At 43.6% G+C, this 144,179-nt stretch overlaps 4 protein-coding genes and 1 pseudogene across 9 annotated transcripts; 3 read left to right on the top strand and 2 right to left on the bottom strand.

The window, feature by feature from the left end:
* The first annotated feature begins 24,047 nt into the window (after window positions 1-24,047).
* On the top strand, window positions 24,048-28,638 carry LOC127307783 (uncharacterized). 2 transcript variants are annotated; one of them, XM_051338564.2, is made up of 8 exons: window positions 24,048-24,727; window positions 25,615-25,717; window positions 25,800-25,865; window positions 27,393-27,557; window positions 27,647-27,743; window positions 27,937-28,064; window positions 28,143-28,258; window positions 28,359-28,638. In XM_051338564.2, exons 1-6 carry the CDS (start codon window positions 24,136-24,138, stop codon window positions 28,051-28,053), a joined length of 1,140 nt encoding a protein of 379 aa, XP_051194524.1. In that variant the 5' UTR covers window positions 24,048-24,135; the 3' UTR covers window positions 28,054-28,064; window positions 28,143-28,258; window positions 28,359-28,638. The 2 variants fall into 2 exon arrangements, with proteins under 2 accessions (XP_051194524.1, XP_051194523.1); XM_051338563.2 differs by having other exon boundaries at window positions 24,049-24,727; window positions 28,146-28,258.
* A 20,955-nt stretch (window positions 28,639-49,593) lies between these two features.
* On the bottom strand, window positions 49,594-51,781 carry LOC127307786 (cytochrome P450 711A1). The gene is made up of 2 exons (XM_051338565.1): window positions 51,330-51,781; window positions 49,594-51,227 (listed from the first exon to the last, which is right to left on the bottom strand). Exons 1-2 carry the CDS (start codon window positions 51,764-51,766, stop codon window positions 49,871-49,873), a joined length of 1,794 nt encoding a protein of 597 aa, XP_051194525.1. The 5' UTR covers window positions 51,767-51,781; the 3' UTR covers window positions 49,594-49,870.
* A 1,768-nt stretch (window positions 51,782-53,549) lies between these two features.
* Window positions 53,550-73,394, bottom strand: LOC127307788 (uncharacterized). Of its 5 annotated transcripts, none has more exons than XM_071821892.1 (4): window positions 55,697-60,477; window positions 55,547-55,621; window positions 54,669-54,772; window positions 53,550-54,408 (listed from the first exon to the last, which is right to left on the bottom strand). In XM_071821892.1, the coding sequence occupies exons 1-4, from the start codon at window positions 55,710-55,712 to the stop codon at window positions 54,292-54,294; spliced, it is 312 nt and encodes a 103-aa protein (XP_071677993.1). In that variant the 5' UTR covers window positions 55,713-60,477; the 3' UTR covers window positions 53,550-54,291. The 5 variants fall into 5 exon arrangements, 3 of the variants coding, with proteins under 3 accessions (XP_071677993.1, XP_071677994.1, XP_051194527.1); XM_071821893.1 differs by having other exon boundaries at window positions 53,550-54,413; XR_007855837.1 differs by lacking the exons at window positions 53,550-54,408; window positions 55,547-55,621; window positions 55,697-60,477 and adding exons at window positions 64,578-65,223; window positions 65,339-67,345; window positions 73,204-73,394 and having other exon boundaries at window positions 54,489-54,772.
* On the top strand, window positions 66,610-68,444 carry LOC127307787 (cysteine synthase). Its single transcript, XM_051338566.2, has 7 exons — window positions 66,610-66,742; window positions 66,848-66,975; window positions 67,075-67,277; window positions 67,343-67,471; window positions 67,555-67,713; window positions 67,866-68,059; window positions 68,172-68,444. The coding sequence occupies exons 1-7, from the start codon at window positions 66,662-66,664 to the stop codon at window positions 68,301-68,303; spliced, it is 1,026 nt and encodes a 341-aa protein (XP_051194526.2). The 5' UTR covers window positions 66,610-66,661; the 3' UTR covers window positions 68,304-68,444.
* On the top strand, window positions 69,182-72,381 carry LOC127307784 (uncharacterized; annotated as a pseudogene).
* Window positions 73,395-144,179: the final 70,785 nt, after the last annotated feature.

The following is a 144,179-nucleotide window of genomic DNA, read 5'->3' on the forward strand; positions in this document are numbered from 1 at the left end:
CAGTGAGTAGATAAAAAAATGAATGTTATTCATTATGCTAGCAAAACTCTTGATGCTGCTCAAAGAAATTATGCTACAACTGAAAAAGAGTTATTAGCTGTAGTCTTTGCTTGTGACAAGTTTAGGTCTTATATTGTTGATTCAAAAGTTACAATCCATACTGATCATGCTGCAATTAGGTACCTTATGGAAAAGAAAGATGCTAAGCCAAGGCTTATTAGATGGGTACTTCTTTTGCAAGAATTTGATTTACATATTATAGATAGGAAAGGTGCTGATAATCCTGTTGCTGATAATTTGTCTAGATTGGAAAATATTGCTTATGATCCTGTTCCTGTTAATGATAGTTTTCCAAATGAACAATTGGCTGTAATAAAGGTGAGCTCGCGAGATAGTCCTTGGTATGCTGATTATGCTAACTTTATTGTTTCCAAGTACTTGCCTCCAACCTTTTCAGCTCAGCAAAGGAGGAAATTCTTTTATGACTTGAGGCATTATTTTTGGGATGACCCACACTTATATAAAGAATGAGTGGATGGTATTATGCGAAGATGTGTTCCCGAATATGAACAACAAGAGATATTGAGTAAGTGTCATAGTAGTGTTTATGGAGGACATCACGCCGGAGATAGAACCGCGCAAAAAGTTCTACAATCAGGTTTCTATTGGCCAACTCTCTTCAAAGATGCAAGAAAGTTTATTTTATCTTGCGATGAATGTCAAAGGGTTGGTAATATCTCCAGACGCAATGAAATGCCTATGAACTATACTCTTGTTATTGAACCATTCGATTGTTGGGGATTTGACTTCATGGGCCCTTTCCCTTCTTCAGAAGGTAACACTCATATACTTGTCGCTGTTGATTATGTTACTAAATGGGTGGAAGCCATACCCACAAAAAGTGTTGATGGTGAGACCTCTTTAAGAATGCTTTTAGATATTATTTTTCCTAGATTTGGAGTTCCTAGATATATTATGACTGATGGAGGTTCTCATTTTATTCATGGTGGTTTTAGAAAAACTCTTGCTAGATATGGTATTAATCATAGGATTGCTTCCACTTATCATCCTCAAACTAGTGGGCAAGTAGAATTATCAAATAGAGAAATTAAATCTATCTTGGGAAAGACTGTTAATAAATCTAGAAAGAACTGGGCTAGTAAATTGAAGGAAGCATTATGGGCTTATAGAACTGCTTATAAAAATCCTATGGGAATGTCACCTTATAAAATGGTTTATGTAAAAGCTTGTCATTTACCTTTAGAACTAGAGCACAAAGCTTATTGGGCTGTAAGAGAACTAAATAAAGATCCTAAACTTGCCGGTAAGAAGAGATTGCGACAATTGAGTTCTCTAGATGAATGGAGAAGTGAAGCTTACGAAAATGCTGAACTCTTTAAAGAGAAAGTTAAGAAATGGCATGATAGAAGAATTATCAAAAGAGAATTTAATGTTGGGGATAAAGTCCTATTGTATCGGTCTCGTCTCAGATTTTTTGCAGGGGAATTGCTCTCAAAATGGGAAGGACCATATGTCATTGTGGAGGTGTATTGTTCAGGGGCAATTAAAATTAGTTCTCTGCAAGGTGATGCCACACAAGTAGTGAATGGACAAAGGCTCAAGCACTATATTTCGGGAGATTATTATAATGAAGATGTTGATGTTATCCAAATGGTGACTCCGGAAGCTTTCATCAAAGGTCAAATTGACAGTTCTGCAGAGTTCGACTTTGAATAGGTAACAGTTCTGGTAATACAAAGTCCATGTTTAACTTTCCGAACAATGTTTTTGCTATTTTCGGAAAATATGAAAAATTACGAGATCGAAACGGAGAGGAGGAGACGCACGAGGGCGTGCCCCCATAGGCCGGCGCGGGCCCCAGCCTGGCCGCGCCGCCCTATGGTGATGGCGCCTCGGAGTCCCTCTCCAACTCTGGTTCGACCTGGTACTTTCCTTTTGTCGTGAAAATTCTTGCTATATAATCCCCCGGACCCCTGGAGGTCCGTATATCGTTTTCTCGTCGTGTTTTGTTTCGAGCTGTTTTCTGCCAGGATCTGTTTTTGATCTAGAAGCACCATGGTCTCCAACAACAAGGACAATGAGCCTTTGGAGGAAGATATTCAAGACCCCGATTTGAAGGAGGAAGTCGAGAGCGAGGATGAAGGAGAAGTGGAGGAAGTTCCGCGAGTATACCCGCGCACCACCGTCGCAAGCATCGGAGTGGTAGCAAATCCGTTCAACACCAAGAAAAGCGCACAGATTAGCACCGGAGGAGGAGTCCCACGTCGCTACCTAGCTCCAAGGACATCTCCCCCAGGCATTGGCAACCCCTTCTACACTCTAATTTATAGTCGTCAAATTGAAAGGATTCCCAAGGCAGTATTGCCTAGTGGTTGGGATATGGATCGTTCTAACACTGCAGGAAGGATGAAACCTGAAGCCGAGGAGTGGGGAAACAACTCTAAGAGTTGGGACTCACCGTCTGACATACTTTTTAACCGCGTCGAGCAAAACTCGGAGCTAATCCGCAACCTCACTTACGAGATTGAGGAGTTAAAGGAGCTGGTTAAGAAGCTTATCAAGGATTCACCATCACCACCGAAGGAGTAATTCATCATTGGTATTGGCACCCCCTTGGTTTCTTCCAAGCTTGGGGGAGTGCCGCGGTATCACATCATCACTATCTTTTACCTTTTTATTATAAAGTAGTGTTATATCATGAGTAGGGAAGTTATCATATAAGATGTGTTGCAGTATGGAAGTATCTCTCTTTTAGTTGGTTATCTATGTATCCCTTGGTGTGAGTTATCGTTATGGAATATTAATGAGAAGTTATATCATTTAAATATTGCACATCTTATTTTAGTTTGCAATCTCTATTATATGATTGATCTTGTTGTTAAGTATTGGTATCACTTTGGGAGCATTGAGTAAATCTATTTGGTTTTGGCAAACTTAGCATTGGTCAATAGCAACAACACTTTGAGTTTAAGTAGAAAAGAAGAAATACATGTAGATATGTTGTTTCATTATCTTTCTTTCTTGTTAGCTATGAGCTTAGTATTCTGAAGTTAAAATTATTTGTGCTTACAAGAAAGATGCATGATTATTTGTATCACATGTATATTTGTTTGTTTCCATCAACTCTTATGCTTGCTAATCAACCTTGCTAGCCAAAGACCTGTACTGAGAGGGAATGCCTCTCGTGCATCCAAACCTTTAAACCAAACTTATGCCATCAGTGTCCACCATAACTACCTATTATGTGGTATTTTGCGCCACTCCAAGTAAATACTTCATGTGCTACCTTTAAACAATTCAAAAGTTATTATCTCTTATTTGTGTCAATGTTTTATAGCTCATGAGGAAGTATGTGGTGTTTCATCTTTCAATCTTGTTGGGCAACTTTCACCAATGGACTAGCGGCACATCCGCTTATCCTATAATTTTTTAAAAAGAGCTGGCAACGGGGTTCCCAGCCCCAATTAATTAACTCTCATTAATAATCCTCTTCACATGTTTTGCTCTGATTCATCAGCAAGCAACTTAATTTTGCAATATACACTCCTCCATGGTATGTGAAATGTTGTAAGGCACCCGAGGATTCGGTTAGCCATGGCTTGAGAAAGCAAAGGTTGGGAGGAGTGTTATCCTTAAATAAACTAAAGTACATGTGTAAACAAAAGAGAAGAGGGATGATCTACCTTGCTGGTAGAGATAACGTCCTTCATGGGAGCCGCTCTTTGGAAGTCTGTTTGGCAAGGGGGTTAGAGTGCCCACTACCATTCGTTGACAACAAAAAACACCTCTCAAAACTTTACTTTTATGCTCTCTATATGATTTCAAAACTTAAAAAGCTCTAGCACATGATTTAATCCCTACCTCCCTCTGCGAAGGGCCTATCTTTTACTTTCATGTTGAGTCAGTAAACCTATTTCCCTCCATCTTAAGCAAGCAATTGAGTTGTTGTGATCCAACCATCTATATTGTGATATATTTAATCATGCCTTTTATTCTTCCTTGTTTAGTACAAGTTTTATCTGAATGAATATAGCTTTGAAAGTTATCAATGATTATGAGGAGATTATTATGATTAAGTATGCAAGTTTTGCTATATAAGCTTTAATATAAGAGCGTTGCTCGATAGATAAGTACAATCTGTCAATTGTTCTCTGACCAAGAACGAAGTTTGCCATCACCAATTATGATTTCCTATGTACCTTTATTTGTGATTTCCTTCTACTTGTTTCAAGTTTAATTATATGAGGAAGTTGTTCACTAGAATGTCTTGTGTGAATTGATGTGATGCTTCTTGTCCGTATTTTATTTATCGACTCTTCACTCCATAAACATGTGGTCTTGTTTACTGAGTTCAGTTTCGCTTGGGGACAAGCGAAGTCTAAGCTTGGGGGGGAGTTGATACGTCCATTTTGCATCACTATTTTATATCATAATTTACTGTTATTCATTGATATATTTCATATTTAGAGATGATACTTATGTTATTTCACATATTTTGCATGTTTCATGATTATTGGAGAATCATTCACCGGAGTCAGGATTCTGCTGGAAAAAGCACCGTCAGAATGCAATATTTCTGGAGATCAACAATTGACGGAAATTACACCGAAGATCTTATTTTTCCAGAAAAATGAGCCAGCCAAAAGGCGGAGCCGAGGAGGGCCGCCATGGGCCCCCCCATAGGCCGGCGCGGGCCCTGCCCTAGCCGCGCCGCCTTGTGGGGAGGGGGCCCACAACCCCCTTCGGCCGCCTCTCCTTCGCGTACTTCTTCTCCCCGAAAACCTAAGCTCCAGGGAATAATCGCGAGGAGACACAACCGCCTCTGCGGGGCGGAAAACACCAGAGAGAAAAGAGCTCTTCGGCAGGCTGAAATCCGCCGGGGAAATTCCCTCCCGGAGGGGGAAATCGACGCCATCGTCACCGTCATCGAGCTGGACTTCAATTGGATCATCATCACCATCATCTCCACCGCCGTCACCATCATCTCCACCGCTGCACCTCGTCACCGTTGTAACATCTAGGGTTGAATCTTGATTTTTTGGTAGGGGAAACTCTCCCGGTATTGATTACTCCTTGTTATTGATGCTATTGAGTGAAACCATTGAACCAAGGTTTATGTTCAGATTGTTATTCATCATCATATCACCTCTGATCATGTTCCATATGATGTCTCGTGAGTAGTTCGTTTAGTTCTTGAGGACATGGGTGAAGTCTAAGTGTTAGTAGTGAACTATGTTGAGTAATATTCAATGTTATGATATTTAAGTTGTGGTGTCATTCTTCTAGTGGTGTCATGTGAACGTCGACTACATGATACTTCACCTTTATGGGCCTAGGGGAATGCATCTTGTATTCGTTTGCTAATCGCGGGGTTGCCGGAGTGACAGCAACCTGAACCCCCGTTGGTATATCGATGCAGGAGGGATAGCAGGATCTCAAAGTTTAAGGCTGTGGTTAGATTTATCTTAATTACTTTATTGTATTTGCGGATGCTTGCAAGGGGTATAATCACAAGTATGTATTGGAGATATGCCCAAGAGGCAATAATAAAAGTGGTTATTATATATCTTTATGTTTATGATAAAAGTTTATATACCATGCTATAATTGTATTAACCGAAACATTGATACATGTGTGTTATGTAAACAACAATGAGTCCCTAGTAAGCCTCTTAACTAGCTTGTTGATTAATAGATGATTAGTTTCATAATCATGAACATTGGATGTTAAGATTATGTCATTATATGAATGATGTAATGGACACACCCAATTAAGCGTAGCATAAGATCACGTCATTAAATTATTTGCTATAAGCTTTCGATACATAGTTACCAAGTCCTTATGACCATGAGATCATGTAAATCACTTATGCTGGAAAGGTACTTTGATTACATCAAACGCCACTGCGTAAATGGGTGGTTATAAAGGTGGGATTAAGTATTCGGAAAGTATGAGTTGAGGCATATGGATCAACAGTGGGATTTGTCCATCCCGATGACGGATAGATATACTCTGGGCCCTCTCGGTGGAATGTCGTCTAAATAGCTTGCAAGCATATGAATGGTTCATAAGAGACCACATACCACGGTACGAGTAAAGAGTACTTGTTAGGAGACGAGGTTGAACAAGGTATAGAGATACCGATGATCAAACCTCGGACAAGTAAAATATCGCGTGACAAAGGGAATTGGTATCGTATGTGAATGGTTCATTCGATCACTAAGTCATCGTTGAATATGTGGGAGCCATTATGGATCTCCAGATCCCACTATTGGTTATTGGTCGGAGAGAGATCTCGACCATGTCTACATAGTTCGCGAACCGTAGGGTGACACACTTAAGGTTTGATGTCGTTTAAGTAGATATGGAATAAGGAATGGAGTTTGAAGTTTTGTTCGGAGTCTCGGATGGGATCCAGGACATCACGAGGAGGTCCGGAATGGTCCGGAGAATAAGATTCATATATAGGAAGTCATATTCCAAGTTTGGAAATGATCCGGTGCATTTATGGCAGGTTCTAGAAGGTTCTAGAAAAGTCCGGAAGAAATCACCATGGAAAGTGGAGTCCCGAAGGGACTCCACCTTGCATGGCCAGCCAAACCCTAAAGGGTGGAGTCCCAGGTGGACTCCACCATAGGTGGCCGGCCACCCCACCTAAGGGAAAGGTGGGAGTCCCACCTTGGGTAGGACTCCCCCCTTGAGTAGGTTTCCCACCTATGGGAGGTTTTGTTGTTGGGGTCTTATTCGAAGACTTGGACTACAACTCTTGGGGATTTCCACCTATATAATGAGGAGGAGAGGGAGGGGGGAAGCCACTCTTGGCCGCACCACCTAGGGCTGCCCATGGCCGGCGCCCTAGCCACCCCCTCTCCCCAAACCCTAGCCTCTCCTCCTCCACCACTTCTCCCGCATACGCTTAGGCGAAGCCCTGCCGGAGTTCTCCATCGACACCGCCACCATGCCGTCGTGCTGTCGGGATTTCGAGGAGGATCTACTACTTCCGCTGCCCGCTGGAACGGGGAGAAGGACGTCGTCTTCATCAACACCGAACGTGTGACCGAGTACGGAGGTGCTGCCCGATTGTGGCACCGTCAAGATCTTCTACGCGCTTTTGAAAGCGGCAAGTGATCGTCTACCGCAGCAACGAGAGCTTCCTCTTGTAGGCTTTGGAAATCTTCAAGGGTTAGTCTCGTTCATCCCCTCGTTGCTCCCATCTTCTAGATTGCATCTTGGCTTGGATTGCGTTCTCGCGGTAGGAAATTTTTTGTTTTCTATGCTACGAATCCCTACAGTGGTATCAGAGCCGTGTCTATGCATAGATGGTTGCACGAGTAGAACACAATTGTTTTGTGGGCGTTGATGCTTTGTTGTCTTTAGTTCGAGTACTTTGCATCTTTGTGGCATGGTGGGATGAAGCGGCTCGGGCTAACTTTACATGACCGCGTTCATGAGACTTGCTCCACGTTCGACATGCAACTTGTATTGCATAAGTGGCTTTGCGGGTGTCTGTCTCTCCCACCATAGTGAAGATTCAATTTACTCTTTCTATTGACAACACTAGTATCACCGTTGTGGTTCATGTTCGTAGGTAGATTAGATCTTACTCGAAAACCCTAAACCACGTAAAATATGCAAACCAAATTAGAGGCGTATAACTTGTTTTTGCAGGGTTTGGTGATGTGATATGGCCATGATGTGATGATGAATATGTATGAGATGATCATTATTGTATTGTGGCAACCGGCAGGAGCCTTATGGTTGTCTTTAAATTTCATGTTGAGTAGTATTTCAAAGTAGTTGTAATAGTTGCTACATGAGGTGAACAATCATGAAGACGGCGCCATGGACCTTGACGCTACGCCGACGATGATGGAGATCATGCCCGTTGATGATGGAGATCATGTCCGTGCTTTGGAGATGAAGATCGAAGGCGCAAAGACTAAAGGGCCATATCATATCACATATGAATTGCATGTGATGTTAATCCTTTATGCATCTTATTTTGCTTAGAACGCGACGGTAGCATTATAAGATGATCCCTCACATTAATATCAAGATAATAAAGTGTTCTCCCCTCGTATGCACCGTTGCACAGTTCGTCATTTCGAAGCATCTCGTGATGATCGGATGTGATAGACTCAACGTTCACATACAACGGGTGTAAGCCATGTTGCACACGCGGAATACTTGGGTTTGCTTGACGAGCCTAGCATGTACAGACATGGCCTCGGGACAACGGAAACTGAAAGGTTGAACACGAGTCATATGGATGATATGATCAACATGTTGATGTTCACCATTGAAGCTACATCATCTCACGTGATGATCGGTTTTGGTGTAGTGGATGTGGATCGTGTACCACTTAACAACTATGAGGGATGTTGTATTAAGTGGGAGTTCATTAGTAATTAGATTAAAACATGAACTAATTATCATAAACATAGTCTGAGTAGTATTTTGAATTAATTTGTAGTATTGGCATCCGTTTTTCTACCAAGCGCTAGTCTTGTAATTGAGATAGAAATACTGTTAAAATCTGACAAGAAACTTTACTAGATCGGGTACCGTATTGTTAAAGAATCAAGAAATGATTAAGTCCTATTGCAAACTTTTAGTAAACCTCACATTGTTGATTCAAAGAGCTATGGTTTCAATTAGTACCTAAAGTTATCTTGTCTCCATGAAACTTGAAGTTCAAATCTGTTTGAAAAGTAAGGAGCTGAAAATTTTGTTTTCAGAAATAATCAAGGTATGAGATATATGTGATATCTAAGACCTTATTGCAAGATGATAGAATATAATTTGGTGAGACTACATAAACTCATAAGTTTTATGGGAATATAGGAAGGTTGAAGACGCAAGGCGTCTCAATCCTCCAACTATTGGGGCACTAACGATATTCGCATATCCATGAAGTGATCGTCCTTAGTATGCACCGTTGCTAAGACTCGTCATTTCGTAGCATCACGTGATGATCGGGTGTTATAGATTCTACGTGTGCATACAACGGGTGCAAGCCAGATTTGCACATGCGAATACTGAGGTTAAACTTTACGAGCTTAGCATGTACAGACATGGTCTCGGAAAAGTCGTCATGATATGATGGATAAAATTATGAGTGAAATTGTTCATCATATTACAAAGTTACTAATAGTGAAATCTAAAACACTTGTCATATGATGATCAACTTCAAAGTAAGAACCTCAAGGTTATTGGTATTTGACCAACAAACCTAGAAGTTATTGAAGGTGAAGTATTTTCTGAATAATGAGGAAAGCTAAAAGAGAAACTACAAAAGATATTTTGGCAGAAAGAAAAGAGAAGACTAGAAAGTCTAGCTCAGGTGTATATACATGATATACATGTTATGGTTGTATTCCTAGTTTGGTCACACAATGAAATTCTTGGGTATTAGTACCATATTGGTTGGTATGAAATATCATACAAAACAACGCAATACAAGAATACAATGGCCTAAGTGACTGACAAGGAATATGATAGGAATGCATACGGAACAAAAATAAAGTGTTATTATGTTCGTCGTTGGCATCCTATCTAGCCCTTAGAATTTATAATAAAGAACTTAATAATTGTTATTTTGCTCTGGTCAAATGAAAACAATGAGTTGTTCAAATTATGACATTACTCCATGTACGATGGATAAGTTATTATAAATCTTAATGGTGAAACACACATACATAATATCGACGCTAAAATGCCATAAGGCAAATGATTTGAATTCCACTTATTTGTGGAACCGCAATTTAGGTCATATTAGAAAGGAACGCATGAAGGAACTCCATGCAAATGGATTTTGGAGTCATTCGATTTTTGAATCGTTTGGCGCTTGCAAATCTTTTCTAAAGAGAATGACTGAAATACCGTTCATAGGCCAAGAGTTGAACGGGCAACTAACTTAGTGGAAAAATACATGATGATGTATGTGGTTCACTGGGCATAGGTTGTGCGAGAGATTCTTCTACTTCATGAAAACTTCCAACAATGAATTGAGTATATATATGTGGATATATTCGATAAGGAAGAAGTTTGAAACATTTGAATGGATTCAAATAAATTTCAGCATGAGGTGGAAATCATCGTAATAGAAAAGTCAAATATCTATGATTGGATCATAGTGGAAATATTTGAATTATGAGTTTTAGCGAACATCTAAGAGAGTTATGAAATTGTTCTACAACTCACGTTTCTTGGAGTATCATAGTGATGATGGAGTATCCGAGAGATGTATCCAAACCTTGTTGGGTCAATGATGAGATAAAATATTGATGCTATTATATTTTTGTGGATTATGCTTTAGTGACTACCGCTTTTACACTAAATAGAGCATCATCATGATCCGTTGAAATGACACCATACGAGTTATGGCATGGGTATGAACCCTAATAGTCCTTTCTTAAATTTTGGAATGCATAGCATAAAGTAAATAAGTTTACAACCAAAATCGGATGAATGTCTTTGTTGGTTATCCCACAGAATTGATTGGGAATTCTTTCCACTATGGAAACAAAGACAAAAGTGTTTGTCGATGTTTCTTACTTATTTCCAAGAAATTGTTTTTAGCGAAGTATTTGAGTGGGAGGACAATAAAACTTGATAAGGTTTATGAATCTGAGCATAATGATCAGAGTAGCGCAGCATCGGAATTGGTTCCGGAAGCGGCCACGACGATCATGGCTCCCATGTCTACAAAATGTTATAGTCATGGAGATCGAAGTACTTATTGAACCTTGTAGGTATGGTTTACTTTGTGATCAAATAAATGATTTGTGAACAAAGGATTGTTTTTGAACAATGATAAACCAACTACATACAAAGAAGTTATGATGGGCCCTGACTCCGTTAAAATGGTTATATGTCATGAAATCCAAGATAGATGAATACTTTTTGAAAGTAAACGGATCTATAAAATTGATGGACTTGGATGGAATATCCTTGAATAAGCTCGACTACGATAAGATTATAGTCTATGTGGATTATTCTAGTAATCGCTACATATTTCTTTCATGAGATATGATAGTAGGATGGCAAAATACATTACTTAACAGAAGTGTGTATTAAAGGTGTATACAAGATACAACCAATTGTTTTGCTAGTCCGTGGAATACTAGATAGGTAAACGAACTTCAATTGGATGAAGTGAGTATCACGGAGTTGGAATCTTCACCGGATGAAATAGTAAAAAAGTTTTTGATTTCATCAGAAACGATGAAGAGGCTTGCATTTGCAAGAAATTAAGTGGGAGCGCTGAGACATATTTATAATACTTTATGTAGATACATATAGTTGGTTATAAATGATGTAATTATATACTTGATTATAAAAGGTTTCATTGAGAATTAACTTCAATGAAAGGATATGGACTGAAACATATTTAGTGTCAAGATCTATGAAGATAGATTGAAACACATAATAAGTTTAAGACAAAGTACATAGAAAGGATATTGAAGTAGTTCAATATAGAAATATTAAGAAAATGTTCTTGTCATGTGAAGTTTTAACAAAACTTGAGTGTATCTGACACTCAATGAGTAAAAACACATGAGTGATTTAGATCACAATTAATATGTACACAATCAGATGTCCTGTGCTCTAAAATGTTAGGAGCATATACCAGAATGATTCATATGATGATCATTGGACAAACAGTAAAGATATCCCTGTGTACTTTAGAAGAACCAAGGATATATAAATAGTTTTGTATGGAAAAATGACAAACAAATCGCTGTAAGGTGTTGCACCGATATTGGTTTTGTCACATATAAAAATAAAATTTCAATCTCAAAATTAGGCTAAGTGTTGTTTAAAAGGTAGCACAATGCTAGATTTAGAAGAGTTCTAAATGTTGTGACGGATTCTACAAACGAAGGCAGAATATGTCATTGTTTTGACAATGACTGAGGATGTTAAGTCAAGAGGTTCTTTGAGAACTTGGTGTAGTTCCGATAGTGTCAGAACTTTGAAGCTATATTGTGTATGACAATATTAGTGACATATTTCAGACCGTGGAATTAAGGTTCCACCAGAAGACCAAACATATTTAATGCCGACTCATTTGGAAAATGAGTGATGCGTGAAGACGCAAATGAATTGCAAAATACATACGTTTCTGAGTGTGTCAGAACCGTTTACTAAAGCTCTCCCTAGGGCAAAGTATGACCAACACCAGAATGCCATGGGTGTTAAGTACCTTACAATGTAATCTAGATTATTGACTCTAGTGCAAGTGGGAGACTATTGGAGATATGCCCAAGAGGCAATAATAAAAGTGGTTATTATATATCTTTATGTTTATGATAAAAGTTTATATACCATGCTATAATTGTATTAACCGAAACATTGATACATGTGTGTTATGTAAACAACAATGAGTCCCTAGTAAGCCTCTTAACTAGCTTGTTGATTAATAGATGATTAGTTTCATAATCATGAACATTGGATGTTATTAATAACAAGATTATGTCATTATATGAATGATGTAATGGACACACCCAATTAAGCATAGCATAAGATCACGTCATTAAATTATTTGCTATAAGCTTTCGATACATAGTTACCTAGTCCTTATGACCATGAGATCATGTAAATCACTTATGCTGGAAAGGTACTTTGATTACATCAAACGCCACTGCGTAAATGGGTGGTTATAAAGGTGGGATTAAGTATCCGGAAAGTATGAGTTGAGGCATATGGATCAACAGTGGGATTTGTCCATCCCGATGACGGATAGATATACTCTGGGCCCTCTCGGTGGAATGTCGTCTAAATAGCTTGCAAGCATATGAATGGTTCATAAGAGACCACATACCACGGTACGAGTAAAGAGTACTTGTTAGGAGACGAGGTTGAACAAGGTATAGAGATACCGATGATCAAACCTCGGACAAGTAAAATATCGCGTGACAAAGGGAATTGGTATCGTATGTGAATGGTTCATTCGATCACTAAGTCATCGTTGAATATGTGGGAGCCATTATGGATCTCCAGATCCCGCTATTGGTTATTGGTCGGAGAGAGATCTCGACCATGTCTACATAGTTCGCGAACCGTAGGGTGACACACTTAAGGTTTGATGTCGTTTAAGTAGATATGGAATAAGGAATGGAGTTTGAAGTTTTGTTCGGAGTCTCGGATGGGATCCAGGACATCACGAGGAGGTCCGGAATGGTCCGGAGAATAAGATTCATATATAGGAAGTCATATTCCAAGTTTGGAAATGATCCGGTGCATTTATGGCAGGTTCTAGAAAAGTCCGGAAGAAATCACCATGGAAAGTGGAGTCCCGAAGGGACTCCACCTTGCATGGCCAGCCAAACCCTAAAGGGTGGAGTCCCAGGTGGACTCCACCATAGGTGGCCGGCCACCCCACCTAAGGGAAAGGTGGGAGTCCCACCTTGGGTAGGACTCCCCCCTTGAGTAGGTTTCCCACCTATGGGAGGTTTTGTTGTTGGGGTCTTATTCGAAGACTTGGACTACAACTCTTGGGGATTTCCACCTATATAATGAGGAGGAGAGGGAGGGGGGCAGCCACTCTTGGCCGCACCACCTAGGGCTGCCCATGGCCGGCGCCCTAGCCACCCCCTCTCCCCAAACCCTAGTCTCTCCTCCTCCACCACTTCTCCCGCATACGCTTAGGCGAAGCCCTGCCGGAGTTCTCCATCGACACCGCCACCACGCCGTCGTGCTGTCGGGATTCCGAGGAGGATCTACTACTTCCGCTGCCCGCTGGAACGGGGAGAAGGACGTCGTCTTCATCAACACCGAACGTGTGACCGAGTACGGAGGTGCTGCCCGATTGTGGCACCGTCAAGATCTTCTACGCGCTTTTGAAAGCGGCAAGTGATCGTCTACCGCAGCAACGAGAGCCTCCTCTTGTAGGCTTTGGAAATCTTCAAGGGTTAGTCTCGTTCATCCCCTCGTTGCTCCCATCTTCTAGATTGCATCTTGGCTTCGATTGCGTTCTCGCGGTAGGAAATTTTTTGTTTTCTATGCTACGAATCCCTACAGTATGTATTAGTCCTAGGAAGGGCGATGCATTAGCATAGGTTCACCCACACAACACTTATCAAAACAATGAAGATTAATCAACTATATGAAGCGAAAGCACTAGACTAAATTCCCGTGTGTCCTCAAGAACGTTTGGTCATTATAAGTAAACAAACCGGCTTGTCCTTTGTGCTAAAAAGGATTGGGCCACTCGCTGCAACTATTACTCTCGCATTTTATTTACTTGTACTTTATTTATCTGCTATATCAAAACCCCCTGAATACTTGTCTGTGAGCATTTACAGTGAATCCTTCATCGAAACTGCTTGTCAACACCTTCTGCTCCTCGTTGGGTTCGACACTCTTATTTATCGAAAGTACTACGATACACCCCCTATACTTGTGGGTCATCACCAACCAAAGCCATGTATCATGGTGGAAGTTTCAGCTTGGACATTAATCCTCAATCTCTTATGAGAATATTATCTGTTGTTGAATGCTTAAAGCGTAAAAGAGGAGTCCATTATCTGTTTTCTATGTTGTCCCGGTATGGATGTCGTCAAGTTGAGATCTATCAAACCTGAGAAATCAAATGCGATCTATCTCCTTGGACCTTTGTACAAGTGGCATAGAGGTACCCCTTTGTGACACTTGGTTGAAACATATGTAATGCAATGATAATCCATGGAAATCCGAGCTAATTAGGAGGCTATTGGTATAGAAATCAAATCCGAACTATTGGTATTCGATGCATGAGGCTTGCAACTTATAGGAGGTTTTATGCATAACACATATGAATTATTACTACCGTTGACAAAATTGTTTCCATGTTTTCAAAATAAAAAGCTCTAGCACATGAGTAATCCATGCTTCCCTCTGTGAAGGGCCTTTCTTTTACTTTATGTTGAGTCAGTTTACCTACTTCTTTCTATCTTAGAAGCAAACACTTGTGTCAACTGTGTGCATTGATTCTTACATGTTTACTTATTGCACTTGTTATATTGCTTTATGTTGACAACTATCCATGAGATATACATGTTACAAGTTGAAAGCAATTGCTGAAACTTAATCATCCTTTGTGTTGCTTCAAACCTCTTATTAAGAATTTATTGCTTTATGAGTTAACTCTTATGCAAGACTTTTTGATGCTTGTCTTGAAAGTATTATTCATGAAAAGTTTTTGCTATATGTTATCTATTTGTTAGCAAGCTATAGATCATTGCCTTGAGTCACTTCATTCATCTCATATGCTTTACAATAGTTTGATCAAGATTATGTTAGTATCATGTCACTTCAGAAATTATTCTTTTTATCGTTTACCTACTCGAGGGCGAGTAGGAACTAAGCTTGGGGATGCTTGATACGTCTCCAACGTATCTATAATTTCTGATGTTCCATGCTAGTTTTATGACAATACCTACATGTTTTGCTCACACTTTATAATGTTTTTTTGCATTTTCCGGGACTAACCTATTAACAAGATGCCGAAGTGCCAGTTCCTGTTTTCTGCTGTTTTTGGTTCCAGAAAAGCTGTTCGGGCAATATTCTCGGAATTCGACGAAACAAAAGCCAAACCTCCTATTTTACTGAGACGGATCCAGAACACCGAAGGAGAGACGGAGAGGGGCCAAGGGGGCCCCACACCACCTGGCGGCGCGGCCAAGAGGAGGGGCGCGCCCAGCTATGGGGTGGGCCCCCGGGCACCCCCTCGCGTCGCCCTTTCGCCTATATATTCCTCGCGACGCGAAAACCCTACATCAATCTATCAGACTCCAGAAAGACTCCAGGGGCGCCGCCGCCATCGCGAAACTCCATTTCGGGGGACAGAAGTCTCTGTTCCGGCACGCCGCCGGGACGGGGAATTGCCCCCGGAGTCATCTCCATCGACACCACCGCCATCTTCATCGCCGTTGCTGTCTCCCATGATGAGGAGGGATTAGTTCTCCCCCGAGGCTGAGGGCTCTACCGGTAGCTATGTGGTTCATCTCTCTCTCCCATGGTGTGATCTTTATGTGATCATGAGCTTTGTATCACTATTAATCTATGTGCTACTCTAGTGATGTTATTAAAGTAGTCTATTCCTCCTCCATGATGTAAAGTTGACAGTGTGTGCATCATGTAGTACTTGGCATAGTTTATGATTGTAATCTCTTGTAGATTATGAAGTTAACTATTACTATGATAGTATTGATGTGATCTATTCCCCCTTTCATAGCTATCGTTAACAGTGTGTATGCTATGTTAGTACTCGGTCTAAATTGCAACTGTCTATTATGCACTCTAGAGGTTACTTTAATATGAACTCCGGATTCACTCTCCACGGTGTGACGGTGACAGTGTGTGCATCGTGTGTGATTCCTTTATGAAGTTGTGGAGCTTGTTTACTCCGGCTTGAGGGTGCTCTTGTAGCCCTACACAATGAATGGTGTTTATTATCCAACAAGAGAGTGTTTGAGAGTAGTACAAGTGAGGAGAAGTTATTTATTTATTATGTGATCATTGTTGAGAGTGTCCACTAGTGAAAGTATGATCCCTAGGCCTTGTTTCTAAGCATTGAAACGTCGTTTCCAACAAGTTCTGCTACATGTTCGCTTGCTGCCATTTTTATTTCAGATTCCAATTACTACTTACAATCATCCATATTACTTGTATTTCACTATCTCTTCGCCGAACTAGTGCACCTATACATCTGACAAGTGTATTAGGTGTGTTGGGGACACAAGAGACTTCTTGTATCTTAAATGCAGGGTTGCTTGAGAGGGATATCTTTGACATCTACCTCCCTGAGTTCGATAAACCTTGGGTGATCCACTTAAGGGAAACTTGCTGCTGTTCTACAAACCTCTGCTCTTGGAGGCCCAACACTGTCTACAGGAATAGAAGCGTGCGTAGACATCAAGCGCGACCAACTCCAGCCGGCTATTCCGGTGGAGCCGCCTTGGATCAGCCCGGCCTGAGAGAGGAGGCGACCAAGCCACTGTAGCAGCACGAGAGGGAGAAAGGGGGAAATGACTCGTCCATTCGTTTCTCCTTAGAGGTTCCCATAGAGAGAACAATAAAGTTCATCTTCTCCTTTGTTTGAACAAGCTAAGTTCATGATTTCTCAAGCCCATAGTGTTAGGATATTTATTTGATTATTTGTTTATTTTATATTTAGTGGGTTGGGCACCCGCTTGCCTGATCTTTTTGCAATATTAGGAACTAGCACATTATGCATGCTAGTCAAAGTATGAAGCCAAATAAACATGAAATAGACAATAAATCATCCAACAGTTCCTCATGAGCTAAAACAGGAACACAAAATAGGTAATAATTTTTGAAGGTTTTAAAGGTAGCACACAAGCAATCTACTTTGGAGTGGTGGTGAAATACCACATATAGGTAGGTATGGTGGACATAATTGGCAAACTTTGGTTTTTGGGAGTTGGATGCACGAGTAGAGCTCATACTCAGTACAGGTGAAGGCTAGCAAAAGACTGGGAGCAACCAACTAAGAGAGCAATAATGGCCATAATCATGCATAGCGACAAAACATTATTAATCAAAACATTATAAGTAAAAAAATAAATGATCTTAGAGGCTTGAGGTGGTTTGTAGTCATAACATGGTGTAAGCATGTGCCAAGTCAATCCAAATAAAGCATCAAAAGAGAATACCACAATATTATGCTTTTGTATGATGGAAACGACACATGATTCTTTCAACGACATATTACGCACTCTCAGCTATTTGAGACAAGTCATGCTACAACAATAACTACTAAGCATATAATTAAAATAACATCTAACATGGCATGCTGAAGTCTAAGCCACAGTCTAAACAAGTTTCCTTTTGCACCACTATAAGCGCATGAAATATTTTACTCGTCTCCAACACCAATCAATTTATTTGAAACAACTCTCATAGATAATAATCAATAAAGAGCAGAGAGCTAATCATACCTATCTAAAATAAAACTAACAAGCACTGAACAAAAGACGAGTGGAAAACAAGAGCTAAACGCAGTATTAGCAAAAGAGAACACTTGCAGAACAATAAGAGTGAAAACTAGAGTGTTTTATGCAATGAAAACGGAGTGTGTCATTCTCCAAAACAAGTATGCTGGGATCCAACCATATACTACAACAAACAAAATAAAATAGAACAAAAACAAAAATAAAGACGCTCCAAGAACAACACATAGCATAGGAAGCAATAAAAATATAGTGTTTTGAAAGATGACCTGATATCTTTGTTGATGAAGAAGGGAATGCCTTAGGCATCCTCAAGCTTTGACTCTTGTACCTCTTGGATATTTCTTGGGGCGACATGGTCATCCCCATGCTTGAGATTTTGTTCGTCCTTCATCTCATCACATCATTCTTCTCTCACTACACTTGAAAACTTCCTTCATACAAAACATCACACAATTTTCATTAGCGGTATTAGTGCAATCAAAATAACAAATCCAGTTTGGTTCAGTTCTAACATAAGTCAAACATCCATTAAAACAATATCTACTGTAGCAACATCTTTTAAAAGCTCTTTCTCTCAAAAGAACTCAAAAATTTAAAGATTAAGAGGCAAATGCAAATAGTGGCAAAAAACTGTCAAAACAAAACAACATGTAAAGATCGATTTTTTTGAAAATCCTATGTTGCTCAAATCGAATAGTGCAAAACTAATGAAAGTTAGATAATAACCCGGGGCAAGCGCTCAAAAATTATCAGATCAATCCGACGTTCTGGCTGAGAGTACTAATTTTTTTGGTGGCAGCACAAAATCTGTTTTAGGACAGCAACTTCCCCAAATCTTACCTTCTTCCTATTAGAGGCTATCCTTGGCATAAAAACAAAATAAAAGGATAGAAAGAGGTTATTACAGAGGTAACAACTTCCAAGTCTCAACAAAAGAAAAATTACAAAAATAAAACATGAGTTATCTCCCAAGAGAGAGGATTTGGTGACTAGGTGTATACGTGAGCACCCTCTAGATACCACACGATCTGACTTGAGATCCGGTTCTAGTCAATTGGGTCTGTTGCCTTGACGTTGTCTTATGCATCGCTAAGCGTACTTGGCGTGGGCTGCGGGTCTAGCGTTTCAATGATTGGTAGCACCTACGTGATTTGGAAGTGTTGTTAGTGCTGATGTGGTTTGCTAACCCAACAACGATGATAACATGGGGTTGCTAAATGTGACACATGTCAGCCAATGGATGCATGCTCACGTATACACCCGGTCACCAGGCTTCTTTTGTATCTCCCAATAGTATTTTTCTTTAACGCCTTTCAACTAGGCGCAGAAAGGTTGAATCAAGTATTTTCAAGTGAAGAAGCATCAGGATCATAATTTGTCCTAATAATAGAATCAAAAGGTAATTTTTTTCTCCTTCTAGGAAAGTATTCCATACCTTTTTGAGTGAGAATTGATATTTAATAATCCATCTCTCATATCAATAACAACACCAACAGTTTTAAGAAAAGGTATTCCCAAAACAATAGGACAAAAAACATTGCATTCAATATCCAAAACAACAAAATCAACAGGGAAAAATTTATTATTAACCATAATAAAAACATCATTAACTCTCCCCAAAGGTTTCTTCTTAGCAATATCAGCAAAATGAACATCCAAATAACATTGTTCCAAAGGTGGCAAATCAAACATATCATAATTTTTTCTAGGCATAACAGAGATGCTTGCACCAAGGTAACATAAAGCATTGAAATCAAAGTCATTTACTTTCATCTTAACGATGGGCTCCCAACCATCTTCTAACTTCTTAGGAATAGAAGCTTCATGTTGTAACTTCTTTTCTCTAATTTGCATGAGAGCATTTGTAATATGTTTTGTAAAAGCCATATTTATAGCACTAGCATTAGGTCTTCTAGCAAGCTTTTGTACGAAAATGATTACTTCAGAGATATTGCAACTATCAAAATCAAAGTCATTATTAGCAAAGGTAAAATGACTATTGTCTCCCATACTTCGAAAAATTTCAGCACTCTTATCAATAGTGGTTCTAAGCAATTTTGTAGAAGGAGTGGGGACTTTTCCTACACCAATTATTTAACCATTAATAGTAGGAGGTTTCCTAACATTTGAGACTTCGGCACTACTAGTGGTGGTGATGGTACAAACTTTAGTCGTACTATTATTTCTAGCAATTTCATACTCTCTTTACCACCTAGCATGCAATTCAGCCAACATCCTAACATTGTCATCAATTCTAACTTTAATGGCATTAAAAGTCTTGCTTTCTTTAACATCATGATGCATAACCTTTAGTTTAAGAAGTTCAACATGAAGATCAAGGCTATCAACTTTAGAAGCAAGACCATCAATTTTACCAAACTTTTCCTCAACATATTTATTAAAAGAAGTTTGTTTACTAATAAAGTCCTTAAGCATGACTTCAAGATCAGAGGGTGCACTTCTATTGTTGTTGTAGGAATTACCATAAGAATTGCCATAACCATTACCATTATTAGAAGGATATGGCCTATAATTGTTACTACCAAAATTATTCCTATAAGCATTGTTGTTAAAATTATTGCTTTTAATGAAGTTCACATCAACATGCTCTTCTTGAGCAACCAAAGAAGCTAAATGAATATTATTTGGATCAATATGAGCTTTACCATTAACAAGCATAGACATAATGATATCAATCTTATCACTCAAGGAAGAGGTTTCTTCAACATAATTCACCTTCTTACCTTGTGGAGCCCTCTGAGTGCGCCATTCAGAATAATTTATCATCATATCATCAAGGAGTTTTGTTGCGGCCCCTAAAGTAATGGACATAAAGGTACCTCCAGCAGCTGAATCCAGAAGGTTTCTTGAAGAAAAATTTAGTCGTGCATAAAATGTTTGGATGATCATTCAAGTAGTCAGTCCATGAGTGGGACAATTCTTTAGCAAAGATTTCATGCATTCTTTCCCAGGCTTGAGCAACATGTTCATTATCAAATTGTTTAAATTTCATTATGTCACTTCTCAAGGATATATTGTTAGTAGGAGGATAATATTTTTCAATGAAAGCATCTTTGCATTTAACCCAAGAATCAATACTATTTCTAGGAAAAGATAGCAACCAATCTTTAGCTCTCCCTCTCAAAGAGAAAGGAAACAATTTCAGTTTAATAATGTCTCCTTCTACATCTTTATACTTTTGCATCTCACAGAGTTCAACAAAATTATTAAGGTGAGAAGCAACATCATCAGTACTAACACACCAGAAAATTGCTGTCTCATAACAAGATTTAACAAAGCAAGTTTGATTTCATAGAAAGCTGCTTCAGGAGCAGGTTGAGCAATAGGTGTGCAAATGAAACCATTGTTATTTGTGCTAGTAAAGTCACACAACTTAGTGTTATCAGGATTACTCATTTTAGCAAGATTAAAACAGACCAACAAAAATAACAACTATAATAGAAACTATTTTTATGTGTGTTTTTGATAAAAAGAAGCAAACAAGACAAAGTAAAATAAACTAAACAAAACTATAAGAAAGTAAAGAGATTGGAGATGAGAGACTCCCCTTGCAGAAAATCCTCTTTCTCCCCGGCAACGGCGCCAAAAAAGAGCTTGATGTTGTGTAGAGCACGCAGTTGGGAAACCCCCAGAGGAAGGTTTGATGAGCACAATAACATCCCTCAGTAAGAAACCAATATTTAATCGACCAGTAGGAGAAATAAATCACTTCTGAAGGTGTTGTTGGCTGACTTTGGCAGGGCGCACTGCCGGTGTCAGCAACAACGTGGAACCTGCACACAACACAACCAAAATACTTTGACCCAACTTACAATGAGGTTGTTAATCTCACTGGTTTTGCTGAAACAAAGGATTAGACGTATAGTGTGGAAAGAGATGTTTGTTTGAAGTGAAATAAAGAGAACAATGCTTTGCAGTAGATGGATTTATCAGTGTAAAAGAAAGGACCGGGGTCCATATTTTACTAGAGGTGTCTCTCCATAAATATAAATAACATGCTGGGTAAAAAATTACAACTGGGCAATTCACAGAATGAAGACCATACATGACAAGATGATTACTATGAGATTCATTTGGGCATTACAACAAGATTCATAGACCGTAATCCAACTGCATCTATGACTAATAATCCACCTCCAGGTTAGCATCCTCACCCCTTTCAGTATTAAATTGCAAGCAACAGATTATTGCATTAAGTAAATTGTGTAAAGTAAAAAATAGAATTATCCTTGGATAAATCATTGTTGTTTTCTCCCTAGTAGCAACAACACATCTACAACCTTGGGAGTTATTGTCACTCTCCCAGATTACTAGAGGCATGAACCCACTATCGAGCATAAATATTCCTCTTGGAGTCACAAGCACATACTTGACCAGAGCATCTACTAGCAACGGAGAGCATGCAAGATCGCAAATAACATACAAATAAGTCTATAATCAACCCAACCATAGTAAATATTCATCGGATCGCAACAAACACAACATGTAGCATTACATAAAGATGATCTTGATCATGATAGGCGGCTCACAAGATCTAAACAGGAAACATAATGAGGAGAAGACAACCATCTAGCTCTGCTATGAACCCGTAGTCCAGAGATGAACTACTCACGCATCACTTCGGAGGCAGGCATGGTGATGAAGAGGCCTCCAGTGATGATCTTCCTCTCCGGCAGGGTGCCGAAAAGAGTTTCAGAACCCTCCCGAACTAGGGTCGACGATGGCAGCGGCTACGAAACTTTTCATGGATGGAGGCTCGGGTGTTTAGGTTTTTCCCGATGATGTGAATTTATAGGCGAAAGGGCGAGGTCGGTGGACGTCCGAGGGGCCCATACACCCCTAGGCGCGCTCAGGGGGCCCGCGCCTAGACATGGTGTGGCCGCCTCCTCACTCTTCTCCGTCTCTGCTTTGGACTCCGTCTTCGGATCGAGAAAAACAGAAATATCGGCTTTTGTTTCGTTAAATTTCGAGAATATTTTCTGTACAACTTTTCTGAAATACAAAAACATTAGAAAACAGGAATTGACACTGTGACATCTTATCAATAGGTTAGTTCCAGAAAATGCATAAAAATGCCACGAAGTGTAAATAAAACATAGAAAACACATGAATTATTTGTAGACGTCGTTTGGTTGCACCGCAGAAAAAAATAAAGAGATTGTAGTTGTCATAGACATGTACTCCATCTGGTCTCCTTTACCTAACTCGGATTTAGTACAACTTTGTACTAAATTTGAGTCAATTAAAAAAGATCGAAGGGAGTAGAATTTTTTTCAAAAGGTCTAATCTCTTCCTAGAAATCCTATAGGATTGTACAATAGGAAGAAAATACATAAGAATTTTGGGGACACGGTGTTTTGGCTCATAGGTCTAGATGCACCTATTATTAAATGTATTTTAAATTTATTTCAAAACATTAAAAAATTTCAAAATAAAATCTTGAGTGTGCATCCTCATATTCTATGTTAGCTCACGAAAGTTTGGCACGAAAAAACATTTTATGTGCACTATGTAAAAAAGACAAAAATATGTCTTGTTAAAAGCTACTCCGTATTTTGGAGCGTCGGAAATTGTTTTTTTTACACTGGCCACAAAATATTTTTTTCCCATGAAACTTCGTGCGCGAACATAGAATGTGTGGATGTACACCCTGATATTTTTTTCAGATTTTTTAAACATTTTAGAATATGATTTTGAATAGTGAGTGTATGTAAAGTGGATTTCCCGAATTTTGGAATCCTTTGAAAACCAACTTTATAGAAATATAAATTCTTATGGATAAGATTCTTACATGATTCCTTTAAATCAAACAATTCCTGAGAGTTGTTTGCGTTTTTGGCAAATCTTTTATCTACAAATTTTAAATTACGTAAACATATAAAAAAATGTAGTAAAAGTACATACTATACTTGACATCACAAATTTAAAATGACATCACACATTCACACACTTTAAATCCTCTTCTCCGAGCTCAAAAAAAAAAAAAAAATCCTCTCCTCCGTTGTGCCGACGTGCAGTGGATTAACCGCTAACCCCGAATCATCACCAGCAAAGAAGAAAAACAGAGCATCCGAAAAAGAAAACGAGAAGAAGTGCCCCAGTAGTCGTGCTCCTCAGTCTTGACTCGTCGGCAATGGCGCAGTCGTCGTCGGCGGCGAGGAAGCCCTCGGCGGCGCCCACCGTTGTCCTCACACTGGTCCTGGCCGTCGCCTCCGCGGGCCTCCTCTTCCTCCTAGTCCACCTTTCCCCTTCGTCGCCATCCGCGCACCCGCACCCCCACCGCCGGCTCCGCCTCCGCGGCGCCCGCCTCGGGCACGGCGGGGGCGCCGCCCCGCACCAGATCCCGTTCGACCCCGTCGTCGCGGACCTCGAGCGCCGCCTCGATGACCGCGAGTGGGAGCGCCTGGCGGCCGCGGGGCTGCACGCGCCGGGCATGGAGGCCGCCCCCGTCCCGGAGGACGTCGCGGACTACGAGGACGAGTACATCAATGACGCCGCGCGGTTCAACATGACGCTGCGCGTCGCGGCTCTCTTCCCCAAGATCGACGTGGACCCCGCCGACGGCGCCGTTACGGGCGCCGAGCTGGCCGCGTGGAACCTCGCGTCCGCGCGGCGGGAGGTGATGCACCGCACCGCCCGGGAGCTTGACCTGCACGACCGCGACCACGACGGCCGCGTTGCCTTCTCCGAGTACGAGAGGCCCAGCTGGGCATGGCGGTTCGACGGTATGTATGATCTCAGCTCATTTTGGATCTATGTAGTAGCAATACGTGTGCCTACTTAGAAGTACTATGGGAGATGCTTATACTCATGCTGACGCAGCTGACTAGCTGAGTAAAGCTATGGATTTTGGCAAAATAAAGCTCTGGATTTTGGTGCAGTAATACATTTCATGCAGAGCTGTCGTTGAATATAAATGCAGCTCTAAGCCTTTGAAAAGGAAGAAGAATGATTCCGGCTTCTTGCCTGTTGTTCTAACAAATCTGAAGTCATCTACATAGTGTATCCATCCCTGACTTATTCATTAAGCCGACCTTTCACAGTCATACTTGTGGGGAACCTTCCTATTTTCCTATGATATAATCTGGGCTCACTGTGCTTCTTTTGTGCATTCAGTGTAAGCTGGGCAGTATATGCCACCGTCTAAGAATATTTTCTCAAATTGACCATATTTCAATTCATATTTTAGGAATTGCATGTTATTCCTGATGACTGACAATATAGTGACATGTCATAAGTGGAAAGAGGAAAATTTCTGGTAGGTATCATCATAAGTTTGATATTCTGGAAAGTTTTTTAATGTTTGCAATCGTACCAAACAACTGTTGTTATGCATCTTGTGAAGATTTTCTTTGTGCAATTTTCACTATGTCTCCTGGGTCAACTAGTAAACTTAGAGCATTCTTTTTAGACCTACTGAACAAAGTCCTGCATATAGATCAAACTTGAACAGTTCTCATGTCAATTAACAAATTTGTATGCCACATGAAAAGAGGAAAAAACATTTGTACTACTCCTAGGTCAAACATCCTTCAGTAAAACATGCTCTTCCACTACTGAAGGAGCACATGTGTGGATTAACGATGTCAGCAATAAATCTCATAATGTCCAGATAATAACTCAACCAATGATGGTATGGGATGGTGGAAGGAGGGGCACTTCAATGCTGCAGATGTGGATGGTGACGGCTTTCTGAATCTGACAGAGTTTAACGAGTACAACTTTCTATCTCACCTCTTTTAACTTCTGAAGTTCCATTGTTCTTACCTAGTACTTACTTTGTTTCGCTCTACGCAGCTTCTTACATCCAGCTGATACTACCAGCCCAAAGCTATTACATTGGTTATGCAAAGAAGAAGTCAGGTGCTTTTTTTCCTCCAAGCTTTTTTTCCTTGCACATTTTTCATTTAGATTCAACAGCAGCATCCTTTTGCATGGTCTTATTAGTATTTAGTTTTGCAGAAGAATAATGACGATGTAAAAGTTTTTCTTATAAATAAAGGAACATTTATGGAACTTCGGATCATACCTTTATACTTTTTTCGCGAAAACGCAGAAGCCTTGCATTTCGATGCATTGATAGAAAAAGAAGGTTATATGTACAAGTCCAAGAAAGGACTAACACCGCGCCATACAACTCAACCCAAAAGACCTAATCTAGGGGAGTAGCTGACGAAGACGCCAGGCTCCCCCGTCCGCCCATTGTCACGCCTCGGCCTAGATGTCGTTGAATAAGGAAGACACCAAGGGGCGCGCATTGTCGAAGACCGCAGCGTTCCGATGCTTCCATATCCACCATGCAGCGAGCATGATCAATTAAATGAACTATGAATTCCATTGCTATTGTTGGTTAATTAAATGAACTATGGATTGTACTGTACGCATCATTTATCTTGTTTGCTTTAAATTAAATGAGTGGTGCCTAGGAGGAACTAGGAGTCAGTTTTGTTAAGATGGAGTGAGGTTTGAACCCAGGCTGGTTAGCCCACCAGCTATGGTGCTAGCCAGTAGACTCCTGGATGACTACTCATGTTGCTTTAAATTAATTGTGTCATTTCTCAACTAACAGCTGCATGCCTATACTCGTTTGGAATTTGTTGGTACTTGGATCAAGCTGTTTTAAGAACTAAGGCTGCGTTTAGCATTGCAGTGGTTATCATAATCCCATTTGCTCTGTTTGGCTTTGCCTACTTTTGCGGTTAATTTTCAACGATAGATCATAAATAAGCAGCGCAGCAGAACAATTCAGCAACCGCAAACTGAGCTAAGTTATAGGGATTTAGTGGAAGATGTAGTGCCTGGTTGGTTTTGCGCCACAGTAGCACATGGAGAGTTGGAGACCGAACTGATTGTTTTGTGGTGTTACCGAAATCATTGGGCTTATTGTCTGGCCATGTTTTTGCCATATTGGGCTCTTATACCTGAAGTAGTAAGCCACATAAAACACTACCACCAAAATTTCGGCACCAAATCAAATGACTGCCAAATTAGTGATAACTTGCAATGCTTTGGTAAGGCACTTTGGGCACGAAGGAGTCAACGTTATGAGAAAAGCAAGCCGAACATTCAATTTGGTTTATTATATGTAATTATGCTGATTCTTGTTGAGTACCAACCCATTTGTGAAGGTAAACATGGTAATGTAACACTTCTTCAAAAATAGTGGACCTTAATGAAGAATCATGTTAACTCACACACCCTCTACCCATTTACACTGGAAACCAATTAAACTCAGTTACTTCATTCAGTTTATGGATTGTCCAAATTCTTTGCACCAGTACCAAACAGGTTGTCCAAACTGAAATTGTTCTAGGGACTCACATATCTGTGGCGGCCAGGTTTACATTTTGACAATCACCATTGTAAGACCGCTTTTGGTTGATTATTCAGGGAAAGAGACAAAGACAATGACGGGAAGCTCGATTTCCATGAGTTCTATAATGGATTGTTTTACTCAATTCGTCATTATGATGATGAAACTTCAACAGACGACTCCAATGGTTCTGATGCACCTGCTAAAAAATCATTTTCACAGCTTGATCTGGATAATGATGGGTAACAATTACAGCTAATAGTTTTTCCTGTCATATATACCGAATAATATAATTGTGTGTCTGAGTTTGGAGGTTTCCCCCTTTTTGTAGGCTTTTGTCAGCTGACGAGCTAAAACCTATAATCGGAAAGCTCCATCCAGCAGAAAATTTCTATGCCAAGCAACAAGCTGACTATGTAATATCACAGGTAACGAGCTGAAGGCATCCCATTTTGTTTCTAGGATATTTTTCTTGCCTTCCTATCTAATGCTGTTAGATCTTGTAGCAGCCTATGCCTTTTACATTCTTTCACCTTCAGCCAAGTTGAATGAGGAACTCTGCAGTACCTTTCTCAAGAAATTACCAGCTGATTTGTTATCTGATGTCTCCTTTTAATGTAGGCTGACACAAACAAAGATGGACAACTGAGCTTGAATGAGATGATTGAGAACCCTTACGTCTTTTACAGTGCTTTATTCACGGAAGATGATTATGGGTCTCATGATGAGCTCCGGTAGTTTACTTCAAGGTATGCGGGGCACAAGTTTGGACTTCACGTGTATCATCAATGGCTAACTTTCAGTAACCAATGAGTTTGAATGTTTAGCAGTAGGTAGCATTGAGGAGCCACCACCTTCGGAACGCTTGGTTAGACATTATCGCGAATGTATATCTTCCAAGAACTGTCGGCCCCTTGTACTGCCTTGCCAAGCATGTTCCAAGGTATATCTGTTGAAGTACCTTATAAGTTCTTATTCATTTTCATGTGCACTAAAGTTTTCGAGTAATTATACTATTGTTTAATCCATTTTGTTTCTGTCAGGTGATTCCCATGTATAACACAAGCGTGCCTTTTCATTCACCTGTTTTAGCAGCAGGTCTTTTGTACCATTAAGAGTTATTAGATTGATTTTTGTCATTTGCACGGTGAGGTAGCATTGGTTCTTTCATTTGTGGGGGTGCAAAATTAGTTTGTTCTTCGAGGATCACACACTTGTAAACTATGAAAAGCAGGAAAGTGCAGCTTGTATGTATTGACATTCCTGGACCCTTTCTGTAAAGTTTGTGCAGTTCCATAATACGAAAGTGATTCTTCTCTCTTACTTCATGTGTGACACTTTGGCATCGATAAACTTGCTGCTGATTTTGCCAGATTTGGTACTCCTTTTTCTTTCTCTTTTTCTTGTGGCAGGTGCAATCAAAATGAAAGGAGAATATTATCAAGCGCCTGAAGAATATTGATTTGGGGAAGCAAGTATCCAACTGAAGCTAATATATGACGAACTGTCAAAGTCTGAAGTAAGAAACTTTTATTTCTATTAAGTTGGTCCTGAAGATGGCCTCAATCGCGGTTGATATCTTTATGCACTAGTAGAAACAAGGGCTTTGATTTTTTGCCCCAAAGAGCTTTTGCACCGGATTTGGCATGAACCGGTGCTAAAGGGGGTCATTAGCACAGGTTCGTGCGGTCCAGCCGTTCGAGGGACCTTTAGCACCGGTTCGTGTTAGGAACCGGTGCAAATGGACTATCTTTTGCACTGGTTCGTAACACGAACCAGTGCTAAAGGTTCAGCGGCTGGCACGTGCCTGGTTTAGCACCGATTCGTGTTACGAACCGGTGCAAAAGATAGTCCATTTGCACCGGTTCGTAACACGAACCGGTGCTAAAGGTCCCTTTGCCTATATATTGAGCTCACCCCCAACCAACCAACACTCACTTCATTTTTTCTTGGAGGAAGGTGTGTGTGTTGAGTGCTTGCTTCCTTTTCTTTGCCATGCACATAAGGTGTTCGATGAAATGTCTGAGAGAATGATGCCGCTTGATTTTACACAAAACAAATATGATATGAGGTGCCGGAGTGACACTTAAGCTTTCTCCTCTTTCTTTCCTCCTCGATCAAGGTTAAGCAACTTTATCCTTTCATTTGTACGGTGCTAATTTCCACTATTTATATATATTATAATGTTTTGTAATGTTTTTTTGATAAACTTAATTATTTGATGTAGATGAACCGGCGGCAATGGATGTACGTTGACTGACGCCTACCCGAGTTTACTTCGGGCTTGGATTATTTTATCCGTGTGGCTACGGAAAACCCACATGCGGATGGTTTTATATGTTGTCCATGTGTTAATTGCCGGAACTTAATGCAATACCCTGATTGGCAAGTCATTCACTCCCACCTGCTTTGGAAAGGTTTCATGCCCAGCTATAATTGTTGGACTAAGCATGGAGAAAGAGGAGTTATGATGGAAGACAACGAAGAAGAAGAAGAGGATTATGATATGTACCCTAACTACGGTAATACTGCAACGGGGCATGATGAAGATGAAGAGGCAGGAGGAGGTGAAGATGAAGAGGCATCAGATGAGCCCGTTGATGATGATCTTCGTCGGCCATCGCTGATGCACACAGAGAAGCAGAAACTGAAAACGAGAAGCGAAAGTTAAAGGGCATGTTAGATGATCACAAAAAAAAGTTATACCCAAATTGCGAAGATGGCAACACAAAGCTCGCTGCCACACTGGAGTTGCTGCAATGGAAGGCAGAGGCTGGTATATGTGATAAGCCATTTGAGAAGTTACTGAAAATAATGAAGAGGAGGTTTCCAAAGGATAACGAATTGCCTGACAGTACGTACGAAGCAAAGAAGGTTCTCTGCCCTCTAGGATTAGAGGTGCTGAAGATACATGCATGCATTAACGACTTCATCCTCTACCGCGCTGAGTACGAAAATTTGGAAAAATGCTCGGTATGCACTGCACTGCGGTATAAGATCAGGCGAGATGACCCTGGTGATGTTGAGGGCGAGTCCCCCAGGAAGAGGGTTCCTGCCAAGGTTATGTGGTATGCTCCTATAATACCACGGTTGAAACGTCTGTTCAGAAATAAAGAGCATGCCAGGTTGTTGCGATGGCACAAAGAAGACCGTAAGAAAGACGAGATGCTGAGACACCCCGCTGATGGGTCGCAGTGGAGGACAATCGATAGAGAGTTCCCAGACTTTGCAGATGACGCGGGGAACTTAAGGTTTGGTCTAAGTACAGATGGAATGAATCCTTTTGGGGAGCAGAGCTGCAGTCATAACACCTGGCCTGTAACTCTATGTATCTATCACCTTCTGCCTTGGTTGTGCATGAAGCGGAAGTTCATTATGATGCCAATGCTCATCCAAGGCCCAAAGCAACCCGGCAACGACATTGATGTGTACCTACGACCATTATTTGAAGAACTCTTACAGTTGTGGACCAAACCAGGTGTACATGCATGGGACGAGTACAAACAGGAGTCATTTAACCTACGAGCGTTGCTTTTCGTGACCATCAATGATTGGCCTGCTCTTACTAACCTTTCAGGACAGACAAACAAGGGATACAATGCATGCACACACTGTTTAGATGAGACTAAAGGTGCATATTTGAATAAATGTAAGAAGGTTGTGTACCTAGGACATCGTCGATTTATTCCAAAGAGGCACCCCGTCAGAAAGAAAGGCAATCATTTCGGAGGTGAGGCAGATCACCGGGAGAAGCCTGAACTCCGTACCGGTGATGATTTACTTGATATGGTCAAGGACATAAAAGTAATCTTTGGAAAGGGTCCTGGTGGTCAATCTGTTCCGAATGACGTCGTTACCGGACACGCACCCATGTGGAAGAAAAAATGTATATTTTGGGATCTACCCTATTGGAAATTCCTAGAGGTCCGCTCTTCAATCGACGTGATGCACGTGACGAAGAATCTTTGCGTGAACCTGCTAGGCTTCTTAGGCGTGTATGGGAAGACAAAAGATACACCAGAAGCACGGGAGGACCAGTATCGTATGAAAGTCCCAAAAAACAAGCAAGAACAGAATTACAAGATGGATAGTCGCTTAAGTCCTGCCAGCTACGCTCTTACCAAAGCAGAGAAGGAAATCTTTTTTGAAGTCCTTTACAGTATCAAGGTGCCGTGTGGATTCTCATCAAATATAAAGGGAATTATAAATATGGCAGAGAAAAAATTCCAAAACCTGAAGTCGCATGACTGCCACATTATTATGACGCAGTTACTCCCGGTTGCACTGAGGGGGCTTCTGCCGGAAAATGTTCGAATACCCATTGTGAAGCTATGTGCATTCCTCAATGCAATATCTCAGAAGGTAATCGATCCAGCTAGTCTTCCAAGGTTACAGAAGGATGTGGTGCAATGTCTTGTTAGTTTTGAGTTGGTGTTTCCACCATCTTTCTTCAATATTATGACGCATCTCATGGTTCACCTTATCGAAGAGATTGCCATCCTCGGTCCTCTATTTCTACACAATATGTTCCCCTTCGAGAGGTTCATGGGGGTCTTAAAGAAATATGTTCATAACCGTGCTAGGCCAGAAGGAAGCATCTCCAAGGGCTATGGAACAGAGGAGGTCATTGAGTTCTGTGTTGATTTCATTCCTGAGCTTAAGTCGATTGGTGTTCCTGAATCGCGGCATGAGGGGAGACTAAGTGGAAAAGGCACGCTAGGAAGGAAATCAATGATATGTAGGGACATGATTTCTTTCACTCAAGCACACTACACAGTTCTACAAAGTTCCACCTTGGTGGCCCCGTATATCACTGACCACAAGAATATTGTACGCTCCCAACACCCGGGGCAGTCTGAAGACTGGATTACACATAAACATATGCAGACATTCGGCGGTTGGCTTCGAACACATCTCATTAATAACAACGATATTGAAGATCAGTTGTACTTGTTGGCCGGGTCACCATCTTCGACTGTAGTGACTTTCCAGGGGTATGAGATAAACGAAAATACCTTCTACACGTTCGCCCAAGATAAAAAGAGCACCAACCAAAACAGTAGTGTCCGTATTGATGCAACAAACACTAACAGTGGGGAAAAGGACACATATTATGGTTACATAGAGGAGATATGGGAACTTGACTATGGAACTTCTTTTTAAGGTCCCTTTGTTTCGGTGCAAATGGGTCAAGCTGGATGGAAAAGGGGTAAAGGTAGACCAGTTGTACGGAATGACAACAGTGGATCTCAACAATGTTGGTTACAGAGACGAACCATTCGTCCTAGCCAATGATGTGGCTCAGGTTTCCTATGTGAAGGACATGTCCTCCAGACCGAAGAAAAGAAAACATAAGGAAACGAGCTCATCCGATGAGTCAAAGCGTCACATAGTTCTTTCAGGTAAAAGAACCATCGTGGGAGTCGAGGACAAGACAGACATGCCATAAGATTATAATAAGTTTGCTGAAATTCCGCCGTTCACAGTGAACATTGACCCAACCATCGCGTTAAATGCTGAAGATGCTCCATGGTTACGGTCGAAGCGATCATAATGTATTATTATCATGTACTGTGAAGCATTTGTGGCGATTCTATCAGTAACATTGGTCGTTTGACCTAAATGCCATGAAACCTCAAACACGATAGCCCATATTGTGAAGGATTTTTTGTGATGTGTGCAATTATCCAAGTTTATTATTTTTCCTTACAAGTATGACACATAATATGATGGCACGCGAAGGTTTCGCGTTGTTTGGTTCATTTTTGAATTTGTTATGCTCTTTTCAAACTATATTCAAAACGGCGGGCATGAAGATCCTTCGCTCGGGGCGAAGTTTCGCTAAACTTTCACTGGATCTCTGATGAAATAGCATGTTGTGAACCCAATAAATATTTTTACAAAAAATCTTGAGCATTATATCATGTGCCTGTAGTTCAAATCTGGCCGGCCTCCTCCCGATTCGGCAGGAATTTGTCTTTTTCACGAGGGGTGGACGGAAAGGTTCCAGATACTAGGTTGGGAAATTATCCATCTTAGGTGGTCTACTATTTTTGAAAAATGTGTTGGTACCAATGTGAAACTTTAATTTTGTGGTTCCTTCACAAAACACCCCCTTTTTGGCACCTCAAAAATGGAAAATGAATTTTTCGTGCGATGAAAAGAAAAACTTCGTCCTGCAACATTGTAAGACATCCCAAGATACACATGTGTGCACAATATGGATACATTATCACAAACTATGTGGCGATTCTATCAGTAACATTGGTCGTTTGACCTAAATGCCATGAAACCTCGAACACGATAGCCCATATTGTGAAGGATTTTTTGTGATGTGTGCAATTATCCAAGTTTATTATTTTTCCTTGCAAGTATGACACATAATATGACGGCACGCGAAGGTTTCGCGTTGTTTGAATCATTTTTGAATTTGTTATGCTCGTTTCAAACTATATTCAAAACGGCGGGCATGAAGATCCTTTGCTCGGGGCGGAGTTTCGCTACACTTTCACTAGATCTCTGATGAAATAGCATGTTGTGAACCCAATAAATATTTTTACAAAAAATCTTGAGTATTATATCATGTGCCTGTAGTTCAAAAATGGCCGGCTTCCTACCGATTCGACAGGAATTTGTCTTTTTCACGAGGGGTGGACGGAAAGGTTCCAGATACAAAAGTTGGGAAATTATCCATCTTAGGTGGTCTACTATTTTTGAAAAATGTGTTGGTACCAATGTGAAACTTTAATTTTGTGGTTCCTTCACAAAACACCCCCTTTTCGGCACCTCGAAAATGGAAAATGGATTTTTCGTGCGATGAAAAGGAAAACTTCCTCCTGCAACATTGTAAGACATCCCAAGATACACATGTGTGCGGGAAGAGTTCTCGGGCGGAGCTTCCAAAGATGTCTAAGACGGCCGTCCATCTAAGACATCTTCGAGAAGCTCCGCCAGAGAGGCTCTTTCCTTCGAGGTCGCCGTCGTCGGGTTATATACCAGCTCCCGGGAAGCTCTCTATGCTCTCTGATACGTCTCAAACATATCTATAATTTCTTATGTTCCATGCTAGTTTTATGACAATACTCACATGTTTTACATACACTTTACATCATTTTGATGCATTTTCCGGTACTAACCTATTAACACGATGCCGAAGCGCCAGTTCCTGTTTTCTGCTGTTTTTGGTTTCAGAAATCCTACACAGGAAATATTCTCGGAATTGGACGAAACAAAAGCCCACGGTCTTATTTTCCACGGAGCCTTCCAGAACACCGAAGAGGAGACGAAGAGGGGCAACGAGGCGGCCACACCATAGGGGGGCGCGGCCCCACCCCTGGCCGCGCCGCCATATGGGGTGGGCCCCTCGGGCGTCCCCCGACTCTGCTCCTTCGCCTATATAATCCTTCCGTCGCGAAAACCCTAGTACCGACAGCCATGATACGAGAAAAGTTACTGAGACGCCGCCGCCGTCAACCCCATCTCGGGGGGTTCTGAAGATCGCCTCCGGCACCCTGCCGGAGAGGGGAATCATCACCGGAGGGCTCTACATCACCATGCTCGCCTCCGGACTGATGCGTGAGTAGTTCATCCTTGGACTATGGGTCCATAGCAGTAGCTAGATGGTTGTCTTCTCCTCTTGTGCTATCATGTTTAGATCTTGTGAGCTGCCTATCATGATCAAGATCATCTATTTGTAATGCTACATGTTGTGTTTGTTGGGATCCGATGAATATGGAATACTATGTCAAGTTGATTATCGATCTATCATATATGTGTTGTTTATGATCTTGCATGATCTCCGTTGCTAGTAGAGGCTCTGGCCAAGTTGATACTTGTGACTCCAAGAGGGAGTATTTATGCTCGATAGTGGGTTCATGCCTCCATTGAATCTCGGGGACGATGTGAGAAAGTTCTAAGGTTGTGGATGTGCTATTGCCACTAGGGATAAAACATCAATGCTTTGTCTAAGGATATTTGTATTGTTTACATTACGCACAGTACTTAATGCAATTGTCTGTTGTTTGCAACTTAATACTGGGAGGGGTGCGGATGCTAACCCGAAGGTGGACTTTTTAGGCATAGATGCATGCTGGATAGCGGTATATGTTCTTTGTCGTAATGCCCTAAGTAAATCTCATAGTAGTCATCATGATATGTATGTGCATTGTTATGCCCTCTCTATTTGTCAATTGCCCAACTGTAATCTGTTCACCCAACATGTTATTTATCTTATTGGAGAGATACCACTAGTGAACTGTGGACCCCGGTCCATTCTTTTACATCTGAAATACAACCTACTGCAATCATTGTTCTCTGTTGTTCTTTGCAAGCAAACATCATTTTTCACACCATACGTTTAATCCTTTGTTTACAGCAAGCCGGTGAGATTGACAACCTCACTGTTAAGTTGGGGCAAAGTATTTTGATTGTGTTGTGCAGGTTCCACGTTGGCGCCGGAATCCCTGGTGTTGCGCCGCACTACACTCCTTCACCAACAACCTTCACGTGGCCTTCATCTCCTACTGGTTCGATAACCTTGGTTTCTTACTGAGGGAAAACTTGCTGCTGTACGCATCACACCTTCCTCTTGGGGTTCCCAACGGACGTGTGCTTCACGCGCCATCAAGCATTTTTCTGGCGCCGTTGCCGGGGAGATCAAGACACGCTGCAAGGGGAGTCTCTCACACCCAATCTCTTTACTTTGTTTATTGTCTTGCTTTATTTTATTTTCTGTCTTGTTTGCTTTCTTTATATCAAAAACACAAAATAATTAGTTACTTGTTTTACTTTACTTAATTCGGTTTTGCTTTACTTATTTTTATTATTGTTAAAATGAATACTCCTGAGAACACTAAGTTGTGTGATTTCACTAGTACCAATAATAATGATTTCATATGCACTCCTATTGCTCCACCTGTCACTACAGCAAAATTTTATGAAATTAAACCTGCTTTACTAAATCTTGTTATGAGAGAGCAATTTTCTGGTGTTAGTACTGATGATGCTGCTGCCCATCTTAATAATTTTGTTGAACTTTGTGAAATGCAAAAGTACAAGGATGTAGATGGGGATATTATAAAACTGAAATTGTTTCTTTTCTCCTTAAGAGGAAGAGCTAAAGATTGGTTGCTATCTTTGCCTAAGAATAGTATTGATTCATGGACTAAATGTAAAGATGCTTTCATTGGAAGATATTATCCTCCTTCTAAAATTATATCTTTGAGAAGTAGCATTATGAATTTTAAGCAATTGGATAATGAACATGTTGCCCAAGCATGGGAAAGAATGAAATCTTTGGTAAAGAATTGCCCTACCCATGGACTAACTACTTGGATGATCATCCAAACCTTTTATGCAGGATTAAATTTTTCTTCAAGGAACCTATTGGATTCAGCTGCTGGAAGTACTTTTATGTCCATCACTTTGGGTGCTGCAACAAAGCTTCTTAATGATATGATGATCAACTACTCTGAATGGCACACTGAAAGGACTCCTCAAGGTAAGAAGGTAAATTCTGTTGAAGAAACCTCCTCCTTGAGTGATAAGATTGATGTTATTATGTCTATGCTTGTTAATGGTAGATCTAATGTTGATCCTAATAATGTTCCTTTAGCTTCATTGGTTGCTCAAGAAGAGCATGTTGATGTGAACTTCATTAAAAGTAATAATTTCAACAACAATGCTTATAGGAATAATTTTGGTAACAACTATAGGCCATATCCTTCTAATAATGGTAATGGTTATGGTAATTCTTATGGTAATTCTTACAAAAATAGTAGGAGTGCACCCTCTGGTCTTGAAGTCATGCTTAAATAATTTATTAGTACACAAACTGCTTTTAACAAATCTGTTGAAGAAAAGCTTGGTAAAATTGATGTTCTTGCTTCTAAGGTTGATAGTCTTGCTGCTGATGTTGATCTTTTAAAATTGAAAGTTATGCCTAATGAAGATAACGATATTAAGTCATTTGCTACAACAAACGCTATCCAAGTTCGAATTAATGACAATATTAGAATGATGGCTGAATTGCATGCTAGGTGGGAAAGAGAAGAAAAACTTGCTAAAGAGAATAATGTAGCTAAAGTTTGGACTATTACCACCACTAGTAATGTTGATGCTTCACATGTTGCTAAACCTCCTACTATCAATGGTAAAATAATTGGTGTTGGAAATGTTTCTACTTCTAATACAAAGCATGCAAAATTGCCTGAAACTGCTGAAACTGTTTGTGATAAAAGTGCTGAAATTTTTCAGAGTATTGGGGACAATGATCCCATTGCTTTAGATCATAATGGTTTTTATTTTGATAATTGTCATATCTCTGAAGTTATTAAGTTCTTGCAAAAACTTGCTAGAAGTCCTAATGCTAGTGCTATAAACTTGGCCTTTACAAAACATATTATAAATGCTCTCATTAAAGCTAGAGAAGAGAAATTAAAACTTGAAGCTTCTATTCCTAGGAAGTTAGAAGATGGTTGGGAGCCCATCATTAAAATGAAGGTCAATGATTTTGATTGTAATGCTTTATGTGATCTTGGTGCAAGTATTTCTGTTATGCCTAAGAAACTCTATGATATGCTTGACTTGCCACCATTGAAATATTGTTATTTGGATGTTAATCTTGCTGATAATTCTATAAAGAAACCTTTGGGGAGGATTGACAATGTTCACATTACGGTTAACAATAACCTTGTCCCCGTTGATTTTGTTGTCTTGGATATTGAATGCAATGCATCTTGTCCTATTATTTTGGGAAGACCCTTTCTTCGAACTGTTGGTGCTATTATTGATATGAAAGAAGGAAATATTAAATATCAATTCCCTCTTAAGAAAGGTATGGAACACTTCCCTAGAAAGAGAATGAAGTTGCCTTTTGATTCTATTATTAGAACAAATTATGATGTTGATGCTTCTTCTCTTGATGTTACTTGATTTACCCTTTCTGCGCCTAGCTGAAAGGCGTTAAAGAAAAGCGCTTATGGGAGACAACCCATTATTTTACTTCTGCAATTTTTATTTTATATTTGAGTCAAGGTACTTGTTACTACTGTAGCAATACCTTTGTATCTTTATTTTCCTGCATTGTTGTGCCAAGTAAAGTCTTTGATAGTAAAGTTGATACTAGATTTGGATTTCTGCGCAGAAACAGATTTTTAGCTGTCACGAATTTGAGTTGATCTCTCTGTAGGAAACTCGTAAAATGCTGAAAAAATTCATGCGTGATCCTAAAATATGTACGCAACTTTCGTTCAACTGGAGCTTTTCCATCTGAGCTTGTTAAGTGCCTCGAAAAAATTCGTCTTTACGGACTGTTCTGTTTTGACAGATTCTGCTTTATTTCGCATTGCCTCTTTTACTTTGTTGAGTGAATTTCTTTGCTCCATTAAATTTCAGTAACCTTGGGTAATGTCCAGAAGTGTTGGGAATGATTGTGTCCTCGCTGAACATGTGAATTTTTGATTATGCATTAACCCTCTAATGAGATTGTTTTGAGTCTGGTGTGAAGGAAGTTTTCAAGGATCAAAGAGGAGGATGATATAATTTGATCAAGAAGAGTGAAAAGTCTAAGCTTGGGGATGCCCCCGTGGTTCATCCCTGCATATTTCAAGAAGACTCAAGCATCTAAGCTTGGGGATGCCCAAGGCATCCCCTTCTTCATCAACAACTTATCAGGTCACCTCTAGTGAAACTATATTTTTATTCCATCACATCTTATGTGCTTTACTTGGAGCGTCTGTGTGCTTTTATTTTTATTTATGTTTGAATAAAATCGGATCCTAGCATTCATTGTGTGGGAGAAAGACACGCTCCGCTTTTTCATATTGAACACTGGTGTTCTTAGTTTTACTTTTAATATTCATGGCGAAAGTTGAAAGTCGCTTCATTTATTGCTATTTGGTTGGAAACCGAAAATGCTTCATGTGGTAATTGATATATTGTCTTGAATAATTTGATACTTGGCAATTGTTTTGAGCTCTCAAGTAGATCATGTTTAAGCTCTTGCATCATGTAGTTTAAGTCTATTAGTGGAGAACTACCGTAGAGCTTGTTGAAATTTGGATTGCATGATTGGTCTCTCTAAGGTCTAGATATTTTCTGGTAAAAGTGTTTGAACAACAAGGAAGACAGTGTAGAGTCTTATAATGCTTGCAATATGTTCTTGTGTAAGTTTTGCTGTACCGGTTTATACTTGTGTTTGCTTCAAACAACCTTGCTAGCCAAAGCCTCGTACTGAGAGGGAATGCTTCTCGTGCATCCAAAACCTTGAGCCAAAACCTATGCCATTTGTGTCCACCATAACTACCTACTATGTGGTATTTTTCTGCCTTTCCAAAGTAAATTGCTTGCGTGCTACCTTTAAAAAAATTCATTCCTTGTCTTTGCAATAGATAGCTCATGGGAAAGTAGCCTAAAAACTATTGTGGTAAAGAATATGTCGCTTATGTATCTTAGTTCTTATAAGTTGCTTGTTGAGCGGTAACCATGTTTCTGGGGACGCCATCAACCTGTTACACCTTTGTTCAATATCATGTGAGTTTCTATGCATGTTCATCTTGTCTGAAGTAAGGGAGATTTGCCATGAGTTAAATGGTTTAAGTATGCATATTGTTAGAGAAGAACATTGGGCCGCCAACGAAAGCCATGTATCATTGTGGAAGTTTCAGCTTGGACATTAATCCTCAAATCTCTTATGAGAATATTATCTGTTGTTGAATGCTTAAAGCATAAAAGAGGAGTCCATTATCTGTTTTCTATGTTGTCCCGGTATGGATGTCCTCAAGTTGAGATCTATCAAAATTGAGAAATCAAATGCGATCTATCTCCTTGGACCTTTGTACATGTGGCATAGAGGTACCCCTTTGTGATACTTGGTTGAAACATATGAAATGCAATGATAATCCATGGAAGTCCGAGCTAATTAGGACAAGGTGCGGGCACTATTAGTATTCGATGCACGAGGCTTGCAACTTATAGGAGGTTTTATGCATAACACATATGAATTATTACTACCATTGACAAAATTGTTTCCATGTTTTCAAAATAAAAAGCTCTGGCACATGAGTAATCCCTGCTTCCCTCTGCGAAGGGCCTTTCTTTTACTTTATGTTGAGTCAGTTTTCCTACTTCTTTCTATCTTAGGATCAAACACTTGTGTCAACTGTGTGCATTGATTCTTACATACTTGCTTATTTGCACTCATCATATTACTTTGTGTTGACAATTATCCATGAGATATACATGTTGAAAGTTGAAAGCAAATGCTGAAACTTAAATCTTCCTTTGTGTTGCTTCAAAACCTTCTATTAAGAATCTATTGCTTTATGAGTTAACTCTTATGCAAGACTTGTTGATGCTTGTCTTGAAAGTACTATTCATGAAAAGTCTTTGCTATATGATTCAGTTGTCTAGTCATTATCTATTTGTTAACAAACTATAGACCATTGCTTCGAATCACTTTAGAAATTATCCTTGTTATCGTTTACCTACTCGAGGGCGAGTAGGAACTAAGCTTGGGGATGCTTGATACGTCTCAAACGTATCTATAATTTCTTATGTTCCATGCTAGTTTTATGATAATACTCTCATGTTTTACATACACTTTACATTATTTCGATGCATTTTCCGGTACTAACCTATTAACAAGATGCCGAAGCGCCAGTTCCTGTTTTCTGCTGTTTTTGGTTTCAGAAATCCTACACAGAAAATATTCTCGGAATTGGACGAAAGAAAAGCCCACGGTCTTATTTTCCACGGAGCCTTCCAGAACACCGAAGAGGAGACAAAGAGGGGCAACGAGGCGGCCACACCATAGGGGGGCGCGGCCCCACCCCTGGCCGCGCCGCCATATGGGGTGGGCACCTCGGGCGTCCCCCGACTCTGCCCCTTCGCCTATATAATCCTTCTGTCGCGAAAACCCTAGTACCGAGAGCAACGATACGAGAAAAATTACTGAGACGCCGCCGCCGTCAACCCCATCTCGGGGGTTCTGAAGATCGCCTCCGGCACCCTGCCGGAGAGGGGAATCATCACCGGAGGGCTCTACATCACCATGCCCGCCTCCGGACTGATGCGTGAGTAGTTCATCCTTGGACTATGGGCCCATAGCAGTAGCTAGATGGTTGTCTTCTCCTCTTGTGCTATCAAGTTTAGATCTTGTGAGCTGCCTATCATGATCAAGATCATCTATTTGTAATGCTACATGTTGTGTTTGTTGGGATCCGATGAATATGGAATACTATGTCAAGTTGATTATCGATCTATCATATATGTGTTGTTTATGATCTTGCATGCTCTCCGTTGCTAGTAGAGGCTCTGGCCAAGTTGATACTTGTGACTCCAAGAGGGAGTATTTATGCTCGATAGTGGGTTCATGCCTCCATTGAATCTGGGACGGTGACAGAAAGTTCTAAGGTTGTGGATGTGCTGTTGCCACTAGGGATAAAACATCAATGCTTTGTCTAAGGATATTTGTATTATTTACATTACGCACAGTACTTAATGCAATTGTCTGTTGTTTGCAACTTAATACTGGAAGGGGTGCGGATGCTAACCCGAAGGTGGACTTTTTAGGCATAGATGCATGCTGGATAGCGGTCTATGTTCTTTGTCGTAATGCCCTAAGTAAATCTCATAGTAGTCATCATGATATGTATGTGCATTGTTATGCCCTCTCTATTTGTCAATTGCCCAACTGTAATTTGTTCACCCAACATGTTATTTATCTTATTGGAGAGACACCACTAGTGAACTGTGGACCCCGGTCCATTCTTTTACATCTGAAATACAACCTACTGCAATCATTGTTCTCTGTTGTTCTTTGCAAGCAAACATCATTCTCCACACCATACGTTTAATCCTTTGTTTACAGCAAGCCGGTGAGATTGACAACCTCACTGTTAAGTTGGGGCAAAGTATTTTGATTGTGTTGTGCAGGTTCCACGTTGGCGCCGGAATCCCTGGTGTTGCGCCGCACTACACTCCTTCACCAACAACCTTCACGTGGCCTTCATCTCCTACTGGTTCGATAACCTTGGTTTCTTACTGAGGGAAAACTTGCTGCTGTACGCATCACACCTTCCTCTTGGGGTTCCCAACGGACGTGTGCTTCACACGCCATCACTCTCCCGTCCTTACCCTGAGCTACTGTTTGTTTGGTGTATACTAGCTCAGGGTGGGCATTCGGTTTTAACCGAAATTTCGATTCGGTTTTTGCGGTTTTTGAACAAATTCGGTTTTCAAAAATGGTAACCGAAATTGGCATGAATATTTAGGAAACCGAAGATTCGGTTAACCGACAAATTCAGTTCGATTTTTGGTTAAAACCGAATGAACCTACTCACTTGAAAAAATAGTAGGCATCACCGAAGAAAGCAAATAGTGATTGACATATCAACACAAAAAGCATCAACTGCGCAAGAAATCGACAAATGAGCACCAATCGTGGAGGGATGCTATTTGGTAGGCTGCGACACTCGTGGTACAGGTGCATCACTCGTGAGCGATTAAAAGGGGTAGCTAAGACTTCGAGCGATGTGTTCTATTATGCAGGTTTCACACTATATTCAGAAAAAGCTAGTACATCAAAGACCAAAGTCATACATTGAATGAACAATTTTTGGAACATCAAACGCAATTGGGCTTCTATGGAATGATCAGTTTATGCACAAATTGATGGTAGGTTACTCAATTCGGTCTATTCAGTCTTGTTCGGTTGGTGGGGCTAAAAACCGAATTCTACCAAATTTAATTCGGTTAGTATAAATGGAAACCGAAAAAATAGCGGTTAATGGAAAAAACCGAGATTTCGATTAGTTCGGTTTCAGCTTTGGTTCGGTTTCGGTTTCACGGTTTTTATGCCCAACCTGAATACTAGCAGCTTGCGAGCGGGACTCCTAGCTTGCTTGCGGGAAGAGTTCTCGGGCGAAGCTTCCGAAGATGTCTAAGACGGTCGGCCATCTAAGAGATCTTCGAGAAACTTCGCCGGAGAGGCTCTTTCCTTCTTGATCGTTGCCTCTTCTCTCTTTGTTCTCTCTACTCTCCCCGGAGGGGCTATATATAGCGGTGTGTGCCTCCAGATAATCCCCTCCTCCCAGATGACGCCACCCCAGATAAGACAAACAGCAGATAAGCCTCCCCCAGATTTAGTCCCCCCATCTTAAGCACCGGTTCCAGCCCAGGAACCGGGATAAAAGGGTATATAAACTAATCCACCATCTTTAGCACCGGTTCCAGCCAGTAACCGGGATACAAGGGGTATATAAACTAATCAACCATCTTTAGCACCGGTTCCAGCCATTAACCGGGATAAAACGACAACGACTTTATTGATATTTAACAAGATACATTAACTAAACTTAAACTAAAACAACGACAACGACTTTATTAAAATTTAACATTAACTAAATTTAAACTAAAATAACAACTTCTACTAGTTCTTCCACGCATCCGCTGCTGCCCTCCTGGCTGCCGCCTCCTGCAGCAGCTCCTCCTCACGACGACGCTTATGCATCTCCTCACTATCCAGATCCGCCACACGCGGCCGCTTATGCAGCTCCTGGAGACTATGCCTCTCAAATGCTTCTATGGTAGCCGCTAGCGCCGCCTCCTCCCACTTCTCTATCTCTGCAAGCTGCGGGTCCACCTCATCCGCTGCTGCCCTCCTAGCTGCCGCCTCCTGCCGCTGCAGCTCCTCCCACTCCTCTATCTCCGCGAGCTGCGGGTCCACCTCCACCCGTGGCGGGTGCGGCTTTGGGGGAATTGTGAAATGGGATAGGGTTCGGTGATGAGTGAAGTGGGAGAGACGAGGACGTACTATTTAAAGAGGGAAAATATCCCGCGTGGCGTCGTGGCGGGAAAATATCCCGCGTGCCGTTGGTCGCGTGGCGGGAAAATATCCCGCGCGGCATCATCGCGTGGCGGGAAAATAACTTGCGCGGCGTCGTGTGACGGGAACCTACCACGCGCGGCGTCGTGGCGGGAACCTATCACGCGCGAAACACCCAAAAAAAAAAGGCGGGAAAAATGCAAAATGCAGCCAAAAAATGGACCGAACCGGTGCAAAAGAGTCTTTTGCACCGGTTCCAGCCACGAACCGGTGCAAAAGGTCCATTCTATAACTTCCCCGCGCGCGCCCCTTCTTCTCCATTCGCGCAAGGACCAAATCCTACCGAAACGCTGCCAAAATTTTGAGCGATCCCCGCGCGCCGCCTGATGCGTGCAAGACACACGTCCGTTGGAACCCCAAGAGGAAGGTGTGATGCGTACAGTAGCAAGTTTTCCCTCAGTAAGAAACCAAGGTTATCGAACCAGTAGGAGTCAAGAAACACGTGAAGGTTGTTGGTGACGGAGTGTAGTGCGGCGCAACACCAGGGATTCCGGCGCCAACGTGGAACCTGCACAACACAATCAAAGTACTTTGCCCCAACGTAACAGTGAGGTTGTCAATCTCACCGGCTTGCTGAAAACAAAGGATTAACCGTATAGTGTGGAAGATGATGTTTGTTTGCGAAGAACAATAAAGAACAAGTATTGCAGTAGATTGTATTTCAGATGTAAAGAATGGACCGGGGTCCACAGTTCACTAGTGGTGTCTCTCCCATAAGATAAATAGCATGTTGGGTGAACGAATTACAGTTGGGCAATTGACAAATAAAGAAGGCATAACAATGCACATACATATATCATGATGAGTACTATGAGATTTAATCAGGGCATTACGACAAAGTACATAGACCGCTATCCAGCATGCATCTACGCCTAAAAAGTCCACTTTCAGGTTATCATCCGAACACCTTCCGGTATTAAGTTGCAAACAACAGACAATTGCATTAAGTATGGTGCGTAATGTAATCAACACAAATATCCTTAGACAAAGCATTGATGTTTTATCCCTAGTGGCAACAGCACATCCACAACCTTAGAACTTTCTCTCACTGTCCCAGATTCAATGGAGGCATGAACCCACTATCGAGCATAAATACTCCCTCTTGGAGTTACAAGTATCAACTTGGCCAGAGCCTCTACTAGCAACGGAGAGCATGAAGAACATAAACAACATATATGATAGATTGATAATCAACTTGACATAGTATTCAATATTCATCGGATCCCAACAAACACAACATGTAGCATTACAAATAGATGATCTTGATCATGATAGGCAGCTCACAAGATCTAACATGATAGCACAATGAGGAGAAGACAACCATCTAGCTACTGCTATGGACCCATTGTCCAGGGGTGAACTACTCACACATCGATCCAGAGGCGATCATGGCGATGAAGAGCCCTCCGGGAGATGATTCCCCTCTCCGGCAGGGTGCCGGAGGCGATCTCCTGAATCCCCCGAGATGGGATTGGCGGCGGCGTCGTCTCTGCAAGGTTTTCCGTATCGTGGCTCTCGGTACTGGGGGTTTCGCGACGAAGGCTTTAAGTAGGCGGAAGGGTAGGTTTAGGGGCGACACGAGGGCCCCACACGCCAGGGCCGCGCGGCCAAGACCTGGGCCGCGCCGTCCTGTTGTGTCGGCGCCTCGTCGCCCCACTTCGTTTCCCTTTCGGTCTTCTCGGAAGCTTCGTGGAAAAATAAAACCCCGGGCGTTGATTTCGTCCAATTCCGAGAATATTTCCTTTGTAGGATTTCTGAAACCAAAAACAGCAGAAACAAAGAATCGGCTCTTCGGCATCTCGTCAATAGGTTAGTGCCGGAAAATGCATAATAATGACATATAATGTGTATAAAACATGTGAGTATCATCATAAAAGTAGCATGGAACATAAGAAATTATAGATACGTTTGAGACGTATCACCGCCGCCGTCAACTGCGCCGCCGACCGCGCCGCCGCCTCGCCTCCGCGCCCGTCCCGCCGCGCGCCACCGCTTCGCGCCCGCGGCCGCGCACGTGCGCCGGCCTCCTCCACCGCCACCGCCGACCGCCCCCGCCCGCGCCGCCGCCCTTCTTCTCCGGCCGGCAGCCGGCTAGGTGAGCCCCCGGCCGCCCTCTTCTCCATTTGTAGATGTTTAATTTTTTTTGTTTTAATTAGTTAGAAAATTAAGTAGTTAAATTTAGAAATTTAAGTTAGATAAATTTTAGTTAGATTTATTTAGAAAATTGTAGTTAGAAAATTTAGTAGCGAAATAGTAATAAAATTTAGAAATTTTAGTTAGATTTATTTAATAAATTTTAGTTAGATAAATTTTAGTTAGATTTATTTAGAAAATTGTAGTTAGAAAATATTAGTTAGAAAATTTAGTAGTGAAATAGTAGTGAAATTTAGAAATTTTAGTTAGATTTATTTGATAAGTTTTTTGTTAGATAAATTTTTGTTACAATGTTAGAAATATTTGTTAGATAAAAATGTATGTGTTAGACAAAAGTAGTAATATTTGTTAGATAGAAATATATGTGTTAGACAAAAGTAGATATATTTGTTACTAATATATATATTCATAAGTACTTTATTCAAATTCAATATTATATTTGTTAGTTTGCATACGATGCCGCGCCCGCCGCGTCCTGGAGCTAGGACAATTTTAGAGCAGATTCAACTGATGGGGGAGGTTCGGGACTGGGCTCCGCCGGGGTGGCACTGGGAGGTGTTATCTTCCGGGGCGCACCTTGGTGCGGAATCCGGGTCCCGTCGTCGACCCGGATATTCTCTGGTGGAGGTCGCGTGGGCCACGGTCGTTTCAGAGGGAGCCGGCGCCGCTGGAGGTGGCAGCTCAGCGTATTAGAGAGGAGGACGAGCACGTTCGCCGTTACCTGTATGCGTTAGAGACCAGGTATACGGGCGGATGGTCTGTTTTGCAGGGATCTCACATTAGCTATGATCCTGTTAATGTTCCGTTTCTTTGGGTGTTCAGCCGACGCGGCTCAGGACCCGGTCGGCGCCGTTGAGAGGTTCTAGTGTGATGATATAGTGACCGATCGAGCTATATGTGTAACTCAGATCTTTGATTATGTATTGAGCATTATCCTTAATTAGTACCTATATATATGTATAATTCTAATATTTGATCATGTATTGACCATTATTCTTAATTACTGCTTCGTTGTGTTTATAGCATTAGAATAACTTGTAAGTCTTTGCAGAAACTATGGAACGAGACCTAGAAAAAGAATACCTCGTCGAGGAGATTATCCGTGATGATGACGATATCACCTCTATTTACCTAAACCAATCCGGCGAGGGAGACAAGCGAACCCGTGGAGACGGCTCCGGTGAGGAAGACAACCGTGGAGACGACTCCGGTGAGGGAGAAGGTGACGACTGCGAGGGAGAAGCTCACGGCGCCGAGGTATATATATTAATTAACCAAGCCTCCAGATTTGTGGATATACATATATTAACGTTGTTTCTTCTTTTAGACCTCCCGATCAACAAACTCTACTGGCAGAACTAAACGAGGCGCGGCCAGAAAGATGGAAGACCATGAAAGGTGCACGATCACGGAAATCGCTATAGATGGCGAACCGATTTCTCCCAAGGGTCACGCAAAAAAGTTTGTAAGTCAATGCGGAGTTATTGTTAGGGACACCATCCCGATCACCACTCAAGAATGAAAGAAACCTGCAAAGGGGGGCAAAGGAGTTACTTATGTCGACACGAGATCCAAAAATCTGATGTTTAGGAAGCTCCTGGTAAATTTCATCTTCCCGGAGCCAGCTGATTCTGATAGTGATGATGACAGGCCAGACCCTGAGGATCCCGAGCTGAATAGCGTACATCGAAGAGTCAAGAAGTGGGCTCTTAAGAAGATGGCTGTACAGTTCAACGACTACGAGAAGAAATTGGACAACTTCTTTGTCAAGCAAGAGAAGACTCCGGATTTCAATGGCCCCTATGAAAAGATAAAAGACCACTGGGAGGAATTTGTGAAGTACAAGACATCGGAGAGGGCAAATAAAAGGCCAGACGCCAATATGAAATCCATGTTTGGCAAGAAAAAGCCCCAGCCTGAGCCCGAGCCAGCTATATCCAAGGAAAAGAAGTTGAAACTGCTCAGGAACCTTCATCAACCTGAGCCAAGTCTTTCATCGAACTATGACCGGTCTATTCGCAAGTCAAATGTGGTAGCAAGAGAGCGGTGGCAAAAAAGTAAGGAAGAAGGGAAACCAGTTCCCCAGCTTGGAATCCAGAAAAACTCATGCCCCCGCTCCAAGTGTATCCCGATATCCTGCAGTGCCTTGATCCAACGATGGTACAACTATACAAAGATGAGACAGATGCGGCCGGTATGAGTATTCCTGAGTACTTAAGCCGCATCAAATTCTTGAACACGGGTGATGTCCAAATAGCATACCAGTGGAAGTACGGGGAACCTCTTGTTAGAGCTGAGGAGCCGCATCGAATTCTTTGATTCTAGTTTCAATACCATTATACCAACCATGTGATTCTAGTTTCAATATCATTATCATCCTTGATTATATATTATTTTGATTGAACTTTGTTCTCGTAAAGTGCTTGACGCAAGAGGACGGGAATAATTTATGCGGGTTCTACGTTTGCGAGTTCATCCGCCAGAATACCCACCATGCAACCAAAATTTTGGAACAACTTGATGTACGTAAATAACATTCATGACTTTATTTTATCACCTTGTGTTTCATTCACATACACACACATATATATATACTGACCACCGTACCTTCTTGAAATTATTAGACCCAACGGTTGCGGAACGGTCTTCTAGCAACCGAGCGTGTACGAGCAATTCAAGAAGAACTGGCGGGATTCTTACTTGAGCAAGTCATAGCTCCAGAAGGAGATCACTATGTGCCCGCCATCCAATATTGAATAGAAATTATTTTCAAAGTTGATGTAGACATATATATATATATATATGCATGAACGTGTGTCACTTCGATCGATATATGTAATATAATGGTTTCCTATATATATGTGTATGCATTATAACGTGTTTCCAATGGAGGCAGAGTCTGCCGCGGCAGCGTTTTAGTGTAAATTTCCTGCCGCGGCAGCGTTTTAGTGCAATTCCCTGCCGCGGCAGACTCTGCCTCGTCAGAGAAGGGCACCAAAACCGTGCCACGGCACAAACCTTTTGCACCGGTTCGTAATACGAACCGGTGCAAAAGGTCCTCCGACGGGCGATCCACAGACGGCCACGTGGTGCCCCCTTTAGCACCGGTTCGTAACTGAACCGGTGCAAAAGGGGGGGGCTTTTGCACCGGTTCACAATCTGGTGCATATGGCCTTTAAAAACCGGTGCAAAAGGCCCAGTTTCCACTAGTGATGTAATGCAAACTGGGCAGTCCAACATTTAAAATTACAATTCTTAAGCAAATTGGGAATAGTAAATCAGAATATTAATAGCTTAATCACATGACATTTCCCTGGGCTAGCTAACAGCATGTTCTCGTACTCCCTCCCTCTGATCCATAATAAGTGTGGGGTACCTTTGAACAAAAACACTGACACTTATTCTAGATCGGAGCAAAGTTGTAAATTCAGTCACACTCACACACCATACTATGTATACAAGCTATTGTACCATGTCTATATATGCGCTTGGGGATGACAATTCAGGGCATGTCGATCATACCCTGGTCCTGGTGATGGCCCTGAGCTTGACGCCGTGTCGGAAGCCGAGGACGAGGTCGAAGTCAAACTGGATTGGCGACTCCATTGCCGGCGAGTGGCGGAAGACGTAGCGGCGGTAGAGGTGCACCAGGGCGAGCTTCACCTGCTGCAGCGCGAACCTGTGTCCGACGCCGAAGGGGATGTGCGCGTACGGGTGCCGCGCCCGCTCCTCCTCCCCGTCCGCGGCGAACCGCTCCGGCCTGAACTCCTCGGGCTCCGGGAACTGCTGCGCGTCGCGTGCCAGCACCCCTGGCGCCAGCCACACGCAGGTGCCCTTGGGGAGGACGTACCCGCCGATCTCCACCTGCTCGGAGGTCTCCCTGGCGATGAGCGGCGAGACGAGGTGGTACCTCATCGCCTCCTTGATGACCAGGTCCAGGTACGGGAACCTGCTATGGAGGTCGTCGGCGTCGGGTGCGCGGCCTCCGTCGAGGTCGAACGCGTCCACTTCGGCGAGCAGCTTCTCCTCCACGCACGGGTGGCACGACACCAGGTACACCACCGATGACACCGTGAACGCGGTCGTCTTGGTCCCGGCGATCAGGTGCTCGTACGCCAGGGCGCGGACGTGTCGGTCCTCCAGCACAGAGTCCCTGGTGCCGCTTTCCCTGGCGTCCAGCAGCGCTGCGATGAAGTCCAGCGCGGCGGCCGGGGAGGATGAGGAAGAGCTGCTCTTTTCATCGTCGCGGTCCCTGCGCCGGCCAGCGATGATGGCATCGATACGGCGGCACAGCCGGCGCTCGTTCTCCTCCATCTTGTAGTCCGCGGTGCCGGGCACCCGGCGCAACAGCCGCTTGCACTGCGTCTGGGCGCACGGGAGGAAGAGCCCGAGGATGGTGGACAGCGAGCTCGAGAGGTCCATCTTGATGAACTCCATGGACCTCTTGTACTCCTCCAACAGCTCCCTCACGTCATCGTCGCCGCCGCCGCCTGAGATCTTCTTGCAGAGGCCAAACTCTACGCCGAAGGCCGTCTTGCCGATGATGTCGATGGCCATGCGCAGGGAGAGCTGGCAGAAGGGGACGCAGTCCTGGTCCGGGCAGGCGGCGACGCTGTCTGCCAGGGCGTCGACGTAGGACTGCATGGTCGGAACGAGCCCGGCGAGGCGCGCCGGCTGGTAGAGCGGGATGACGGTGTTCCTCATGGAGGACCAGGTGGAGTCCCGGGTGAGGAAGAGCGCGTCCTGGTGCAGCGACCCGACGGTCGGCGGCGGGGTGCTCCGGTTCCGGATGTCCTTGAACTTCTTGATCCCCACCTCCTTGCACAGCTCCGCGTTCGCCACCATCACCAGCGGTTGCCTCCCCATGTGGAACCTGCACCAATCATCGACCATGGTGGGTTGCCTCATCTCGTCTCGTCTCCATCGTCAGTAACGCTGAAGAGGAAGAGGAAGAGGAAGAAGACGGGCATATTACCTGAATATCGGGCCGTGCTCCTTGGCGATGGCGCGGAGGACGTCCGGGCCGTCCTTGGCGAGAAGATGGAGATGGCCGAGGGGGAACCTCGTCGGAGGCCCCGGCACCTTCCTCACTGCCCAGAATGGCGCGTAGAAGTACACCAGGAACGCGCCGATCAGAGTCAGCGACGACAAGAGCAGCAGAGCGAGTACGTTTGTGCCGTGTGCACCGGCAGCATGGGCTGCTGTTCCTAGTGCAATGGAGCAGTTGCTGGCCTCCATGGAAGAAGCTAGCAGCTTATCAGTGTTCTGGTCTCTGCATTTGTGTACGTGTTGCTTTGCTCGTGCCAATTTATAAACGTCCGGGACGTTGCTGTTCGCAGCGCCCTCTTGGTTAGATGATGGCTGTGGCAGTAGAGAAATGTTTTTATCCCGTCCACGGGAGGCCACGTGCATGGTCGTGCCATAGATTTTTCACTTTAAGATTCGTGTCACAGTGGTTCGCCAAGTTTCATTGAAATTTATTGTGCTTTAATTTGATTCAAATGCAATGATATCGAATGAAACAGTGCACGGGACCTCCACGCACGGGGGCAATCCTCGGGATCCTTTGCCACACGATGGACGTTGTTGCATCATGGAGATGGCGTGATGATACTTCAGAAATTCTCGGTTCATCTGTGTCCTTTTACGGCGTGTGGGTATAGGATAATAGGATATGCACTACATACATGGTACACAACTTATGCAATGCAGCTTTGATATTCTTAATGCGCATAACTGTTTCTAAGCCAACTTGGTTATAGTCACTTACATAAATTCTTGGATACAGCTTGTAACATTTTTTCGTGGCGCAAGGCAGACACAGCGGCTACTCGTGGGCATCTAACACCGGGGCAACGACTCCAACGGCATGGTGGATATTGTTGGTCGACCTGCGTCGGTATGGAGTGACATCGGCCACTTCTACGCGGGGACATGGGCGCCCCCGATGGCCGTGAAGGGGTATTTGGTGGGAAGACGTCCCACCAATTTGCTAAAGCATTTCCGACTAGTGTGAAATGCTCACTGGTGCAAAATTTAGGAAGATTCAAGATTTTAATTGGCGAACCGCTTTACATCCAGGGTGAAAACTCTTTTTTTGAAGGGCAGGGTGAAAATTCTTGCTCATATCTTGGGTGAAAACTCTTTGTTCTAGTCTTTATTGGTCGGGCTAATCAACAATGAACTTGCGCCGTTGCCTTGTTGAAGGCGTCATCTCCTTGTCGATGTGCTGATCTTCATTGGTTGGTCTTGGTAACCATGATGAAAATCTTTGTCCTGGCAGTTTAGCTGGACGTGACGGCGACGACGCGGGAGCGTGTGTTTTCTTTCTTAGCCATATGTGTTAATTTTCAAATTTTCCAACGGTTCTATCTTAGTTGTCTATGTTATGTACTCTTCTTGTTGATTGCACTGGCCTTGTTCCATTGCTTCAATTTTAATTAAAAAGATATGTGTGCATCATTTTGGTGCCCATGCCAGAGATTTGAACCTTCTCCTCGAGAAAAAAACGTTTTAACATACTTGCAAACCTGTCTCTTGCTCAGCCAAGATGATTCCATTTGATGTTATAGCAAACAGAGTTTTACCGAGTGGCCTGCGCCTATGCGGCTCAGTTCCACATGTCCTCAGAACTCAGAAGGCTGTTTATGTACTCTATGAAACATTTGGAAGGAGATAAACCACCTCGTCTATAATGGCACCCGCCGGGCTTACCTTGAGGTGGCACTGCTAGCTTATCAAGCAGCGTGGCATTACTTGCTTTCAGAGTTGTCCAACCAAGTTTTGTTTTGGTTGGCGAGTAGTCCGCTTTGCTTTTTTGGTCCAGGGACCAGGGTACATCATGTCCCCTCCAAAATTATGTCATAGTGTCTGTACATTATTTTCCCCCGAGTACATAGTCTGTACATAGGATCTCGTTTCCGTGTGAACAAGAAGGCATCGCTCCTGTTGAATTCCTAGAACAAAGTTACTATTGGAGTTTTCATGTTTGTAGGCCTATAGATTTTGGCGAGTTTACCTTTAGTTCAAAACAAAAGAAAAAAGAAGAAGACAAAGACTCTCACCCTATGAGATGGTTTCTTGTTGGCTCATCAGAAGGGCACCAACTGCATCACGAGCAATTCTGCTTGTGGATGGGGGATGAGGTGATGATGAATGTAGGAGGGGCTTTGGATGCACTTGATATGGCGTGACATCTTGCAAGCAGGTTTCCATCTTCACGGGAACTTCTCGTAACCATTGTTGCTACATTTTCGTGGAGTAACTGTGAAAACAGTTTTTGAAGAGAAAAAATCTGTAGTCCGCAATAAATTCAGCAGTCACCACAGTGTCAATTCACCTATCTTGAACATAACAAGTTGAACTCAACTCAAACATGTCAACCTACAGCCCGCGTTGATACGGCATCACACATGGAAGAGATCCGAGAATGTGAGATTCTTTCTCAGCCCTCACACATCCCTTTCCCATGAAATTTGCTTTTGGTAATTGTCTGGGTATCAATCGCCTTCGTATAAATCTTAAAGCACCGACAATTACGATGATTTCATTGTCGACAACGACAAAACTGACCGTGCAGAAGGAGGAATCTAATAGACTAGACTGATGCACCAATTCCATCACAGTAATGTGGTCAGAAAACTTCCATCATCCGTTTCAATCCCGCAATCTTGGTCGATGACAGTCAAAATGGTTGTCAATTTTCCGTGGTATGAATGGAATAAACTTCGAAAGCATCTTAAGATTCGAAGTAGGATGCTGTTGAAAATGTGATTCTGATAAGGTCCGTATGCCATCAGGATACTTGGTAGCAGGTATTTTCCCACTCCTTTAGTGTAGGGTTTGATGCACTACAATATCACTTCCCAGTTACATTGAGCTCATTTATGCTAATTTACTTGTCAGAACGGTAGTGGCTCCCTCTATCCATCAGCTGACTAGCCACCACATACATGGCGATGAGCTTTTTCAGGATCTCCATGGCGATACCGAACAACTTTTGAGACAAGGGATCCCCAGTGTCTCATCCCTCTACAATCAAGGATGTCGTAACCCTGCACTGAATCCACCACCATGCCCGTGAAAAACAGCAGACAATTGTTTCAAAATAACACCAGAAAAGTTGTTGACGAACTGTCCAAAATGCCAGATTTTATACACAAGTGTTGAGTTCTGAAATTTTATGATGAAACGTCGTGTTTCCTTTAAAGAACGTTTCAGGATTTGAAAGAATTGGCCCGAAAGGAACGTATACCCAGTTCAGTCAGGCAGCATATTCAGCCCAGTCAGATAAATTCAGGGCTTACAAGCAAACCTGGAAACCAACAGCTACCACTTCGTTCGGATCGCTCTCTGGCGCTGATGTAGAAGTAGCAGTGTTGCAGGTGACTCGAAAATCCCATCCCCTCCAGCAGAAACCTACAAAATGGAAAAGGATGGTTCACATTCTTTGGATATTGGTTGGAGGGCTGACATGGTTTCTCATGTTGCCATCCCTTGGAGGAAAGATTCTCTCCTATCAGGCACCTTTTTCCAGGGCTGTTAGCCAGATCAAGGCATGCTATCTTACAGTGATGGCATGGGTCCCAGCCCTGTTCTTTGCCAATCAAAGGTGATTGTGCTTGTACTATACATGCTTTTCCACTTTATGGATGCCTGTCTGTCGACTTGGTTTATATGAACTTGTCCTATGTGTTCTTATCGTGCAGATTTTCTTTCATCTATCCACCCTAGTTAACGAGTTGCAGGGCGTAAGAGCTGTCCAATTCAAAACTTCATTTCACAGAAGGATTAAACTCTTTACTTCTCTACATGCAGGATTAGTACAATCAAATTCATAGTGTCATGAGTTTATTTGCGGTATAACTCATCTGTGCTAGACGAGTTTGCATCACAACAATGTTTCACTACCTCCAAAGATCTTGAAGAAATATTGGTAATTTGACATAAACATAGGGAGTTAATTAGTACACGTAACTGGGTATAAGTGCAGAAATGTCTACTCAATAACAAGAGAAGTGTTCCGTAACAGAATGAAAAGGAGAAGAGGAGGAAGTGGACGAGAAAGCTAGCACACGGAGCAAAATCTCTCTTAGAACCTGCTCTAGCCTTCCTCCTCTTCCCAGAGGTAATGATCAGTTCCAGAAACTTCAAAAGGCAGCCATGAATGAATAAAATGGAGAAAAAGCTTACCTATTCCACATGCTACTGTTCTCCTGAGGCCATGATTAACTCGATCAGAAGAGGTATGCATAGATGGACTAGCCCCTTGACAAACAACAAATCAGGAATAATTAAGCAGGAATCATTCCTGAAGATATTTTATAGGTTGATAGGCTGTACCATGAACCTGAAACATTCTCTTTAACACTCACAAAAGGCGGGAACATACGCCAACTGCATATTATTTTCCATTAGAAATTTTGATGAAATGCTACATGAACCACCAAAGGTGAGTAGAAACATGCCACCTTTTGACCTATTCGCAACCGTACCACACTGAATGGATCAGTAATCATCACGGTTAGATAAATCCAACTATTGCATTCTCTTGTGAAGAACCTATTGATTTTGTGCTACAAGTCTACAAGTGCCCTGAAGCCAAAATTGGGCCCCAAAACTGAGCGGAGTGGGTGCTTCACAGTTAGTTAACAGAATTCACGGTTATGTCGCCATGAAGTATTTCCATGGTTTTATGTTAAAAAAGTTTTTTCCATGGCCACAGCCCACAGGAGTAAAAGTGAACTGAAATATCATTTTGCTGCTACTAGGAATCATGTTAAGCTTTGGAGCATAGCTGCATGACACTGTTGTAATGTCATGCTTCAACGTAGCATCATCTTTCAACAAAAAGATTGTGATCGGCCGGGCCTCACTGAAGTACTATAGCGCAGTGTCTTTGTTAAACAGTTTATAGACTTCCCTTCCATTAATGATGCTGTAGGAGTAGCTGGACAGCTACTGCACCTGGTCATTGAGGGAATCTCAAACTATTTCCTTTCTGCATTACTTGCTGATTTGTGATCTGTGATGTGCATTTGTACCCTGCACTTCTGTAACCTCTTCCTTTTATGAAAATGATGTGTATAAAGTAGAAAGCTTTATTTATGGACGTGCAACATGATGGCTCAGTGTTTGGAGGTGATTGCTGGGGAGGCTCAACCTTTGTAGGGGCTAGGGATGTATCTCATTAGGCGTGTAGACAGGTTGATGGTGGATCTTCAAATAGTACTCCACAAACTCTGAAAGAATCCACTGTGGTGTCCTCCGTAGATAGCCACCACCGAAACTCCTGGTCGTGCAGTGCACCGATTTTGCGAAGATTATCCCTGAACAGACCGAATCGATAGTCGTCCACCTCCTCTGACAGCCTCCACTTGTAAGCGTAGGGAAGAGGGAGACGCAGTGAGTGACCTCCGTGGTTCAGTTTCACTCATAGGCAATCCGTCTGCACGCAGAGAGAGATCCATTGCCCCTACCATATCCAATGGAGGAATGCCCAGCTGAAAGCAAGGGGAGCAGCGCCCAAACAGATGTCAGATCTGACAGGGAAGACAGGCATCCAGAACCGACCTAAGTGTAGAAGGATAGAGAGGGAGAGAGATATGCGGAATATGATGGATGTTGTATTGAATCTCTCGGGCGAGTATATATACTGGTACAGACTTGGAGGCTAAGATAGCTCTCCTAGAGATATGGTAGGTAGAGATTACAAATCCTAGACTACCTAATATACCTATACTAAATATATCTCTAACACTCCCTCGCAGTCGTAGCGGTTGTGACGTGAACAACACTAGCGTCGCGGACGGTCAGACTGGAGAGAAGCCGAAGGTATGAACCAACGGGCTGACACTCCCCCGCAGTCGTAGCGGGAGCGTCGTGGACGAAGTCGCATCGCGGATGCTTGGACGGTAAAGGAAGCCGAGGTGCTCGTGCGAGGTGGTAGCCCTTGTGCCGATGTCGAGGTAGCCGAGAGCGTGGGTGCTGCAACCTTGGTCGAGGGAGCCGCGCGAGGGATTGCCGTGGTCGATGTCGTGGCCGGGTGCCGGTGTCGATGTAGCCGCAGGCGAGGTGGTGTGCGAGGAGAGTGACGGAGACGCGCCGAAGCAGTCGTGGAGATGGTCGATGCCGAAGTCGATGCAGTCTGGGCCGTCGAGGACGAAGTGCAACCATGGTTTTGCCAGAACCAGGCGCACATCGGGGACGAAGGCATACTCCGGTTTTGCCAGAACCGAGTAGCATAGAAGAACTCTGCGGTGACGCGTCGAAGCAGTTGTAGAGGCGATGCCGATGAAGATGTCGTCGAAGCCGATGAAGACGAGGCGCCGGTCCGAGCTTGCCAGGCCCGGGGACGCATCGGGGACGAAGGCACGTACCGGTGTTGCCAGTACCGGGCGTGCGGGGGTAGGGAACATTACAAAGTGCGCGCCATGTCGGAGTAGACTAGTAGAGGAGGTCTCGACGACGGGTGTTGGAGTAGAAGAGCAGGTGGTGTAGTCGGGGAAGAGGCGAGTCTCGACGACGGGTGTCGGAGTAGAGAAGCAGGTGACGTAGTCGGGGAAGAGGCGAGGACGCTGGCGGCAAAGTTGTAGTGTACGAAGACGTAGAAGGCGGTTAACACAGCGGTGACCAGGGGTGGTCATGCTGGACGCCTAGACGGGCGTTGCGGTGATCGGCGAGCCCAGCGCGACCTGAAGTGGTTGGCGAGCCCAGCGGCGACCTGAGGTGGAGGCGCGGCGGCGGTACACGAAGTAGGCGAGGAAGACCCGGCGGCGTGACGAAGGACATGCGCGGACGGAGGCGACCCGCGACGAAGGGGCGGCGCTGTGGTGGCCTCGGACGTCGATGCGCGGGGGACGACGAAGGTGACCGCGTGCGGCGACGCCACGGCCTGAGGGGCCGGCGTAGCTGCAGGGCGCGAGTCGGTGCAGCGGCGGGATGCCACCAGCGACGTACGCGCCTCAGAAGGCGCGTCGTTGGCTAGCAGCGTGGACCAAAGGCAGCGGCGCTGCGACCCGAATGGGCGACGCAGCGGCAACCCGATGCTCAATTGGTGGTATGCGCGTGCCCGGGGACGAGCTTGGCGGAGACGTGTGCGGGGTCGGTTGATCAGACCGACGGCGGCGCTACACGTGCCATGGCGTGGACTACGCGCCGCAGATCGGAGTCGTTGGCGACGTTGTCATTGATGTCTTGGGCGATGACGACGAAGACGAACCGGCGATGGAGACCGTGCAGACGAAGGCGGCCGGCTGCGACGCAAACGGCGTCCCATGTGCATCAGCCGTGCCCCACGGTAGATGGAGGCGGTGCCAGGGCCGGTCAACCGGCTCTACGACCGGCCCGGTCGGCCCAGGTCCTGGTCGGACCGGCTGCTGGACCGGACCAGCCGGCCACAGTCCCGGTCAAACCAGCTGCTAGATAAAGAATTTCCAGTTGCAGCGTGCTAGTGCGGCACCGAAGCGCCACTGTCATTGCGCCTTGTGGTGCGCACGCCAGCTTAGACACATGACTGTGTCCTCATTACCGGATTGCCGCCATTGCCGATCTGCTGTCCGCCTCCGCCCAGAAGACGACGACTAGACACCGTTGCATCACTAGAAAAAAGACCCCTAGGACTAGTCAGGGCAGCAGCGTCGTCATTGTCGCATTCCTTCTTGAAGGTGTTGCTTGGTATGCGGCGCTTCAGAGTGCTAAGAGCGCGGTGGGAATTTTCCGGAGGGCACAACGGTTGCGGGTCATCATCATTTTTGTCAATCTGACGTTGTTGACATTAGGGCTTATTTGTGCTGATGCCCCAGCAGGTGTACCGTGTGGTTGCTATATTAATATAGCGGGGCGAAAGCCTGTTTCGAGGAGGATTATTCTAGCTACTTTGAGTGTGACAGGCATTAATAGACACAGGAGTAACCACCCATTAGGCAAAGTATTCTTGTGATTTCATGCTTATGCTACTTTGTTAGCATGTCAAATGGTTGATTTTGTTAGAGTTGTATAGTCCCTTTTCGGTTATTCCCCAGTGTATAAGGGGCTTACCTGCACATTGTCACACATGTACATGTACTGGCCTATGGCCCTCTGTGAATACTAGTTGCTCATTCACAACATGGTATCAGAGCTTAGGTTTAGCTCCTCTTGCACGTAGCAACTCCGTGCTGCCGCCGATGATTTTTCCAGCGAGCTTTCCGGTCATCTTGGCCTGCTTCCTCTTCTTCTCCGGCCATCCGTGTCAGCCCGCATCAAGCGTGCCCCGGACGTGCTTGCTCGTGCAACAGCCATCCCTGGCTCTGCCCCGTCGCTGGCTGCCCCGGCCGGACCCGCCTCCGGCCAGCTCCGCTCTGCCCCGGACGCCTCGCCCAGCCCAGGCCGGCCTCCTTTTCCGGCCGCCCCGGCTGGCCCTGCGCCGCCTCCGGCCGCCTCTGCCTCGCCCAGGCCTGCTTCATCTCCGACCGGCCCCTTTTCCGGTCGCTGCTCGGGCTGCAGCACGATCTGAGCTGCATATCTGACCAGATCTAGATCTGGTCCAAAAAAAAATGCCGTCCTCTGTGTCTGGCTATGTAAGTATTCCTCGGTGCCCAGTGATCTTTGATGGCACCAACTATGGGGAGTTTGCTGCCTTTATGAGCATCCACATGCGTGGTCTTCGGCTGTGGGGTGTTCTTACCGGCGAGGTCTCTTGTCCGCCACACCCCACTGCTCCTGTGCCTCCTACTCCGCCATCTGTGCCACAGGCCCTTGCTGAGGATGCTACTCAGGCTGACCGGGATGCAGCCAAGTCTGCCGAGGCTACTGCTGATGAGGCATATGAGGAGCAGGTACTTGCTTATTCAGAGGCTCTTGGCTCTTACCGTGACAGTTTAGCTACCTATACTCAGTGGTGTGATGAGGATGCCAGGGCTGCTGCCGTTCTCTCTCAGAGTGTTCAGCCACAGTTTGCTTCTGAGTTTATGGGCCTCGCCACTGTTGCCGAGATGTGGTCTCACCTTCGTCAGCGCTATCAGCCTTTTGGGGATTCTCTGTACTTGTCTGTGTTGCGTCAGGAGCATGATCTTCAACAGGGTGACTCTACTGTTGATGAGTTCTACACCCAGAGTGCGGCGATCTGGCGCCAGCTTGACTCCCTTCGCAAAGGTCGTCTCGTGGTACTTGCCGCTGTTGCCGGACAAAGTACGTTCGGATATGGACTTCCCGGAGGATCCATGAGTTCCTGTCTCGACTTCGTCCAGAGTTTGAGCCTCGTCGTGCTCAGTTGTTTGCTCGAGGCCGTGTTCCTATCTTAGAGGTGCTGACTGAGCTTCGTGCTGAGGAGACTCGTCTGCGTGGTGCTGGACTGCTTGGGACACCCTCTGTTCTTGCTGCTCGAGTTCCCACTGCTCCTGCACCGCCACTTCTTCCTACACCAGTGCCTGCTGCTTCTGGAGGAGCTCGCCCTTCTCGCGGTGGGGGTCGCTCTCGCCCTCCTCGGTTCTGCACTCACTGTCGGAGGTCTGGTCACCTTGAGTCTGACTGCTACTAGAAGTAGCGGGGTGTGGCTCCTCGTGCTCCACCTTCAGCGCCTGTCACCACCGGCTTCACTGAGCAGGATATAGCAAGACTTCAGCGTCTCCTTGCCTCCTCCGGCTCTGCTTCGACGGGTACTGCTGCCTCCGCGGCTGTTTCCTCTCCACAGTCAGGTACATCTTCGTGGGTTCTGGATTCTGGAGCCTCTTTTCACATGTCTCCTGATTCTTCCTCTCTTTCTTCTCTTCGTCCTCTTCCTCTTCCTGTTCGTGTTCTTACTGCTGATGGTACTTCTCTTCCTGTTGCTGGTCGTGACACTCTTTCTACTCCCTCCTTTTCCGTTCCTGATGTTTCTCATGTTCCCCGCCTTACCATGAACTTGTTTTCCGCTGCTCAACTTACTGATTCTGGTTGTCGGGTCATTCTTGATGTCGATTCTTGTTCTGTCCAGGACACACACACTCGGGCACTGGTTGGGGCTGGCCCTCGGTGCCGTGACTCCCAGGGACTTTGGGAGCTTGACTGGCTTCATGTTCATTCTTCCACCACTTCACCGACTGTACCACGTGTGCTTGCTGCTTCCACTACCGCCTCCTTTTAGCAGTGGCATCATCGTCTTGGTCATCTTTGTGGTTCTCGCTTGTCGTCTTTACTTCGTCGAGGTCTTCTGGGGCCTGTCTCAGGAGATGTCTCGCTTCAGGGTTGTCATGGCTGTAGGCTTGGTAAACAAAATCAGTTACCTTATCCTACTAGTGAGTCTGTTTCCCATTCTGATGTATGGGGTCCTGCTCCCTTTGCGTCCAAGGGGGGCCAACGCTACTATATTATTTTTATCGATGATTTCTCTCGCCACACTTGAATCTATTTTATGACTTCTCGCAGCGAGTTTCTCTCGATATACAAGCGTTTTGCTGCCATGGTCCACACTCAGTTTTCCACGCCTATCCATGTCTTTCGGGCTGATTCTGCTGGTGAGTATATCTCACAGCAGTTGCGTGGTTTTTCTTGCTGAGCAGGGCACTCTTGCCCAGTTTCCTGCCCTGGCGCCCATGCCCAAAATGGCGTGGCTGAGTGCAAGCATGGCCACCTGCTTGAGACGGCTCGTGCGATGATGATCGCTGCCTCTCTTCCTCCTCACTTCTGGGCTGAGGCTGTGTCTATTTTCACCTATCTCATCAACCTTCAGCCCTCCACAGCCTTGCAGGGTGGTATTCCTCTTGAGCGTCTCACTGGTCACACTCCTGATTACTCGACCCTTCGTCTTTTTGGTTGCGTGTGCTATGTTCTTCTTGCTCCACGCGAACGCACCAAGCTGAGTGCTCAATCTGTTGAGTGTGTCTTCCTTGGCTACAGCCCTGAGCACAAAGGATATAAGTGTTGGGATCCTATTGGTCGTCGGATGCGCATATCTCGGGATATCACTTTTGATGAGTCCCGCCCTTTCTACCCGCGTCCCTCCTCCTCTTGCTTCTCGGTGGATGATATCTCTTTTCTCATGTTTCCTGACTCACCTCCTCCTGTGCCTCCGGTCCCTGCTCCGCCGAGTCTCTCACCACCTTCTCCTCCTCCACCCGCCAGACCTCCCTCTCCTCCCTCACCACCGTCCCCACCCTCCGCACCTTCCTCTCCCATGTCACCTTCCTCGACTACGGTCGTCCCTCCCTACCCATTTCACTACTCCCGTCGTCCCCGTGAGGATGATGCTGCTTCTCCTGACATGCCCTCTACCTCTGATGTGATGCCCTCTCCGTCCGAGCCGACTCATCATCTTCGTGCTCGTCCTCCTCCTCCTCCCGATCGCTATTCTCCCACTCACTACGGTCTTTCTGCTTCCCTTGAGCCGACCTCTTATCGGGATGCCCTTGCTCATCCCGAATGGCAGCTAGCGATGGCTCAGGAGATTGCTGCTCTTGAGCGTACTGGCACTTGGGATGTTGTCACTCCTCCTTCCTCTGTTCGTCCCATCACCTGCAAGTGGGTCTACAAGATCAAGACTCGCTCCGATGGTTCTCTTGAGCGCTACAAGGCTCGACTTGTCGCTCGCGGCTTTCAGCAGGAGCATGGCTGTGACTATGACGAGACCTTTGCTCCAGTGGCTCACATGACCACTGTTCGTACTCTTCTTGCCGTTGCTTCTGTTCGTCACTGGTCTGTCTGTCAGCTTGATGTGCAGAATGCTTTTCTTAACGATGAGTTGACTGAGGAGGTATACATGCAGCCACCTCCTGGCTACTCTGTTCCCGATGGCATGGTCTGTCGTCTCTGGCGCTCTCTCTATGGCCTTAAGCAAGCCCCTCGCGCCTGGTTTCAGCGTTTTGCCTCTGTGGTCACCGCTGCTGGTTTCGTCCCTAGCGCACATGACCCTGCGCTCTTTGTCCACACATCCTCTCGTGGTCGGACTCTGCTTCTTCTTTATGTTGATGACATGATCATCACAGGCGACGACCCTGAGTACATTGCCTTTGTCAAGGCCCGTCTTCGCGATCAGTTTCTCATGACTGATCTTGGTCCTCTCCGCTACTTTCTTGGGCTTGAGGTTTCCTCTACCTCCGATGGCTTCTATATCTCCCAGGAAAAGTATATTCAGGACCTTTTCACTCGTGCCGCTCTTGGTGATGAGCGCATTGTCGAGACTCCTATGGAGCTCAATGTCCGCATCCGTTCCACTGATGGTGATCCTCTTCCGGACCCGACTCGCTATCGTCACTTGGTTGGGAGTCTTGTCTACCTTGCTGTCACACGTTCTGAGTCAGTTCATGCCTGCTCCCACTAGTGTCCACTATAGTCATCTTCTTCGTGTCCTTCGCTATCTTCGTGGCACTATCTCCCGTCGGCTTTTCTTTCCTCGCTCCAGCTCCTTACAGCTCCAGACCTACTGAGATGCTACCTGGGCTAGTGATCCAGAGGATCGCAAGTCTCTCTCTACCTACTGTGTCTTTCTTGGTGGCTCTCTCATTGCTTGGAAGACCAAAAAGCAGGTTGCAGTCTCTCGTTCGAGTGTTGAGGCTGAGTTGCGAGCGATGGCTCTCTTGACGGCTGAGGTTACTTGGTTACGCTGGTTACTTGCGGACTTTGGTGTTTCTGCTGACGCCCCGACTCCGCTCTTATCGGACAGTAATGGTGCCATCAGCATTGTGCGTGATCCGGTGAAGCACGAGCTCACCAAACACATCGGTGTTGATGCCTTCTATGTGCGTCATGCTGTGCAGCATCAGGTTATGGCTCTTCATTATGTGCCTTCAAAGCTTCAGCTTGCTGACTTCTTCACGAAGGCCCAGACTAGAGCACAGCATGGTTTCTTTCTCTCCAAACTCAGTGTTGTTGACCCACCATGAGCTTGAGGGGGGTGTTAGAGTTGTATAGTCCCTTTTCGGTTATTCCCCAGTGTATAAGGGGCTTACCTGCACATTGTCACACATGTACATGTAGTGGCCTATGGCCCTCTGTGAATACTAGTTGCTCATTCACAACAGATTTGACTACAGTGGTTAGTCATCTTTGATTTGTTAGATAGAAATCATAAACCTTATGTGCAGTATGTTAGATCCAAAGCATCAAGCCTACTTGGAAGCACAATAATTTAGATGAAAGACAGAAAAAATCTTGTGGATACACTCTGAAGGTGAGAAACAAATATTTCTTCCCTAATCTGACTAAAACAGTGGATGTTCGATATTAAGGGCATGAACAAAACAACAGAGAGTTGTTTTAGAGCACGTACCTTAACTAGCGGAGAAGGTTGCCAAATCACTGTTGATTATGCTTCTTTGATTCATGAATATGTAACAAGCCATCTCAGCTTGAAGTGAAATCACAGGTCATCAGTCTAACAATGCTTACCATTGGTACTTTTTAACCTGCTAAATTGCGAAATAATCTATCAATTTCTGTCTTGAGTATTTCACGACGTATACCTCATGGTGATCAACAGTTCAGCTCAGATAGAAAAAAAGCGTACTTCTTCCTTCTCATATTCTTAAATATGTGACTTGTGATCTCTCAACTCCCAGGGGAGAAGCTGTATTCTGAAAGAAGCAAAGACTGACGGTGATGAGAATCTATAACTGCAGATGGTTTTGGTCATTCTACCTTCCATTTGCAGCAATTAGCTTTCATACCAGTTAACTTGTACAAGGTGGACCTTGTTAAATACGGATGCAATTGCAAATGCTTTTTCAGGAAAATATGCATAGTCTTTGGACTATGTAAAAGTGGATAATCCGACTGGTAGCCTAACCAGTGAAACCTGCAATTCTCATAAATATATTTACCTTTTCTCTCTCCAGAAATGCAAAAGCCTTGCACCTCCATGCATTGATAGTAGGAGTAATACGTACAAGCTTGCGAGTAAGCAGCACCCACACACTCTATTACAATGAGAGCAAATCATGTCACTGGCACACAAATATATTAACTGACTTCTGAACAAATAAATACTTGTGATATGGATATTGGACAATGCAAGCTATATTATTTCTTTACCTTTTGTTGATCATTATGTGCTAAATTGTTCTCTACAGAAACTCATATATTCATTAAGGGGCTGTCTTCCCTGTAAATGTATAATAGTTTCTTAACTGATAAACACCCTCTAAGAGTCCTAGTTACTGAATACAAAAATGATATGCATTTAGATGCATGTTAGATAAAAAAGTACTATTTAAAAGTGCATTTAGATACAAATATATTAGTTTTTTTCAAAAGTAGTTTATTTCTTTCTTCCTTTCATTTTTCGTAGTGGATGCAGTAGATTTTCGACAAAAAAATGCAGTACAGTTCATCCAAAGACGTGGTAGAAACTAGTGTAAGAAACTCTACAATGTAGTGTAAATCACAGTACAAACTACTTTAAAAGTGCACTAGAAAATTCAGTAGACTCCAAAAAAAAGTGCAATATAAGCTAGTGTAAAAGTAGCAGTAGAAAATATTTACATTACTGCAAAAACAGCGGTAGAAGCAAAATGCAGTAGACTCCAAAACATAGTACATGAGTGTAAGAAACACGGTGGAAAACTACTACTCTGCAAGCTAGCTTTTTACTGTTTAAATTATGGTGAAAACGGATTTCAACAAGGACACCCCATTTGAGAGCTGTGACTTTCTACTGTTTTAAAATTGGATTTTTAATAGCCTGACACCATCTACTTTGCAAGCTAGCTTTTTTCAACTAACAAAGTTAGTGCAAGAGGATGCTAGGACAGAAAAAACGCAAAACAGTATGTGCGCATGTATAAAAGTAGAAATCAATTACTTGAACGTTAAAAGGTCACTGTACACCCGTTAGAAAAACGCTTTATTAAAAAGGGTGATAGGTTTCCTATAATATCACCAGAGATAGGTGGGCATTCAGAAATGTACTAGACATAGGTCGACCTTCAGATATATAGTCAGTATTTTGGTGCACTTGCCATCTGCATAATGGTTGACTGCCTTGTACTGTAAGCAGGGAAACTTGTGGTCCAAGTTTCAGGCATCCAACCAACTGGGACTTTTTGTATTTGATATCATGTGGGGACATGCTGAACTTTGATGTAGTGTCGTATGTGAACAAACTTTGATTAAAAAAGTCTGAAGAGAAGCTTCAGGGATACTTCCCTGGTCTCTGTCCACATGTTTGGCAGTGTTCCTTCCAAACTTGGTATTAATTTATCCATGCAGTATACCATCAGACGGGAGCTTATCAGCTATATACACACAGCATCATTGAACATTGGAGCACCTCCTATTTCTACTCATTCATTTTTTTCAAGACATTGGAGCTTGTTTAGTTCTAGTTTTATTTGTGGCAAAATAAGTACCAGAAAAATGGAGCTGCAGGAAGGAAGGAAAGGGATACCATCTCTGCTGTCCTCGCAGGGGGAGTGTATTGCATCTAACATCACACAGGTGCCTACTTTCTCTATATATTGTCATTATTCCTTGGGTGCCCTTATTCCTTTAGTGTGCATTGCTTGTTATGTTTAATTTTCAAGTAAATGATGTGCCTCTCAGCTCATTGGTTGGACACCACTGATAGAACTGAAAAATATTGCGGAGAAAGATGGCATAGGTGCTCGGCTGATCGGGAAAATGGAGCCATACCAGCCCCTTTCCTCTGTTAAGGATCGGAGTGCTCTCAGGTGTCTGTTCTTTTTCGTTTTCTTATGAGGAAGAATTTCTTCACCTCAAATCTGCCATACACAACGTTTTATGAGTTTACCCAATGACATAATATGCAGATTGATAGAAGATGCAGAGGAGAAAGGCTTGATCACACCTGGCATCACAACACTGCTGGGGGTCACGAGCGGTAATCTTGGGATCGGCGCGTCATTCATTGCAGCTCAGAAAGGATACAAGTTCATTGCGGTCATGCCTGCCAAGCTCTCACTTGATAAGCAGATACTGCTGCGATACATTGGTGCTGAAGTGGTATTAGTTGGTAAGAAGCTAAATACCATGCTCCTCATACCACATGTCGGATGGTAACATGCTTGTCTCCTGCAGATCCTGCACAACATGGATTCAAAGCGTTGCTTGATACGGTAGAACAGCTGAGGAAGGATGTGAAAAATGCGTATGTTCTAGATCAATTCACCAACTCTGCAAATCCTGATGCGCACTTCAGATGGACTGGTAATGCAGTGTCTCTACTCTCACAGATCCTTGACTAAAAAATGAACCTCAGCAGTAATATATTAGATTAAATATGTCCTTAGGGCCTGAGATATGGAAAGATACAGCAGGCAAAGTGGACATATTTATAGCTGCATCTGGTTCAGGAGGCACCATAACAGGAGCCGGGAGGTATCTCAAGATGAAGAGCCCGTCCATAAAATTAATCTGCGTTGAACCAGCTGAAAGTCCAGTAATTTCAGGCAAGAAACTTGACCACTAAAAGTGATTCTTACAATCTAATCTACTATGCCGTACATATTGAATAGATGACATGCATGATAACACTCATCAATAACCTTGCTTCCTTTCTTGGCTTGTAACGAGTAATATCTTGCCTGCCTATGATTTGTAGGTGGCGAGCCAGCCTTTCACAACATCCTAGGAATAGGGCCAGGTTTTGTCCCAGAAATATTGGACAGGTCCCAAATAGATGAAATTGTAACAGTAACTACCCAAGAAGCTATGGACATGGCTAGAAGATTGGCAAGGGAAGAAGGATTGCTTGTCGGCATATCTTCAGGGGCAAATGCAGCTGCCTGCTTAAAGGCAAGCTCGTTTTTTCAAGAGACTAGGATCTTTTTTCGTTCGCAAATAGTACAGTAAAGGTTATATAATTCTGGTTGTTGTTCTGTCCTCTGATTTGTCTACTCCCTGATAGGTTGCATCAAGAGAGGAGAACAAGGGCAAGATGATTGTGACAATGTTTTCAAGTGGCGCAGAGAGGTATCTGAACACAGAGCTCTTTGCACAGGTGAGGGAAGAGTGTGTCAACGTCAACATGACCTTCTGATGTTCAGCTCGAGGCAATGACAGCATAGGGGTGATCCAGAAGTGTAGTGTTATCTTACTCTTAACTTGTAATGACTGGATGTTTCAGACTTTCAGTTGCTCAGCTACCCAGCCTTGTTTTATTAAGAGACGAAATAAAATGCACTAGCATCATAAGTAAAGATCTTACACTTGCAGGTTACAGAAGATATTTATTGAGTGCTTGTTCGAGGAATCACCTCATCACAGGATGGGTTTATCCATCATGGAGTGAACCAATCCCTCTATTTTCTAGGAGCCTTAAGCTATTATGAAGGATGAGGTGGTGATATAGACTAGCCCGTTTCATTCCCCATAGTTAGTTACGTCCAGACCGAGAACTGAATGGTCCAATCACCAACCAATTCCTCATACCAAACTCCCCACACTTAACCATTGCGGGAATGCTGATATGAAATATAAAAATATGGAATTTGTAGAAAACAAACCAAATTCACCAAGAGTTTTGATTAACTTTCTTGGGATCTTTTCCATGGTATGAAGCATCCGCGTATAAGAGGGTGGGCGGGGAGTAACTGAGGATACATGATGTAGCATGACTGAATAGTCCCAGGTTTTTGCTGATATATTAACTGATTAATACCCTTCAGCAGACATGATGTAGCATGATCACTTGTAGGTACTACTGAAAAAGTTTCCATCACATTTAAAAAAAAAATTGAGTAATTCTTTTGAAGGGTTTTTGTGAAGGAGGACATCTTGACTAGTCAGCAGGAGACTTGCTGGTCAAGAGAGTTACTCCAAATTAAAGTTGTGTCTGTCCACAACGCATGCCTCTCCCTAACCAAAGCCCAGTAAGTTCCTCTTCCTTAGCAAACCAACCAAGGAGCTTCAGCAGACATGGCTAACAACTACTGTGTTAGCTTCTTCCTATTCTTTACAACACTGGTACTTCTCCTGCTAAAATCTTGCCCAAAGTCCACAAACCAATCTGGTGATGAACACCAAATCCTCCTGGGACTCAAGAGATATTGGGGGAGCTCACATATACTTGGCAGATGGGACCTCACTTCTTCTGATCACTGCATCTGGGGAGGAGTTAGATGCACAAATAGTGCGGTCACTGCCATCTTCCTCCCAAACCAAGCCATTAGCAAATCCCTCCCTCCCTCTCTTTGCAACCTCAAGAACCTTACCTACTTGGACCTCTCCTACAATAACTTCTCCACTTCATTCCCTACGGTAGTCTACAATTGCTCCAGTCTGGAGTACCTAGACCTTTCTAACAATGCCTTTGATGGGCAACTCACAGCTGACTTAAACAGTTTATCAGCAAAGCTTGAGCATCTCAACTTATCAAGCAATCGTTTCACCGGCAAAATTCTAGCATCCATTGGGAAGTTTCCAATGCCCAAGTCACTGATCCTCGACACCAATAATTTTGATGGAAGTTATCCAGCACGGAACATAAGCAATCTGGCCAATCTCCAGATGCTGACTCTAGCCGAAAATCCATTCCTGCTAGCTCCAGTGCCAGTTGAGTTTGGCAAGTTGACACGCCTCACATACTTGTGGCTGTCGGGTATGAACATGACAGGTGAGCTCCCTGAGAGCCTGTCAAGCCTCACAGAGCTCACCCTGTTGGCTATGTAAAAAAACATGCTACAAGGCACAATTCCGACATGGGTATGGCAGCATAAGAAGCTTCGGTACTTGTACATGTTTCACCAACAGTTTCACCGGTGAGATTTCATCCAGTGTCACTTCCGTAAATTTGGTGGAACTTGATGTGTCATCAAATATGCTGACAGGGGAAATACCAGATGATTTCGGTAAGCTTATCAATCTTATCTTGTTGTTTCTCTACACGAATAGACTGCATGGGTCAATACCGCCAAGCATTGGGTTGCTGCCGAATCTCAGGGACATCCGGCTATGTGAGAAGATTTTATCTGGTCCTCTTCCACCACAGCTTGGTAAGCACTCGCCACTAGGCAATCTTGCGGTCTGCAACAACAACCTCTCGGGCGAGCTGCCAGCTGACCTTTGCTCCAACAGGAAGCTATATGACCTCGTTGTGTTCAATAATAGATTCTCTGGAAAGCTTCCAGAATCGCTAGATGGATGCTACATGCTGAACAATTTAATGCTGTACAATAATCATTTCGCTGGAGAGTTCCCCAAGAGCCTTTGGTCAGTGGTGACAAATCTGCTAACGACAGTTATGATCCAAAACAACAATTTCTCTGGAACATTTCCTACCCAGCTACCATGGAACTTTACGCGTCTTGAGATCAGCAACAACAGATTCTCTGGTCCCATTCAGATTTTAGCAGGCAAAATGAGAGTATTCAGGGCAGCAAACAACTTACTTTCTGGCGAAATTCCCTGGGATTTGACGGGAATTTCACAGGTAATAGAACTCGACCTTTCTGGGAATCAAATTACTGGATCAATACCGATGGCAATTGGAGTGCTGAATCTCAACACACTTAATCTAAGTGGAAATCAGATATCTGGTACTATACCTGCAGTGTTTAGGTTTATGTCAGCACTAACCATCCTTGACCTCTCCTCGAATGCGTTATCTGGCGAGATCCCAAAAGATATGAATAATCTGAATTTGAACTTTTTAAACCTCTCCATGAATAACCTCACAGGGGAGATTCCATCATCATTGCAGAATGAAGCATATGAGAAGAGCTTCCTCTTCAATTCAGCCCTCTGTGTCTCATCGAATAGTTCCATCCGCCATTTCCCGATTTGCAGGGTAAGAGTGAACAATAGCAATGATATCTCCAGGAGGCTTACAGCCCTCCTCTTTGTTCTTGCCGGTATCATGCTTGTGGGTTCAGTGGTTGCTGGTTTCTTGCTATTAAAGAGGCAAAAGAATAGCCAAGATCCTCCATCATGGAAGCTGACCCAGTTCCATGCACTGCATTTCACGGAGTATGATGTTCTTGCTGGGCTCTGTGAGCAGAACTGTATTGGAAGTGGCAGGTCTGGCAAGGTATACCGAGTTTGTGTTGTGGATGGAGAAGGTGGTAGTAGGATGGTGGCTGTTAAAAAGATATGGAACATGCAGAATCTTGACAAGAAGCTGGAAAATGACTTCCTTGCAGAGGTCCAGATACTGGGCGAGATCCGACACACAAATATTGTCAAGCTGCTCTGCTGCATCTCAAATTCAGAGGCAAAGCTTCTTGTCTATGAGTACATGGAAAATGGTAGCTTAGACAGGTGGCTGCATCAGAGGGATGGAATTGGTCCACTCATGCCTTTAGATTGGCCCACTAGATTGCAAATTGCCATAGACTCGGCAAGAGGTCTCTGTTACATGCACCATGGTAGCTCACCCGCCATAGTGCACTGTGATGTAAAGTCTGCCAATATCCTTCTGGACCTCGAGTTCAGAGCAACGGTAGCCGATTTTGGGCTTGCTCGGATTCTTCTCAAAGCCGGAGATACTGGGTCAGTTTCTGCCATAGGCGGTACCTTTGGCTACATGGCACCAGGTAAGAACTACAAATGCGGACTCAAACTAGTACTGATTCAGGTTGTATCATACTATTATGTGCTGATGCAAGACTAGTTTGTTCACAGAGTATGGATATCAGCTTAAGGTGAATGAGAAGGTCGATGTCTACAGCTTCGGAGTGATCCTGTTGGAGCTCACAACTGGGCGGGTGGCAAATGATGGTGGCCTAGAGTACTGCTTGGCAGAATGGGGATGGAGACAGTATCAAGAGTATGGTCTATCAATTGATCTTCTTGATGAGGGCATTCAAGATCCAGCCTACATTGAAGACGCATTCGCAGTATTTGCCCTAGTTGTGATATGTACAGGGGAGCAGCCTTCACAGCGACCATCAATGAAGGATGTGCTGCACGCTCTTCTCCGATTTGAACACAAATCCAGGGAAAGGAGCCTGCAGCATGCTGTCTCTGAAGAAACATCACTTCTTGAATCCTAGAAAAACTAAGAAGTACAGGATTACCGATATTCCAATGGAGTATGATGTATCATGAGAATATCTGGGTGCAAATGTGTAGGTGATCTTTTGTTTCGTTTGTAACAACTAGCTGATGCTACTTTACTATATTCTTTCTGTGTCTACATAAAAGCTTGTGAATTGTACAAGAAGTATTGCAGCCACAAACTGCTGAATTTTCTTTCCAGGCCATAAGCTGACAATGCACGCAATTACTATTCTAATATTACAACAAACAAGTTATTTGATAATGAAGTACATCCAAGATATGGATGTCCGACTATGCACTTACGTGGCTTTTTTACCAGGGTATGTGTGCAACATTTGCCTTTTCTTACAAAAGGCCCATACTGATAAAAATGTGTGGGATATAACCATATTATCATGAGATGAAGTACCATGTACTGAACATAGGTTGGTCCAACCTACTGCTGAAACTGAAGGGAGGGGTGTTGACATTCTAGCTCTGATTTGCAACACCTTAAAAGGGTAATGTAACTAATGTTTGTAGCCCATGAGACTCCCTTATGCAGAACTACTGATTAAACACACAATAGTAACATTCTAGCTGTCTCTTGAGAAAAAAGAAATGTAACATTCTAGCTAGAACGTTTGCACATAAAACCCCCATAGCAAATAGCAATAAAATTAGTCTGAACTGATTTTGAACTTCCTTTTGGCGATGAAGATTGTCTTGGGATTTCACACATCACAATAGAAAAGAGCAGTGCATTCGACTACCAAAAACTGAACCTCCGTATGCATCCGAACATTTAGCAGAGGGGTGGGGGGGGGGGGGGGGGCGATTTGATCTGACATTACAGCACAACGAGAGGAGTTCCAGGGGCTTAGTTGCTGATTCTGTACGGATAGAAGCCGCGGAAGGGACGAGGGGTGACGCAGGTGGGGAAACGGAGGGAATCTCCTCACCTCAACGGCGGCGGTAGCGGACGAGTCCAGTCCAGTCGGAGGAGATGGGCATTGGGCGGTGGAGTCCAGACCCTTTCACGGGACGCAGATCCCTTAGCCGCCCGCGACGGCTCGTCCACCGGCGGCGAAGCCCCGCCTTCACCACGGCCGTTTGCTTGACGCCACATGTTCTGAATATTTTGTTTGTTTTCTTCTGGCTGGCCGCAACCCAAGCATGAAAATAACAAATGTTCAGAATCTCTTTTTGAGGAAACAAATGTTCAGAATCTGTTCTAACCTGTATCAGGTGTTAACTACGTAATACAGTAGCTTTTTTGTAATTTTCCGTGCCAGTACGTTTTGTTTTGAACAGAAGAGATTTGCTGTAAAGCCGACGTTTCCCTTATGTTTTGTTATTAGTTTGTTAAGGATCATCACTGTATCCCTCAAAAAAAAGGATCATCACTGTATCATCACTTCTTCAGACTGAAATATGACAGATAGATAGAACGACACATATATGGAATGTAATCCACATCAAGTTCAGCAGCCTCATGTTCTTGCCAGGTGCCAAACGCCTGAAGAAAGATATTATTTTTCTGCTATGATGAACTTGCAGGTAGCTACTATGTGAGTCAAGATTCGAGGCTATTTTCAATCATGTGTGTTGCCGCTTACAATCCTAAGCTCAAGGCACTTTTACGTGATAAAACTGGATCTGTCGGTCCAGAACCCCATCAAGAAATCCTCTTCCACTCATAATGGCTGGTAAAGAGAGGACTCATGAATTAAATGTGAGACTAGGTCAACGTATGCATGACTTGGTAGCAGAAACTGCATGAGATGGCTGATACTCCGGTGGAAGAGTTATGTTGGGCTATATAAATGGTGAATCCAAGATAAAGATATGTATTGAGATGGAGATACATTCGGGCCATTTAATGTAATTTATTTGTTTAGTTTGATTGTTGTTGCAGTCTGAAACTAGTATACTCTTGATATGAGACACTGGAGTGAAACAAATTTCTTATGTTTAGCGCCAATTTGCAAAACTGAGTTCTTTCGTTCGAGATAAGGGGCGGATAGAAGCCACCGAGGGGGGCGAGGGCCGAGGAGGGCGGAGGGAGAACGCATGCAGCGAGAAGTGCCGTATCCCGGAGAGGGACACGGTCAGCGTCTGGACGGTGCGGAAAGACGGCGTGCCGCCTCCACCAAGTGACGGAGGATGGTGTCCATGCGCTCTCTGTCCTCTTGTCCACACAACAGTACCACTGTTGCAAAAGTACCAAGCATCTGACGATATGGTTAGAGCCATTATGAGGAAAAACTCTCCCAGTAACCATCTTATTACGAATAGTTCAGAGAGTCCACGACATGGTAGCAAACACCGACCAGAAGAGGCGTCTCTTCTTGCCGGTAGCATTCGCCCGGTTTTCCATGAACTCTCCGAGGTCTTTGGTCTGCCAATCATAGCCCAACGCCCTCGTGAACAAAGCTCCAGAGGAACCTGGCCACCGTACAAGTGAACATTATGTGGGTTCCCGATTCTGAGATCCCACATAATAGACATAACTCCCACCCCTGTTGTTTAGCCACCTCAACCCCCGAAGGGAGGCGATCTTGGAGCAGCTGCCATGTAAAGATCTTGATCTTGAGGGATAGAGGGGCTTTCCAAGCGAGGCCGTCCATGATAAAGCAGGCCCTCTAAAAAGGGCCCAATATGTGGTAAAGTTCCCTGAGGGGGCAATACGCCAAGAGGCAAATTTGTATTCTCTGAAGAGGATTCTACATGTCTGACAGATTGGACTGTCAACAATGACGAGCCACTTTATGTTCTTGCCAAATTCTCGTTTTCTAATCTTTCTCGTTACAAATGTTTTGATGAACTTCCAAGTAAAGTAACTACCACCACAAATATTGTACTTCCTCTGTCTAAAAATAGGTGTCTTAAATTTTTTCTAGATACGAATGTATCTATAACTAGAATGTGTTAGATATATTCATATATAGACAAAACTAAGACACCTATTTTTAGACAGAGGGAGTATTGAGAAGTTCAGCAAACAGAGTGAATGCTTCTTCTAACATTATTAGTGACAAATTGATAAGGGGTTGCCCAATCTTTTCAGTAAGCACGGTGGATGGTGATGAACACACGATGAACACAACGGAGATAACACGATGATGAAGTGGATGATAACTTGTATGATGCAACGAGTCTCTTGATTGGTCCCTGTCGCCAATGCAACAGCTCTCAACCCTGCAAGATATTCGCAACTCCACACACTTACGCACGTAGCCGCTGACCACGAAGCGGTAAATTGCAACCGTCTAATTCCCAATGGAACAGCAGATCACACAAACTTTCAGTAGCAAAACACCAGATCGATGCGAATTGAAGTATAGATTCGATAGGGTTGCAAAGCAATCAACTATGAACTAGGGTTTATCCTAAACGAGGTCTAAACCTATTATGAGGGCGACCTGTGCACTTATATAGGGGTTCAGGATGACCAGAAGTTGAAAAACAACAATAATAACCGACCCAGATCGGGATCTGGTCGAGAGTGACTCGGACATGGCTGGTCTGGGGGCCGGTCGACTGGGCTAGGGGCCGGACGGGCTGGTTTGGACCGGGCCAGGGACCGGGCTGGAACCGGACGGGGTCGCCCGGGTTCCTGGACTGTGCCCGGCTGGCACCGGTGCAGGACCCGGCTGGCGCCGAGCTCATCCGGCGTGGCGGCCGGTATGACTGGGCGTGGGGCCGGACGGTGTGGCGGCCGCTTCGGCCGGGCGTGGCGCCGGCATGGACCTTCTTCCTCCTTCGCGCATGCCTCCCTCTCCTCCCTCGCGCATCCATGGGATGTCTTCATGTTCAGCTTCATGTCTAGCTCCATGTCCAGCTGCTCCTCTCTTCCTCGTGTGATGCTTGCTCCATGTTCGTACCTGATCATACATAAGTAAAAGGACTTAGGCACTATAAATATCTCATCGATCAAAGTACCATTTAGGAGTGAATTCACCTGCTCTTTAAGTAGCTTCGCACGAGCCCTTGTAATGGGTCCAATCCTGACTTCATTGGACTTGAGCTTCACAGCAACATCGTCTTCATCTTGTAATGATGGAGGTAGTAGTTTGGTAGGGATGTCCTCATCATCTCCCCCCTTTCAAAAGGCGTCGACCTCGACGCTCCAAGGTATTCTCCGCCACATTGAAAGAATTGCTGACACCAAACTCATCAGTTGGAAGATCTATAGCATATACATTGTCATTGATCTTGGCAAGCACTTTGTAAGGACTAGCACCAAGAGGAAGCAACTTGGACTTCCGTAGCTTCGGAAACATGTCCTTGCGAAAATGAACCCAGACCATATCACCAGGCTTGAACAACATCTCTTTGCGCTTCTTGTTCATCCTTGCAACATTGTTCTTGTCTTTCTTCTCTATCAGCTCTTTAGTCTTCTCATGTATCTTCCGTACAAAATCTGCCCTCTTTGATGCCTCCATATTGACTCTCTCATGTATGGGTAGAGGCAACAAGTCAAAAGTGGAGTAATGGGTTTGAAACCATACACCACCTCAAACGGACATAGCTTTGTGGTAGAATGTACCGCCCTGTTGTAACCAAACTCCACATGCGGCAAATAATCTTCCCACTCCTTCAAGTTCTTCTTGATCATGGATCTCAACAGTTGTGATAATGTTCGGTTTACCACCTCAGTTTGACCATCAGTTTGGGGATGACAAGTAGTGCTGAAAAGTAGCTTCGTCCCCAGCTTCCCTCCAAAGTGTCTTCCAGAAGTAGCTCATGAACTTGACATCACGATCAGAAACAATAGTCTTTGGTACTCCATGTAGACGTACAATCTCCCTAAAAAATAGGTTAGCAATATGCGACGCATCGTCGCTCTTGTGGTAGGTAATAAAGTGTGACATCTTAGAAAATATGTCCACTACCACAAATATAGAATCATGGCCTCTCTTAGTACGCGGAAAACCTAATACAAAATCCATACTAATATCTTCCCATGGTGTAGTAGGTGCCGGTAAAGGAGTATACAAAACGTGAGGTTTCAGCTTGGACTTGGACTTGTTGCAAGTAATGCATCTCTTCACATACATGTCCACATCCCGCCTCATCTTTGGCCAATAAAAGTGATCAGTGAGCATGAGTAGCATCTTCTCACGCCCAAAGTGACCCATCAAACCTCCAGCATGTGATTCCTGCAATAAGAGCAAACGCACAGACGATTCCGGAACACATAGTTTGTTAGCTCTAAACAAGAACCCATCATGTATGTGATATTTCTCCCATGCTTTACCAATATCACACAAGCATATGGTTCAGCAAAATCATGATCAGTGGCATACAAATCACATAGTACTTCTAATTCAGGAATTTTAACATCAAGTTGAGTTAATAGCATATTTTTCCTAGATAAAGCATCAGCAATAATATTATCTTTTCCCTTATTATGCTTAATAATGTATGGAAAAGACTCAATGAATTCAACCCACTTAGCAAGACGCCTATGCAAGGTGGATTGAGCTTTCAGATATTTTAAACCTTCATGATCTGAATGTATGATAAATTCTTTTGGCCACAAATAATGTTGCCAAACCTCAAGAACTCTAATTAAAGCATACAATTCTTTATCATAGATAGGATAGTTCAACTTAGCACCAGAAAGTTTCTCAAAAAAATATGCAATTGGACGATCCTCTTGCATCAACACACCACCAATTCCAATACCGCTAGCATCACATTCAATCTTAAATTGCTTATTGAAATCAGGAAATGCAAGCAACGGTGCAGAAGTTAACAATCTTTTCAGTTCATCAAAAGCATGATCTTGGGCGACGCCCCACTCAAATGCAACTCCCTTTTCAGTCAATTCATTCAAAGGTGCAGCAATATTACTAAAATTGGGCACAAAACATCTATAAAACCCAGCAAGACCATGAAAACTTCTTACTTGACTCACATTCATGGGAGTAGGCCAATTTTGAATTGCTTCAATCTTAGATGAATCTACCTCTACTCCATGCTTAGAGACAACATAACCAAGAAATATGACCTTATCTTTGCAAAATGTGCACTTCTCAAGATTACCAAAGAGTTTATTATCACGCAACAGTTGAAAAACATTATGATCAGATTCATTGCGGCTGTAATTTAATATGTCATTGATGTCTACGCACGCTTCTATTCCTATAGATAGTGTTGGGCCTCCAAGAGCAGAGGTTTGTAGAATAGCAGCAAGTTTCCCTTAAGTGAATCACCCAAGGTTTATCGAACTCAGGGAGGTAGAGGTCAAAGATATCCCTCTCAAGCAACCCTGCAATTAAGATACAAGAAGTCTCTTGTGTCCCCAACACACCTAATACACTTGTCAGATGTATAGGTGCACTAGTTCGGCGAAGAGATAGTGAAATACAAGTAATATGGATGATTATAAGTAGTAATTGCAATCTGAAATAAAAATGGCAGCAAGCGAACATGTAGCAGAACTTGTTGGAACCGGTGTTTCAATGCTTAGAAACAAGGCCTATGTTGGGGGGATGACCCCCGGTATGCCAAAGGCATGCCAAACTTAGCCTTGTGCAGGCTATCGATGTACCGGGTTAAAGGTTATTCCGGATAACAAAAGTTGGTTTGTGGTTAAGTGAATCATACCGGTATCCCAGGAGGGGTATACCGGAACCGGTATCCCAGGAGGGGTATACCGGAACCGGCTAAGAAGGTACCGGAGTACCGGTACAGCCTACACTGTAGCACGTCGGCAAGCTGGTCAAAGATTCTCTCAAGAGCTAGAGGACAAAGATGAGCGAAGCACTTCAGCTTTAAACGAAGCCCTGACGCCAAAAGCAGATGATGACGTAAAAGGTACCGGCGGAGGTCAGCACCCCTGATTAAAGTCTTAGCCGGTACCGGCAGGGCCAAAGTAGCTTCGTAAAGTAGTTTGTCTAGTCAAAGATGCCATTAGGGTTTCCTAGGGTATCTTCCCCTGTAAGCCACCCTCTCCCCTATATAAGGAGAGGGAGCACCCCCTCTGCGGGGGTATGTGATATGTAAGAGGCATTGTACTATGTGCTAACCAGGTAATAGACATTGAGCAATTGAGAACTAGTACTGTTCTTCTTGTACCTCTGGCCAAGGCAAAGTTCATTCGGAATCCATCCGGAACTCATCCCATCTTTACCAAAACCCTCCCCCGAATCCTCTAGCGCACATTCGGCCCCAACTTAAGCCATCCCATGGCATCTGTCTGTTCACCACGACGACAGTTGGCACCCACCATGGGGCCAGCAGCTGCGCTTGCTGGAGTTCATATTCGGGCGGGCCTCCTCACCATCGCCGGCGAGCGTGTCGTCACCGCGCTCGTCGACCGCGTCTTCTCCATGGACTTCATCAACGACAACACGGGCTGCTTCGCCAACGGAGGTAAGTTCCCCAAGAACGGCCGCGTCATCGAGTTCGGGAGCTTCCGCGTCTACTACGGCACCGTCCCCGAGCGCCAGTGCCTCTCGCCGATGCTGGTGGCTCCGGACCCGCCAAGGTCTGCACTTCGCAGCGGCCACGCTGCCGGCAGCGTCGAGGTGCTGGTGGTTGGCGCGGCTGACGCCGACAAGGGAGCTGCGGCGGAAGGTGCAGGATAGACAAAGCCCACGCGCACGGCCAAGCCGCCGACCGAGCGCGACCAGATGGTTGCGGCTGCATCTACAGCGCCACCGGAAACTCTTCTTCAAGAGGCCATGAGCGTGCTGGCGACGCCCATCGCGCAGAACATCGATCCGGCAGCAGCTCAGGCGGAGCTGGAGGCGCAGCGCCAGAAGTTGCTCTCCGGAGGCGCGGACATCATCCGGGCGCAGCGCAAGTTGAACCTAACCCTTCGTGAGTATAACGCTGCCCATGGCTTTGCTTCTGTTAGCGCTCAGCCGGCTAGAGTACAGGAAAACCAGCTTAGAGCTCGCAATCTAGATCAGGATTTGCGCAAGGAGATTCTTGCCGGAAAAAGTACCTCTGCATCCTTGAGCATTGTAGAGAAACCTAAGTACAGTAGCCCGGATAAAACCATCAAAGCTGTTAGGGCTGCAGTAGAGCTGTGTGAATCGCTTACCGGAGATGCTTTAGCAAAACAGCAGGATAGTGTTAGGGAGTTGCTTGATATGATTCAGGAACAAAATTCTGAGCAGCTTGCTAAGGTGAATAAGGCTGCGGCATCAAAATCTGTGCGTTCTACAAAGAATGTCGGAAGCAAGTCCCATGGGCAGGCATCGTCCCCCCATCCGGACAAGAGAAAAGAAAAAGATGTGAATGTGCAGCAAATGACGGTGTATGATCCGGTACTTGCCGGAAAACAACAAGCCGGGCGACATGAGGCCAGTAGAAAAAACCAAGGGGCAGTACGCGGTAATGCCGGAAAGGGCTACGCCGGAAATGATTATGCCGGTAGAGAAGAAAGTGGGCAAAATTATCGTGCAGCAAGAGCAGCGTACGTGGAGGAGGAAATGCCTCCGCCAAGGTACCGGCAGGCAAGGGCCGCGGTACCGGAACATTACGAAGAAGCTGATTCAGGAACTGAAAGAATTGCAACCTACTGGAACCCTTTGGGGGAACGGTTAGGAGAAAGATGCCTACCAGGCCGGGATGCGAGGCACAAGCTGGATAGGGTGTACTTATCTGAAATGATCGCGGCAGAAGGTCCTCCGGGCCCAAAATGCTTTGGCCCACGAATCATGAGAGAGGAACCACCGGTTCGCAACTTCCAGTTGCCCCGTGACACAAAAACATATGACGGCACCACTAAGCCGAAAGACTGGCTTGCGGGTTATGTAACCGCAGTTTATGTTGCTGGTGGTGGAGGAACCCTAACAGGCGGAGGAAACTGGCGCTGGGCCGTGAGAATCGTACCATCTTTCCTGGTAGGACCGGCACGCATTTGGCTTAACAACCTGCCGGCAGGAAGCATAAATGGCTGGTTGGACTCTGGGGAAGCTTTTGTGAGTAACTTCAGTAGTACATACCGGAGGCCAAACAGGCCACAACAGCTCGCCCTGTGCGTGCAGCGCTCCAATGAAACAGACCGAGATTTTCTGACCCGGTGGAATTCCACAAGGAACTCCTGTGAGGGAGTGATCGAGGCACAGTCCATTGCTTGGTTTTGCAGTGGGTTGATACGTCTCCGACGTATCGATAATTTCTTATGTTCCATGCCACATTATTGATGATATCTACATGTTTTATGCACACTTTATGTCATATTCGTGCATTTTCTGGAACTAACCTATTAACAAGATGCCGAAGTGCCAGTTGCTATTTTCTGCTGTTTTTGGTTTCAGAAATCCTAGTAACGAAATATTCTCGGAATCGGACGAAATCAACGCCCAGGTTCCTATTTTGCCCGGAAGCATCCAGAACACACGAGAACCGCCAGAGAGGGGGCACAGGCCCACCAAACCCTAGGCCGGCGCGGCCAGGGGGGGCCCGCGCCCCCCTATAGTGTGGCCACCCCTTCGACCTTCTGACGCCGCCTCTTCGCCTATATAAAGCCCCTGGACCTAAAACCTCGGGACGGAAAAGCCACGGTACGAGAAACCTTCCAGAGCCGCCGCCATCGCGAAGCCAAGATCTGGGGGACAGGAGTCTCTGTTCCGGCACGCCGCCGGGACGGGGAAGTGCCCCCGGAAGGCTCCTCCATCGACACCACCGCCATCTTCATCACCGCTGCTGCCTCCCATGAGGAGGGAGTAGTTCTCCATCGAGGCTCGGGGCTGTACCGGTAGCTATGTGGTTCATCTCTCTCCTATGTACTTCAATACAATAATCTCATGAGCTGCCTTACATGATTGAGATTCATATGATGATGCTTGTAATCTAGATGTCGTTATGCTAGTCAAGTGAATTTTACTTATGTGATCTCCGGAGACTCCTTGTCCCACGTGTGTAAAGGTGACAGTGTGTGCACCGTGTGGGTCTCTTAGGCTATATTTCACAGAATACTTATTCACTGTTATGGATGGCATAGTGAAGTGCTTATTTATATCTCTTTATGATTGCAATGTGTTTTGTATCACAATTTATCTATGTGCTACTCTAGTGATGTTATTAAAGTAGTTTTATTCCTCCTGCACGGTGTAATGGTGACAGTGTGTGCATCCGTGTTAGTACTTGGCGTAGGCTATGATTGTGATCTCTTGTAGATTATGAAGTTAACTATTGCTATGATGGTATTGATGTGATCTATTCCTCCTACATAGTGTGAAGGTGACAGTGTGCATGCTATGTTAGTACTTGGTTTAGTCGTATTGATCTTTCATGCACTCTAAGGTTATTTAAATATGAACATTGAATTGTGGAGCTTGTTAACTCCGGCATTGAGGGTTCGTGTAATCCTACGCAATGGTGTTCATCATCCAACAAGAGAGTGTAGAGTATGCATTTATCTATTCTGTTATGTGATCAAAGTTGAGAGTGTCCACTAGTGAAAGTATGATCCCTAGGCCTTGTTCCTAAATACTGCTATCGCTGCTTGTTTACTGTTTTACTGCGTTACTACTGCTTGTTTACTGTCCTGGGCAAAGCACTTTTCTGGTGCCGTTGCCACTGCTCATATATATTCATACCACCTGTATTTCACTATCTCTTCGCCGAACTAGTGCACCTATTAGGTGTGTTGGGGACACAAGAGACTTCTTGCTTTGTGGTTGCAGGGTTGCATGAGAGGGATATCTTTGACCTCTTCCTCCCTGAGTTCGATAAACCTTGGGTGATCCACTTAAGGGAAACTTGCTGCTGTTCTACAAACCTCTGCTCTTGGAGGCCCAACACTGTCTACAGGAAAAGGAGGGGGCGTAGACATCAAGCTATTTTCTGGCGCCGTTGCCGGGGAGGAAAGGTAAAAGGTACTCACACTCCGGATCTTGGCTACTAAGCTATTTTCCGGCGCCGTAAGTACTCAAAGCTATTTCCTTTAGATCCTGTAATTGCATCTTTTTGTTTCTTGTTTACACTAGTAAGGCATAATGGACAACAATGAGCTTTTTACTCTATTTCCTGATTTAAGACATGGATGGTTTGATCCGAAAATTAAAAAACCCATGGAACATATTAATATGAACACTTTGAACACCATTGTTGCTAATGATATGGAAAATTCTAAGCTTGGGGAAGCTGGTTTTGGTGAGCATGATCTTTTTAGTCCGCCAAGAATTGAGGAGAAAATTTACTTTGATGATACTTTGCCTCCTATTTATGATGATTGTAATGATATTGGTCTTTTCGTACCGCCTGTTATGGAGGATAAATTTAATTATGATTACAATATGCCTCCTATATTTGATGATGAGAATAATAATGATAGCTACTTTGTTGAATTTGCTCCCACTACAACTAATAAAATTGATTATGCTTATGTGGAGAGTAATAATTTTATGCATGAGACTCATGATAAGAATGTTTCATTTGATAGTTATATTGTTGAGTTTGCTCATGTTGCTACTGAAAGTTATTATGAGAGAGGAAAATATGGTTGTAGAAATTTTCATGTTACTAAAACACCTCTCTATGTGCTGAAATTTTTGAAGCTACACTTGTTTTATCTTCCTATGCTTGTTACTTTGCTCTCCATGAACTTGTTTATTTACAAGATTCCTATGCATAGGAAGCATGTTAGACTTAAATGTGTTTTGAATTTGCCTCTTGATGCTCTCTTTTGCTTCAAATATTATTTCTTGCGAGTGCATCATTAAAACTGCTGAGCCCATCTTAATGGCTATAAAGAAAGAACTTCTTGGGAGATAACCCATGTGTTATTTTGCTACAGTACTTTGTTTTATATTTGTGTCTTGGAAGTTGTTTACTACTGTAGCAACCTCTCCTTATCTTAGTTTTGTGTTTTGTTGTGCCAAGTGAAGCCTCTAATCGAAGGTTGATACTAGATTTGGATTTCTGCGCAGAAACAGATTTCTATCTGTCACGAATCTGGGCTGTTTTCTCTGTAGGTAACTCAGAAAAATATGCCAATTTACGTGCGTGTTCCTCAGATATGTATGCAACTTTCATTAGTTTTGAGTTTTCTGATCTGAGCAACGGAAGTATTTATTAAAAATTCGTCTTTATGGACTGTTCTGTTTTGACAGATTCTGCCTTTTATTTCGCATTGCTTCTTTCGCTGTGTTGGGTGGATTTCTTTGTTCCATTATCTTCCAGTAGCTTTGAGCAATGTCCAGAAGTGTTAAGAATGATTGTGTCACCTCTGAACATGTGAGTTTTTGATTATGTACTAACCCCTCTAATGAAGTTTATGAGAAGTTTGGTGTGAAGGAAGTTTTCAAGGGTCAAGAGAGGAGGATGATATACTATGATCAAGAAGAGTGAAAGCTCTAAGCTTGGGGATGCCCCGGTGGTTCACCCCTGCATGTTTCAAGAAGACTCAAGCGTCTAAGCTTGGGGATGCCCAAGGCATCCCCTTCTTCATCGACAACATTATCAGGTTCCTCCCCTGAAACTATATTTTTATTCCATCACATCTTATGTACTTTGCTTGGAGCGTTGTTTTGTTTTTGTTTTTGTTTTTGTTTGAATAAATTCTTGTATGGGAGGGAGACACGCTCCGCTGGTTCGTATGAACACATGTGTTCTTAGCTCTTAATTTTCATGGCGAAGGTTGAAACTTCTTCGTTAAATTGTTATATGGTTGGAATTGGAAAATGATACATGTAGTAATTTGCTATAATGTCTTGGATAATGTGATACTTGGCAATTGTTGTGCTCATGTTTAAGCTCTTGCACCATATACTTTGCACCTATTAATGAAGAAATACATAGAGCTTGCTAAAATTTGGTTTGCATAATTGGTCTCTCTAAGGTCTAGATAATTTCTAGTATTGGTTTGAACAACAAGGAAGACGGTGTAGAGTTTTATAATGTTTTCAATATGTCATTTATGTGAGTTTTGCTGCACCGCTTCATCCTTGTGTTTGTTTCAAATAGCCTTGCTAGCCTAAACCTTGTATCTAGAGGGATTACTTCTCATGCATCCAAAATCCTTGAGCCAACCACTATGCCATTTGTGTCCACCATACCTACCTACTACATGGTATTTCTACGCCATTCCAAAGTATATTGCTTGAGTGCTACCTTTAAATTTCTATCCTCTACCTTTACAATATATAGCTCATGGGACAAATAGCTTAAAAACTATCGTGGTATTGAATATGTACTTATGCACTTTATCTCTTATTAAGTTGCTCGTTGTGCGATAACCATGTTCACTGGGGACTCCATCAACTACTCTTTGTTGAATTTCATGTGAGTTTCTATGCATGTTCGTCTTGTCTGAAGTAAGGGCGATCTACCACCTTATGGTTAGAGCGTGCATATTGTTAGAGAAGAACATTGGGCCGCTAACTAAAGCCATGATCCATGGTGGAAGTTTCAGTTTTGGACATATATCCTCAATCTCAGATGAGAAAATTAATTGTTGTTACATGCTTATGCATAAAAGAGGAGTCCATTATCTGTTGTCTATGTTGTCCCGGTATGGATGTCTAAATTGAGAATAATCAATAGCGAGAAATCCGATGCGAGCTTTCTCCTTAGACCTTTGTACAGGCGGCATAGAGGTACCCCTTTGTGACACTTGGTTAAAACATGTGCATTGCGATGATCCCGGTAGTCCAAGCTAATTAGGACAAGGTGCGGGCACTATTAGTATACTATGCATGAGGCTTGCAACTTGTAAGATATAATTTACATGATACATATGCTTTATTACTACCGTTGACAAAATTGTTTCTTGTTTTCAAAATCAAAGCTCTAGCACAAATATAGCAATCGATGCTTTCCTCTTTGAAGGACCTTTCTTTTACTTTTATGTTGAGTCAGTTCACCTATTTCTCTCCACCTCAAGAAGCAAGCACTTGTGTGAACTGTGCATTGATTCCTACATACTTGCATATTGCACTTGTTATATTACTTTACATTGACAATATCCATGAGATATACATGTTATAAGTTGAAAGCAACCGCTGAAACTTAATCTTCCTTTGTGTTGCTTCAATACCTTTACTTTGATTTATTGCTTTATGAGTTAACTCTTATGCAAGACTTATTGATGCTTGTCTTGAAGTGCTATTCATGAAAAGTCTTTGCTATATGATTCACTTGTTTACTCATGTCATTACCATTGTTTTGATCGCTGCATTCACTGCATATGCTTACAATAGTATGATCAAGGTTATGATGGCATGTCACTCCAGAAATTATCTTTGTTATCGTTTACCTGCTAGGGACGAGCAGAACTAAGCTTGGGGATGCTGATACGTCTCCGACGTATCGATAATTTCTTATGTTCCATGCCACATTATTGATGATATCTACATGTTTTATGCACACTTTATGTCATATTCGTGCATTTTCTGGAACTAACCTATTAACAAGATGCCGAAGTGCCTTTTCTGTTTTCTGCTGTTTTTGGTTTCAGAAATCCTAGTAACGAAATATTCTCGGAATCGGACGAAATCAACGCCCAGGTTCCTATTTTGCCCGGAAGCATCCAGAACACACGAGAACCGCCAGAGAGGGGGCACAGGCCCACCAAACCCTAGGCCGGCGCGGCCAGGGGGGGCCCGCGCCCCCCTATAGTGTGGCCACCCCTTCGACCTTCTGACGCCGCCTCTTCGCCTATATAAAGCCCCTGGACCTAAAACCTCGGGACGGAAAAGCCACGGTACGAGAAACCTTCCAGAGCCGCCGCCATCGCGAAGCCAAGATCTGGGGGACAGCAGTCTCTGTTCCGGCACGCTGCCGGGATGGGGAAGTGCCCCCGGAAGGCTCCTCCATCGACACCACCGCCATCTTCATCACCGCTGCTGTCTCCCATGAGGAGGGAGTAGTTCTCCATCGAGGCTCGGGGTTGTACCGGTAGCTATGTGGTTCATCTCTCTCCTATGTACTTCAATACAATAATCTCATGAGCCGCCTTACATGATTGAGATTCATATGATGATGCTTGTAATCTAGATGTCATTATGCTAGTCAAGTGAATTTTACTTATGTGATCTCCGGAGACTCCTTGTCCCACGTGTGTAAAGGTGACAGTGTGTGCACCGTGTGGGTCTCTTAGGCTATATTTCACATAATACTTATTCACTGTTATGGATGGCATAGTGAAGTGCTTATTTATATCTCTTTATGATTGCAATGTGTTTTGTATCACAATTTATCTATGTGCTACTCTAGTGATGTTATTAAAGTAGTTTTATTCCTCCTGCACGGTGTAATGGTGACAGTGTGTGCATCCGTGTTAGTACTTGGCGTAGGCTATGATTGTGATCTCTTGTAGATTATGAAGTTAACTATTGCTATGATGGTATTGATGTGATCTATTCCTCCTACATAGTGTGAAGGTGACAGTGTGCATGCTATGTTAGTACTTGGTTTAGTCGTATTGATCTTTCATGCACTCTAAGGTTATTTAAATATGAACATTGAATTGTGGAGCTTGTTAACTCCGGCATTGAGGGTTCGTGTAATCCTACGCAATGGTGTTCATCATCCAACAAGAGAGTGTAGAGTATGCATTTATCTATTCTGTTATGTGATCAAAGTTGAGAGTGTCCACTAGTGAAAGTATGATCCCTAGGCCTTGTTCCTAAATACTGCTATCGCTGCTTGTTTACTGTTTTACTACGTTACTACTGCTTGTTTACTGTCCTGGGCAAAGCACTTTTCTGGTGCCGTTGCCACTGCTCATATATATTCATACCACCTGTATTTCACTATCTCTTCGCCGAACTAGTGCACCTATTAGGTGTGTTGGGGACACAAGAGACTTCTTGCTTTGTGGTTGCAGGGTTGCATGAGAGGGATATCTTTGACCTCTTCCTCCCTGAGTTCGATAAACCTTGGGTGATCCACTTAAGGGAAACTTGCTGCTATTCTACAAACCTCTGCTCTTGGAGGCCCAACACTGTCTACAGGAAAAGGAGGGGGCGTAGACATCATGGGTGCAGAAGAGGTTCACCGCTGTGGCAAAAGCTACAGAGAAATATGCCAACAACTTTGGCAGAAATGATACGTGTGGCAGATAGCTACGCATTGGGAGACCCAATGCAACCGGTAGTACAAGCTGATCCGGCGCAAACAAGCCAACCGCGCCAAGATCAATACCGGGATAACCGGCACAACAAAAGAAGGGAAGATTTTCCGGATCGGAGGTATGGTCCGCAGCAAGTAGCCGCGGTGCAGGACAATTCTGGCGCCAGCGAAAGCCAGAGGCAAAAAACCGGATCACAGCCATGGGCGGGTCCTAAAAAACAATGGGTTGAAAAGAAGTCGTGGGGAGCGAAAAAGAATTGGCAAGAAACACCATGGAATCGGCAATGGAACAACCCTGCCGGTGGCACACTCCGAATCCGGCGAAACCGGCAAACCATTTGACAAAAGATTATTCCTGGACCAAGTACTTTATGTTGAAAGGTGCGGTAAAAGATGCGCAAGCGCAAGGCTGTACTACGTTGCTACCACCATCGCAAGATCTGTTGCGGCAACAGTTGCCACCACCACCACCACTTACCGGAGCAAATGCTCTACTGGTACAGCCTCAGCCAAACCGGCAGCAGCACCAACAAGTTCATCAGGTGGGAGATGGCAATGGCCAACCACCACCGCCGGCACCTTTGGGCCGGAATGTTTATCAGGATCCGGACATGTGCTGTGTTGTGTTCGTTACTGAGCCAACAGACAAGCAAAGTATGCGTCGCCGTTCCATGGAAGTGAACGCGGTGATGCCGGCTGTTCCAAAATTCATGTTGTGGTCAGATCAGGAAATTACCTGGTCATTCAAGGATCACCCAAAAATTGCAGAGGAAAAAAGAAGGATGCAAACCGCAGTTGCGCTGGCTCAGTCCTCACAGTTGAGTTTAGCGGCAATGAGTGGAAACTTGGGCACACCGGCATTCAAGCCACCCAAGGAGACAAAGGACATCGCACTGGACCCGGCGTACCCTGAGCGTACCGATCGTATCGGTGCTGGCCTGAGTGAGGCATAGGAAAGCGCGCTCACCAGCTTCCTCCGTGAGAATCAGAATATCTTCGCCTGGTCTACCGATGACTTGGTGGGTGTTCCGAGGGAGCTGGCTGAGCACTCTTTAAATGTCCGGAAGGATGCGAAGCCGGTAAGACAGCCCTTACGCCGGTTCGCTGAAGACAGGAGGAAAATCATTGGAGAAGAAGTAACAAAGTTACTGGTTGCCGGTTTCATCGTGGAGGTACTGCATACCGAGTGGCTAGCCAATCCGGTGCTGGTCGAGAAGAAAAAAGAGGAGGAACCCAAAGCTCCAAAGGTGTGGCGCATGTGCATCGACTACACCAACCTGAACAAGGCTTGCCCGAAAGATCCTTTCCCTTTACTTCGGATTGATCAAGTGATCGATTCTACTGCTGGCTGTGAGCTGTTGTCTTTTCTGGATGCTTATTCCGGCTTTCACCAGATTCCCCTGAAAAAGGAATATCAAATAAAAACTGCGTTCATTACCCCGCACGGGGCTTATTGCTATGTCACTATGCCGTTCGGTTTGCGCAACGCTGGTGCAACGTACTAGCGCTGCATGCAAAAGTGTTTGTTTGATCAAATTGGAAAAAATGTGCAAGTCTATGTGGACGATGTCGTGATAAAAACTAAGGTAAAAGAAACCTTGATCGGTGATTTGAGGCAAACGTTTGACAACTTAAGAAGGTTCCGGATGAAACTTAATCCGGCAAAATGTACCTTCGGCGTTCCTGCCGGAAAGCTGCTTGGTTTCCTGGTATCAAGCCGGGGTATAGAGGTTAACCCGGTAAAGATCAGGGTCATCGAAAGAATGACAATACCACGAGAGCTTAAGGACGTGCAAAAATTTACCGGTAGCTTGGCATCGCTAAGTCGGTTCATAAGCAGGTTGGGGGAAAAGGCCCTGCCACTCTATGCTTTAATGAAAAAATCTGATACTTTCATCTGGACCCCTCAGGCAAACGCAGCATTCAAGGAGCTAAAGAATATGCTAGCCACTGCGCCGGTACTGGCTTCGTCTTTGGAAAGAGAGCCCATGTTGTTGTATATAGCATCAACAAACCGGGTTGTGAGTGTTGTGGTTGTAGTGGAAAGAGAAGAGGAAGGAAAAACCGTGCAGAGGCCGGTATACTACCTGAGCGAGGTGCTCTCCCTCTCAAAACAAAACTACCCCCACTTCCAGAAAATGACCTACGGCGTGTACATGGCCGCCACAAAGCTCAAACACTACTTTGAAGAACACCCCATGAAGGTGGTGAGTGAGGCACCCATTTCTGATATCTTGTGCAACAAGGATGCCAGTGGCAGGATCGCCAAATGGGCAATCCAGCTATCTCCATATGTGCCGGTATATGAGAGAAGAGATGCCATCAAATCACAAGCTCTGGCTGATTTCTTGGTTGATTGGGCAGAGATGCAATACAAGCCGCTGGAACAAACGATAGAGTACTGAAGATGCACTTTGACGGATCCAAACTCAAAGAGGGTCTAGGTGCCGGTGTGGTTCTCACTTCACCTAAAGGAGACCATCTCCGGTATGTTTTGCAAATACATTTCAGAGCATCGAACAATGTCGCCGAGTATGAGGCTCTAATACATGGGCTCAGGGTCACAAAAGAAATCGGGGCACACCGGATCATTTGTTACGGTGACTCAGATCTTGTGGTGCAACAATGTTCCGGAGATTGGGACGCAAAACATGCCAACATGGCCTCATACCGGTTTCATGTGCAAAAGATTGCCGGATTCTTTGAAGGATGTGAGTTTCACCATGTGCCGCGGGCGGAAAATGAAGCTACGGATACGCTCTCTAAGTTGGGCTCCTCCCGGCAAGAAATCCCTCCCGGAGTGGCTTTGGCTCACCTAAGGACGCCGTCGATCAAACCAAGTCCGGAATCTGAGTCAATTTTTGTACCGGAGTCACACGTTGAGCCAATGGAAATTGATGAAAGAAACCCGGGGACCGTTCTGGTAAACCCGGGGACTGCAGGATCTAAGCCGGAAGAGGCTACGCTGGTGGACAGTATGGAGATAGACGTACCGGTATTCCTGATTCGGGAAGCACCAGCTTGGGTTGAACCTATTAAGGAATTCCTGATCAACGGCACCCTGCCGGTTGACGAAAATGAGTCAAAAAGAATCCAGAGGAGATCCAAGGCCTACACCATTATCAATGGAGAGGTGTATAAGAGAAGTGTTACTGGTGTCCTCCAAAGATGTGTGGAACCGGAAGAAGGAAAAGAAATGCTGGTAGAGATTCACCAAGGAGAGTGCGGGCACCATGCCTCATCAAGGGCACTGGTGGCAAAGGTGTTCCGGCATGGGTTCTACTAGCCCACGGCGCTGGAAAACGCTGAGGATTTGGTAAGAAAATGCAACGGGTGCCAGAGGTACGCCAAGCTAAACCATACTCCAGCGTCCGGTTTGAAAACTATACCGTTAACCTGGCCGTTCGCCGTTTGGTGCCTTGACATGGTTGGCCCATTGAAAATGGCAAGCGGAAAAATGACCCACATCCTAGTGATGGTGGATAAATTCACCAAGTGGCTTGAAGTGACACCTATCACAAAATGTGATGGGCATACGGCGGTGAAATTCTTGAAAGATGTAATCTTGCGATACGGTTATCCGCATAGCATTATCACTGACAATGGAACAAACTTTGCTCAAGGAGAGTTCAAAAGATTTTGTGAGGATAACAACATCCAGCTGGATCTGTGCTCAGTCGCACACCCGCAAGGCAATGGCCAAGTGGAAAGAACCAATGCTTTGGTGCTTTTCGGCATAAAACCGAGGCTCATTGAACCGCTTGAAAAGACACCGGGATGTTGGCTCGACGAGCTACCATCAGTGCTGTGGAGCATAAGAACAACACCGAACCGGTCTACCGGATACACTCCTTTCTTCATGGTTTATGGGGCAGAAGCCGTGATACCAACCGATATCTTTCATGATTCACCAAGGGTTCAACTCTATATCGAAGAAGAGGTGAAAGAGGCCCGAGAAAATGATGTGGACTTGCTAGAAGAAGCAAGAGAGCTGGCCTTGGCAAGAACAGCCATATACCAGCAGAACCTCAGACGCTATCATAACCGAAAGGTTAATCCAAGAGTGTTCCGGGAAGGGGACCTGGTGCTACGCCTGAGGCAGCGCACTGAGGGGCGCCACAAAATCTCACCTCCGTGGGAAGGACCCTTCATTGTGAGCAAGGCTCTACACAATGATGCCTACTACTTAATCGATGCACAGGAATCAAAGAAGGGAAAGGCGGACAGGTCAGGAGAGGAGACCAAGCGCCCATGGAACATAGCCTTGCTGCGTCCTTTCTATTCCTAAAGATGTGCTGTAAGGAGTTCTTTTTGTACCTTATATGATATGAGTAAAAGATGTCGGCACCTCGAATGAATCTCGGGGACTGCCTCTACCAAAATTGCATGCAATGTGTTTATTTTTTCAGTTTACCGGTTGCTTGTTGAACATTTTTTCTTTCCAGTTTAGTAACGTGCTAAACCTACCGGAGTCTTCAACTTTGCTGCTGTACGCAACCCGGCTTCATGTCAAGCAAGATAAACCGGAAGGAACTAAGCACGTGAAACACGAAAAGAGGGAATGAGAACAAACAATCCGGAAAAGTTCAACTAACCCCGGTTATAACGGTTTTTTGTGAAAAATTTCGAGTTATTTCTAAGTTCAAGAAAGTTCTTGCTTGGCAAAAGAACTTTGTGACTCATACGCCAAAACACCCAGAGAGGTAGGCAGAGCCAAAGCAAAAGAACCAAGTGTGCATCAGACTGGATGCGGAAATAAATCCGGAATGATTCACAGTGCAAGATCAAAGCAAACAATAAGCAAAGTGCTAAGGTAGCATACGAACTTAACCTAATAAGTTACCGGTATAAGATACCGGCATAATCAAATGTAGAACAGCCAAAAGAGCAAGTATTATCTTACATCAAAGACCCCGGCATACCGGGGTAGAATTTAACCAACATTGTTTTAAGACCAACAGGTGTAACAGGCACACAATGAAAGCATCTATGCGACAGGGGGCTGCGGGCCGGCTTCGGGAGCTTCCGGAGGAGCATCACCTTCTTCCGGAGGAGCATCGCCTTCTCCGGCTTCCTCATCCTCCTCGTCATCGACGTCTTCTTCCTCGTCGTCAGTGAGTGCGTCCCTGACGTCGGGGGGGAGGAGGGATGAAGGTGCGGATGTGGGCGAATTGCGCAATCCGGTAGGCGCGGTCCTTCCGCTTCGCGGTTAGCACTGGATCCTTGTCGGTAGTCGCGTCGCCACGAAGGCTGTGATGGGCGTCCAGATCCAGTGCTTCGTACCAAGAACAGGCAACGCGTATCGCTGCATCTGCTCCGGCACGGGCCGCTGAGCACTTCCACTCCCGGATCCTCCGGCAAGCATCCTTCAGGCGATCGGAGATGAGCGTCAGGTTGGCCGGCATCGCTTCCCCAGGCCACAACACCTTGAAGATCTGCATGGCCACATCCGGCAGATCAACCAGGTGCCGGTCCACAGCTCGCATATGCTGGATCCGGGCGGCAAGCGCGACCAGGTGGTCATAAGCGTCCCAGGGCGCATCCGGGTTGCTCATGGCTTGCTTAGCCCTGCGTTCGGCTACTTTCTTATGCGCATGCACCTGGGAGTCCGGGAAGAGATCTGCAAGGAAAGAATAAGAAGAAAAAAGGAACCGGTGTAAGGACATACCGGCAGAAAACATAAGCTTGTAAGAGAAAGAGAAAAGAAGAACAGCTTACTGAGGGCCAGGGCATCGGCCTGCATCACCAACCGGTCATATTCAACCTGGTCCGTAGCAAGGGTGGAGATCCGGTCTTGCGCTTCGTTCTGCGCCCGGGTCTCCTCCTCTAGCTCCGTCCGCAGCACCGCGCTGGAGTTGGTGAACTCCTTCAGAGATTCATCCAACTTGGCCTCAGCTGCAGCCTGGGCCTCCTTAAGCTCCCGCGAGTGCCGGAGCTCAGCCTCCATGAGCTAGTCCTTCAGCCCGGCAGTGATAACCTCCTGGGCATCCAGAGCTTTGCGGTGCTCCGAGACAAGCTGCTCCTTTTCAGCTGAAATCCGGAAAAGAAATGTTGACAAAAAATAACCGGTAGGTTAAAGAGAGGCAAGGACCCAGGAAAAGAAATCCGTACCCTTGAGCGTGGAGAGCTGGGCGGAGAGACTCTCGAAGGAGGCTTCCGGAAACGCTGTTGTATAAAAGACTTGTGAATACAGAGTGGAAAAATCAACCGGTACAAAAAGAAGCCGGAGGAAGAAAAACAAACCTTGGCATTTGCTGTGAGCCTCGGCAAGGAACCGGTGCTCCCACAGAAGCTCCTCAAAGAGTTGCTTCCGGGTGTCCAAGGTGCCCTGTTCAAGATAAAGGATTCCGGTTAGGCTATGCCGGCGTTTTGTTTCAAGAGAGTTTCACGCTCAGAACTGCGTTCTAAACTCGAAACTTGGGGACTGGCTATGCCGGTTTTTTGGTTTCTAAGGAAGTTTCGCGCTGAGAACTACGTTCTCAACCCGAAACTCGGGGACTGAGAGGATATACATATGAACTGAAAGATTGAAAACCGGCATAAGTTTAAAGAACTTAGTTTTATGCAACTTACCACAACATTGCTGCTGGCATCGTGCCAAGCAGTGTCGAACTCCTAGACAGCGTGGCGCAGCCGGCTGAGGTGCTGCGTGGTGCTCCGAGGGTCGGAGGGGTCGACCACCGGAAGCTTGTCCATCCCTAGGCCGCGGGTCGCTGGAGACATATCCGCTTGATTCCACTTCTCAGCGTATTCAAGCAAATGCCCCAGGTTAACCTCGCCGCGGTTGAGCTCGGTGATCCGGCCCAGCTGAGCTGAAGCCTTATCACCGGCTGCAACGGCGGCGCGGCCGGCATGCAGTACTATTGCCTGCGAGCCAGAAGAGGGGGAGGCCGCCGCGGTGACCGCCGCAGCAAGTTGCTGGGCGGTGAGCTTGGCGCCTTCCGGAGGAGCTGGTTTGCCGATATGAGCTGCCGGAGGAGTTGACGCTGCTTCCTCGGACGGCGCAGGAGCTTCTGGCGTTACCTTGGCCGGGGGAGAAGCTGCCGGAGCAGAGGTTTCCGGTACGGTCTTGGAGGGGGAGGCAATTGCCTTCTTCTTTTTCTTCTTGGGAACGGGAGGCACCAGAGGTTCCACCCGCTTTGCTTCGTCAGTACCGGCGCCGATGTTGCTGGCGCCGGTGTCTTCAGCTTCTGGAGGGGAAGTTAAATCCTCCTCCACGCGGTGGTGAGAAGGTTCAGGGGCCGCGCGCCCCACACTTGTGTTGCCTCCCCGAGAGGAGGCAGGAGATTTGCCGGCACCAGATGGTACCGGGCTTGCCTGATGAGGAGGAGAGGCCCTGGGAGCGTCCTTAGAAACTTCCGGCCTCATGCGCGGTGCGCTCCGGGTGAGGCTCAGCGCGGGCCTGGTAAAGAAAAGCGAAGAGAAAGTTGGAAAAAGCAGCAAGACAAACGAATTCACGAACGGAAGGCAAAAAGAAAGAAAAACCGGAGGTTTACCCAGAGGCAACCAGAATTCGCTTCCGGTAGTGCTTGGCGGTGCCCTTCTTGCCACCGTCACCCTTCTTGGAGCGCTTGGCGCGTGGATCCTCGCTCGGGCCGGCCTCGGAGGCCGGAGCCTTGTTCTTGCGGCCGCGCGAGGTAAGGTTGTCCAGGTACTCCTGTCCAACCTCTGCCTGCAGGGGAGCAGTGTGCTCCACGACCTGAAGGTTGGCGCTGGCTGAGGGGAGATCTACACAGAAACAATGTATGAGGAAGCAAAAGAACAAAATACCTCAAGGATAGTGACCTCCTCATCAGAACCGGATGCACTGGTTGAAAAGTTACCGGGGCGCGAGGTATGGGTCCGACCCATCTTGTGTTTGTGCCCGACCACGTAAGGATCCGGGTCAACCTCGTCCAAGGGGCGCTTCTAGCAAGGGCCTTGGGCCTCCGCAGCAATGCGAGGAAAGCGCTCGCAGGCCTAAAAAGAGAAAAAAGATATTTAGCTACACATCAGAGGCTACCGGGAAAAACAATCCGGATTGCTAAGCTCTTACTTCGTCCGATGGAGGATTGGTGGAACTGAGGGGAAGGAGGCCCCATTCCCACTCTACCGGCATGTCCATTTGGAAAATTTGCCTAGCCTTAAGGACCACGTCCGTTTTGCTTAGGAGGCAGCTGGTGATCTTGGTGGGATCGCGGGGGCCGCACATCTGGCTCATCTTGTGAACCCGATGCTGGAGGGGGAGCACCCGGCGTGAAATGAAAGCGCGGATGATATCATCGGAACAGATGTCCTTGTCCTTGAGGAGCTGCTCCATGAACCGGACAATCCGGTTGGTTTCGATATGGGAAGTCCCCGGATTATGCCTCCAGTTGGCCCTCGATGGCGTTCCCGAATGGTAAGCCGGCAGGTTGATGAAGTCAGCGTCGCCCTTGTTCTTCACATAAAAGAAGGTCTGTTGCCATGCCCGGCATGACTCCAGACCGGAGAATTTGAAGAAGGGGCTCCCCTAGCGCGCTGATGATGCAAGCCCCACACTGGACCGGGGGCTTCGGCTTGGGGAGATTCTTGTCTTGGATCGAGTTGATCCGAAGACAGAAGAAGCGAGCGAAAGCTTCGAGAGTGGGGAGGAGACCGATATAGGCCTCTATGAAAGAAACAAAGCAAGAAAGATAAAAAATAGCGTTGCCAGGAAGATGGTGAGGTTGGAGTTCGTAGAAATTGAGGAATTGGCGGAAGAAGTTAGACGCCGGAAGGCCGAAACCGCGCTCGAAGTGAGCGGTGAAGACTACGAATTCTTCGGGTTGAGGCGCGGGCTCGCGTTCGTTGCCGGGAATTCGGCAAGACACCTGTGTCGGTATCCTGCGGGAATGGTACAACCAGTCGATTTCCGGCTGCTTCACGTCGGAGCCCTTCCAGGCGCCACGGGTGTACGCAGCTAGGTTCACACCGGAACCTTGGCCAGAGTTGCTGGCCTCTTCCGGTACCGGCTTCCGGAGCAGATTCGGAAGCTTCCATCTAGGCGAGCTCAGCCTCGAGCCCGTCGGACGCCTGGTCGGCGGAGATTTCTTCCCCGGTAGAAGCGGTGGAGGTCTCACTCTGGTGGCTGCTGGCTGTGGATCCGGAAAGGTACTCTTCGGTAGACATTCTGGCCTAAAAGTGTTCCGAGATCTACCCACAAACAGTTTTCCCCAGACCTAGCCGCTCGTGAAGATCTACGAGTAAGAGAAAAAGCAAAAGAAAAGGGAAGATAAATAAACTACCGGCCCAAGAACAAGAAGGCGAGGAAAGAAGAAGCAACTGAGTTCGTAGGGCTAACCTGGGACGGCGGAGAACGGCGGAGGACCACAGCCGCCGGAGTCGGGCGAGCTGGCAGACGAAGGCGATGAACAGAGAAGAGGGAGAAGAAAGTGCTGCGGCGGCGCTCCGAGAAGAGGGTGCAAAGAGGCGATGAGGAACCTCGGCGGAGCAAGGCCTCGCGGAGTTTCTTTGGAAGGTCACCGGAGAACGGAATTTTGGCGGCGAGCGAGGGCGATGCGAGCGCAGCGAGCAAAGGATGCGAAGTGCACGTGAGAAGTGGAGAATGCGAGGAAGAAGAGAAGGAGGAACCGCCGCGCCCTTAAATAGGAAGAGGAGGTCGTGGGCCGGCAACGGTCGGGCCACGACGCTTCGCCTCGTGCGCCGCCACGTGGCGCACCGATACACACACGATAAATAAAAAGCCACAGGGAGGCCGCACGGATCCGGAACGGCCGCGGGGATCCTGTGTGGCGCAGTAATTGCGGACGAAGAAGTTGAAGGGAAGTGACCCCTGACACTGGCGCGTCAGAAACAGAGCACATGTCACTGACATGCACTGTTTCCGAGATATTCTCGACTTCACCGAGGAGAGTTTAATGACCAAGCTACCGGAAAAGTCCGGTACGATGAAATAAGATCGGCAGAGAAGCCGGAAGGTTTGAACTGGTTTCCGGAAGGATTAAACCGGTACGCAAAGAGATGGGAAACTGGCATGGTCCGTCGGATAGGATCCACCGGACTATACCAGCTTCGGGGATTAATGTTGGGGGGATGACCCCCGGTATGCCAAAGGCATGCCAAACTTAGCCTTGTGTAGGCTATCGATGTACCGGTTTAAAGGTTATTCCGGATAACAAAAGTTGGTTTGTGGTTAAGTGAATCATACCGGTATCCCAGGAGGGGTATACCGGAACCGGCTAAGAAGGTACCGGAGTACCGGTACAGCCTACACTGTAGCACGTCGGCAAGCTGGTCAAAGATTCTCTCAAGAGCTAGAGGACAAAGATGAGTGAAGCACTTCAGCTTTAAACGAGGCCCTAACGCCAAAAGCAGATGATGACGTAAAAGGTACCGGCGGAGGTCAGCACCCCTGATTAAAGTCTTAGCCGGTACCAGCAGGGCCAAAGTAGCTTTGTAAAGTAGTTTGTCTAGTCAAAGATGCCATTAGGGTTTCCTAGGGTATCTTCCCCTGTAAGCCACCCTCTCCCCTATATAAGGAGAGGGAGCACCCCCTCTGCGGGGGTATGTGATATGTAAGAGGCATTGTACTGTGTGCTAACCAGGTAATAGACATTGAGCAATTGAGAACTAGTACTGTTCTTCTTCTACCTCTGGCCAAGGCCAAGTTCATCCGGAATCCATCCGGAACTCATCCCATCTTTACCAAAACCCTCCCCCGAATCCTCTAGCGCACATTCGGCCCCAACTTAAGCCATCCCATGGCATCTTTCTGTTCACCACGACGACAGTTGGCGCCCACCATGGGGCCAGTAGCTGCGCTTGCTGGAGTTCATATTTGGGCGGGCCTCCTCACCATCGCCAGCGAGCGTGTCGTCACCGCGCTCGTCGACCGCGTCTTCTCCATGGACTTCATCAACATGCATTGAAGTATCATTACTCTCCACACAAGCATAATCAATTTTATTAGTAATAGTGGGAGTAAAACTATCACATCCATCATTATAATCATCATAAATTGGAGGCATAGAATAATCATAATGAATTTTATCCTCAATAGTAGATGGACTGAAAATATCACAAGCATCATTCGAATTACCACATATTGGAGACAAAGCATTATCAAGGCAAAATACTTCATCCAAAGCTGAGGAGCAAAAAAGATTATTTTTATATAAACTAGCTTCCCCAAGCTTGGTTTTTTCCATAGCATTAAAAATAATGGTGTCCAAAAAATTTATACTAATAACATTACTACCACTATTATGCAGAAAAACTTCCATAGGTTTTTTAATTTTCTCTTCAAAAGCATCATGTCCTAATTCAATATAAATTTCATAAAGATCTCTAATTTTTTTGTTTTTTTCCATTAAGCCTAACTAGTGAAATAAAAACAAGAAACAAAAAGATATAATTGCAGAATCTAAAGGAAATAGCTTCGAGCACTCACACACCGGCAACAGTGCTAGGAAATAGCTTAGTAGTCAGAGGATGTGAATACCTTTTACCTTACCTCCCCGGCAACGGCGCCAGAAAATAGTTTGATGTCTACGCACGCTTCTATTCCTGTAGACAGTGTTGGGCCTCCAAGAGCAGAGGTTTGTAGAACAGCAGCAAGTTTCCCTTAAGTGAATCACCCAAGGTTTATCGAACTCAGGGAGGTAGAGGTCAAAGATATCCCTCTCAAGCAACCCTGCAATTAAGATACAAGAAGTCTCTTGTGTCCCCAACACACCTAATACAATTGTCAGATGTATAGGTGCACTAGTTCGGCAAAGAGATAGTGAAATACAAGTAATATGGATGATTATAAGTAGTAATTGCAATCTGAAATAAAAATGGCAGCAAGCGAACATGTAGCAGAACTTGTTGGAAACGGTGTTTCAATGCTTTGAAACAAGGCCTAGGTATCATACTTTCACTAGTGGACACTCTCAACAATGATCACATAATTGAATAAATAAGTGCTACTCTCAAACACTCTCTTGTTGGATAACAAACACCATTCATTGTGTAGGGCTGCAAAAGCACACCTCAAGCCGGAGTAAACAAGCTCCACAACGTCATAAAGGAATCACACACGATGCGCACATTGTCACCATCACACCGTGGAGAGTGACTCCGGAGTTCATATTAAAGTAACCTCTAGAGTGCATAATAGACAAGAGTAACATCTACATATTCAACTAGATTACAAAGCTCATGATCACATAAAGATCACACCATGGGAGAGAGAGATGAACCACATAGCTACCGGTAGAGCCCTCAGCCTCAGGGAAGAACTACTCCCTCCTCATCACGGGAGACAGCAACGGCGATGAAGATGGCGATGGAGATGGCTCCGGGGGCAATTCCCCGTCCCGGCAGGGTGCCGAAACAGAGACTTCTGTCCCCCGAATTAGGGTTTTTGGTGGCGGCGGAGCTACGAAACTCTTTTGGAGAAATCGTCCATCCCTTTAGGGTTTTCAGGGCAGGAGCTTTATATAGGCGAAAGGGCGGCGCGAGGGGGTGCCCGAGGGGCCCACCCCATAGGGCGGCGCCGCCCCCCTCCTGGCCGCGTCAGTGGATGGAGAGGAGGCCGTGGGCCTCCTCTAGCCTGGCCCTTCTGGCTCCGTGGGTCTTCTGGCGAAATAGAACTTCTGTAATTTTTCTGGATTTTTCCGAGCACTTTGGTTTTCGGGCCTTTTCTGCAATAAACAGACATAATAAACAGAAACTGGCACTGTGTCATCTTGTTAATAGGTTAGTCCAATAAATGCCATAATATGATATAAAGTGCATATAAAACATGTAGCTATTGGCATAAAACTAGCATGGAACATAAGAAATTATAGATACGTTGGAGACGTATCAAGCATCCCCAAGCTTAGTTCCTACTCGCCCTCGAGTAGGTAAACGATAAAAAGAATAATTTCTGAAGAGACATGCTACCAACATAATCTTGATCAATACTATTGTAAAGCATATGAGATGAATGAAGTGACTCAAAGCAATGGTCTATAGTTTGCTAACAAAAAGATAATGACTAAACAACTGAATCATATAGCAAAAACTTTTCATGAATAGTACTTGATACGTCTCAAACGTATCTATAATTTCTTATGTTCCATGCTACTTATATGATGATACTCACATGTTTTATACATACTTTATGTCGTATTTATGCATTTTCCGGCACTAACCTATTGACAAGATGCCGAAGAGCCAGTTGCTGTTTTCTACTGTTTTTGGTTTCAGAAATCCTAGTAAGGAAATATTCTCGGAATTGGACGAAATCAACGCCCAGGGTCTTATTTTTCCACGAAGCTTCCAGAAGACCGAGAGGGAAACGAAGTGGGGCGACGAGGCGCCAACACAATAGGGCCGCGCGGCCAGGGCCTGGGCCGCGCTGCCCTGGTGTGTGGGGCCCTCGCGTCGCCCCCTGACCTACCCTTCCGCCTACTTAAAGCCTTCATCGCGAATATCCTAGTACCGAGAGCCACGATACGGAAAACCTTCCAGAGACGCCGCCGCCGCCAATCCCATCTCGGGGGATTCAGGAGATCGCCTCCGACACCCTGCCGGAGAGGGGAATCATCTCCCGGAGGGCTCTTCATCGCCATGATCGCCTCCGGATTGATGTGTGAGTAGTTCACCCCTGGACTATGGGTCCATAGCAGTAGCTAGATGGTTGTATTCTCCTCATTGTGCTATCATGTTAGATCTTGTGAGCTGCCTATCATGATCAAGATCATCTATTTGTAATGCTACATGTTGCGTTTGTTGGGATCCAATGAATATGGAATACTATGTTATGTTGATTATCAATCTATCATCTATGTGTTGTTTATGATCTTGCATGCTCTCCGTTGCTAGTAGAGGCTCTGGCCAAGTTGATACTTGTAACACCAAGAGGGAGTAATTATGCTCGATAGTGGGTTCATGCCTCCATTAAATCTGGGACAGTGACAAAAAGTTCTAAGGTTGTGGATGTGTTGTTGCCACTAGGGATAAAACATCAATGCTTTGTCTAAGGATATTTGTGTTGATTACATTACACACCATACTTAATGCAATTGTCTGTTGTTTGCAACTTAATACTGGAAGGGGTGCGGATGCTAACCCGAAGGTGGACTTTTTAGGCATAGATGCATGCTGGATAGCGGTCTATGTACTTTGTCGTAATGCCTAATTGAATTTCACACTACTCATCATGATATGTATGTGCATTGTTATGCCCTCTCTATTTGTCAATTTCCCAACTGTAATTTGTTCACCCAACATGCTATTTCTTATCGGAGAGACACCTCTAGTGAACTGTGGACCCCGGTCCAATTCTTTTACATCGAATACAATCTACTGCAATACTTGTTCTTACTGTTCTTTGCAAACGTCATCTTCCACACTATACATCTAATCCTTTGTTACAGCAAGCCGGTGAGATTGACAACCTCACTGTTAAGTTGGGGCAAAGTATTTTGATTGTGTTGTGCAGGTTCCACGTTGGCGCCGGAATCCCTGGTATTGCGCCGCACTACACTTCGTCACCAACAACCTTCATGTGTTCCTTGACTCCTACTGGTTCGATAAACCTTCATTTCTTACTGAGGGAAAACTTGCTGCTGTACTCATCATACCTTCCTCTTGGGGTTCCCAACGGACGAGTGCTTTACCGTCACAAGGAAGCTACTTTCTGGCACCGTTGCAATCCAACTCCCACGTCAGCAGCTACTTTTCTGGCGCCGTTGCTGGGGAGATCAAGACACGCTGCAAGGGGAGTCTCCTACTTCCAATCTCTTTACTTTGTTTTTTTCTTGCTTTACTTTATTTTATTTACTGCTTTGTTTGCTTTCTTATATCAAAATACAAAAAAATTAGTTACTTGCTTTACTTTATTTATTATCTTGTTTGTGTTCTCTATATTAAAAAAAATTAGTTACTTGCATTTACTTTATTTAGTTTTCTTTATTTATTATTGCTAAAATGAGCAATCCTGCAATTGCATCTTTTTGTTTCTTGTTTTTCACTAGTTAGGCATAATGGAAAATAACAGTGAGCTTTATAATCTATTTGCTGAGTTAAGACATGGATTGTTTGATGCGAAAATTAAAAAACCTATGGAACCTTATTTGCATGCTAGTAGCAATGATATTAGTATGAACGCTTTGAACACCATTATTGCTAATGCTATGGAAAATTCTAAGCTTGGGGAAGCTGGTTTTGATGATCATGATATTTTTAGTCCCCCAAGCATGGAGGAGAAAATTTACTTTGATGACACTTTACCTCCTATATATGATGATTGCAATGATGACTATCATATTTTCAGTCCACCTACTATTGAGGAGAAAATTAATTATGATTACAATATGCCTCCTATATTTGATGATTATGGTGATGAGAATAATAATGATAGCTACTTTGTTGAATTTGCTCCCACTACAATTAATAAGAATGACTATGCTTATGTTGGGAATAGTAATTATTTTATGCATGAGATTCATGATAAGAATGCTTTATGTGATAGCTATATTGTTGAGTTTATTCATGATGCTACTGGAAATTATTATGAGAGAGGAAAATATGGTTGTAGGAATTTTCATGTTACTAAAACACCTCTCTACATGCTGAAAATTTTGAAGTTACTCGTGTTTTATCTTCCTATGCTTGTCACTTTGTTCTACATGAATTTATTTGCTTTTGATGCTCTCTTTTGCTTCAACTCTTATTTCTTGCGAGAGCATCATTAAAATTACTGAGCCCATCTTAATGGCTATAAAGAAAAGCGCTTATGGGAGACAACCCATGATTTTACTACACCACTTTTGTTTTATATTTGAGTCTTGGAAGTTGTTACTACTGTAGCAACCTCTCCTTATATTTATTTTATTGCATTGTTGTGCCAAGTAAAGTCTTTGATAGTAGAGTTGATACTAGATTTGGATTGCTGCGCAGAAACAGATTTCTTACTGTGACGAATTTGAGTCGCCCCGTCTGTAGGTAACTCAGAAAAATATGCCAGTTTACGTGCGTGATCCTCAGATATGTACGCAACTTTCATTCAATTTGAGCATTTTCATCTGAGCAATTTTAGTGCCCCATAAAAATTCGTCTTTACGTACTGTTCTGTTTTGACAGATTCTGCCTTTTATTTCGCATTGCCTGTTTTGCTATGTTTGATGGATTTATTTATTCCATTAACTTTCAGTAGCTTTGTGCAATGTCCAGAAGTGTTAAGAATGATTGTTTCACCTTTGAATATGTGAATTTTTGATTATGCACTAACCCTCTAATGAGTTTGTTTTGAGTTTGGTGTGGAGGAAGTTTTCAAGGATCAAGAGAGGAGGATGATACAATATGATCAAGGAGAGTGAAAGCTCTAAGCTTGGGGATGCCCCCGTGGTTCATCCCTGCATATTTCAAGAAGACTCAAGCATCTAAGCTTGGGATGCCCAAGGCATCCCCTTCTTCATCAACAAATTATCAGGTTCCTCTAGTGAAACTATATTTTTATTCGGCCACATCTTATGTGCTTTACTTGGAGCGTCTTTATGTTCTTGTTTTTGTTTTGTTTGAATAAAATTGGATCCTAGCATTCATTGTGTGTGAGAGAGACATGCTCCGCTGTTGCGTATGAACACATATGTTCTTAGCTTTATTCTTAATGTTCATGGCAAAGGTTGAAACTGCTTCGTTAATTGTTATATGGTTGGAAACAGAAAATGCTACATGTGGTAATTGGTATAATGTCTTGAATAAAATTGATACTTGGCAATTGTTGTGCTCATGTTTAAGCTCTTGCATCATGTACTTTGCACCTATTAATGAAGAAATACTATAGAGCTTGTTGACATTTGGTTTGCATGATTGGTCTCTCTAAAGTCTAGATATTTTCTGGTGAGGATTTGAACAACAAGGAAGACAGTGTAGAGTCTTATAATGCTTGCAATATGTTCTTATGTAAGTTTTGCTGTACCGGTTCATACGTGTGTTTGCTTCAAACAACCTTGCTAGCCTAAGCCTTGTATTGAGAGGGAATACTTCTCGTGCATCCAAATCCTTGAGCCAAAAAAACTATGCCATTTGTGTCCACCATACCTACCTACTACATGGTATTTCTCTGCCATTCCAAAGTAAATTGCTTGAGTGCTACCTTTAAAATTCCATTCTTTGTATTTGCAATATATAGCTCATGGAAAAAATAGCTTAAAAACTATTGTGGTATTGAATATGTACTTATGTATCTTATTTTTTAATAAGTTGCTTGTTGAGCGATAACCATGTTCCTGGGGACGCCATCAACTATTCCTTTGTTGAATATCATGTGAGTTGCTATGCATGTTCGTCTTGTCTGAAGTAAGGGTGATTTATCATGATCAAATGGTTTGAGTATGCATATTGTTAGAGAAGAACATTGGGCCGCTAACTAAAGCCATGATCCATGGTGGAAGTTTCAGTTTGGACAACAATCCTCAATCTCATATGAGAATTTTATCTGTTGTTGAGTGCTTATGCATTAAAGAGGAGTCTATTATCTGTTGTCTATGTTGTCCCGGTATGGATGTCTAAGTTGAGAATAATCAAAAGCGAGAAATCCAATGCGAACTTTCTCCTTAGACCTTTGTACAGGAGACATAGAGGTACCCATTTGTGACACTTGGTAAAAACATATGCTATGCAATGATAATCCATGTAAATCCAAGCTAATTAGGACAAGGTGCGGGCACTATTGGTAATCTATGCATGAGGCTTGCAACTTATAGGATATCTTATACATAACGCATATGCTTTATTACTACCGTTGACAAAATTGTTTCTTGTTTTCAAAATAAAATCTCTAGCACAAATATAGCAATTAATCCATGCTTCCCTCTGCGAAGGGCCATTCTTCTACTTTTATGTTGAGTCAGTTTACCTATTTCTTTCTATCTTAGAAGCAAACACTTGTTTCAACTGTGCATTGATTCTTACATACTTGCTTATTTGCATTCATCATATTACTTTGTGTTGACAATTATCCATGAGATAAACATGTTGAAGTTGAAAGCAACTGCTGAAACTTATATCTTCCTCTGTGTTGCTTCAAAGCTTTCAACTAAGAATCTATTGCTTTATGAGTTAACTTCTATGCAAGACTTATTAATGCTTGTCTTGAAAGTACTATTCATGAAATATGATTCAGTTGTTTAATCATTGTCTTTACCATTGCTTCGAATCACTTCATTCATTACATATGCTTACAATAGTATTGATCAAGATTATGATAGACTGTCACCTAAGAAATTATCTTTGTTATCGTTTACCTACTTGAGGACGAGTAGGAACTAAGCTTGGGGATGCTTGATACGTCTCAAACGTATCTATAATTTCTTATGTTCCATGCTACTTATATGATGATACTCACATGTTTTATACATACTTTATGTCGTATTTATGCATTTTCCGGCACTAACCTATTGACAAGATGCCGAAGAGTCAGTTGCTGTTTTCTGCTGTTTTTGGTTTCAGAAATCCTAGTAAGGAAATATTCTTGGAATTGGACGAAATCAACGCCCAGGGTCTTATTTTTCCACGAAGCTTCCAGAAGACCGAAAGGGAAACGAAGTGGGGCGACGAGGCGCCGACACAACAGGGCCGCGCGGCCAGGGCCTGGGCCGCGCCGCCCTGGTGTGTGGGGCCCTCGCGTCGCCCCCTGACCTACCCTTCCGCCTACTTAAAGCCTTCGTCGCGAATATCCCAGTACCGAGAGCCACGATACGGAAAACCTTCCAAAGACGCCGCCGCCGCCAATCCCATCTCGGGGGATTCAGGAGATCGCCTCCGGCACCCTGCCGGAGAGGGAATCATCTCCCGGAGGGCTCTTCATCGCCATGATTGCCTCCGGATTGATGTGTGAGTAGTTCACCCCTGGACTATGGGTCCATAGCAGTAGCTAGATGGTTGTCTTCTCCTCATTGTGCTATCATGTTAGATCTTGTGAGCTGCCTATCATGATCAAGATCATCTATTTGTAATGCTACATGTTGCGTTTGTTGGGATCCGATGAATATGGAATACTATGTTATGTTGATTATCAATCTATCATCTATGTGTTGTTTATGATCTTTCATGCTCTCCGTTGCTAGTAGAGGCTCTGGCCAAGTTGATACTTGTAACTCCAAGAGGGAGTAATTATGCTCGATAGTGGGTTCATGCCTCCATTAAATGCGGGACGATGTGAAAGTTCTAAGATTGTGGATGTGCTGTTGCCACTAGGGATAAAACATCAATGCTTTGTCTAAGGATATTTGTGTTGATTACATTACGCACCATACTTAATGCAATTGTCTGTTGTTTGCAACTTAATACTGGAAGGGGTGCGGATGCTAACCCGAAGGTGGACTTTTTAGGCATAGATGCATGCTGGATAGCGGTCTATGTACTTTGTCGTAATGCCTAATTGAATTTCACACTACTCATCATGATATGTATGTGCATTGTTATGCCCTCTCTATTTGTCAATTGCCCAACTGTAATTTGTTCACCCAACATGCTATTTCTTATCGGAGAGACACCTCTAGTGAACTGTGGACCCCGGTCCAATTCTTTTACATCGAATACAATCTAATGCAATACTTGTTCTTACTGTTCTTTGCAAACATCATCTTCCACACTATACATCTAATCCTTTGTTACAGCAAGCCGGTGAGATTGACAACCTCACTGTTAAGTTGGGGCAAAGTATTTTGATTGTGTTGTGCAGGTTCCACGTTGGCGCCGGAATCCCTGGTGTTGCGCCGCACTACACTCCGTCACCAACAACCTTCATGTGTTCCTTGACTCCTACTGGTTCGATAAACCTTGGTTTCTTACTGAGGGAAACCTTGCTGCTGTACTCATCATACCTTCCTCTTGAGGTTCCCAACGGACGAGTGCTTTACCGTCACAAGGAAGCTACTTTCTGGCACCGTTGCAATCCAACTCCCACATCAGCAGTACTTTCAAGACAAGCATCAAAAAGTCTTGCATAAGAGTTAACTCATAAAGCAATAGATTCTAAATAAAAGGTTTTGAAGCAACGCAAAGGAAGATTTAAGTTTCAACAATTGCTTTCAACTTTTAACATGTATATCTCATGGATAATTGTCAACACAAAGTAATATGATGGGTGCAATAAGCAAGCACATAAGAAATGATGCACACAAAGTTGACACAAGTGTTTTCTTCTAAGATAGAAAGAAGTAGGTAAACTGACTCAACATAAAGTAAAAGAAAGGCCCTTCGCAGAGGGAAGCAGGGATTAAATCATGTGCTAGAGCTTTTCAAGTTTTTGAAATCATAAAGAGAGCATAAAAATAAAGTTTTGAGAGGTGTTTGTTGTTGTCAACGAATGGTAGTGGGCACTCTAACCCCCTTGTCAAACAGACTTTCAAAGAGCGGCTCCCATGAAGGACGTTATCTCTACCAGCAAGGTAGATCATCCCTCTTCTTTTTTTTACACATGTATTTTAGTTTTATTTATAAATGACGCTCCTCCCAACCTTTTGCTTTCACAAGCCATGGCTAACCGAATCCTCGGGTGCCTTCCAACATTTCACATACCATGGAGGAGTGTCTATTGCAAAATTAAGTTGCTTACTGATAAATCAGGGCAAAACATGTGAAGATAATTATTAATGAAAGTTAATTAATTGGGGCTGGGCACCCCGTTGCCAGCTCTTTTTGCAAAATTATTGGATAAGCGGATGTATATACCACTAGTCCATTGGTGAAAGTCTGCCCAACAAGATTGAAACATAAAACACCACATACTTCCTCATGAGCTATAAAACATTGACACAAATAAGGAGTAATAAAGTTTGGAATTGTTTAAAGGTAGCACATGAAGTATTTACTTGGAATGGCAGAAAATACCACATAATAGGTAGTTATGGTGGACACAAATGGCACATGTTTTGGCTCAAGGATTTGGATGCACGAGAAGCATTCCCTCTCAGTACAAGGCTTTGGCTAGCAAGGTTGTTTGAAGAAAACACAAGTATAAACCGGTACAGCAAGACTTACATAAAAACATACTGCAAGCATTATAAGACTCTACACTGTCTTCCTTCTTACTCAAACACTTTTACCAGAAAATATCTAGACTTTAGAGAGACCAATCATGCAAACCAAATTTCAGCCAGCTCTACGGTAGTTCTCCACTAATAGGCTTAAACTACATGGTGCAAAAGCTTAAACATGGTCTACTTGAGAGCTCAAAACAATTGCCAAGCATCAAATTATTCAAGACAATATACCAACTACCACATGCAACATTTTCTGTTTCCAACCAAATAGCAATGAACGAAGCAGTTTCAAACTTCACCATGAACATTAAAAGTAAGGGTGATTTATCATGATTAAATGGTTTGAGTATGCATATTGTTAGAGAAGAACATTGGGCCGCTAACCAAAGCCATGTATCATGGTGGGAGTTTCAGTTTGGACATTAATCCTCAATCTCTTATGAGAATATTATCTGTTGTTGAATGCTTATGCATTAAAGAGGAGTCCATTATCTGTTTTCTATGTTGTCCCGGTACGGATGTCCTCAAGTTGAGATCTATCAAAAACGAGAAATCAAATGCGATCTATCTCCTTGGACCTTTGTACAGGCGACATAGAGGTACCCCTTTGTGACACTTGGTTGAAACATATGTAATGCAATGATAATCCATGGAAATCCAAGCTAATTAGGACAAGGTGCGAGCACTATTGGTATTCGATGCATGAGGCTTGCAACTTATAGGATGTCTTATACATAACACATATGAATTATTACTACCGTTGACAAAATTGTTTCTATGTTTTCAAAATAAAAGCTCTAGCACAAAAATAGTAACCCATGCTTCCCTCTGCAAAGGGCCTTTCTTTTACTTTATGTTGAGTCAGTTTACCTACTTCTTTCTACCTTAGAAGCAAACACTTGTGTCAACTGTGTGCATTGATTCCTACATAGTTGCTTATTTGCATTCATCATATTACTTTGTGTTGACAATTATCCATGAGATATACATGTTGAAGTTGAAAGCAACTGCTGAAACTTATATCTTCCTTTGTATTACTTCAAAACCTTCTATTAAGAATCTATTGCTTTATGAGTTAATCTTATGCAAGTCTTATTGATGCTTGTTTTGAAAGTACTATTCATGAAAAGTCTTTGCTATATGATTCAGTTGTTTAGTCATTATCTTTCCCATTGCTTTGAATCACTTCATTCATCTCATATGCTTTACAATAGTATTGATCAAGATTATGATAGCAGCATGTCACTTCAGAAATTATCCTTGTTATCGTTTACCTACTCGAGGGCGAGTAGGAACTAAGCTTGGGGATGCTTGATACGTCTCCAACGTATCTATAATTTCTGATGTTCCATGCTAGTTTTATGACAATACCTACATGTTTTGCTCACACTTTATAATGATTTTATGCATTTTCCGGAACTAACCTATTAACAAGATGACGAAGTGCCAGTTCCTATTTTCTGCTATTTTTGGTTCCAGAAAGGCTGTTCGGGCAATATTCTCGGAATTCGACGAAACAAGAGACGGACATGTTATTTCACCGAGACGGACCAGAACACCGAAGGGGAGCCGGAGAGGAGGCCCAGGGCCCCCACACCACACTGGGGCGCGACCTAGAGGGGGGCGCGCCGCCCTATGGGGTGGGCCCCCCAGGCACCCCCTCGCGCCACCTCTTCGCCTATAAAATCCCTCGCGACCTAAAAACCTGATACCAATCGACGAAACTCCAGAAAGACTCCAGGGGCGCCGCCGCCATCGCGAAACTCCGTTTCGAGGGACAGAAGTCTCTATTCCGGCACGCTGCCGGGACGGGCAATTGCCCCCGGAGTCATCACCATCGACACCACCGCCATCTTCATCGCCATTGATGTCTCCTATGATGAGGAGGGAGTAGTTCTCCCCCGAGGCTGAGGGCTCTACCGGTAGCTATGTGGTTCATCTCTCTCTCCCATGTGTTTTTTATGTGATCATGAGCTTTGTATCACTATTAATCTATGTGCTACTCTAGTGATGTTATTAAAGTAGTTTATTCCTCCTCCATGATGTAATGTTGACAGTGTGTGCATCATGTAGTACTTGGTGTAGGTTATGATTGTAATCTCTTGTAGATTATGAAGTTAACTATTACTATGATAGTATTGATGCGATCTATTCCCCCTTTCATAGCTATTGTTGACAGTGTGTATGCTATGTTAGTACTCGGTCTAAATTGCAACGGTCTATTATGCACTCTAGAGGTTACTTTAATATGAACTCCGGATGTTGTGGAGCTTGTTTACTCCGGCTTGAGGTGTGCTTTTATAGCCCTACACAATGAATGGTGTTTGTTATCCAACAAGAGAGTGTGAGAAAGTAGCACAAGTGAAGAGAAGTTATTTATTTATGTGATCATTGTTGAGAGTGTCCACTAGTGAAAGTATGATCCCTAGGCCTTGTTTCCAAATATCGAATCACCATTTATTTACTGTTCTACTGCATGTTTACTTGCTGCCATATTTATTTCAGATTGTTATTACCACTCATATTCATCCATATCACTTGCATTTTACTATCTCTTCGCCGAACTAGTGCGCCTATACATCTGACAAGTGTATTAGGTGTGTTGGGGACACAAGAGACTTCTTGTATCGTAATTGCAGGGTTGCTTGAGAGGGATATCTTTGACCTCTACCTCCCTGAGTTCGATAAACCTTGGGTGATTCACTTAAGGGAAACTTGTTGCTGTTCTAAAAACCCCTGCTCTTGGAGGCCCAACACTGTCTACAGGAATAGAAGCGTGCGTAGACATCACGTCCCCAGAAACATGGTTACCGCTCAACAAGCAACTTATAAAAAATAAGATACATAAGCTACACATTCTTCACCACAATATTTTTTAAGGCTATTTTCCCATGAGCTATATATTGCAAAGATAAGGAATGGAATTTCAAAGGTAGCACGCAAGCAATTTAATTTGGAATGGCAGAGAAATACCACATAGTAGGTAGTTATGGTGGACACAAATGGCATAGGTTTTGGCTCAAGGTTTTTGGATGCCCGAGAAGTATTTCCTCTCAGTACAAGGCTTTGGCTAGCAAGGTTGTTTGAAGCAAACACAAGTATGACCGGTACAGCAAAACTTACATAAGAACATATTGCAAGCATTATAAGACTCTACACTATCTTCCTTGTTGTTCAAACACTTTACCAGAAAATATCTAGACTTTTAGAGAGACCAATCATGCAAACCAAATTTCAACAAGCTCTACAGTGATTCTGCACTAATAGGTGCAATCTACATGATGCAAGAGCTTAAACATGATCTATTTGAGCAAAACAATTGCCAAGTATCAAATTATTCAAGATAATATACCAATTACCACATGAAGCATTTTCTGTTTCCAACCAAATAGCAATGAACGAAGCAGTTTCAACCTTCGCCATGAACATTAAAAGTAAAGCTAAGAACACCAGTGTTCATATGAAACAGCGGAGCGTGTCTCTCTCCCACACAAGAAATGCTAGGATCCGATTTTATTGAAACAAAAATAAAAATAAAAACATACAGACGCTCCAAGTAAAGCACATAAGATGCGACGGAATAAAAATATAGTTTCACTAGAGGTGACCTGATAAGTTGTCGATGAAGAAGGGGATGCCTTGGGCATCCCTAAACTTAGATGCTTGAGTCTTCTTGAAATATGCAGGGATGAACCATGGGGGCATCCCCAAGCTTAGACTTTTCACTCTTCTTGATCATATTGTATCATCCTCCTCTCTTGACCCTTGAAAACTTCCTCCACACAAACTCAAAACAAACTCATTAGAGGGTTAGTGCATAATCAAAAATTCACATGTTCAGAGGTAACATAATCATTCTTAACACTTCTGGACATTCCCCAAAGCTACTGAAAGTTAATGGAACAAAGAAATCCATTCAACATAGCAAAAGAGGCAATGTGAAATAAAAGGCAGAATCTGTCAAAACAGAACAGTCCGTAAAGACGAATTTTTTAGAGGCACTTAACATGCTCAGATGAAGAAGCTCAAATTGAATGAAAGTTGCGTACATATCTGAGGATCAATCATGATGTTTCGCTGATTTTTCTGAGTTACCTACAGGGAGATCTACTCAAATTCGTGACAGCAAGAAATCTGTTTCTGCGCAGAAATCCAAATCTAGTATCAACTCTGCTATCAAAGATTTTACTTGGCACAACAATGCAATAAAATAAAGATAAGGAGAGGTTGCTACAGTAGTAACAACTTCCATGACACAAATATAAAACAAAAATTGCAGAAGTAAAATAATGGGTTGTCTCCCATAAGCGCTTTTCTTTAACGCCTTTCAGCTAGGCGCAGAAAGTGTAAATCAAGTATTATCAAGAGATGAAGCATCAACATCATAATTTTCACAACTTGTCACAATAGGTATCTTAGATGCTCCATTATCTGAATTTCCCATAGTGGTACTAAGGGCTTTATCAATTTTAGGCTTATAATAGTTTTTTGGCTTAGGCTCCTTAGAGACATACATGAACTTTTGCTCCTTACCCACATAAGCTTTCTCCTTAAACTTAAGAGAAGAAAAAGTTGAACCCAAGGTTCTCATAGCTTCCTCAAGTTCTCTAATCCTATGGGTTTGATTATCATGAGTAGCACAAGTTTCTAAGACAACGATTCTATCATTAATTCCACTTAGAGATTTATCAAGTTTGTCAGTGTTATCAAGTAATATTCCCAATTTAGTCTCAACACTTGGAAGATTTTTCTCTATGGCCTCCAACTTTTTCATGACATCTTCAAGAGAGATTTCAATTTTAGCTTCATTAACAGGTGGTATTCCAACTAGACTCTCAATAATGCAACTAGCTTCTAAAGCAGGAGTGCCTAGGAAATTACCCCCGTAAGAGTATCAAGAACATACCTATTCCAGCTAGAGATACCAACATAAAAGTTCCTAAGTAGGATAATAGTGGAGTGTTTCTTAGTGCATCTATGATGAGCATCACTAATTCTATACCAAGCATCTTTAAAACTTTATCCCTCTTGTTGTTTAAATGAACGAACTTCAACTTCAGGATTACTCATTTTAGCAATAATAAAAGTAAGTAAAGCAAACTAAATTAAGTAAAGTAAAACAAGTAACTAATTTTTTTGTGTTTTTGATATAGAGAACGCAAACAAGACAGTAAATAAAGTAAAGCAAGTAACTAATTTTTTGTGTTTTTGATATAGAGAAAGCAAACAAAACAGAAAATAAAATAAAGTAAAGCAAGACAATAACAAAGTAAAGAGATTGGATGTGGGAGACTCCCCTTGCAGCGTGTCTTGATCTCCCCGGCAACGGCGCCAGAAATTTAGCTTGATGACGCGTAAAGCACACGTCCGTTGGGAACCCCAAGTGGAAGGTGTGATGCGTACAGCAGCAAGTTTCCCTCAGTAAGAAACCGAGTCATATTCATTGTTATGAAAATAGTGGTTTTGCTTTTTATGCAATAGTGATAAACATAGTACTTTGCAAGTAATTTGGTAAAAATACTCAAATGACATGAGCAAGCGATGAACTTGTCCGAAGACTGCAAAGTGTTGCAGTTGGATGGTGTGGACTTACCCTTGTCCTCTGTTGCTGAAAAATAGCATCATTGTCCGATAAGGGCAATGGTTAAAGAAGCAATTATGCATGATTCAGCTTTTAGGGTTTGTTTCCCCCTTTCGGTGTTTTATCATTTTATGTGAGAGGTAATTAATAAGAATAATTTGGAGGTACTCAATTTAGGGTAAAGTACTACCTTGAAGTATTGTCAAGGTGTTTTTAAAGTCCAAAAGGATTTATGGACTTATTTTATCATTTAATATAGAGTGGTTTATTTTTAATGAATTAAATATTCATCAAATTATGACTTATTCTTATTTGTCTCCAAAAATTCCTTTTTATTTTTTATTCTTATAGATAATTTTATGCTGAGTAGTTTTCATATTTTTAATTATTTTTTTAGAGCTCTGATTCATTTTCTATTCAATTTCAAAGTTTCTAGTTTATTTAGAATTATGAAATGACCAAATTGCCCCTTGGGCTCACCTGACAGTGGAGCCCATCAGGTTGAGTCTAACCCGAGCCGCACCATCCGGCCCGGTCGGACTCAGTCGCCCCCTTCCTCCTCTCTCTCGCGAAACCCTAACTCCCCCCCGAGCTCTGGCGACTCGCATCGTCGTCGCCTTCGCCGAATTTCTCCGACCGCCTCCGGCCATTCCCGCCGGCGAGATCAGGTGCGCCAGACTTGCCTTTCGACGACGCACCAGATCCTCCATGTCGATCTGGCCCTCGTCGCCTCCTCTGCTCGCCCCCAACTCGCCTGCACACATGGCCTCACGGATCCACGGCGATTCGCCGTGCGCCGGCGATCAATCGTGGTGACGCAGCCGTGTGCCTCGCTGTGGTGGTGCTGGAGCACTTGTGCTCGGCGATGCCAGGCTTGGCCGCGGCTTGGCGCTGCCATGGTCGGGCCGTGCCGCCGTGCCGCCATGGGCACGCCGTGGTTCTTCTGCTCCAGGTATGTGCGCCTCCCTCTCTCTTTTGCCTACTTTACCTCTTCTCCTTCCTTTGGATGCACTGGCATCCATCTCCTTGGTGTGCTGGCCTTGCCAGTACACCAGCACTTGCTCCTGCTGTGCTGTGTTCATGGCCATCCTATGCCTTTGCTATGACTGCTGTTGATGTGTGATTAGCCCTGCCTTGCTCTAGCCCTGGTTGCTGCTGTTGTACTGCCATGCTCATTTCTGTTATGCTGTTCTACTACTGCTGCTACTGCTGCTGCTATATCTATGCTCACATGTGTTTTACTATTGCTGCAGTGGCGCTCCTGGCTCTGCTATGCTGTGCTAATTGCTATCCTGTTACTGGGCATCCATGTGTAGTAGTGATTCTTGCTCCTGGCCTGATTATTGTGAGTAATCCTTGCTTTTAGCAAGGGCCAGTGTTGTTTGTGTGATGATTATTGGGTTCTGGCTCATGGTAGGCTCTGCTTGGCTTAACTGTGGTCTATATGCATCAATTCCTTGATGATGTGCTTCTGGATACAATCATAAAATTGTTTGTATGATTATCTGTGATACAATTGTTGCTTAACTGTGGCTACTTCCTATAATTGGTTCATTTATTGGTGCTAGGCTTGAGTCTAGCATGCCTCAGCATGCTCTAGCATGCACTGTCAAGCCCTGGTGATCATCTGATCTCTAGTTGCTTGGTGATTGGCTTCTGATCTATAGTTTATGCCTCACTGGGACTTCTTCTTGCTAATGTGGTGCTCATAGCTGTGCTGGTGTTGGTTTGTACTTGCTCAAGCATCTGCTGATGCTGGCAGTGATCCCTTGGATCATATGCAAGGTGCTGGGGCCTTGATTACTTGTGTAATTCATCTATCCGTATTACCTTGCTTTATTAAATAGATAAATGATCTGCTTTGCAGTAATGATCATTTCAATGGATTTGGTAGGGCTAGATGGATGCCAACCCTAGGTTGGGTACCCTAGCCCTCCTTTGAACCCATCTGGGTGATGATAGCTGTGCATGGCTTAATTGTTTGGACTTGTTGTGTGGTTGAGGTGACCTCAACAACAATTCCTTGCTGTTTAGGTAGCTCCCACTTCTGTTGGCTTGCTGTGGCTCTCAAATGCTATCTGTTTGATCCATGATTGGATTTAAAGTGGCTTTTGATGTTGAAAATGAACATAGACAAATATTTGTCTATTAGTCTGATGGTGTAGCTGGCTATAGGTGCTAGGTGATCTTGGCTAGCTTAATAGGCTCAAATCCATGCTGGATTTCTTTGGTTATACCACTGGTTTGGTATATCCAGTGTTCCCTTAGGTTGATTTCCTATTGGCTTTCCCTATGTTTGCTTGCACCAAATGGCTGGACAGCCAGATGATGACACAAACAGGGTTTCTACCCTTCTGTGCTCCTGTGATGTATGGCATGCTTAATTATGAGCAAAACATGATTTTGGTCAGGTTAATCTTTGTATACCTCACTCCAGCTCCTAGAAAGGTTGTTGGTGTAGAGGATTTTCTTCTGGATGGTTGGTTTGCTTGCCCTGCTCCTCCTGGCTAGCTTGTGATGCCTAGTTTGATTCTGGTGATTTCTGGAGGAGGTTGAACAGCTGTGGCTGTTCTTCCTGTTCTTGTGGTTCTTGCTGTTCTTACCCTTTGGATCCTGTCGATGGAATGGCTAGGGTTTGCTATTGAAAAGCTTATATATGATCCTATCTTGCTGACGAGGGATCACCTCGCCAATGCCTACGTATTGTAGACTAGGGTTTCGGGAGAGAGCGACGATGGAGATTCCGGGAGCGAGATTAGGCACACGACGTATCCAGCTTCGGTTCCCCTCGGTGGAGGATCCCTACGTGCTGCTAGCAATCCAGTATATGAGCATAATATGTTTACATGGTGCCGCCATAGGCAGAGCTATGTTGTCTATATTCTGTCTATCTGTTGGCCCCCTTCTTTCGGGTGCCCTGGCTAGCTTTATATATGCAACCAGCCTAGGGTTTTTACAAGAGTCCTAGTCGACTACTTCTTCGGGTCGCCTTGTTGGGCCTTCTCCATATTGCACCTTCTCCATATTGGGCCGAGCCTGGTATACTAATAATGGGTATCCGAAGGGTATGCCCATGTCACTTGCTCTCCTTGGTCGACAGCAGTGCATGTCCTGGGGTTCTTCTCCCCTGGCTGTGTGTGTGGAGGGCATGCAGCTCTCCTTGTGTGCTGCCTGTGTGCTTCACAGGTTGGGACTTGGTCCCTGGCTTGGCTCTCCGGCAGTGTTGAGATTATCATCTCAATTTTCACTTATTTTGCTAACCTGCCACTTGGCCTAACCTATATTTCTCTTTGTTGTCTTTGATTGCAGGGGTCAAAGAAGATGATGGAGATGATCAGGAATTCATGAAGAAACTAGTTCATAGTTTAGCCATGTGATCATCTTTGTAATTTTTCATTTTCTTTTTCATTTCTTTTTAATTTCTGTAAAGTGTTGTAATATTTATAATTCCATTTTTGGGATATTGTAAAATGACATTGTATCTTGTGTGATTATCAATAAAGCTCAAATTTCTCTAATTAAGCTTTATATGTTTGATGTATTCTTTATTTACTTGAATTTCTATTTATTTAATAAATAATCTTAATTTGAATTATGACATGATCAATTGATGTTTGAATTTTGAAATTCAAACCTACTTAATTGAATTCAATCATGCAACTTAAAGTTTTGGATGCACTATTCCCCTATCTTCTCGAAAACTCTAATTGAGTGAAGTTAGGTCCAAGTCTATCGCACTATCGAAACCCTAACCCTGTAAGGTGTTGATACGTCTCAAACATATCTATAATTTCTTATGTTCCATGCTAGTTTTATGACAATACTCACATGTTTTATATACACTTTACATCATTTATATGCATTTTCCGGCACTAACCTATTAACGAGATGCCGAAGAGCCAGTTCCTGTTTTGTGCTGTTTTTGGTTTCAGAAATCCTACAAAGGAAATATTCTCAGAATTGGACGAAATCAACGTCCAGGGTCTTATTTTTCCACGGAGCTTCCAGAAGACCGAAGAGCATACGAAGTGGGGCGACGAGGCGCCCAAACCACAGGGCCGCGCGGCCAAGGGGGGGCCTGCGCCACTCTATGGTGTGGGGCCCCTATCAGCCCTCCGACTCTGCCCTTCCGCCTACTTAAACTCTCTGTCGCGAAAACCCTATTACCGAGAGCCACGATACGGAAAAAGTTTAGAGATCGCCTCCGGCACTCTGCCGGAGAGGGGAATCATCTCCCGGAGGACTCTACATCACCATGATCGCCTCCGGACTTATGTGTGAGTAGTTCATCATTCGACTATGGGTCCATAGCAGTAGCTAGATGGTTGTCTTCTCCTCATTGTGCTATCATGTTAGATCTTGTGAGCTGCCTATCATGATCAAGATCATCTATTTGTAATGCTACATGTTGTGTTTGTTGGGATCCGATGAATATGGAATACTATGTCAAGTTGATTATCAATCTATCATATATTGTTGTTTATGATCTTGCATGCTCTCCGTTGCTAGTAGAGGCTCTGGCCAAGTTGATACTTGTGACTCCAAGAGGGAGTATTTATGCTCGATAGTGGGTTCATGCCTCCATTGAATCTGGGACAGTGACAGAAAGTTCTAAGGTTGTGGATGTGCTGTTGCCACTAGGGATAAAACATCGATGCTTTGTCTAAGGATATTTGTGTTGATTACATTACGCACCATACTTAATGCAATTGTCTGTTGTTTGCAACTTAATACTGGAAGGGGTGCGGATGCTAACCCGAAGGTGGACTTTTTAGGCATAGATGCATGCTGGATAGAGGTCTATGTACTTTGTCGTAATGCCCTAAGTAAATCTCATATTACTCATCATGATATGTATGTGCATTGTTATGCCCTCTCTATTTGTCAATTGCCCAACTGTAATTTGTTCACCCAACATGCTATTTATCTTATTGGAGAGACACCACTAGTGAACTGTGGACCCCCATCCATTCTTTTACATCTAAAATACAATCTACTGCAATCATTGTTCTCTACTGTTCTTCGCAAACAAACATCATTTTCCACACCATACATTTAATCCTTTGTTTACAGCAAGACGGTGAGATTGACAACCTCACTGTTACGTTGGGGCAAAGTATTTTGATTGTGTTGTGCAGGTTCCACGTTGGCGCCGGAATCCCTGGTGTTGCGCTGCACTACACTCCATCACCAACAACCTTCACGTGGCCCTTGACTCCTACTGGTTCGATAACCTTGGTTTCTTACCGAGGGAAAACTTGCTGCTGTACGCATCACACCTTCCTCTTGGGGTTCCCAACGGATGTGTGCTTAACGCGTTATCAAGCTCTTTTTCTGGCGCCGTTGCCGGGAAACGAAGAAAAGTTACACCACAAAGATTTTCAACTCCCACGTCAACAGCTCTTTTTCTGGCGCCGTTGCCGGGGAGATCAAAACACGTTGCAAGGGGAGTCTCTCACATCCAATCTCTTTACTTTGTTTTTGTCTTGCTTTACTTTACTTTATTTACTGCTTTGTTTGCTTTCTTTATATCAAAATACAAAAAAATTAGTTACTTGCTTTACTTTATTTACTGTCTTGTTTGCGTTCTCCATATTAAAAACACAAAAAATTAGTTACTTGCATTTACTTTATTTAGTTTGCTTTATTTACTATTGCTAAAATGGGTACTCCTGAGAATACTAAGTTGTGTGACTTCACAAGCACAAATAATAATGATTTCCTATGCACACCTATTGCTCCACCTGCTGCTACAGCAGAATTTTATGAAATTAAACCTGCTTTACTAAATCTTGTTATGAGAGAGCAATTTTCTGGTGTTAGTTCTGATGATGCTGCTGCCCATCTTAATAATTTTGTTGAACTTTGTGAAATGCAAAAGTATAAGGATGTAGATGGTGACATTATAAAATTGAAATTGTTTCCTCTCTCCTTAAGAGGAAGAGCTAAAGATTGGTTGCTATCTTTGCCTAAGAATAGTATTGATTCATGGACTAAATGTAAGGATGCTTTCATTGGTAGATATTATCCTCCCGCTAAAATTATATCTTTGAGAAGTAGCATAATGAATTTTAAGAAATTGGATAATGAGCATGTTGCTCAAGCATGGGAAAGAATGAAATCTTTGGTCAAGAATTGCCCTACCCATGGACCGACTACTTGGATGATCATCCAAACCTTTTATGCAGGACTGAATTTTTCTTCGAGGAACCTATTGGATTCAGCTGCTGGAGGTACTTTTATGTCCATCACCTTAGGCGCCGCAACAAAGCTTCTTGATGATATGATGATCAACTACTCTGAATGGCACACAGAAAGGACTCCACAAGGTAAGAAGGTAAATTCTGTTGAATAAACCTCCTCCTTGAGTGATAAGATTGATGCTATTATGTCTATGCTTGTTAATGGTAGATCTAATGTTGATCCTAATAATGTTCCTTTAGCCTCATTGGTTGCTCAAGAAGAGCATGTTGATGTGAACTTCATTAAAAATAATAATTTCAACAACAATGCTTATAGGAATAATTCTGGTAACAACTATATGCCATATCCTTCTAATAATGGCAATGGTTATGTTAATTCTTATGGGAATTCTTACAACAATAATAGGAGTGTACCCCCTGGTCTTGAAGCCATTCTTAAAGAATTTATTAGTACACAAACTACTTTTAACAAATCTGTTGAAGAAAAACTTGGTAAAATTGATGTTCTTGCTTCTAAGGTTGATAGTCTTGCTGCTGCTGTTGATCTTTTGAAATTGAAAGTTATGCCTAATGAAACTAAAGATATTAAGTCATTTGCTACAGCAAACGCTATCCAAGTTCGAATTAATGAAAATATTAGATTGATGGCTGAATTGCATGCTAGGTGGGAAAAAGAAGAAAAAATTGCTAAAGAGAATAATGTAGCTAAAGTTTGGACTATTACCACCACTAGTAATGTTGATGCTTCACATGTTGCTAAATCTCCTACTATCAATGGTAAAATAATTGGTGTTAGCAATGTTTCTACTCCTAATGCAAAGCGTGCAAAACTGCCTGAAACTGCTAAAACTGCTGAAACTACTTGTGATAAAACTGCTGAAATTTTTCAAAATATTGGGAACAATGATCCCATTGCTCTAAATCATAATGGTTTAGATTTTGATGATTTTCACATCTCTGAAGTTATTAAGTTCTTACAAAAACTCGCTAGAAGTCCTAATGCTAGTGCTATAAATTTGGCCTTTACAAAACATATTACAAATGCTCTCATTAAAGCTAGAGAAGATAAATTAAAACTTGAAACTTCTATTCCTAGGAAGTTGGAAGATGGTTGGGAGCCCATCATTAAGATGAAGGTAAATGATTTTGATTGTAATGCTTTATGTGATCTTGGTGCAAGTATTTCTGTTATGCCTAAGAAAATCTATAATATGCTTGACTTGCCACCATTGAAAAATTGTTATTTGGATGTTGATCTCGCTGATAATTCTATAAAGAAACCTTTGGGGAGGATTGATAATGTTCGCATTACGGTTAACAATAACCTTGTCCCCGTTGATTTTGTTGTCTTGGATATTGAATGCAATGCATCTTGTCCCATTATTTTGGGAAAACCTTTTCTTCGAACTATTGGTGCTATTATTGATATGAAGGAAGGTAATATTAAGTATCAATTTCCTCTCAAGAAAGGTATGGAACACTTCCCTAGAAAGAGAATGAAGTTACCTTTTGATTCTATTATTAGAACAAATTATGATGTTGATGCTTCATCTCTTGATAATACTTGATTCACACTTTCTGCGCCTAGCTGAAAGGCGTTAAAGAAAAGCGCTTATGGGAGACAACCCATTATTTTACTTCTGCACTTTTGTTTTATATTTGAGTCTTGGAAGTTGTTACTACTGTAGCAACCTCTCCTTATCTTTATTTTATTGCATTGTTGTGCCAAGTAAAGTCTTTGATAGTAAGGTTGATACTAGATTTGGATTACTGCACAGAAATAGATTTCTTGCTGTCACGAATTTGAGTAGCCCCCTCTGTAGGTAACTCAGAAACATCTGCCAATTTACGTGAATGATCCTCAGATATGTACGCAACTTTCATTCAATTTGAGTGTTTTCATCTGAGCAAGTTAAGTGCCGCTAAAAAATTCGTCTTTACGTACTGTTCTGTTTTGACAGATTCTGCCTTTTATTTCGCATTGCCTGTTTTGCTATATTGGATGGATTTCTTTGTTCCATTAACTTTCAGTAGCTTTGTGCAATGTCCAGAAGTGTTAAGAATGATTATGTCACCTCTGAATATGTGAATTTTTGATTATGCACTAACCCTCTAATGAGTTTGTTTTAAGTTTGGTGTGGAGGAAGTTTTCAAGGATCAAGAGAGGAGGATGATACAATATGATCAAGGAGAGTGAAAAATCTAAGCTTGGGGATGCCCCCGTGGTTCATCCCTGCATATTTCAAGAAGACTCAAGCATCTAAGCTTGGGGATGCCCAAGGCATCCCCTTCTTCATCGACAACTTATCAGGTCACCTCTAGTGAAACTATATTTTTATTCCGTCACATCTTATGTGCTTTACTTGGAGCGTCTGTATGTTTTTATTTTTGTTTTTGTTTGAATAAAATTGGATCCTAGCATTCTTTGTGTGGGAGAGAGACACGCTCCGCTGTTGCATATGAACACTGGTGTTCTTAGCTTTACTTTTAACGTTCATGGCGAAGGTTGAAACTGCTTCGTTCATTGTTATATGGTTGGAAACAGAAAATGCTTCATGTGGTAATTGGTATGTTGTCTTGAATAATTTGATACTTGGCAATTGTTGTGCTCAAATAGATCATGTTTAAGCTCTTACATCATGTACTTTGCACCCATTAGTGAAGAACTACCATAGAGCTTGTTAAAATTTGGTTTGCATGATTGGTCTCTCTAAAGTCTAGATATTTTCTGGTGAGGTGTTTGAACAACAAGGAAGACAGTGTAGAGTCTTATAATGCTTGCAATATGTTCTTATTTAAGTTTTGCTGTACCGGTTCATACTTGTGTTTGCTTCAAACAACCTTGCTAGCCTAAAGCCTTGTATTGAGAGGGAATACTTCTCGTGCATCCAAATCCTTGAGCCAAAACCTATGCCATTTGTGTCCACTATACCTACCTACTACATGGTATTTCTCTGCCATTCCAAAGTAAATTGCTTGAGTGCTACCTTTAAAATTTCATTCCTTGTCTTTGCAATATATAGCTCATGGGAAAATAGCTTAAAAACTATTGTGGTAAAGAATATGTAGCTTATGTATCTTCTTTCTTATAAGTTGCTTGTTGAGCGGTAACCATGTTTCTGGGGACGCCATCAACTATTACACCTTTGTTGAATATCATGTGAGTTGCTATGCATGTTCGTCTTGTCTGAAGTAAGGGTGATTTATCATGATCAAATGGTTTGAGTATGCATATTGTTAGAGAAGAACATTGGGCCGCCAACCAAAGCCATGAATCATGGTGGAAGTTTCAGTTTGGACATCAATCCTCAATCTCTTATGAGAATATTATTTGTTGTTGAATGCTTATGCATTAAAGAGGAGTCCATTATCTGTTTTCTATGTTGTCCCGGTATGGATGTCCTAAGTTGAGATCTATCAAAAACGAGAAATCAAATGCGATCTTTCTCCTTGGACCTTTGTACAGGCGGCATAGAGGTACCCCTTTGTGACACTTGGTTGAAACATATGTTATGCAATGATAATCCATGTAAATCCAAGCTAATTAGGACAAGGTGCAAGCACTATTGGTATTCTATGCATGAGTCTTGCAACTTATAGGATGTCTTATGCATAACACATATGAATTATTACTACCGTTGACAAAATTGTTTCTATGTTTTCAAAATAAAAGCTCTAGCACAAATATAGCAATCCATGCTTCCCTCTGCGAAGGGCCTTTCTTTTACTTTATGTTGAGTCAGTTTACCTACCTCTTTCTATCTTAGAAGCAAACACTTGTGTCAACTGTGTGCATTGATTCCTACATACTTGCTTACTTGCATTCATCATATTACTTTGTGTTGACAATCATCCATGAGATATACATCCATGAGATATACATGTTGAAGTTGAAAGCAACTGCTGAAACTTATATCTTCCTTTGTGTTGCTTCAAAACTTTCTACTAAGAATTTATTGCTTTACGAGTTAACTCCTATGCAAGTCTTATTGATGCTTGTCTTGAAAGTACTATTCATGAAAAGTCTTTGCTATATGATTCAGTTGTTTAATCATTGTCTTTACCATTGCTTCGAATCACTTCATTCATCTCATATGCTTTACAATAGTGTTGATCAAGATTATGATAGCATGTCACTTCAGAAATTATCCTTGTTATCGTTTACCTACTCGAGGGCGAGTAGGAACTAAGCTTGGGGATGCTTGATACGTCTCAAACGTATCTATAATTTCTTATGTTCCATGCTAGTTTTATGACAATACTCACATGTTTTATATACACTTTACATCATTTATATGCATTTTCCGGCACTAACCTATTAACGAGATGCCGAAGAGCCAGTTCCTGTTTTGTGCTGTTTTTGGTTTCAGAAATCCTACAAAGGAAATATTCTCGGAATTGGACGAAATCAACGTCCAGGGTCTTATTTTTCCACGGAGCTTCCAGAAGACCGAAGAGCATACGAAGTGGGGCGACGAGGCGCCCAAACCACAGGGCCGCGCGGCCAAGGGGGGGGCCCGCTCCGCCCTATGGTGTGGGGCCCCTGTCAGCCCTCCAACTCTGCCCTTCCGCCTACTTAAACTCTCCGTCGCGAAAACCCTATTATCGAGAGCCACGATACGGAAAAAGTTCCAGAGACGCCGCCACCGCCAATCCCATCTCGGGGGATTCAGGAGATCGCCTCCGGCACCCTTCCGGAGAGGGGAATCATCTCCCGGAGGACTCTACATCACCATGATCGCCTCCGGACTGATGTGTGAGTAGTTCATCCTTCGACTATGGGTCCATATATAGCATTAGCTAGATGGTTGTCTTCTCCTCATTGTGCTATCATGTTAGATCTTGTGAGCTGCCTATCATGATCAAGATCATCTATTTGTAATGCTACATGTTGTGTTTGTTGGGATCCGATGAATATGGAATACTATGTCAAGTTGATTATCAATCTATCATATATGTGTTGTTTATGATCTTGCATGCTCTCCGTTGCTAGTAGAGGCTCTGGCCAAGTTGATACTTGTGACTCCAAGAGGGAGTGTTTATGCTCGATAGTGGGTTCATGCCTCCATTGAATCTGGGACAGTGACAGAAAATTCTAAGGTTGTGGATGTGCTGTTGCCACTAGGGTTAAAACATCGATGCTTTGTCTAAGGATATTTGTGTTGATTACATTACGCACCATACTTAATGCAATTGTCTGTTGTTTGCAACTTAATACTGGAAGGGGTGCGGATGCTAACCCGAAGGTGGACTTTTTAGGCATAGATGCATGCTGGATAGCGGTCTATGTACTTTGTCGTAATGCCCTAAGTAAATCTCATATTACTCATCATGATATGTATGTGCATTGTTATGCCCTCTCTATTTGTCAATTGCCCAACTGTAATTTGTTCACCCAACATGCTATTTATCTTATTGGAGAGACACCACTAGTGAACTGTGGACCCCGGTCCATTCTTTTACATCTGAAATACAATCTACTGCAATCATTCTTATCTACTGTTCTTCGCAAACAAACATCATTTTCCACACCATACATTTAATCCTTTGTTTACACCAAGCCGGTGAGATTGACAACCTCACTGTTACGTTGGGGCAAAGTTTTGATTGTGTTGTGCAGGTTCCACGTTGGCGCCGGAATCCCTGGTGTTGCGCCGCACTACACTCCGTCAACAACGACCTTCACGTGGCCCTTGACTCCTACTGGTTCGATAACCTTGGTTTCTTACTGAGGGAAAACTTGCTGCTGTACGCATCACACCTTCCTCTTGGGGTTCCCAACGGACGTGTGCTTAACGTGTTATCAGGTGTCGAGAGAGAAACTTGTCCCCCTTCGATGCAGTTTTCTTTTAAAAGCGCGAAATTTCCCCAAATTTTACGATGCAATGCACATCCCTTTCTAAAATCTACCCCTCGATCGTCTCTAAACCTGGGACATTACAACCTTTCCCCCTTAAAGAAAACTTCGTCCCAAAGTTGTGGTTGTAATACCTGAACAGTTCTGGGTAAGACTTTCTCAGATCTTCTTCCTTCTCCCAGGTTGCTTCCCTCTTAGCATGATGCTTCCACTGAATCTTGCAGTACTTAATGGCTCTATTCCTAAGTTGTTTCCAATTTTCCTCAAGAATCTTAGCTGGCTTCTCGATATAGGTCAAATCTGGTTGTAGTTCTAGCTCATCATGAGATACTGGCTCATCTGGGGTCTTTAAACATTTTCTGAGTTGTGATACATGGAATACATTGTGTACTTGAGCTAACCTTCCTGGTAGATCCAATTCAAAGGCTAATCCTCGGTTCTGGCTCAGTATTTTGAAAGGTCCGATGTATCTAGGGCTAAGCTTCCCCTTCACTCCGAATCTCTGGAGACCTTTCATCGGACTTACTTTAAGGTAAACCATGTCTCCAACTTTTGGCTCCCATGTCCTTCTCTTTTGATCTGCATAACTCTTCTGTCGGCTTTGGGCTATTTTGAGTCTATCTCTTATGATGTCGATGATCTGCTGCTTTTCCTTAACATAATATGGATTGTACTCCTTGCTTGAACCTGCCTCGTACCAACAGATAGGTGATCTACACTTTCTTCCATACAGAGCTTCAAATGGTGCCATCTTGATGCTGCTTTGATAGCTGTTGTTGTACGAAAACTCTGCTAGTGGTAAATGATCCTCCGAAGTCTAGGGCACAAGCCCTAAGCATATCTTCCAGTATCTGGTTTGTCCTCTCTGTTTGTCCTCCCGTCTGAGGATGATAAGCGGTGCTATAGTCCAACTTGGATCCTAAAGCTTCATGTAGTTGTTTCCAAAATGCTGATGTGAATACGGATCCTCGATCTGACACTATCTTCTTGGGTACTCCGTGTTTACTCACAATCTCTTTGATATAAAGATCGATGAGTTTCTCTCCTTTGTCCTGCTGGTTTACTGCTAAGAAGTGTGCACTCTTCGTCAACCGGTCCACGATTACCCATATCATGTCCTTCTTTTTATTGGTCATGGGTACTCCGGTGATGAAATCCATTCCTATCTCTTCCCATTTCCATTCTGGAATTGGTAAAGGTTGCAACTGTCCTGCCGGACTTTGATGTTCAGCCTTCACCCTTTGACATGTATGGCACTTTGCCACATGTTGTGCTATCTCTCTTTTCATGTTATTCCACCAGAACAATTCTTTGAGATCCATGTACATCTTTGTACTTGCTGGATGTATAGAGTAAGGTGTTTGATGTGCTTCCCGGAGTATAACTTCCTTGATCTCATCAATATCCGGTACACAAATCCTTTTCTGAAACCAAAGTGATCCCGACTCGCCTCGGTGAAATTCTGATGGTCTCCTCTCATCAATCCTTCTCATCTCCTCCACGATGAATGGATCATCCAGTTGACCCATGATAATCTCATTCTTTAGGTTAACACTAAGTTTATCGGCTACTTGTAAAGCTAATATTCCTTCATGAGCTTCCTTCTCCCAAAGTTGTATCTGGGCTTGGCTTATTTCCTTCTTCAATTCCGGTGCTATTTCTTGTTCAACTCCTCCCGTGCTCTTTCTACTCAAGGCATCTGCTACAACGTTTGCCTTCCCTGGAGTGTAGTTGATGGTCAAATCATAGCCCTTGATCAATTCAAGCCATCTTTTCTGTCTCATGTTGAGTTCCTTCTGAGTGAAGAAGTACTTGAGACTTTTATGATCAGTATAGAGCTCACACTTGGCTCCATAGAGAAAATGTCTCCAAGTTTTTAGTGCAAATGCGACCGCTGCTAGCTCTAGGTCATGTATTGGATAGTTCACTTCATGAGGTCTGAGTTGCCTCGATCCTTAAGATATCACTTTCCGATCTTGCATGAGTATGCAACCCAATCCATGTTTGGATGCGTCACAATACACGGTGTAATCCTTGCCAACCTCCGGAACTGCTAACACCGGTGCTGTGGTGAGTTTCTCCTTCAGAGTCTGGAAACTCTTCTCACACTCATCAGACCACACGAACGGTGTGTTCTTCCTTAACAGCTTAGTCATTGGTCCCGCTATCTTAGAGAATCCTTCGATGAATCTCCGATAGTATCCTGCCATTCCTAAGAATCCTCGGATTTCTTTGACAGTCTTTGGTGCTTCCCATTCTAAAACTGCTGCTACTTTGCTTGGGTTTACTGCAATCCCATCCTTACTGATAACATGACCAAGAAATTCTACTTGATCTAGCCAAAACTCACACTTGCTGAATTTGGCATAGAGCTGATGTTCTCTTAGTGTTTGCAACACTATCCTAAGATGTTCAGCATGTTCAGCTTTATCCTTGGAATATATCAAGATATCATCGATGAACACGATGACGAACTTGTCCAGGCAAGGCATGAAGATCTTATTCATAAGATTCATGAATATTGCTGGGGCATTGGTTAATCCAAAAGGTACTACTAGGTACTCATGATGTCCGTACCTTGAGACAAAGGCAGTTTTCAGAACGTCTTCCTTCTTGATCTTTATCTGATGGTATCCTGATCTTAGATCAATCTTGTAAAAGACTCCCGCACCTCTAACTTGATCGAACAGATCTTGTATTCTAGGAAGTGGATACTTGTTCTTGATAGTAACATTGTTCAGATTCCTGTAGTCTCCGCACATCCTTCGGCCTCCATCTCTTTTATCCACGAATATCACAGGTGATCCCCATGGTGAGATACTCTCCTCAATGAATCCTTTCTGTTCTAAGTCATCCAATTGTTCCTTTAGTTCCTTCAACTCCTTAGGCCCCATCTTGTATGGTGCCTTTGCAATCAGAGCTGTTCCTGGAATTAGGTCGATAATAAACTCTATCTCCCTATCTGGTGGCATTCCAGGTAATTCCTTAGGAAAAACATCCTGGAATTCATTAACAACATGTATATCTTCCAGTTTTGCTTCTTTCATGCTGTTTAATTGTAACTCTACTTCTATCTGGGTATGCTTATCTCCTTGGTAAATCATTCTGCCTCCATCGGGGCTTTTCAAAGACACCGTCTTGTTTGCACAATCTATCAAGGCTCCATTTGACTCTAACCAATTCATACCAAGAATGACATCTATGTCCTTCATAGGTAGAATAAACAAGTCTGTGTCGAACGCGCACTTATTGATCATAATGACCTGTCCTTGTTTAATGTGTGTTACTACTATCGTTCCCCCGGCAGAAAGTATGGTGATAGGTTTATCTAACTTAGTGCAACTAATCCCATGTTTGATGATGAATTGCTGAGAAATGAATGATGTAGTTGCACTAGTATCAAAAAGTACTTTGCCAGGATGAGTGAGTATCTGAAGCGTACCTATCACTGCTTGATCGGAGTTCACCACCTCCTCCAAGCTGGTGCAATTCAACTTTCCGAAGGGCTTCTTATTTTTCCAGCTTCCTCCGGTATTCTCGCTTCAGTTTCCTCCTCCTCCTGACCGTCCTCCTCCATTCTTCTTCTTAGGGCAATCCCGAAGCATGTGCCCCTCCTGGCGACAACCAAATCATATCACCTTTGGCTTCTTACAATCCTTCGAGTAGTGTCCTGAGAATCCACAGCTTCGGCAAACTATTTGTGCCATATTAGGATTACTTGGAGCCTTCCTGTTATTGTTGTTGTTGTAGTTGTTATACCGTGGCTTGAAACTCAAGCTGGTATTGGGCTTGTTGCTAACAAATATCTTAGGCTCAAATTTGGCCTTCTTTCTCTTTTCCTCTTGCAGCTGTTTGAAGTCATCTTCAAGAGTGATGGCTGTATCCACCAACTCCTGGAATTCCGTAGCTCTCAACATCCTGAGCCGTACCTTAAACTGAGGATTCAATCCTCTCATAAACCTCTTCTTTTTTCTTGTCCTCGGTGTTGACCTCCTCAACGGCGTACCGAGACAATCCAGAGAATTCCCTGACGTAGGTCAGGATAGCCTTATCCTTTTGCTCGAGACTCTCAAACTCTCGACGCTTCAATTCCATAATACTTTCAGGGACATTGGATTCCCTGAACTTCCGTTTGAACTCCTCCCAAGTGAACACCTTCTCAGCCGGATAAACGGCTACGATATTATCCTACCAAGATGCGGCGGGTCCACACAACAGATGTGTTGCGTATCTGACCTTCTCCAGGTCGTTGCATCCGACAGTGTTGAGCTTACGCTCAGTATCCATCAACCAATCCTCCGCGTCCATGGGTTCTGGCGCGTATGCGAAGGATATTGGCTTCGTATTCTGGAAGTCCCACAAAGTAACTCCCTGATTTTCTGGCCTCTCCACCTTGTTCTGCTGCAGCAACTCCTGAAAGAACCTGTTCTGCTGCTCCATGGTCACACGTTGCCTTTCCTCCAACATTTGCATGTATTGGAGGAAATTCTGCTGCGTTATAGGTAGTGGTGGTGGTAACTGATTTCTGGCAGCTTCATCCGCCTCCTCCTTTTGCTTTGCCTCGCGCTCGAGGCGCTGCACTTCACTCTCCTCACCCGTCGCTCCAGACATTTCCCCCTAGTTCTGCAACACAAAGTGGTACTCATAGTTACTCCATGCGCAAATTTTCTGAGCTCAACTTTGTGCACAGAACTAGTCACGCAATGGAAATCAAGAAGCAAATCCAAATCATACAAAACATATAACATGTATATACATACTTAAGTGGTTTATTACAATAGTCAGTAGTAGTGTGAGTATGCAAACTCACTTATTGAAGTATAATTACAATTTATACAAATATTACATACTAGAATACATGTGGTACATTTGTATTGTAGTCTCACCTCCCATGGTGGTCTCTAGTCGTGCTTTACTCCCGGTACATCCCAGGCTTCCATCCGGTCGAACGTGTAGTCCTCATGACAGAATCTGGAACATAGGGTCTTCCAGTCGGCTGGTAATTAGAATCAGAGGATGATCCCAGGGAGAAATCTGTGTTCATGAACTGGTTATTCAATGCAGCATAATCCACCCCTGGGGTGTACTCCCCTGTGACTCCGCCGTAGGCATTTCCACCATCTGTATCCGACTCGATTAGTATCGGATACTTCTTATAGTCTCCCCTACTATACTGATGGTTCTGAAACTGGGTTGTGGCATCCTCATCCATCTCAGGATTACACCTGACTGGATCGCTATAGGTTCCCATGTATGATCCCCAACGCCAACCCGTGGAGTTCTCTATAGGAGTCTCGGAACGCTGATGGTTTCCGGATTCCTCTCCGCCCTCATATCCACCTTGGGAACTATTAGGAAAGTACGTAGGTGTAATAGGTGTGGTTTGTTGTTCTGGATGGTCAATGCTAATGAAGTCACCAGCTGAATAACTTGGTGTGTGAACCTCACCCTCCATTGGTTCCTTTCCCTTTGACTCCTCCTTGGGCTCAGTGAATTCTTCCAACATTGTGTCAATTGCCCCTGACAGGTGTCGGTTCAACTGAAAGAACAAGGTCAGTAGGTTTCGGCAGTTATCCATGTACTTAGCGGCTTCTGCAGGTTTTCGCTTTGCGAACTTAAATTGGTTTAGCATAGGGTCATCTTCCTCCTCCATATGAGGAATATGTGCGAATTCGGAACCAATAAGCTCTTTGGTCTTATGTTCCCGAATATCTGTGATGGCTTTCATTATGGCTATGTGGTAGGCTGTTTGGATAGTTCTAGCCTCACCTGCTGGCATCACTACACTCATTCCTAGGGATTATGGGAGTTGTAACCCTACCCTACACTTCGCCAATACTGTACCGTCGTAGTACATGTATTTCTTTACTCGGATTTGGGGATCGCACCCAAACTCGAGTAACATCGCACAGAGAATATCCGCGAGTCCTCCGTCATAGTCATTCAGGGTTGATTCCTTCACTTTCACGTTACGTCCAGAACGTGAACTTGCCATAGTTGGCTGTAGATAAGAAAGAATATAATATTAATAATGATGCATCATAATAGAGATAATAAAGAATTTTCGCACTAAAAGATATGATTGTTTTATTCTCAAGTGAATATGCACCATATTTTTAGAGAATTCTTTACTAATCCTATTTGACTCCTAACGTTCTGTCCCATTTACTAGGTTCCAACCTAAGGTCAAAGCTTTTGCTCTGATACCAACTGTGGTGACCCTGCATACCACTGCATGTTGTAGTATGCCAGTCGTTGATATAACATTCATGGAGTACGAATCCGCAAATATTACATCCCTCAGAGTAGTACAACAGAACATAGCAGGTCCATAACTCATTCATTTATTATTACAAGCCATATATACATGTCATCTCGGAGTTCCTCTTGGGTCCTAAGAGGAATACTCCTGGGTTCGAGGTGAACCGGACTCAACTTACAATATAAAAGTCTTACTAAGTTATACATTTATTCTCAACGAGCAGTTAAGTACTAAGTGTTTGTACTGCTCGGATACTACTACTATTAGATAGGTCTACGCTTGTTCTCCTCCGGAACCCTCCCCGGTTCCGTAGACGATGAGGTAGTCAACTCCTTCTATACCTCGGGAGAGGTCTGGTTCTTCATAGCAGATGTCTTCTGCTCCTTCGGGGTCGTCGTTGTCCTCCTCAAGTCGATTCAGACAATCTAAGCAGGGGATTTTAAGGGTGGTATGAGTACGAGCGTACTCAACAAATTCATTATAGAAAAGAGGTGTTTAATGCACTAGCTACGATATCAGACCAGAAAGTCTAATACCAATGCAGGTTTTGATAATCATTTCTTCACAGGTCACGATTCATTACACTCTGCAGAGGTGTGTTGCTTTACCCATAAGAGATCTTAACCTTGGTGCCAACCGGGCAGCTTTCCCGTCCACACTTCCTTAGGTGTGAGGCCCAGTATAAGGTCTTAGCCAATCATATTCCTCCGCTACCTCACACACCCACCCTTTGTTGCATTCCCCGACCCTGGGTCCTCGCCGGTGTTCTTACTCCAATTAAGGATGGCCCCCGACCGCGACAACAGTTCTGGGCTCTACCATAAACTCCTTCACCGGTAGATGCAACCCATCATAGACCGCATTACCGCGGGGAATTAGAATGGGATCCCCACCCTCCGTTTGTTCTCGCAAGATACAACTGCTACGGTAAGCGCATCCGTTGATGTACAAGAGGTGGAAATACAATTGGCTACTCTGTCCCACTCCAGATCTTATGGTTAACACGGGTATTACGGCACAAGAATCACTGGACGACATTTGCTGTTTAATCCTAGATGGATATAAACCCTTGCAATGGAACCTCCACCATATCAACACAATCCATGGTTCCATTGCCCACCACATAGTCATATTCATAGTTATGAAAATAGTGGTTTTGCTTTTTATGCAATAGTGATAAACATAGTACTTTGCAAGTAATTTGGTAAAAATACTCAAATGACATGAGCAAGCGATGAACTTGCCTGAAGACTGCAAAGTGTTGCAGTTGGATGGTGTGGACTGACCCTTGTCCTCTGTTGCTGAAAAATAACATCATTGTCCGATAAGGGCAATGATTAAAGAAGCAATTATGCATGATTCAGCTTTTAGGGTTTGTTTCCCCCCTTTCGGTGTTTTATCATTTTATGTGAGAGGTAATTACTAAGAATAATTTGGAGATACTCAATTTAGGTTAAAGTACTACCTTGAAGTATTGTCAAGGTGTTTTTAAAGTCCAAAAGGATTTATGGACTTATTTTATCATTTAAAATAGAGTGGTTTATTTTTAATGAATTAAATATTCATCAAATTATGACTTATTCTTATTTTTTTCCAAAAATTCCTTTTTATTTTTTATTCTTATAGATGATTTTATGCTGAGTAGTTTTCATATTTTTAATTATTTTTTTAGAGCTCTGATTCATTTTCTATTCAATTTCAAAGTTTCTAGTTTATTTAGAATTGTGAAATGACAAAATTGCCCCTTGGGCCCACCTGACAGTGGAGCCCATCGGGTTGAGTCTAACCCGAGCCGCACCATCCAGCTCGGTCGGACTCAGTCGCCCCCTTCCTCCTCTCTCTCGCGAAACCCTAACTCCTCCCCGAGCTCTCGCGACTCGCGTCGCTGTCGCCTTCGCCGAATTTCTCCGGCCGCCTCCGGCCATTCCCGCCGGCGAGATCAGGTGCGCCAGACTCGCCTTCCGATGGTGCACCAGATCCTCCGCGTCGATCTGGCCCTCGTCGCCTCCTCTGCTCGCCCCCAACTCACCTGCACACATGGCCGCACGGATCCACGGCGATTCGCCGTGCGCAGACGATCAATCGTGGTGACGCGGCCGTGTGCCTCGCTGTGGTGGTGCTGGAGCACTTGTGCTCGGCGACGCCAGGCTTGGCCGCGGCTTGGCGCTGCCATGGTCGAGCCGTGCCGCTGTGCCGCCATGGGCACGCCGTGGTGCTTCTGCTCCAGGTATGTGCGCCTCCCTCTCTCTTTTGCCTACTTTACCTCCTCTCCTTCCTTTGGATGCCCTGGCATCCATCTCCTTGGTGTGCTGGCCTTGCTAGTACACCAGCACTTGCTCCTGCTGTGCTGTGTTCATGGCCATCCTATCCCTTTGCTATGACTGCTGTTGATGTGTGATTAGCCCTGCCTTGCTCTAGCCCTGGTTGCTGTTGTTGTACTGCCATGCTCATTTCTGTTATGTTATTCTACTGCTGCTGCTACTGCTGCTGCTATATCTATGCTCACATGTGTGTTACTATTGCTGCTGTGGCGCTCCTGGCTCTGCTATGCTGTGTGCTGACGTGGTAGTTGGATTGCAACAGTGCCAGAAAGTAGCTTCCTTGTGACGGTAAAGCACTCGTCCGTTGGGAACCCCAAGAGGAAGGTATGATGAGTACATCAGCAAGTTTTCCCTCAGTAAGAAACCAAGGTTTATCGAACCAGTAGGAGTCAAGGAACACGTGAAGGTTGTTGGTAACGGAGTGTAGTGCGGCGCAACACCAGGGATTCCGGCGCCAACGTGGAACCTGCACAACACAATCCAAATACTTTGCCCCAACTTAACAGTGTGGTTGTCAATCTCACTGGCTTGCTGTAACAAAGGATTAAATGTATGGTGTGGAAAATGATGTTTGCGAAGAACAGTAAAAACAAGTATTGCAGTAGATTGTATTCGATGTAAAAGAATTGGACCGGGGTCCATAGTTCACTAGAGGTGTCTCTCCGATAAGAAATAGCATGTTGGGTGAACAAATTACAGTTGGGCAATTGACAAATAGAGAGGGCATAACAATGCACATACATATCATGATGAGTAGTGTGAAATTCAATTGGGCATTACGACAAAGTACATAGACCGCTATCCAGCATGCATCTATGCCTAAAAAGTCCACCTTCGGGTTAGCATCCGCACCCCTTCCAGTATTAAGTTGCAAACAACAGACAATTGCATTAAGTATGGTGCGTAATGTAATCAACACAAATATCCTTAGACAAAGCATTGATGTTTTATCCCTAGTTGCAACAACACATCCACAACCTTAGAACTTTCTGTCACTGTCCCAGATTCAATGGAGGCATGAACCCACTATCGAGCATAAATACCCCCTCTTGGAGTTACAAGTATCAACTTGGCCAGAGCCTCTACTAGCAACGGAGAGCATGCAAGATCATAAACAACACATATATGATAGATTGATAATCAACATAACATAGTATTCCATATTCATCGGATCCCAACAAACACAACATGTAGCATTACAAATAGATGATCTTGATCATGATAGGCAGCTCACAAGATCTAACATGATAGCACAAGGAGGAGAAGACAACCATCTAGCTACTGCTATGGACCCATAGTCCAGGGGTGAACTACTCACACATCGATCCGGAGGCGATCATGGCGATGAAGAGCCCTCCGGGAGATGATTCCCCTCTCCGGCAGGGTGTCGAAGGCGATCTCCTGAATCCCCCGAGATGGGATTGGCGGCGGCGGCGTCTCTGGAAGGTTTTCCGTATCGTGGCTCTCGGTATTGGGATATTCGCGACGAAGGCTTTAAGTAGGCGGAAGGGTAGGTCAGGGGGCGACGCGAGGGCCCCACACAACAGGGCCGCGCGGCCAAGACCTGGGCCGCGCCGCCCTGTTGTGTCGGCGCCTCATCACCCCACTTCGTTTCCCTTTCGGTCTTCTGGAAGCTTCGTGGAAAAATAAGACCCTGGGCGTTGATTTCGTCCAATTCCGAGAATATTTCCTTCCTAGGATTTCTGAAACCAAAAACAGCAGAAAACATCAACTGGCTCTTCGGCATCTTGTCAATAGGTTAGTGCCGGAAAATGCATAAATACGACATAAAGTGTGTATAAAACATGTGAGTATCATCAATAAAGTAGCATGGAACATAAGAAATTATAGATACGTTTGAGACGTATCACTGTGCTAATTGCTATCCTGTTACTGGGCATCCATGTGTAGTAGTGATTCTTCTCCTGGCCTGATTATTGTGAGTAATCCTTGCTTTTAGCAAGGGCCAGTGCTGTTTGTGTGATGATTATTGGGTTCTGGCTCATGGTAGGCTCTTCTTGGCTTAACTGTGGTCTATATGCATCAATTCCTTGATGATGTGCTTCTGGATACAATCATAAAATTGTTTGTATGATTATCTGTGATACAATTGTTGCTTAACTGTGGCTATTTCCTATAATTGGTTCATTTATTGGTGCTAGGCTTGAGTCTAGCATGCCACAGCATGCTCTAGCATGCACTGTCAAGCCCTGGTGATCATCTGATCTCCAGTTGCTTGGTGATTGGCTTCTGATCTATAGTTTATGCCTCACTGGGACTTCTTCTTGCTAATGTGGTGCTCATAGCTGTGCTGGTGTTGGTTTGTACTTGCTCAAGCATCTGCTGATGCTGGCAGTGATCCCTTGGATCATATGCAAGGTGCTGGGGCCTTGATTACTTGTGTAATTCATTTATCTGTATTACCTTGCTTTATTAAATAGATAAATGATCTGCTTTGCAGTAATGATCATTTCAATGGATTTGGTAGGGCTAGATGGATGCCAACCCTAGGTTGGGTACCCTAGCCCTCCTTTGAACCCATCTGGGTGATGATAGCTGTGCATGGCTTAATTGTTTGGACTTGTTGTGTGGTTGAGGTGACCTCAACAGCAATTCCTTGCTGTTTAGGTAGCTCCCACTTCTGTTGGCTTGCTGTGGCTCTCAAATGCTATCTGTTTGATCCATGATTGGATTAAAGTGTCTTTTGATGTTGAAAATGAACATAGACAAATATTTGTCTATTAGTCTGATGGTGTAGCTGGCTATAGGTGCTAGGTGATCTTGGCTAGCTTAATAGGCTCAAATCCATGCTGGATTTCTTTGGTTATACCACTGGTTTGGTATATCCAGTGTTCCCTTGGGTTGATTTCCTATTGGCTTTCCCTATGTTTGCTTGCACCAAATGGCTGGACAACCAGATGATGACACAAACAGGGTTTCTACCCTTCTGTGCTCCTGTGATGTATGGCATGCTTAATTATGAGCAAAACATGATTTTGGTCAGGTTAATCTTTGTATACCTCACTCCAGCTCCTAGAAAGGTTGTTGGTGTAGAGGATTTTCTTCTGGATGGTTGGTTTGCTTGCCTTGCTCCTCCTGGCTAGCTTGTGATGCTTAGTTTGATTCTGGTGATTTCTGGAGGAGGTTGAACAGCTGTGGCTGTTCTTCCTGTTCTTGTGGTTCTTGCTGTTCTTACCCTTTGGATCCTGTCGATGGAATGGCTAGGGTGGTGAAAATCTTATGTATGATCCTCTCTTGCTCTCCTTGGTCGACAACAGTGCATGTCCTGGGGTTCTTCTCCCCTGGCTGTGTGTGTGTGGAGGGCATGCAACTCTCCTTGTGTGCTGCCTGTGTGCTTCACAGGTTGGGACTTGGTCCCTGCCTTGGCTCTCCGGCAGTGTTGAGATTATCATCTCAATTTTCACTTATTTTGCTAACCCGCCAAGTGGCTTTGCCACTTGGCCTAACCTATATTTCTCTTTGTTGTCTTTGATTGCAGGGGTCAAAGAAGATGATGGAGATGATCAGGAATTCATGAAGAAACTAGTTCATAGTTTAGCCATGTGATCATCTTTGTAATTTTTCATTTTCTTTTTCATTTCTTTTTAATTTCTGTAAAGTGTTGTAATATTTATAATTCCATTTTTGGGATATTGTAAAATGACATTGTATCTTGTGTGATTATCAATAAAGCTCAAATTTCTCTAATTGAGCTTTATATGTTTGATGTATTATTTATTTACTTGAATTTCTATTTATTTAATAAACAATCTTAATTTGAATTATGACATGATCAATTGATGTTTGAATTTTGAAATTCAAACCTACTTAATTGAATTCAATCATGCAACTTAAATTTTTGGATGCACTATTCCCCTCTCTTCTCGAAAACTCTAATTGAGTGAAGTTAGAGCCAAGTCTATCGCACTCTCGAAACCCTAACCCTGTAAGGTGTCGAGAGAGAAACTTGTCCCCCTTCGATGCAGTTTTCTTTTAAAAGCACGAAATTTCCCCGGATTTTACGATGCAATGCACATCCCTTTCTAAAATTTACCCCTCGATCGTCTCTAAACCTGGGGCATTACACTTTACTTGGAGCGTCTGTGTGCTTTTATTTTCGTTTTGTTATTTTCATTCTCTGAATAAATCGGATCCTAGCATGCTTGTTTGGGAGAGAGACACGCTCCGCTTTTCCATTGTAACACTTGTGTTCTTCGTTTTATTTTTCATGTTCATGGCGAAAGCTGAAAGCCGCTGCACCTATTGCTATTTGGTTGGAAACAGAAAATGCTTCATGTGGTAGTTGGTATACTATCTTGAATAATTTGATACTTGGAAATTGTTTTGAGCTCTCAAGTAGATCATGTTTAAGCTCTTGCATCATGTAGTTTAAGCCTATTAGTGGAGAACTACCGTAGAGCTAGCTGAAATTTGGTTTGCATGATTGGTCTCTCTAAGGTCTAGATATTTTCTGGTAAAAGTGTTTGAGCAACAAGGAAGACTGTGTAGAGTCTTATAATGCTTGCAATATGTTCTTATGTAAGTTTTGTTGTACCGGTTTATACTTGTGTTTGCTTCAAACTACCTTGCTAGCCAAAGGCTTGTACTGAGAGGGAATGCTTCTCGTGCATCCAAAACCTTGAGCCAAAACCTATGCCATTTGTGTCCACCATAACTACCTACTATGTGGTATTTTCTGCCATTCCAAGTAAATACTTCATGTGCTACCTTTAAACAATTCAAAACTTTATTACTCCTTATTTGTGTCAATGTTTTATAGCTCATGAGGAAGTATGTGGTGTTTTATCTTTCAATCTTGTTGGCCAGACTTTCACCAATGGACTAGTGGCATATACATCCGCTTATCCAATAATTTTGCAAAAAGAGCTGGCAACGGGGTGCCCAGCCCCAATTAATTAACTTTCATTAATAATTCTCTTCACATGTTTTGCCCTGATTTATCAGTAAGCAACTTAATTTTGCAATAGACACTCCTCCATGGTATGTGAAATGTTGGAAGGCACCCGAGGATTCGGTTAGCCATGGCTTGTGAAAGCAAAAGGTTGGGAGGAGTGTCATCTATAAATAAAACTAAAATACATGTGTAAACAAAAGAGAAGAGGGATGATCTACCTTGCTGGTAGAGATAACGTCCTTCATGGGAGCCGCTCTTTGAAAGTCTGTTTGACAAGGGGGTTAGAGTGCCCACTACTATTCGTTGACAACAACAACCACCTCTCAAAACTTTATTTTTATGCTCTCTTTATGATTTCAAAACTTGAAAAAGCTCTAGCACATGATTTAATCCCTGCTTCCCTCTGCGAAGGGCCTGTCTTTTACTTTATGTTGAGTCAGTTTACCTACTTCTTTCTATCTTAGAAGCAAACACTTGTGTCAACTGTGTGCATTGATTCTTACATGCTTGCTTATTGCACTTATTATATTACTTTGTGTTGACAATTATCCATGAGATATACATGTTAAAAGTTGAAAGCAATTGCTGAAACTTAAATCTTCCTTTGTGTTGCTTCAAAACCTTTCATTAAGAATCTATTGCTTTATGAGTTAACTCTTATGCAAGACTTTTTGATGCTTGTCTTGAAAGTACCATTCATGAAAAGTTTTTGCTATATGATTCAGTTGTTTAGTCATTATATTTTTGTTAGCAAACTATAGACCATTGCTTTGAGTCACTTCATTCATCTCATATGCTTTACAATAGTATTGATCAAGATTATGTTGGTAGCATGTCACTTCAGAAATTATTCTTTTTATCGTTTACCTACTCGAGGGCGAGTAGGAACTAAGCTTGGGGATGCTTGATACGTCTCCAACGTATCTATAATTTCTTATGTTCCATGCTAGTTTTATGACAATACCTACATGTTTTATTCACACTTTATAATGTTTTTATGCATTTTCTGGGACTAACCTATTAACAAGATGCCACAGTGCCAGTTCCTGTTTTCTGCTGTTTTTGGTTCCAGAAAAGCTGTTCGGGCAATATTCTCGGAATTCGACGAAACAAAAGCCAAACCTCCTATTTTTCCGAGGGACACACGAAGCCAGAAGGGAAAGCCCGGGGGAGGCCCAGGGCCTCCACCCCATAGGGCGGCGCGACCGGGCCCACAGGCGTGCCGGCGTGTGGGGAGCCCACCTCGGGACTCCAACGACATCGCCCCTTTGCCTATTTATTCCCCTACGACGCGAAAACCCGAGATATATCGATCATACTCTAGAAAGACTCCCGGGGCGCCGCCGCCATCGCGAAACCTAGTTTCGGGGGACAGAAGTCTCTGTTTCGGCACCCTGTCGGGACGGGGAATTGCCCCCGAAGCCATCTCCATCGACTCCATCGCCATCTTCATCGCCGTTGCTGTCTCCCATGATGAGGAGGGAGTAGTTCTCCCCCGAGGCTGAGGGCTCTACCGGTAGCTATGTGGTTCATCTCTCTCTCCCATGGTGTGATCTATATGTGATCATGAGCTTTGTAATCTAGTTGAATATGTAGATGTTACTCTTGTCTATTATGCACTCTAGAGGTTACTTTAATATGAACTCCGGAGCCACTCTCCATGGTGTGATGGTGACAGTGTGCGCATCGTGTATGATTCCTTTATGACGTTGTGGAGCTTGTTTACTCTGGCTTGAGGTGTGCTTTTGCAGCCCTACACAATGAATGGTGTTTGTTATCCAACAAGAGAGTGTTTGAGAGTAGCATTTATTTATTCAATTATGTGATCATTGTTGAGACTGTTCACTAGTGAAAGTATGATCCCTAGGCCTTGTTTCTAAGCATTGAAACATCGTTTCCAACAAGTTCTGCTACATGTTCACTTGCTGCCATTTTTATTTCAGATTGCAATTACTACTTATAATCATCCATATTAGTTGTATTTCACTATCTCTTCGCCGAACTAGTGCACCTATACATCTGACAAGTGTATTAGGTGTGTTGGGGACACAAGAGACTTCTTGTATCTTAATTGCAGGGTTGCTTGAGAGGGATATCTTTGACCTTTACCTCCCTGAGTTCGATAAACCTTGGGCGATTCACTTAAGGGAAACTTGCTGCTGTTCTTCAAACCTCTGCTCTTGGAGGCCCTACACTTTCTACAGGAATAGAAGCGTGCGTAGAAATCAGCGACCTTCTGAATGTCATCATTAAGTATTTGGCCATGTTCGCGGAATTCACGTCGCGTCTCATTACGAAGAGCTTCATACTCCCTCCAAGAAACAATATCAACTCCATCCTTGTTTTTCTGGTCAACAAGTTTAGCATCACTAGCAGACATGATTAGTAGGTTAGTGCACTAAACAAAAATCTTTGGTGGTACTCTCACAACTCACTCAAAACTGATAAGAAAGGTAAATCTTACCGCTCCAAAGTGAATTAGTATTGCTTACCAACTTGGATTGACAAACTAGTGCATGGATGTAGCGAAGCGAATATGAAGGATATAAGAACAATCACACGATAAAACAAGATATATGTGGAGCTGTAGGTGGACTACCTATTTGCACCAATAACAAGCTCTAGCACTGACCGTAGAATAACCAATGATACTCACACAAGGCGATAAATGTGGCAATGCAACTATATGGATGAAAAGGTTGCAATGCACTCGAGAGACGCTAGCACAAGATTGCTAGCACTTTCACTTTTTCTTTCTTTTTCACTTTTGATTTTTCACACGCAGCACAAGATATCTCCTTTTGTTTCTTTTCAATTTCTCTTTTTTTCTTTGATTTTATGACTCTACTCCTTTGTAACACGGCCAGCAGATATTGCAAAGCACCAAAATCCTAATGAGCAGCCTGTCGAGCGGTAAAACTAGTCTCTTCTGGGGAAGTTCCTAGTCACTTATATCGAAAGACTGTGTCTATGGTTGAGAACAAGCAAACTGTATGATATGGGGACTCGGAGCAACAAAAAGCAAACACTAGATGATGAACTAGAAGATTTAGAAACACAAACCCTAGACAATCTACTAGAAAACGTGATGGAAGAAAAATATACGCAAAAACAAGACACGAATAGCAACTAAAACTCGAAATTAGTGCAATCTAAGGCTATGGCAAAACCCTAACCCTAATATTTTTTGCTTTTTCTGGATAGGAAAACATTCACAACTCAACTATAGGGTGGATTGTGGATGGCTTACCGAGGAAACACTGAAATCTGATACCAAGATGATAAGGGGTTGCCCGATCTTCTCAGTAAGCACGGTGGATGGTGATGAACACACGATGAACACAACGGAGATAACAAGATGATGAAGTGGATGATAACTTGTATGACGCAACGAGTCTCTTGATTGGTCCCTGTCGCCAATGCAACAGCTCTCAACCCTGCAAGATATTCGCAACTCCACACACTTGTGCGCGTAGCCGCCGACCACGAAGCGGTAAATTGCAACCATCTAATTTCCAATGGAACAACAGATCACACAAACTTTCAGTAGCAAAACACTAGATCGATGCGAAATGGTGTATAGATTTGATAGAGTTGCAAAGCAATCAACTATGAACTAGGGCTTATCTTAAACGAGGTCTAAACCTATTATGGGGGCGTCCTGGGCACTTACATAGGAGCTCAAGGACGACCAGAAGTCGAAAAACAACAATAATAACCGACCTAGATCGAGATCTGGTCGAGATTAACTCGGACACGACCGGCCTGGGG

Source organism: Lolium perenne, chromosome 6, assembly GCF_019359855.2.
Source record: "Lolium perenne isolate Kyuss_39 chromosome 6, Kyuss_2.0, whole genome shotgun sequence".
NCBI lineage: Eukaryota > Viridiplantae > Streptophyta > Magnoliopsida > Poales > Poaceae > Lolium > Lolium perenne.

What these genes read in the sequence shown, in the direction of transcription:
- LOC127307783 (XM_051338564.2), top strand. Translation starts at nt 24,136, where the DNA reads ATGGCGCAGTCGTCGTCGGCGGCGAGGAAGCCCTCGGCGGCGCCCACC. An exon ending in AATCTGACAGAGTTTAACGA is followed by an intron (nt 25,718 to 25,799) that starts GTACAACTTTCT and finishes CGCTCTACGCAG; the next exon opens with CTTCTTACATCCAGCTGATA. An exon ending in CTTGATCTGGATAATGATGG is followed by an intron (nt 27,558 to 27,646) that starts GTAACAATTACA and finishes CCCTTTTTGTAG; the next exon opens with GCTTTTGTCAGCTGACGAGC.
- LOC127307786 (XM_051338565.1), bottom strand. Translation starts at nt 51,766, where the DNA reads ATGCACGTGGCCTCCCGTGGACGGGATAAAAACATTTCTCTACTGCCA. An exon ending in GAGCACGGCCCGATATTCAG is followed by an intron (nt 51,228 to 51,329) that starts GTAATATGCCCG and finishes TGATTGGTGCAG; the next exon opens with GTTCCACATGGGGAGGCAAC.
- LOC127307788 (XM_051338567.2), bottom strand. Translation starts at nt 57,999, where the DNA reads ATGACCACCCCTGGTCACCGCTGTGTTAACCGCCTTCTACGTCTTCGT.
- LOC127307787 (XM_051338566.2), top strand. Translation starts at nt 66,662, where the DNA reads ATGGAGCTGCAGGAAGGAAGGAAAGGGATACCATCTCTGCTGTCCTCG. An exon ending in TTGCATCTAACATCACACAG is followed by an intron (nt 66,743 to 66,847) that starts GTGCCTACTTTC and finishes TGTGCCTCTCAG; the next exon opens with CTCATTGGTTGGACACCACT. An exon ending in TGAAAGTCCAGTAATTTCAG is followed by an intron (nt 67,714 to 67,865) that starts GCAAGAAACTTG and finishes TATGATTTGTAG; the next exon opens with GTGGCGAGCCAGCCTTTCAC.